At 41.3% G+C, this 141,153-nt stretch overlaps 9 protein-coding genes across 16 annotated transcripts in view; 5 read left to right on the forward strand and 4 right to left on the reverse strand.

Moving 5' to 3' along the window:
- The first annotated feature begins 1,580 nt into the window (after positions 1–1,580).
- slc4a1b (solute carrier family 4 member 1b (Diego blood group)) lies at positions 1,581–13,946 on the forward strand. Its single transcript, XM_080485485.1, has 18 exons — positions 1,581–1,782; positions 2,956–3,002; positions 4,538–4,712; positions 4,836–4,971; positions 5,420–5,492; positions 6,438–6,480; positions 6,624–6,808; positions 7,339–7,552; positions 7,639–7,842; positions 7,928–8,076; positions 8,152–8,346; positions 8,456–8,704; positions 8,812–8,901; positions 11,015–11,181; positions 11,346–11,587; positions 11,672–11,841; positions 12,699–12,872; positions 13,165–13,946. The coding sequence occupies exons 3-18, from the start codon at positions 4,556–4,558 to the stop codon at positions 13,243–13,245; spliced, it is 2,529 nt and encodes an 842-aa protein (XP_080341611.1). The 5' UTR covers positions 1,581–1,782; positions 2,956–3,002; positions 4,538–4,555; the 3' UTR covers positions 13,246–13,946.
- A 1,198-nt stretch (positions 13,947–15,144) lies between these two features.
- LOC308123734 (nucleolar transcription factor 1-like) lies at positions 15,145–19,997 on the forward strand. 2 transcript variants are annotated; one of them, XM_080486379.1, is made up of 12 exons: positions 15,145–15,405; positions 15,508–15,683; positions 16,429–16,506; positions 16,804–16,965; positions 17,052–17,116; positions 17,195–17,300; positions 17,447–17,478; positions 17,944–18,043; positions 18,217–18,282; positions 19,111–19,158; positions 19,394–19,462; positions 19,554–19,997. In XM_080486379.1, exons 1-12 carry the CDS (start codon positions 15,255–15,257, stop codon positions 19,605–19,607), a joined length of 1,107 nt encoding a protein of 368 aa, XP_080342505.1. In that variant the 5' UTR covers positions 15,145–15,254; the 3' UTR covers positions 19,608–19,997. The 2 variants fall into 2 exon arrangements, with proteins under 2 accessions (XP_080342505.1, XP_080342506.1); XM_080486380.1 differs by having other exon boundaries at positions 17,237–17,300.
- Positions 19,998–21,564: 1,567 nt separating this feature from the next.
- Positions 21,565–25,832, forward strand: atxn7l3b (ataxin 7 like 3b). Of its 2 annotated transcripts, none has more exons than XM_080487044.1 (9): positions 21,565–21,725; positions 22,224–22,278; positions 22,365–22,492; positions 22,632–22,764; positions 22,913–23,084; positions 23,367–23,470; positions 23,549–23,571; positions 23,694–23,739; positions 25,344–25,832. In XM_080487044.1, exons 3-9 carry the CDS (start codon positions 22,442–22,444, stop codon positions 25,421–25,423), a joined length of 609 nt encoding a protein of 202 aa, XP_080343170.1. In that variant the 5' UTR covers positions 21,565–21,725; positions 22,224–22,278; positions 22,365–22,441; the 3' UTR covers positions 25,424–25,832. The 2 variants fall into 2 exon arrangements, with proteins under 2 accessions (XP_080343170.1, XP_080343171.1); XM_080487045.1 differs by having other exon boundaries at positions 21,584–21,725; positions 22,037–22,278.
- A 581-nt stretch (positions 25,833–26,413) lies between these two features.
- On the forward strand, positions 26,414–36,299 carry smarcd2 (SWI/SNF related BAF chromatin remodeling complex subunit D2). Of its 2 annotated transcripts, XM_080485730.1 has the most exons (14): positions 26,414–26,622; positions 27,351–27,863; positions 29,458–29,672; positions 31,651–31,693; positions 31,773–31,895; positions 32,399–32,518; positions 33,217–33,312; positions 33,985–34,086; positions 34,194–34,355; positions 34,565–34,662; positions 34,866–35,001; positions 35,112–35,234; positions 35,601–35,702; positions 35,795–36,299. In XM_080485730.1, exons 2-14 carry the CDS (start codon positions 27,711–27,713, stop codon positions 35,846–35,848), a joined length of 1,527 nt encoding a protein of 508 aa, XP_080341856.1. In that variant the 5' UTR covers positions 26,414–26,622; positions 27,351–27,710; the 3' UTR covers positions 35,849–36,299. The 2 variants fall into 2 exon arrangements, with proteins under 2 accessions (XP_080341856.1, XP_080341855.1); XM_080485729.1 differs by lacking the exon at positions 26,414–26,622 and having other exon boundaries at positions 27,279–27,863.
- A 3,129-nt stretch (positions 36,300–39,428) lies between these two features.
- psmc5 (proteasome 26S subunit, ATPase 5) lies at positions 39,429–43,472 on the forward strand. Its single transcript, XM_080476220.1, has 13 exons — positions 39,429–39,490; positions 40,198–40,230; positions 40,725–40,796; positions 40,869–40,938; positions 41,036–41,133; positions 41,219–41,275; positions 41,462–41,692; positions 41,973–42,099; positions 42,209–42,399; positions 42,722–42,820; positions 42,904–43,014; positions 43,095–43,181; positions 43,298–43,472. The coding sequence occupies exons 1-13, from the start codon at positions 39,467–39,469 to the stop codon at positions 43,349–43,351; spliced, it is 1,254 nt and encodes a 417-aa protein (XP_080332346.1). The 5' UTR covers positions 39,429–39,466; the 3' UTR covers positions 43,352–43,472.
- Positions 43,473–43,809: 337 nt separating this feature from the next.
- LOC308117346 (MAGUK p55 subfamily member 3-like) lies at positions 43,810–70,384 on the reverse strand. 5 transcript variants are annotated; one of them, XM_080476173.1, is made up of 19 exons: positions 70,181–70,384; positions 59,878–60,044; positions 59,432–59,550; positions 59,089–59,166; positions 58,548–58,628; positions 57,837–57,974; positions 55,787–55,868; positions 55,261–55,346; positions 55,054–55,128; positions 52,957–53,153; positions 52,806–52,870; positions 52,333–52,350; positions 52,100–52,141; positions 49,906–50,055; positions 49,748–49,828; positions 49,016–49,109; positions 48,779–48,887; positions 45,542–45,661; positions 43,810–44,610 (listed from the first exon to the last, which is right to left on the reverse strand). In XM_080476173.1, exons 2-19 carry the CDS (start codon positions 59,912–59,914, stop codon positions 44,431–44,433), a joined length of 1,752 nt encoding a protein of 583 aa, XP_080332299.1. In that variant the 5' UTR covers positions 59,915–60,044; positions 70,181–70,384; the 3' UTR covers positions 43,810–44,430. The 5 variants fall into 5 exon arrangements, with proteins under 5 accessions (XP_080332299.1, XP_080332302.1, XP_080332301.1 ...); XM_080476176.1 differs by having other exon boundaries at positions 44,110–44,610; positions 59,432–59,515; positions 70,181–70,329; XM_080476175.1 differs by lacking the exon at positions 57,837–57,974 and having other exon boundaries at positions 44,116–44,610.
- A 2,290-nt stretch (positions 70,385–72,674) lies between these two features.
- On the reverse strand, positions 72,675–107,596 carry lrp2b (low density lipoprotein receptor-related protein 2b; the record flags this gene model as incomplete). Its single annotated transcript, XM_080479581.1, has 81 exons — positions 72,675–73,013; positions 73,508–73,564; positions 73,739–73,822; positions 73,969–74,034; positions 74,293–74,424; positions 74,624–74,684; positions 74,827–74,971; positions 75,089–75,153; positions 75,285–75,372; positions 75,746–75,865; positions 76,080–76,262; positions 76,350–76,570; positions 77,044–77,172; positions 77,365–77,530; positions 77,617–77,760; positions 77,874–77,999; positions 78,088–78,219; positions 78,418–78,546; positions 79,289–79,411; positions 79,497–79,634; positions 80,293–80,409; positions 80,486–80,602; positions 80,776–80,895; positions 81,421–81,549; positions 82,044–82,289; positions 82,529–82,725; positions 82,976–83,153; positions 83,236–83,459; positions 83,557–83,727; positions 84,048–84,203; positions 84,327–84,843; positions 84,939–85,234; positions 85,318–85,519; positions 85,628–85,759; positions 85,870–85,989; positions 86,142–86,267; positions 86,989–87,231; positions 87,324–87,524; positions 87,599–87,888; positions 87,976–88,134; positions 88,215–88,380; positions 88,461–88,908; positions 89,158–89,630; positions 89,716–89,907; positions 90,026–90,262; positions 91,141–91,354; positions 91,677–91,851; positions 91,986–92,095; positions 92,311–92,454; positions 92,790–92,956; positions 93,036–93,164; positions 93,354–93,531; positions 93,620–93,848; positions 93,998–94,182; positions 94,272–94,480; positions 95,085–95,333; positions 95,452–95,829; positions 96,649–96,765; positions 96,876–96,998; positions 97,091–97,330; positions 97,411–97,686; positions 97,867–98,004; positions 98,524–98,654; positions 98,761–98,886; positions 99,054–99,246; positions 99,817–100,026; positions 100,260–100,400; positions 100,570–100,772; positions 100,869–101,075; positions 101,194–101,417; positions 101,536–101,705; positions 102,219–102,347; positions 102,507–102,623; positions 103,402–103,545; positions 103,707–103,823; positions 103,924–104,040; positions 105,164–105,274; positions 105,357–105,473; positions 105,790–105,912; positions 106,263–106,373; positions 107,530–107,596. 81 exons carry the CDS (start codon positions 107,594–107,596, stop codon positions 72,975–72,977), a joined length of 13,824 nt encoding a protein of 4,607 aa, XP_080335707.1. The 3' UTR covers positions 72,675–72,974.
- Positions 107,597–113,082: 5,486 nt separating this feature from the next.
- LOC308120090 (mucin-13-like) lies at positions 113,083–116,273 on the reverse strand. Its single transcript, XM_080480491.1, has 9 exons — positions 116,210–116,273; positions 115,848–115,954; positions 115,622–115,677; positions 115,368–115,516; positions 114,942–115,067; positions 114,798–114,843; positions 114,661–114,698; positions 114,006–114,093; positions 113,083–113,882 (listed from the first exon to the last, which is right to left on the reverse strand). The coding sequence occupies exons 1-9, from the start codon at positions 116,220–116,222 to the stop codon at positions 113,564–113,566; spliced, it is 942 nt and encodes a 313-aa protein (XP_080336617.1). The 5' UTR covers positions 116,223–116,273; the 3' UTR covers positions 113,083–113,563.
- A 17,139-nt stretch (positions 116,274–133,412) lies between these two features.
- Positions 133,413–141,153, reverse strand: part of LOC308107336 (mucin-13-like) — an 8,003-nt gene continuing 262 nt past the window's right edge. The window contains exons 2-10 of the mRNA XM_080459636.1: positions 139,364–139,708; positions 138,736–138,842; positions 138,510–138,565; positions 138,256–138,404; positions 137,753–137,878; positions 137,610–137,655; positions 137,473–137,510; positions 134,925–135,012; positions 133,413–134,801 (exon numbers count right to left, since the gene is read on the reverse strand). Coding sequence (XP_080315762.1) covers positions 134,447–134,801; positions 134,925–135,012; positions 137,473–137,510; positions 137,610–137,655; positions 137,753–137,878; positions 138,256–138,404; positions 138,510–138,565; positions 138,736–138,842; positions 139,364–139,708 — 1,310 coding nt within the window. The 3' untranslated portion in view covers positions 133,413–134,446. The remainder of the gene's footprint in view (positions 134,802–134,924; positions 135,013–137,472; positions 137,511–137,609; positions 137,656–137,752; positions 137,879–138,255; positions 138,405–138,509; positions 138,566–138,735; positions 138,843–139,363; positions 139,709–141,153) is intronic.

Below are 141,153 nucleotides of genomic sequence, written 5' to 3' on the forward strand. Positions count from 1 at the left end.
TGAAGAATCGATGCATGTAAGCACTCTTAGAATACTTCACATTTTACTCGTGTACAGGTATTTCTATGTCTCTGTTGCAACAGTTTTCCGAGACATGAGATGAAATAGTGCGGACAGGGAATGTCAGACATGTGAGGGACTGTTATGTGGTAAACAAGTTTTCGGTTTCTTTAATAACTTTTGACAGGTAAAACTGGATTTTCTTTTTTTACTGTACTATTAATTCACATAAGTCATAACTTAACTCAGGCCTGAACTTTACCTCAAAAACTGCTAAAAATAACAACACATTTTGTAGCTTGTGTATACACTGTAATATGTTGCCATGAATGTCATCTCTTACATAATTCCCTACGACGTGCCTCCAAGACGACGCGTCAGTCGTGTGTGACTGCATGCAGTGCGGAAATATGTCAAATCAGTAACAAGGGGCACCATGGAGGCCAATTCTGGACGTCCGTCATCCTGAATGACCTGAGCAAAGCAACAGTTCGGGATATGCAGTGTGTGTTCCTGGTAATTGTTAATTTTGTGGAGGTACAGCGAAGGATTCTGGGAAACACCGGCCCCTGACCTGTTTCGCTGGACTTGACAGTGGAAGCGCGTGAGCGCACGCACCTTCACTGTTTATATGATGGACTGTCAATCGAACTCCCGTCGATACAAAATGCTTCAGTGAAACGGAAACGCAGTGCAAACGAGCCTAAAGGAAGCTTGAGGAGTTGCGGGCTGTATTCCAGGGGGGGTGGACACACACCTGTTGTGTGTTAAACTGTACACGGTGGCTGCAGTGAAGCTGTGGACTGTTACTCTATGCTGTATATAGAGATATGTCATTTCATATTCTTCATTTCCCCTATTAATTTACCTGTGAGCTGCTTACCTTGCTTCTGTTTTGTGCATGTGTATATTTGACAAATCCTTTGCTGAAGTTTTTTGCTGACTTTCATCATCAATATGGCGCAAACCCCACAGTGTCTAAACTGTAATGTTTTGGCTTTTTCACTCTACCATATTATATCATTTTGTCTTCGCCGTGACTCGCTCCGTCTGTCAGATCTGCTGAGTTTGCCAGATTCACTTCAGTGAAAAGAAAGAAATGTTACTTCTTTGTTTCCAGTCTGGCAAACTGTAAGCTTGTTCAATCGTTCTCACTCTACGAGATCACCAGGTCTGTGTTTTTATTCCCAGACAGTAAATCATCTCCACATTAAAGGTAATCTCGTGCCAGCAGTTTTATTTCCACACTCGGCCCACAAGACGGATGACAGTGGATCTAAAAAAAAAAAATTGTCTCTTTTATGCCAAATCTCAGGCCCCAGTTTGAAAAGATGAACGTGAAGAACTGAGAGGAAACCTTGACCAAAGTTTGTTCCTCTTCCTCCGGGGATGATGAAGGTGAAATGGCAGGCTGGACATGAAATCCAAGCCGTTGTTGTCCTCTAAACACAGACATTAAAAGTGATAAGACGCCGGATGAATGACACCTCGCACACTGGTTTGGCTTCTGTACCAAGTCTCTATATTTACTGTCAATATTATGGGTGAGGCCACACAGAACACATTGCTCTGTTGGATGTGTGTCTCAAAGGGAATTAGAGTGTGCACGTCCACGTGTACGTGTGTGCATGGAAGCATTAGTTCCACCCACTGTCGGCCGGCATGCATCTAAACCTTCACACAGGGGGCAGCTTTAAAGAGGTGGTGTTTATAAAGTCACACTTTTTTTTTTTGTCATTCTGGGCTTGGTCACTTGTCACTGGCGTTGTCTGCTGGCAGGAGGTGAGTGTCACCTTTTTTCTTTTTTTTCTTCTTCTGAGATTCAGATTTGTGCATTCATACGAGTAAAACTTTAACTTTGTTGCAGGAGAAGTATGGGGACAAAGAAATTCTTAAAAACTCAGCGTTTTCTTTTATTGACTCGCTGTAAATTCTGCACAATCGTTGAGTCTTCCTCAATAGTGATGAAAACCTGTGAAGTAAATTTATTTCTTTATTTTTTTTACTATATTGTATAAATGACCTATATAGCCCAAATTATAATTTAACATGGACAGATTAAGATTAGAAAAGGATCATATTAAGCTGTGACATTTTTTGACATATGCAACAACTTAAAGTCAATTATAAAAAAGAAAGAAAAGTTTTTGCCTTTCAATATTTTCCAATATTAAATCATTCATATTATGAATATCACATGAATATTAGTATCTAAATACTTGCATGTAAAACCAAGTCACAAATAAACTAAGAATGTAATGTAATTTATGAATTATCACTCAAACATGTATATTCATGTTATGTTATATGCATGCGATCATGCATGCATTTTATGGTCTTTAATACCATTATTGCCTTTGCTATTTCCTTTATGAAAAGGTTAACAATGTACAGATTTGCATTTAATGATTCACATATGTCGCCCTACAGACCGTCTCGCGTATTCCTTACTATGCCCCCAACATTAACCATTACCACGAGTCTTTCTCAAGACTGACGTCAAACTATGTCTTCATACTCGACTGTAATCATTTACGTTACGGCGTCTTCATAAAGGAGCAGAGTCCTCGCCATCTACATCACTGTCAGCAGATTCATGTCCCCACGTTGTGATAAACACACACGCAGACACACACACACACACCACGCACACGCACACGCACGCCGAATCTGAATCTTCCACCCCTTTGCTCAGCTGTGTTGTGGAAATATATATTCTGTTATTACAGACAACTTCATCGTTTTGGTGCAATCTCAGATAAAATAGACTCTCGAGACTGAATTAAAAAAACAAAACAAAGAAATATTACTCAGGTCAACATAAAAATATAAGTTTTTTTTAATTATATTCCCCATATGAATTCTTCTGGTAAAGAAAGAAATGTCTGAAAAAGTCTTAACCTTTGTTTTTTTTTTATGTTTTTTTTTTTGTTTGTTTTCATGATGTCCATCCAGCTGCCTTTAACTTTAACAACAACGCAAACCCCAACGCAGAGTGTCAGGTGAGGGGGGCACACACACACACACACACACACACACACACACACACACACACACACACACACACACACACACACACACACACACACACACACACACACACTATATCCCCGCTTCAGACTCACGGCATGTATTGACAGTCCAAACACGACACAGGGTGACATGTCAGTCATGTTCCACCGGAAACAATCAGTGACCCAGAGGCTGGAGCCGGCGAGCCGTCGAGACAGGTGAACCAGCATGTTTACCTTACAGATATGAAGTGTCACCTTCCTACATTTGCATGATCCATGTCCACTCATGTGCCGCAGAGAACATTATGGCTTTGACAGGCACCACTGGCTGTAGTGGAAAACAACACCTATAATATCATCAGTGTTTTTTTAAGGTAGTGAAGCGTAGACAGTGATTGTTTGCTCTGAAGATGCCACCAAATGATTGTCTTTAATGTATTCTTTATATACAATTCTGCTCTCGTGCAAACCTTATAACTGGGAATAACAAGGTAAAAATCTGCATTAAATTTACAGTAATACACTTTTCGAACAATGCATCAAATTTGCTATGTTTTTAGGATAACAGGTTAAAAACCTATAGAAAATACTAAAGGGGATCCCATTTACTCATCGTAGTGAATATAAGATGTAATTTACATTACACAGTTCTTACTATATAACGTCCACAAAGCAGGTTTTTTTATTTGGAGTGTAAGCAACAGATTATAAATGCTGGAATTAAATTGAAGTTTAAAGTACTTTCTCAAATTTCAAATCCTAAAAAATGGAGAGGTGACATTTTCTGATATGATTTGTTTGTAGCAAATGACAAATATTCGCATTAATTAGTTTGCAATTTGAAGTACTTTGAGTCTTTTAAAGTCGGTTTCTTCACTCTTTATTGCTATGTGATGTAACACTGTAAATCATTACTGCGTAGGCCGAATCTCACTACTCAAACCCTTCAATTTGTATTTTTACAGTCAATAACTTCAGACATAATTCCTTCTTTATACTTACATTTGCTTTCACCACAAACGTCCATAATATAGCTTTCATACACTTTATTGTTTGACTTACAACTGTTTGAATGTAGATATTTTAAACTGGTCTATTTAATTGAATGTCTACTAATCGCAATGCAATAAAAAAGTACCCAACACTCTTAGAAGTACTTTGTACTTTGTGTTTTTCAACCACTGTGTCTACAATTTAATTGAATTTAAATAACAGTAGTTGCACTTGAGTACACATCTTTAGTACTTGCTCTACCTCCGGGCTTTATATTTCTATGTTGCATGTACAAATATCTCATCAGAACAGAACTGGAGTCCGGAACATAAGTATTCCAAAACTACTCTATTGATTTTACTTCATTTTATGACTAACAGTGATGTAGACTGACCTCTAGGGACTGGCCACACGCTTCCAGACTTTCCTAAACTTCAACCAGTCGTCCCCTTCGGGTTCTCACTCACCGTCAAACAAACACAAGGAAGGCCTGAGTCCCTCACTCAGCTTGTGTTCCCTCGCCGTGTTAGAGGTCGCTGGAGGAGCTCATGAAGGACCAGAAGCAGCAGGCCTACTGGCAGGAGACGGGCCGATGGGCGGGCTACGAGGAGAGTTTCGACCCCCAGGCAGGAGTATGGGCTTCCTCGCAGATCTCCTACCTCACCTTCAAGAGCCTCATCCAGCTCCGGCGCACCATGAACACTGGTCAGTGAGGAATCACTGTGAGGACGGTGCAGTTCTTTTGTATTTATATGACATCACGTTCACCAATGAAGAGATGATCTCAATTAATGCAGCACACTGCTGATTTTTTTCCCTTTCATCAAGGTGTAACGATTTTTAACTGTGAGGAGACGACCCTGGCCACCATCGCCGAAAAGTTGGTGACCGAGATGGTAAATAAGAAAGAGATCAGGCCGGGAGATCGGGAAGAAGTGCTGAAATCTCTGCTGCAAGACCGCAGGTATCCGTCCTGGCCTCCCCTCAGACACTGATGATTTACATTTAGGTCAGCTGAGGCTATTATCCAAAGCTCTTCCTGGGAGGGGACGTCTTCACTAGTTCATTCAGACAAAGTTAAACTCAACACATGGCTGTTGCAGGGGGGTAAACCTGCAATTATGTAATATCATCTTTCACCACACAGCGTGCTTCAGTCTTTCAGGCTTCTGACATTACCTAACTAAATTCTACACTCTTTTCTCTTTTTTGTTCAGTGAACTAAATTTTTTCTTTTCTTTTCTTTCCTTTTTTTTATTTTTTTTATTTGACTTGGCTGATGTTTTATTTAGTTGTCTTTTTAGTAAATGGAAAAAGACCATACATGGCTTTATGTGATTATATTTTCACTAACATCTTAAATGTAACATCTAATCCATGATTCTCTGCACTGATCTGTTCTCGTTCTCCAGCCAACCGTCTGACCCAGAGAGCCAAGCCCTGACTGAAAGGATGGACCTGCAGAAGATTTCAGTCAGAGAAAGGGTGAGTTCCTCCACAAAATCTTATCGCCGGTTGAAATGTTGTTGAGAAAATCAAATCAAACATCGTGAGAATTAACAGGGTCCATTTTATAAGGTACAAATGAAGCTGGCGGAAAAGGTTTTGTTTTCATGTGTGTGTATTTATTTATTTGTATGTATATATGCATTTGACCAACTTTTCGTAAAAACTACTCACCCGAATTGCCTGAAATTTTCAGGGATGAAAAAAAAAAAAAAAAGGGCCCTTTCATCTCCTTTCATCTCATCACACTAAACTTCCTAGTAATAACAGCACTAATACACCTCCCAGAAAGCCTTGCAGCCTCTAAGTAACCTGGTAGCCATAGTTACAAGTCACGTTTCACTACCTGACCTACCTAGTTAGCATCGATATGAGCTAACAGCTATCATGCCAGCGATGCTAACTTGGTTCCGCAAACAAATGGGGCGTTGCCGAAGGTCTGCCCTCTACCCAAATTTTTCCCATACAAAGTGGATGAGAGAGGTACCTCATGGAGCAGATCAGTGTATTTTAAAGCGTACTACAGTAGATTTCTCACAGTGACGTAGCTATCTGAGCTACCGAGTTAGCATTGATATGAGCTAATGGCGATCATGCAAACTAATTGGCGAAGGTATGTGCGCTCTACTGAGAGCCCGTTTTAGTTTTAGTTGACACTTTTCGGTGTTCAGTTATCATGAGTCTCTTAGTTTAGGGGCGTAATATATAATTCACATTTGGAATCAGCTTGCAGACAAAAAAAACTACGAATAGAAACATTTACACTCATATCGTTCCAAGATTTGTCGATGCATTTTGAAATCATCCAAAACTGTAATTTTCAGTGAGCAGTAGAATAGCTCCACCAAAATTCTTAAGTCATAGGGATAATAATGTTTACCCACTCAGTCTGCTCTTTCTCTCTCTCGTTCTGTCTTTCTGTAGAAGGATGAAACCGACCGTGTCGAGGCCTGCATGGTGCTTGTAGGTGAGACAGTTTTGTCTTTTTTTTTTTCTCCTGGAAGCTCCACTAGGGCCTTCTATTATGTGTCTAGACGCACATATTGCACATTTTAAGCCTGAGTATTTGTGCATCCATTTGTGAACTCTTTCCGGTTGTCTTTGGACCAGGAGCCCTGGACTCTCTGGAAAGACCCACAGTTGCTTTTGTGCGTCTGAAGGAAGCAGCAGCTCTCGACTCGGCCTTGGAGGCCCCGGTGCCTGTGCGCTTTGTATTTGTTCTGATTGGCCCCAGCAAGGCTGACATGGACTACCACGAAACGGGCCGCGCAATGGCAGCTCTGATGGCTGATAAAGTGAGTTATCTGAAACCGATCTGAAATGAGTGTTGGTACTTGCCTGATTTACTAAGAGTCATTAATATTTATTGTCAACGTATTTTCTTTAGAGACCAGAAAGATCAATGGCATTTTGGGCTGCAGCACAATCCATGTTATTAATCCATGTTGAACTTTGAACAAAGAAGAACTTTATACAGCTTAACAAGCACACACACGAAAGAAGTAATAGAGATTTAAAACATGGCTATATGATTTATTACAAACTTCTCTTGAGGTGAAAAACACTCAAAGTGGCTTCTTATTGGTAGTAAACTGCTTGTTAACAAGTTTATCTCAGCTTAACAGTCAATGTGTTACCAAACTGTTTCCATTTCCCAATAATAGTGCATGAAAGAAGAATAATGCAGGTCACAACTGAGTCTAAATGCAATGTGTGATTTCAACTCTATGATAAAAGAAAATATAACAAAACAACATTGCTTTATAAGTGATATTTCCAGCAATATCTTTAATCCTCACATCCAGCTCCCTTCTCTCCGTACCAGGTCTTTAATCAGGCAGCAATTAAGGCGAAGACCCCCCGGGACCTGACGGACGCTGTGGGTGACTTCATGGACTGCAGCATTGTTATTCCGCCCACTGAGATCCAGGACGAAGCCATGCTCGGCTCCATCATCAGCTTTCAGAAGAAGTTACTGCAGGACAGACTTCAGTCCTCTGACAGCACCACAGTTCACATGGAATCCAAAACTCACAGAGGTGAGGGGCCTCAACGAACAAACAATAGATTCAATATAGTTTTCCTTGAAAGGATTTATTCAGCACCCATTTATATTTCCCCACAGTCTCCATCTCCTCTGGACCTCCCCCCGAGGATCCCCTCTCTCGTACCGGTCGACCGTTTGGTGGCATGATTCGAGACGTGAAGAAGCGCTTCCGGTACTACAAGAGCGACATCACGGATGCCCTCAATGCCCAGGCCCTCGCCGCCATCATCTTCATTTACTTTGCTGCTCTGTCTCCGGCCATCACCTTCGGAGGACTGCTGGGTGTGTACGGGTGCCCGCACACTTACAACGCTCAATACTTGTGTTACGTGTCCCTATAATTCCCTTTCAATCTTTGCCACTGCAGCTGATAAGGTTGAGGACATGATGGGCGTTCCCGAGCTCCTCATCTCTACCAGCATTCAGGGGATCATCTTCTGTTTCGTGGCTGCTCAGCCCGTGCTGGTCATTGGCTTCTCTGGTCCCCTCTTAGTGTTTGAGGAAGCCTTTTATGCTGTGAGTATTCCAAATAGCCACAGCCAAGACATGATTCATTTTTACACTCATCTCGTCCATATTTCCCTCGTTCAGTTCTGCAAGTCCCAGGACATTGAGTACATTGTTGGGAGAGTGTGGGTCGGAGTGTGGCTGGTCATCATCGTCGTGGTCATCGTGGCCTTCGAGGGCAGTTTCCTCGTGCGCTTCATTTCACGTTTCACCCAGGAGATCTTCTCCATCCTCATCTCCCTCATCTTCATCTATGAAACCTTCGCCAAGCTGGGGAGGGTAAATCATCTTCATCCATTTCACACACGTTCACATTAAAACTGAGGTATTTCATCTCGGGTGCTGACAGTGCTGCGTGACCTTCGATCACGCTCTTCTAACTTCTCAGATCTTCAAGGCCCATCCGCTGATCCTCAATTACGATCACCTCAATGACACTATAGAAAATCCCTGGCACCCGAGGGTGGAGGCGAGTGTCATCTACGACAACGCCACGGGAAACAGGACAATAACCATCACCACCATGGAGCCGCCTTACCCAAACACAGCCCTGCTCTCCATGTGCCTCATGCTCGGCTGCTTCTTCATCGCATTCTTCCTGCGTCAGTTCAAGAACGGGACATTTCTTCCTGGAAAGGTGAGCTGGCCTTGTTGTACTCGAGTGATTCAGGCCTTTTACATAATAAACTGAATTAATAATGACTTTTGACTGCGGGCTCGTCGTATTTTCTTTTTCCTCACCAGATCAGGCGGTTGATTGGTGACTTCGGTGTGCCAATCGCCATCTTCCTCATGGTTATTGCAGACTACAGCATCAATGATACATACACTCAGGTTTGCCAGTGATTTCAATCTCCATTACCACAGCAAAGTGGATTTAGAAAGTGGCTTTTGTTGCGCATCCTTTTCCATATGTTTTCCATCATTCGACACTGAAGTCAAAAATTTTACTTTTAGAAAATTGCTTCAATAATACAATGTTTTTAAAATTTTCCTCTCTCCATATGCCCAAACAAGGAAAATGAAACTTTTAATAAAATACTGAGGACTGCACATGTGCATTTCAGTTACACCAACAACAACAATGGAAGACTTCATTGTGCTGTTTGTGTTTGTCACTCTTTTCTATTTAACAGCACTTTTCCAAGACATTTATATTTAAATGTATTACAGGTGTGAAAACAACGGTGTTTTCTGCATATCTTGTGTTTCAGTTTTTACAGCACTTGTTTTCAAACCACTGTCACCGGAAGGTAAAAGTATTCTGAAACGATAAAGCAAAAAAACTATGAGTTTTATGTCGATCATGCAAACAAGCCCTGAATGTACTTCGTATTTATGGGAGATGTAAAGAATTTTACATATGCACGTTTAAAATTCCAATCAAATGAGTGAAGAAATAAGTCATATAAATAAGCGCAATGAGCTCATCAACTGCTTGCTGTCTGTGAAGACGGACGACCAAAACCCATCGCTCAGCAAAAACTCAAAGTGATGTTTATTCAGGACAAGAAGTAAACACACTGACAAAACTAGATGGTTCAAAACTCTTGGAAACTCTCCAATGCTTCCCGGATTAAAAACACAGGAAAAACTATGGGGATCAAAACTACAGGATTTCAAATGAGAGGCAAAAAGGCAGATTTCTTTTTTAAGTGGTTATCCCACATGATTTCTACCGGTGGTTTTCCAAAATGGCGGGAGTCCTCAGCAAAAGCGAAAAAAGGAAAAGTATTCTTTGATCACTATTAATGTTGGATGAATTACAGGCTAGTCAAACCCGCGAAGAGGTATCAGTTCATCAGGCCTGGAAATGGCTGAAAAGTTAGTTTTTCCAATTGGCCATTGAACTATGAATCTGTCTGGAGCAGATCAATACATTGACTATCCCGGAAAACTTCTAATATCTAATTATTTTTTGATATGGCCAAGTTTGCGATGGACCTGGTCCAGGACCCCAAAAAGAATCTGTCCTGATCCGCTCTGTTTGTGTCATGCTTAACAAAGATACAGTAACAGACCAAGTGTGTAAACGCACACACACCAGGAGGAAACGCTTGACAAGACGCAGGTGAAATACTGAAGTAGAAATCAGACAGTGAGCGCACAAGGGCCGCGGCAGACAAGCGGTTCAGGGAGTGTAAGTACACATGAAAAACACACAAGACATGCAGCATGAAAGCAGCCATGAACTGGAACAAGGACCTTGAAATTATTCCGTAAAACGAGGAACCAAAATCACGAATATTGAACCGTACAGCAAAAACTTCACATGAACCAAGAACATGGGAAACACAGCCAGAACTGTAAGTCATAATAAATGTAAAACCGGAGAAAATAAACAGAGGAGACCAAGAAGGGATGACATATTAGGGAAGGACTTTCTTTTTACAATTAAGTTGAAATGACAATATTTCACCTCCTTAAAAATGCTGCAACTTTAGGAATAATACATGGAGTTTTCTTAATTTTATAAAATGTGTTAGGTTTGGGGAACTGGCTAAATTGAACATTTGTTTTAATGGTAAAACCAATCAATTGTTAATGAATTAATGCTTGACTATTTTTGAAAGTCTCTTTTTATGATAAACATTTTTTGTACCTCGCGACATTGTGAACATTGGGTCAGGCCATTCGTACCTGTATTATTTATGCATATTATTAATATATTTTGTAACAAGGGCCTGGTAGAAACAAAACCCCCTTTAAAATAAAAAAATAAAAAAACTTTATTTTTATGTTAGAAGATACCCTGATAACTACATTTTGAAAATCTTGTGAAATTGTTTTTCAAAGTAATCATATGCCTTTAGAAATGCAGGTCAAATTATGTGTGTTTGGTATTTTTAAATTCACCAGATAAATACTGTACAACTCGCTTAAAAAAAATTCTACACCTTTAAAGTCTATAAACAAAGTAAAACAAAATTGTGTCTTGCCTTTACAGAAACTGGTCGTTCCCAAAGGTCTGATGGTGTCCAACCCGGCCAAAAGAGGCTGGCTCATTAACCCGTTTGGAGAGCACAAGACTTTCCCCGTGTGGGTGATGTTCGCCTGCTGCGTTCCAGCCTTGCTCGTCTTCATTCTCATCTTCCTGGAGTCTCAGATCACAACGTGAGTCACCAGATGTCGTGCGCCACGACTCACCCGCTGGTATACGGCTCAATCAGAGTATTCTGTGGTTTTAAATGGTGGCTCGGTTTCTACTCGCGCTTTTTTCCCTCGACCATTCGAGTCAAGACGTACCATTCAAATTCATGCCTCCTCTCTCTGACCAGTCTCATCGTGAGTAAACCCGAGAGGAAGATGGTGAAAGGCTCCGGGTTCCACTACGACCTGCTGGTGCTCGTCGGCATGGGAGGGCTCGGTGCGATATTTGGCGTGCCGTGGCTCAGCGCCGCCACAGTCCGGTCCGTCACGCACGCCAACGCCCTCACCGTCATGAGCAAAGGGCCAAAACCTGTCATCGAGAAAGTGATAGAGCAACGGGTCAGTGGCATTGTGGTGGCCTTGCTTGTTGGTAGGTACAGTTCAATGCTACAACTGCTTTTGCACGCCACTTAAGTCATTTGGATTTTAATCATTTGTCTGTGTGTCTCTGAAGGTCTGTCAATTCTAATGGAGCCGATCCTCAAGATGATTCCCATGTCAGCTTTGTTTGGGATCTTTCTTTACATGGGAGTCACGTCTTTAAATGGGATCCAGCTGTGGGATCGTATGCTGCTTCTTCTCATCCCTAAGAAATACCACCCAGATGAACCCTATGCTACCAGAGTAAGAATGTCAGGTTGTCAAGACATCATGGGCAGATGAATTGTAAAACAAAGGCTTTAAAAGCATTTATTTAATTTTAAAGGGGTCATATAATGCTAAAATCACTTTCTAATAGTTTTCCAAAAGTAATAATCGTCCCCATACCTGGAATAACACCCCACAAGTGAAGACAGTCTGTCCTCTCTCTCCCTGGCTTGTTTCAGGTTTTAAAAAGTGTGTCACTCCAACCAGCCAATCAGAAATCAAACCCTATATAGTGTCATCGGGGGTTTAGCCAATCCCAATCAAGGTAGGCCCTCCCTTTGACTCCTCCCACAATTAGGCAGCGTTGCTCTGGCACATGGGACCACGAGAGGAAGTAATTCCTCCTTTTCCCAAGATGGGCATGTGTGGGCGGAGCCAGTCCAGCTCACACAGACACAGCAGATTCTGAATGCAGCTCCTATGATCCAATATTCAAATGGAGGAAAATCAAGGAAAAGCTGGATTTGGGGCAATAAACTTTGAATACAATGTTTTTGGACCAACGAGAGGATGTGAAAGTGTTGAAAAGCTGAATAATATGACCCCTTTGACATGTAACTGTGAGTTACATGAAAACATCACAGCACATCTCTTGATTACATACTTAAGTCTTATCTAAGTTCAATGCATCAGATGGATTCATTTCATTCTTTTTCAGATAGTATCTTGCTTTTGTCAGTATGAAAGAATTCAAGAGCCTGTTTGAATCTATCATATTATTTAATGATCTTCCTCATACATTGTCAAAGCCATTCTCGCAAGACCAAGCATGTGGTCTTTGTGGTATCGAAACTGATTATTTATGACCATATGTCTTGTAATCTCTGATGCAGGTGAGTACAGGACGGATGCACTTGTTCACGGCCATCCAAATAGTGTGCCTCGCAGTTTTGTGGATCGTGAAGTCCAGTCCAGTGTCCCTCGCACTTCCCTTCATTCTCATCCTCACCATCCCGCTGCGCATGTTCATGACCGGGCGTCTCTTCACGGAAGTGGAAATGAAATGTGTAAGCAACTATTTTTAATTTTTTTATTTCAACAAGTCTCCAGAAATGTCTGCAGCAAGTAGTGATTGGCGTTGTTGGGTTGTGGCGATCTTTTCTGTGAGGAGTTTGAAAATTCTCCATCTGCATGAGGGTTAATAAAGTGAAGCCATACCCCATCTACAAGGTGCTTCAAGGATATTTCAGCTTCCACAATGCATTATTGATATTGTACTCCTAGAAAATGTGTATAATAACGTATTTTCTCCTCTTGTGTCTGATGCCTCCTGTCTTTCTGTGTCTCGCTGCGCTCTAGTTGGACGCTGATGATGCCAAAGTAACATTTGAGGAGGAGCCCGGACAGGACGTATACTGTGAATCTCAGATGCCATTGTAGACGTCTCCCATCACAGCTTTTCTATATTTATTTATATGTGGCTAAGATCATTGTTTCATTTACCTAAAAGGAGAAACATGTTTTCAGAGGGTTTTTGTTTTCCATAACCATTGCAGATACAGATTATATCTATTCCATGTCATTAAAGATTATATCAATATACTGTTAAAAGCTGCCTCAGTGGAACAATCCTGAATAACCTTCAGCTGTCGCTCAGGTATATCAGATTATAAAAGATGGAAACATTCTTATGGATACATATTTACTAAGATGCTTTGTAATGGAAGTTTTTAAAAGAACCAAACATACATGAAATTAAAGAATCTCATGGCAACCAAATGGAAAGCTTTAATGATGATTGTTGAGAAGACCGTTGATAAAATCCAGAGTTGTATTTTTTTCCAAGCAGTCACACACTGAATGTAACGTGCATTACAACATTTTTCTTGAGCTACTGTTGTTATTACCGTCTCCACGTTTGCAAATGGCAAACTCTAAATCATGTAATGTATCATTATTGGGTACAAATGATCGGACTGGAAACACTGGGGAACAAATGAAGGATACCGTGTTGTGACTATATGAAGAAAAATAAAATGTAAACCCTTTTGAGAGTGAGTTTTTAAGAGGATATTTTTTGTGTTGTTTCTGTCTTCTTGTCATCTCTAAAATATTAAATCTACCACCCAAATCAAATATTACTTCAGTTTCATTCATCATTTAGTGATGTTTACTTTCATTCATTTTCATCCGCTTATCCGTTTCCGGGTCGCGGGGGTGACAGTCTGAGCACTGTCACCCAGATCACAATGCACCATTTAAGAACCTTCCTGCAGGTGGTGAGCCCACGGGAAGGTGGCGCCCAGCGTGGGACACGAACCCACTACCCTGAGATTGTGAGTCTCATGCTCTACCAACTGAGCTAGCCAGGGGTATTGATGATTACTTATCACGAGAAAAATATTTGTTTTTAAACCTGGCGTTTATACTTTTTATAACTATTTGTAATTATCAGTATAGTTTACTTTTATACAAATATAGAAATACTGAAAAGGCTAAATTTGTGTGAGAGCCACAACTGACAATTTTTATTTACTTTTATTTGTTTAACCTTCATTTAAAAAGGTTTGTCATTATGAACACATTATTATTTATCTGGCAAAGGCAAAGAACTTTGAATGAGGTTTAAGGGGCAGAAATGGGATACAAAATTAAAATTAATAACAGATTATATGCAATACATCCATCCATCTTCTATACCGTGTAATACTGTGCAGGGTAACGAGGCTCTGGAGCCGAACCCAGTTAACTCCAGTACACCCTGGACAGATCACCAGCTCATCACAGGGCAAAGAGACGCACAACTACACAGGCTCACAACGCCAATTAACCTAACTTTTCTTTTAAAATAAAGATTTTATTCTTTTAATATACAGTTCAGTGCAAAGCTTGAACTCAAAGCCAAAGGTTCAATCTTTTTTTCCAGAAATGAAAGAATAAAAATCAACATGTGATGGTCTGTAGAAAGAAATGAAAACTGTGCCTGAAGTTAAGTTAGGAGTATAGGAATAATAAGGTGTATCAATAAAAAATATGAATGTCATTCTGTTCCAATAAAATTTTCATTTATTTATTTATTTATTTATTTATTTATTTATTTATTGTGTTTGTGGTGAATAAATCACTTTTAACTGCATATATTGCTTTAAAAAAAACTTACTCCTCCGCTGCGGTAGATGGCGCTAACACTGATAGCATTAACGTTGGTCTGTCAAAATATCCAACCGATCTGTTGATTGGAGGGAAGAAAAAGGAAGACGCTGATTGGCTGCTTTCTTACTACTGTCGTGACGCATATTTTCCTCTCCTTCTCATTGGCTGTTCCGGTACTATCTGCCCGCCCACCGCGTCTGTGGCGCACGCTTGTCCGTTTCAGCTCCACCTTCTACTTTATTTAGCAAAATTCAACCAGAACTTCACTTTGTAAATACACAGTCGTGGAACTATCGATGCCCAGATCGAGAGGTTCGGTATCTGATGGCTGTCTCGTGCAGTTATTTGACTTCGGTTCACTTCCTGATTCGCCACTAAAGTCACCTGAAGGAAACCTATTACTCTCAGGAAAACACAGTATGGGAGAAGTGGAGACTGGAGACTCTGGTAGGCATCTTTGTGGGAAAAAAAACCCCCAAAACAAAACGTGGAGCCTCGTTAATATCTGTTGAAGTCATTCATGTGACTCTTTCCCTCGTGTTCCTGCAGGATGGACCCGGGAAAACCTCCACAAGCTTTTTACTGCCATGAAGAGTAACATCCCTGAACGTGAGCGAAGAGTCAAGTATGACAGAAGCCTTAAAACTCTCGACTGGAACAAAGTGGCTTTCCCCCCTTTTTCTCCCGAGGCATGCCAGCAGAAGTGGAGTGGGATTTTACACAAGGTGATTTCCTTATGAATATCCCTTTTTTTCTTTTCTTGTTATTTCTTTGTTTTCCTCTTGAATCCTGGCACTCCTGAATACTGTAAATATTCACATTTCAATGTGTATTTTCCCCCACATGGGTCTCCTGCACGTCCATGTGTATATATAATCTATATTTATCTAATTATCTACCTATATATGCATAGTTTATTCTCTTGTGTGCCTCAATCCTAAGTATCATTCTTTAATTGCACTGTGTAACAGGTGTTACATGTGGAATTCATAAATTCTTCCTCCTCACAGGAATCACCTGCATGTTCTCCCTCACTATCTACACATTTTTTGTCCCATCCATTTCACCCATTCGTTTGTTTGTTTGCTTGTATATAGCTTTTTGAAAGCACAATTTGTCATTGCATATTCTCGTTGTCCACATGTGCATTGATCAAAGATGAGTTGAAACGAGAAAATTCCAAATAATCAGTGGACCTGTGATCAAACAAACAGTTTTCCCTTCATTTCTGAGGGTGTGACTAGTTATTTAGTTACTACAGAGTATTTCCGTTAGTTTACAAAGTCCTTAAAGGTGACATGTTGGTACATTTGCGTGTATTTTGGTCCCCTGTGACTAAGGATATTAATTGATTTGATGTGTTACTAAGGTAACATTTAATTCTCCACATATAGATAGCAACGCTTAATACTAACAGAACTGCTGACATACATATATATTTAAGAATGTGACGTCCTTATTTTTGATCAGATGCGCAAGATCAGGTCCCTCACAGAGCTCCTTGATGAAGCTGAAGACGTCATCTCGAAACCTCTGAAAAAACGTGAGGTGAGTGAATTAACTTGTCCAAAGATTCATGTTGTCATTAATACAGAATTGCTGATCATTTTAAATGTGAGTCTAGTTTTTTTTTTCCTCACCTTTTATTTGTTTCAGACATGCACTGGCCTCCACAGTTCACATCATTGCTCTTTGTACTTAATTTAATTTGCATGTTTGCAGATTTATTTGTTTTTTAGTCCCCTTTTAAGGTGATTTGAGTTCCCAGTCAGTGTCTGAAATATGCGTACATATTTATGAATTGAGTTCATTTGTGAATTTCTCCTTGGTAATCCTTTCCTGCAGCTGAGGCTCCACCCACAAGCCCCAAAGAAACCCAGACCTCCGAGTAGCATGTATTTTGAGGAGAACCATGCAAACCTTCGTAAGCAGCACCCAAAGCTGAAACCCACAATGCTGTTCAAATTTGCACTCAAGCAGTACAAGAATCTGCCAAAACAAGAGAAGGTACCACCTCTGACAGGCCACGACTTAAACTTTGCTTGTTCTCTACCTCTGCAAAGCTTTGAAATGTTGTTTTTCTTCCCCCCCAGGCTTTCTACAAGGACAAATTCAACTGTGCAACTAAAGAATACAAGTTAAAGATGGATCAGTTTAGGTAGCAGATTAATACACATACTATATGTACAAATATGTGATACAACTCGGGAAGATATGTTTACATTAAGCGGGATAGTTTGTTCTTTTTCCTTTTTTTTTTTTTTTTTAAATCCATCAGGAGGCATTATGTCGGCAAGCTGACAACTGATGAACAGACGACGGTCCCTGCAGCCATCGCAAATGTAAGCGATCAGCCGGTGCAGTTTTCATGTTTAGTTAGATTATTTTTTTTCCTTGTTTGATATTCTCTTTATTAACATTATGTTAATAGGCCACAGATTGGATTTCAGTCACATGTATTTATTGTGGCCTTTCTTATTGAAACCAGGATGAAGATGATCTGCCTCTCCAGCCACATTTGTAAGTTTCTCTCTCTCTCTCTCTCTCTCTCACACCACGCACTTAAAAACTCCGCTTTGTCTTAATCAGGTCTGCTGTTTGTGTCCGCATCATAGCGAGATGTGTAATTAATTGATGATGTTAATCTGAGATACTTTGAATATCTAAAAAACAAAATTACACATTTAGAGAACTTTACATGCAGAGTTTATACATTGCATTCGTGAATCACATATTACCATTAGTTCCATTGAATTTATAATTATGTAATGGTCATACGCAAGTACTTTTACTGTGAGAGTTTCTGTTCATTACAGCTGTATTTGAAAATATGAACAAATTGAGGATGTAATCAGTGAAAGTTTTAGAAAATGATGGAGACATTTGCACGTCGGGATATCATGAATAATGTTTATCATTACTACTATTGATTACTATAGTAAAAGATTTAGTTTCACCTTTCTTTATCTGTGTCCGAACCTTCAGAGTCGCAGGTGAAAACGACTTCCTTCATGACAAATTGGCTCAATGTCTGCAAAGTTTGAGCGGAACGGAAACTCAACAGGACACCGGACGATTGCAAGAGGTAACAACACAACATGTCGTCCACATTAGTTATTCATTCACTGCTTTACGCGACGCTCTGAGAACATGACATTGGGGAAAGTACAATGCAAAGCCGATCCGGGTTGAAAGCCGTTGCTTGATCATGTGACTGAAGATGTTGGACTTCCTGTGACTCTGTGTTTGTTTCTTCAGAGTTTTGATCAGGAGACGCAGACAATGACCTTCTATGAGAATGCCGGGGGATTACTGCAGGAGAAGGTTGGAGTGACTTTTTTTTACTCTAAATCTGTGTAAACTGATACGATGTACAAATCACTTATTTATTTAAAGTTGAGAAATCTTCACATATTTGAGTTGGAGCTGTCAAAATTAAAGCGTTAACATACATCATGATTAATCCCAATTTAAAAAAAACTTTTAATGCAGAGCAGAAATCCTTGAACCGATTCTGGCAACACATTTCGGGTAGTTTATCAAGAAACGTTGGAACAGAAAACCCAAGACGGAACAGTGAAGTATCACACAAACTCCGCAGGAAGGAGTTTTTCTTTTCACCGAAGCCCTTTCAGCTTAAAATCCCACAAGCAAACGGGGATTCTGCTGGCCGTTCTCAGCTGTGAATAAGAAGCAGTCAGCTCTTCTCTCGGTGTCAACAAGAGAGTTTGTCTTAGTAACTGGCTGAATAAAGTAGTAACGGGAACGAATTATTGTTGATGATATTTTTGAAAAGGTTTTTTTGTTAACATGAACTGTTAAAGGTGTCGAATAAACACGTTAAGTGCAGATATAGTCCCTTCTTTCTTGAGTCTGTTTGGTCATGCGAAATGAAACGTGATTAATATATAATAAAAATGACTTGTATTTAATCAAAATTGATCCTCAGCAGCACTGATTAATCTGATTACAGACTTTAATAATTTGACGGAATTAATTGGATATCGATTTGTGGCCGGAAATGTAAATACCTCTCTGATGAGAAAACCCTTTTACCGAGTTTAAACATAATCCTTACATAAGTATCTCAGATTTCCATCATCTCCTAGGTTTGTAAAGGGTTAATCCTGACTAAACACTTTTTTTTTGCAGAAGTTTCCATGTATTAAGACGGAACCAATTCATATGATGGCAGCATCGGTGAGTCAGCTGTCAATCACACACAACCATGATGTGTATATAAAGATATTCAAGTTTTGATTTACAAATACTAGATATATTTCTCTTTGAAAATGCACGCAAGGCTTTATTGCTGCAGTGTCTGAGAGAGTCACGTCTGGAAATATAAACATCCAGTTATTTAATTGAGAAAAGACTGTTGATGAGGCACTTTTATTTTAAGTTAATATGCCTTTTAATGTTTTTTTTCACGCAGGATACAGAAGATGAAGACCTCGAGGACACCAGCAGTGAAGATGAACCAAACTACATGAACTTCAACGAGGTCTGAAAGCTACAAACTGTGAAACATATTTGGTGTTTTGTCGTTTTGATCGGGTGAATTCTGATGCTTGATACAAACTGATGATCCACAGGAAGACGATGAAGAGGACGACGACGACGACGATGAGGATGTTAGTGCACTATGAGTAGATGGAAGCAGAAGATGTATTTATTTTTTATTTTTTTGGGAGGTCTGCAGACTTAAAGGTCACTAAACTTGTGTGAGGTGTCCAGGATCAGGAAGGGCCACGACTGCACAAGAACCCAGGTTCTGAAATGACTTCAATATTTTTTGGCATAAGCATTTGTTTTTTCTTTTGTGAAACCAAAAAAAAAAAGTGATGGTAAAATATAATGTCTTGTCATTGAGGCTAAATAAAGCTGCCTGATTCGCACTTTGAACCCAAGCTGTTTTACTGTGGGAGTAAAGTTTCTTTCATATTTATTGTGGACAAAAATCTTTCTCTACAGATCTCCAAGTGTTGCATTGCAATCCCAATGCAAACGCTGATCTGCCTCGCTTACATTTTCTTTTTTTAAAAACACGGTCACCAACATTACCATAAAGAGAAAACAAGAAATTATTAAGTTCTAAATCAGTTTTAAGTCGGAATGTTTCAGGAAGACTTTGGTTCATTAATCCAGAGATGTTTTTTTTGGTTTTTTGACTGTTTAATCTACTCCTGAATACTTTAATTGGAATTAAGATTGTTTCTCTTGGATTTCTATTTCTTTAAGTATAGCTGAGTTTTTCTTTTTGAAATCTGCCCAGACCTCTTTAAAACTGATTCTTCATACAAGACTATTAAAACTAGACTTGGAATGCTTGGTCTGATTAAATCCGAACCTGGATTTAGTTTTTATTTTATTTTCAGCAGTCCTTGACTCTTTGTACGTGACTTTAATCTGTGTAAACGACAACAGGGCTCTTTAACCCAGGTCGGGACTGTTTTTGAAATGCAACTGAATTCTTAGAACGACATGCTTGAAACAACAACGTTTAACTTAATGGTTAAATTTATCTTTTATTATTGCAGTTTGGGGGCTGATTTAAAAAATGTTGGTTTTTAGATTGTTTAAGTGTCTCCAGGTAAAGTTGTCGCCTACAATGGGTGTGTCATAAAAAATGGCCCAGCTCCAGAACTGGTCCCATGGAACGGCAGTACAAGGCAACTTGTTTATTTTTAAATGAATTTCAGTGTTTCAGTCAGAGTAGCACATATAAAGCAACATGGAGACCCACGCTGATACACCAGTGATGTTCCAGTATAAGCTCGCTACCTCAATGACTTTAAAGTCAGACTGAGGGTGATGTTGGTCAAATTTTTAAAAATATTTCAGACTCATCAACCTCGCGCATGTTTTCGAGCCAGAAAAAATTTAATAAAATCCACAACCTTCTGGCTATCAGAGGCACCGAACCACTGCTGCGCAACGTTCTAGTTACAAGCACCAAATATGTGAAATTCCCCACCTTCTCATAATATCCAGACATGATCTGTTAAAACCATGTTTTTGGCATTCTTTAAAACTTTTTCTCTTGTCTGTATTTGGTTACATTTTATATGTTTTTGTTTTACTTCTCGCACGTTTTTGTATTTCATTTATTTATGTTTTCATTTTATTGTGACAAATGTTTGTTATTGTTGTATAACGGTGCACAAATGAAATCGAGTGAGTGTGGAAAAACTTTACTGCTTAACCCCGAAAAAAATGGAAGAATTTAAAAAAAAAAGAAAATTGTAAAAAAGAATAACGTTTAAAGGTTTGTGTTTATCGACTCCACCTTCCTCCACCAGACAACAAATCAAGGCAGAAAGTTTTATTAAAGCAGGAACAAGGTGAAGCAGTTTTTAACTTCCTTCGCTCCTCACCTGTGAAACAAACTTCCTCCTGTAAATCTGACCTCAGAACTGTTATCTGCTCAGGCTTTCCAATAAACAATAGATTTTACTTATTTTATTACATTTATCTTAAAGTTTTTGCTTTATTTTATTTATTTTGTGCAGTTTTTAATCCCTTTATTTTAATGTCTTTCATTTAGTTGAGAATTAAGATGTGTTTATTTTTAAAACACAGTGAAAGGTGCTATATGTAACTTATGAGTGTAAAGCGGAACAGCGCGTGCGGTCACGTGACTGCCGGGCTGAGCTTCACGTTCTGTCTGAGCGAGTGAAGAAGAAAAAAAAAGAAAGAAAAGTCGTGTGTCGATCGATTGCTCCTGTCTGATCTGTGATGTAAAGATGGATGCCTGCTGAACACAGGTAAATAAACACAATTAGTCCGCGTCTGCTCGGATCTCCGGGGGTGGGTTTTCAGTGTGACACGCGGGTCGCGGTGCTCGTCTCCCGGCGTGTGGAGAGGCAGACAGCCGCAGTGCAGCAGCGGCGGAGTTGGACGGTGAAGCAGCCTCGGAGGTGGTGGATGTTTCCTGAGCCGCAGCCGCCCGTCCGGTTTCCTCTGATTTTTAAAAAAAACAAACAAAACAAAAAAAACAACCCACATCTCATGTTGTTTATAGGGACCAATCAGAAGCGGTTGTCGTGTGTGTGTGTTTGTGCTGCTTGCCCCGCAGGTTGAGTGGTTCCTCTCCGGGAGCCTCCCGCAGCCGCGCTCTTTGTTTTCCTCTCCGGGGCTCGTGCTAAGCTACTTTCACCAGAACCGCGGAATCACGTCGTTGTTCTGGATGCAGCCCGGTGATCTGTTGCAGCGCTGCTCAGGCTGACTTCTGCAGTGTTTGCCTTTTTTTGTGTTATTTTCAGTTTGTGAGGCGGGATCAAGAAGAAGTCAATCTGTGACAGTGATATCTCTGCAGTTGTGAGTACATGCATCACACACATATACACACACACTGATTGTGTCTGCAGGGTTTAATTCACTGTCACCCCCCCCCCACCCTGCAGCCCTGTTTTTTCCGGCCAATGCTTGCTGCGCTACAGCATGACCACAGCAGCGTCTGCTCATCTGGTAGTTCTGGCAAATGAAAATGGAGGAGGTTTCAATGTCCAGCCTGGACAACAGCAAGCTGGAGGTACAGAGTGTGCTGATGCTTCAAACAGCCATTCGAATACATGCTGCTTGTGCAGAATCGCACAGTGATAACACACACATATTGACTCTCTCTCACACACACACACTCACACAGTAATTCTGGCGTCTTCCCATGCCAGACCCTCGCCCAGGACATCCTGTCTGACCTGGTGGAGGATGCATGCCTGGGTCTTTGCTTTGAGGTCCATCGGGCCGTTAAGCAGGGCTATTTTTTCCTGGATGACACGGACCAAGAAAGCATGAGGGACTTTGGTGAGCACACGGTCATCTTGGTGAAATAGAGCTGGATACACACACACACACACACACACACACACACACACACACACACACACACACACACACACTCACACACACACTCCACTGTCTCTTGATTGTGTCTCGATTTTAAACTCGACAGAAATAGTGGACCAGCCGGGACTGGATGTGTTTGGCCAGGTGTACAACCAGTGGAAGAACAAAGAGTGTGTCTGTCCAAACTGCAGCCGGAGCATCGCTGCCTCCCGCTTCGCCCCACACCTGGAGAAATGTCTGGGAATGGGACGCAACAGCAGCCGTATAGCCAACCGCAGGTAAGAGAGGGAGGAGCTCCTTCGTCCTTTCCGACCAAAGCTCGTACTCCCTCCGTTTCAGAGGGGTACGTCGTGAGTTCAGTGTGACGTTGAAGTAAAACAAGTGTTTCTGTTGTGTGAATGCCAATTACTAAGTTGTTTAAAATGAAGATGCGTTGATGTTTCGGCGCACATTATTCGTGTTGTTGGGAAGATGAGTCGGTTTTATAATCAAATTCTTTGTGTTGAGTAGTACTGACTCATTGTGTGTGTGTGTCATGCCGACTTGTTCCTCCACTGCAGAATAGTCACTGGTAACAACAACAACAACAACAAGTCAGAAAGTGACCAGGAAGATAACGACGACGTTAATGACAACGACTGGTCTTATGGGGCTGAAAAGAAAGGTATTGTTCCGCTTCGGATGTAATTCATAACGTCACCCGATTTCTTTCCACACTAACGTTGTATTCTCTCTGTCACAGCTAAGAAAAGGAAATCCGATAAGGTACGTCTCTACAAGCATCACTGTTCGTACTATTTGTGATTCTGTTTATTCTTTGATAGAATTCATGGAAATAATCAGTCATGGTGTCTGAGTTGTAACAAAATGCTTTATCTTTGTTTTAGAATCCAAACTCACCAAGAAGATCCAAATCGTTCAAGCATAAGAGCAGTAAGTGGGACCCAAACACATTCTGCTGTCTTCCCCATACATGTGTTTATATTGTCATCATGCACAGGCAGCACCCGCTCTGACACACACTGCAAACAGGGACATTGAGGCAAGAGTGACACGCTCGCTGAAGGAGGATTACCATCTAAAAAGAGTAGAAATACTTCAGACACTTCATGGCTCGCCCCGCAGGAGGCCAGGAGTCGATGTACTTTGTTTGAAACTCCAGGAATAATTACACTTTCAGATCAGGCGCACCATTTCTACAATATGACTCCAGGGCAGTCCCGAGGTCTCCGCGAGCCACTGAGCTCCTCTGCACTCCTTCTGTGTTCATTGACGAACCTGAGAGTTCAAGCTACTTTAGAGTTGGGTTTGACGTCTGCGCACTTCGGTTTGCCCAAGAAAGAGAAAGACGCGTGTGTTTTTGAACTTATTATTTAATTTCTTATTTTTACTTTATTATTATTTGTAATCTGTCCAGCTGCCTTTATTCAGGCGATGTCACATTGGTGCAAACAAAACTAACTACTAATCCAATTTCTAGTAAATATTTCTCTATGCACCCTCAGAATATGTTATTTGTTCCATTTGGAAGATTTCCAGGACTTTCTCAGTCCACAGACGGTATCTTGGGGACTCCAGTTTTCACCATTTCACTGTAATACTGTCGTCGTCGTCGTCGTCTTTAGTGATATTTTGTTGCTCTTCACTTTCATATTTCATTTTATTAATTCATTTCATGCACGCAACAATGTGACAATTCAGTGTGATTGATATATATATATGTATATATGTCCCTTATTGATAATATAAATAAATACATTTATATTTTATATAAAAATATGTTCACACAAAATAGGCAATTTTATTTTACTATACTATGCACACAAACCTCCTATATCCAATTAACATGCCTGAAAAGGAGGTAGGACGAAGTAAAACTTATCTAATCCTCTAACCCTATAATGAAACTTATACAGTAAGAATATCATATAATATCGAAGATATATGTGTATATATATAAGTATTGCCTTCATACAGACACCCGTTCCCAATATACATGTTCACACCAAAACATTTACATAAAATGTACTAACATTCACCAGTGTACAGTCCTTTTTACTGTGTAAGAGACACCCACATAGATTCCTTCATCCCTGTACTTGTTTAAAACTATCAGTCTGAGCCTTTTTTTTTTAAATGTTCTCCTGCTTGGAGTTTGGAACAAACTCAGTCAAGAACTGAAACAAACATTTCGCTCCACTGACTGAAGTTCTCATCTGCCTCATTGTAGTTCCAACACTCTTACTTCCGAAGTTCCAGATTCCCCCTGTAGTTATAACCCCCCCCCCCCTCCCCTATCGGTACTGCCTCAAAGACTTTTCCCCCTTAATTAAAGACAAATTCAAAATATAAGAGCGTGATTCTCAATCTCCCTGCTACTGTGTATTGTGGGCCCATTTTCACCTTTAGTTCAGGTGTTTAGAAATGTCCCTGGAGTATTTTTCATTTAAATTCTCTCCACGTGTTCTAGTGAGTTGCCTGAAATTGTGAATCATGATGAAATGACGCTGATTCAGTGACGCTCCCGCTCCCCCCAGGCATGATGGGCCCTCGGCGTCGGATGGACAACCAGGAGAGCCCGCGCATGCTGATGAAAGACGAGGCGTTCTCTCAATGATCCACTCGGCTGGAATCACACATTCTCCTCGCGTCGCGTGCAGATTTGCACAGAAGGGATCACACTCACAGGAAGACCAATAACACTTCACCGTCTGCTCTTCATGTCGTGAAATCAATGGGGCGTTGATGTTATAGGTGACATTCGTGGTGTGCGCTGCTTTCACCAAGCAGTTCAGAACTCACACTGTATACTTGACAGATTTAGTTTTCTTCACAAAAATCATCGTACCACCACTTTTTTTTTTTGTTGTTGTTTTTTCTCAGTTTTCAGTCGAATATAATGAATATACGACGTCGCTGCACAGAGGCAGACTCTGGTGTAATTCAGCAGAGGCAGCTGTTTGATGACTAAACTGCAGTATTTTGTTTTCCAGAGTACAGAAAGTAAAAAAAAAAAAAAAAAAAAATGTAAGTGTGAATTCAACACATATAATTCCTCGCCATTTAAAAACTTCCTTTTAAACAAAATAATGTCAAAGACAATCATTTCTAATGGATTGTCTGTTTTATTTTCACACTCACCGTCATACTCGGTTCACCAGCTATACGAGCACCTGCGGAGACTTGTTCTGAAATGTTCAGTGAAATCATGCCGAGTCGTACAAGCAGGTTTTTGCTGCATAATGCAGGTTTCTTTTCTTTTCTTTTTTTTTTCTTTTTTTTTTGGTGGATAGATCAGCTTGTTTTCTAGTATTCAAATATGTCTTTGTATCATGTGTTTACATTGTAAAGGGTTACATATGTCCTTGGCGTGATGTGATAGTGTAAATATTCTAATAGTTGAATTTGCTGCTATCATGGCTCAGTTTGTTTCATCTGTCTAGCATAATAAATGATTTGTTATCTGTCCCGTGAGTTTGTTTTAATTTGAACTGTTTTGCATGCTGTGCATGTTTTTGATGACCCAAGAAACATGTGGCTACAGAGATGAACTGACCGACAGGGGGTGCTGTTGACCAAATGATTCAAAGTACCTCGGTTTTTAATCATTCTGACAGTTTATTGCAGTGACACAGTCCATGTCTCCATCACTTTAAAAGCTCTTGTACTTGAAAACCTGAAAGATTTTCAAACGTTAAGTTTGAGCTCCTGTTTTGTTACAGGGGAGACTTTGGCTCAGTTGGTGGAGGTGGGTCACTTCTCAATCGCAAGGTTGCTGATTGGAAGAGAACATAACGAATTTGAAGCAAATCTGAGGTGAGGGCGCTTTTGTTATCCAATTTGAATCTGCTGATTTAATTGTGATTTTACGTTGCATTTAATAGGATCTCTTTGTTTAGTCTGCGACCTTTACCAACTGAACTACTGAGCCACAGAAACGCATTTATATCCACCCACCAGATTTTATACTAATAAACAATAATATCCATAATGCGTATTGCAGGACAGAGATTCCAAATATTCATATTTTCAGGAAGGAATATTTTTTAGAACTTGAACTTTTCAGTTAAGTGTGTAGAGTAGAATTTACACGATATAAAAAAACATTTAAGTTGCTCCAAAGCACAATTACATTTTGATTTTCATGTTGTAGCCAATACCTTTATTCTTTTAAGAGAAAAAATAGTTTTTTACTTTTGTGTATCTTTGAATAAATGTATTGTTTGTCTGAGGAATGAGTTTTCAATGTGGCCAAATGGTTATTATGAAGTAACTAATACTTTGGAATCATAATAGAACAGTGATTTTACTTGTAATTGAGTACAATTTAAGCAATGTAAAGTACTTGTTATTGATGTTGTCTCTGTCATATGTTAGTGGTTTGGCTGAACGCTCCAAAACAAAACAGAAAAAGTGAAATGACGAGTTTCACGTTTCCCAATGTCGTTGAAGGCGTCACCTTTTTTTAAGGCGCGTGCGTGTGAGTGCGTTTTGGTTGGGGGGGGGCGTATAATTTAGACGACTTGTCCTTTTTTCCTCCTCAGACTCTCACTCCTGGCTCCTGTCATGTCCGTCCCCGTCTCCGCGCGGAGCCGTTTCGCCGTTCGCCGGTGAGGTTCCGCGAGGTTCCAGAGGCGGGAGACGACTCGCTGCCAGCGGCGGCGGCGGCTCTGGGAGAAGTCAACCCCGGAACTTGCGGCGGTAGGAAGCGGGCAGCCGGGCTAACGTTAGCCGTAGCTTTTTGTTGACAGCGCGCTTCGCTGTCAAACCTTCCAAACACCGACCCGGGGGGAGAGTGACTCTCACTCGGCCTCCGTCCGGGATCCGAGACGCCCCCTCCTCCCCCTCCTCGACCCCCACCGCGAACTTTCTGTCACTTTTAAAACCACTTGTGGATCCAGAAGATGGCATCGAGAGGAGGCTTCGCGGGTCCTCCGATGAATCCGGGCATGAGCCCCATGACTGTGGGGCATATTGCGGGCATGAGGATACCCGGGATGCCGCAGTCCCCGGCGGGTTACCCCCGAAGCATGAGCGGCGCTCCCCAGTACCCCCAGGTGGGCTTTCCGCTTAGTTTAACCCTCTTTACGGATGGAAGCGCACTGTTAAATGGAAGAGACTCGCTGTTTTCTTCATGTTCTTTGTCAAAAACTGGTTGATGTACTTTATATTTTACACTTTAAAACAATGTATTTCAAGATATTCTCTTCGAAACCTGTCGTTATTAAAATATATAAAGTGGACACCACTTCCGCCTTTAAAAAAAAAAAAAAAAAAAAAAAGTCTCAATGTGACTTCCAGCCTTCACTTTTAATCGTGTCCAACACTTTAATCCTTAATAAAGTGCAGTCGTGGTGCTCAGTTAAGCTGATTGGACGTTTAATTAACAATAGTGTGGCAGGTTTGATGGGGTTTTTTTGTGTGTGTGCGTGTGAATGAGAACGTCACGTGGTTCCACGAGCCTCCTGTCAGTTGGTGTGAAAACAAAAGTAAGTTTATCATCACCACCATCTGCCCGGAGGTAAACCTGCATATATTATCCGGGTTTCACCCCCATCTGCAGCTCCCCTATTGTACCCGTGTCCCGTGTGTCAATTAGACACTTAAGCACGCAGATCCGTGCTTTTTCTCTTAATGGGGGAGAGGACAAAGAAAGTGTTTTTTTGGGTTTTTTTTTAATCCCTGCAAGCTGGGATCAAACATGAAACACGAGAGAACTAATGGCTAGAAACATCACAAACACTATTTGTATGATCCAGTGTGTAGTGCACACTTTACATCCACTCTCATGTGTCTTCCAGGCTGGTTGTGACTTTATGGTGTGTAATAATAAGCACATGTTTAGTTTTAATACAGCACCTGCTTAATCACTTCATCATATACCAGCGGTTATTTGTATCCTTGTTAAAAGCCTTACCAAATAGGCTTCGTCAGTTATTTCCTGACCCTTTTTTCCTCCATCCACTATAACAAGACAACACCCTCAAACATCGTGAAGTAATACAGCAATGAGTTGGGTATTTTTGGTAAAAGCAAATATTAATTTTGTTTGTCATAATAAGTAAAATGTATTTATGTAGCAACTTTCACAGATAAAGATCACAAACGACAAAGCAGAAAGATAACAACTGAAATAAAATCAGTGAAACTGATCAAATAGGAGTAACGGCTGAGATCCAGAGAGGCAGAACGTACATAAACAATAAAAGAAATTAAGCTGCTACAGGTCAACTGAAGGCCTGTCTGAATAAAAAAACAACAAAAAAAAAACGTTTTCAACTGCCTTATAAAAGGAGTTGACGGATCTCAGCTGTTGAGGAAGTGCATTCCGAAGCTTTGGTGCGAGAGCTCCAACAGCACAGGCACACTAAATGTGTTTTGAAATTGTCCAGTTTTTTCAGGACAAAGCAGGAATTCAGGCTTTATTTCATGTTTGAAGCCATTTTCTGATTTCTTTTAAGCAAGACAACTACTGATATGATGAATACGACAATAATTAATAACAAAAACACATTTTTAGTTGCTGCCTTAACAGTCCTGCATTTTTAAATGTCAAGAAAAAGGTTTGAGATGAACTGGAAAGAGATGAAAATGTTTATTCTCTCGTCTTCTTTCTTTAATTCACATGAACGTCCGCTCTTTTTCTCCCAGCGCCCCGGGATGCCACCAAGCAGAGTTGGGGGCCTCATGGGGTCAATGGGGGGTCAGCTGCCAGGACCCTCTTATGGTGGCGGCGGGAGCATTCCCATGAGGCCAGGCATGGGTCCTCCAGGCATGGACCCCTCGAGGAAGCGGTTCCTCCACCACCACCACCAGCAGCAGCAGCAGCAGCAGCAGCACGAGGCGCTGGGAGGCCTCAGACGAGGGTAAACTGTGGAGAAGTGTTTGTGTGGGAGCAGCAGAAGGGAGGGGGAGGAATTACAACAGAAGCCAATGTGGTTACAACAGCAACGGACAGAATGTAGGGAATGGCACCGATACAGTTTTTTGTTTTGTTTTTTAAATTATTTATTTATTTATTCCAAACGTGTGAATCACTGAAGATAAAACAAGAAACAGACCCACTAAAGGAACAAAATGGAAACAAAAAAGAAAAGTCATTTGGACTCTCCACATGTTTTAACATTCCCAGAACGGAGTAGACAGAAGTTCAAACTCAAATAGATAATCCCCTAAACTCTCAATTCTTTTTTTATTCTTTTTTTAAACGAGTTTTATTGTTTTTTGGGATTTTACAAATAAACAAAAGAACATAAAATTGTACATCATGCCTCAGTATAACATTGCATATTTTCAACATTAGAGAAAGGAGAAAAAATAAATAATACAATAAAAAAACAAACGGTATATTAATTGTTTAAATTTGCAGTTGAGAGAAAAGGAAAATAAATGGCTAAACGACCAAAAAAAAGAAGTATAGCCACCGTACTATGTCATACTATCAACACAAGTTGAGATCCATTTGCCGTTCTAAATACTCTAAATACTCTAAATACTTACAACTCCTAAGAGTTCAGTGTGACACTTTGAAAGTGTTGAGCTTTTGTTTTGAATAGTTTGATTATTTATTGATCAAAACCCCACCAGGTAGAGTTCCTTCTGTTAAATGAGTTTAGGTTTTTTTTCCCATTAATTCAGATTCATCATATATAATGTTGTATGTATTGGTTCCAGCGTCCTGCAGCCCTGAGCTGGATGAACATCGTCCTGATCCGTTTGAAATGTCTCCTATCTGGACAAACGAGTATCGATATAGACGTGTGTGTATATATATATATATATATATATATATATATATTATTCAATATTACAAAATAAGCTTTTGTGCCAAAACATAAGTGTAACAGTCACAACAGTCGAGTTTAGTATTTCATGCGAGCATGAGATGAGTTCTGTTTTTTATTGCCTGCGGATCGGAAGAGGCATTAACAATGATCTCTTCTAATTAAAAACATCGGGAATCCGGCATTTAAGCAGAAATTACCACTCAAAACATGTGTGATGTGAATGTCAGGGGGGCAGTTTGGTTTCAGCTGGGGGAGGGGCTCTTCCTCCCACACTGTGAAAACGTACGTTATTTTGTAGAATTTCTTTTAAATTTAAATTATGGGCGATCTGTTGACATGACGTATTTCTCTTCTCACCTCGTATGATTGTATTGCTCGTTTGGCTCTAAAAATGCAGTCGCCGGTTTCTCCCGCTGTACTGGGTTTATTGTTAGGACACAGTTTCTCCCTCTGCGGTCTGGGAAGCGTCTGTCCTGCTAAAAGCCCATCACGCAGACACGAGGCGAGCGGAATCTCATGACTGGCCTTTTTTCTTTGAAAGCAGCAGACCCGCAGAAGATATTTTTGACTTCAGACTTCTCAGCGACGCCGCGCATAGAAATGTGGCGAGCCGTGAAGTGAAGCGACATTTATAGTTTGGTCCACAGTCGGTGTCCGTAAGGTTCATTTCCTAACAAGATTGTCATTGTTGGAGGATCGGCGAGGCAAAGGGGCTCGTAAATCTTCATTAAAGAGTTTAGGATGAGACAGGACAGTAAATTCAATTCGAGAAACAAAACGGCTTTTATTAAGTCAGAAGCAATGATAAGTGGAAACCTGAGGCAGTCTTTCATGGGCTTAATAAAGCGGTTACACTGGGATGTTTTTCCACAAATAACTGATAAGTGGATGAAATGAATGAGGCCTTTCTGTTGATCTTGTGTCATGTGCGTCCAGTTCCTCACAACTTCATTCTTGAATGTACAAATGGTGATTTAGCAGACACAACACAGCGACTCCCCTCCGTGTTTGTGTCGCCGCTGAAGATCATCTCACGGCTTTATCTTTCTTTATTTAGCCCAAAAAGACGCAAGATGGCTGACAAGGTCCTGCCACAGAGGGTAGGATAACTTTGAACCATTATGAGAAATTGGTGTTGCTTCAGACTCCTTCGGTATTGACAGTGCCGGTGTTCTCCAGATCCGAGACCTGGTCCCGGAGTCCCAGGCCTACATGGACCTCCTGGCGTTCGAGCGGAAGCTGGATCAGACCATCGCACGGAAACGGATGGAGATTCAGGAGGCCATCAAGAAACCCATCATGGTATCTCCTCGTGATGCATTGATTTGTTTTGAAGGGGCCACTTTAGGAACTGTTGTCTTTTTATCATGCAACCAAACAATTTCACTGATCTGATCCATTCAGCACCAGAGTAGAAAGAATCTTGTTACCATGTTGTAAAAGTTCTTACCGACTCTGCTGCTCTATCACATGTCCAACATGTAGATGCTGTCAATGAAAGCTGGAACTGACACTAGTTTATGTATTTCTTGATATTGATTGCATTTCATTTATTTTTTACTTCCCTTGCTGACATATCCTTGGATCTCATTGTGATGAAAAGTGACTGCAGTGGAAAGGTTTGGTCTGCATTAGCCTTAATTTGATACAGCCATGCTGCGACTGTAGGATTGTACACAGTCGACCCACGAAACGCCGTCGGCATGTAATGGAAGCAAAGTGTCTGAAAACACGGATTTGCGATCCAACAAACCTTTTTGTCTGTGTTCTCTGTGTGTGTTTGCTCGTTTTTCCGTGCGACACAGCAAAAGCGCAAGCTCAGGATCTACATCTCCAACACTTACACCCCCAGCAAGCCGGAGGGCGAGGAGTCGGAGAAGGTTTCCTCCTGGGAGCTGAGAGTGGAGGGCAAACTCCTGGAAGAAGTGAGCAAACGATCTAGTTGTTGGACTGAACGATCTCTCTGGGTTTTGGACATCGTCTCAGTGTGGTGTGACTCTGAAGTGTTTCTCTCTCTCCTGGTCTGTTTCTGAAAACTTCCCTTGGCCCGTGTCTTTGGCTCAGACCACGCAGCCAGATGTGTGTTTACAGCTCTCTCTCTCTCTCTCTCCATTCTTTCCCCAAGACTGTGAACACACAAGCTCGTGTTCTCTTTTATTTTTTTGAAACATGGAATTGAAACCACTGGCCGTTGAATGCCAAGAACTGACCCCCCCAATGAATCCCAGCTCTACTCATTGTGTCATATGGGGCTACATGAAGGACTGCTGCTGCCTTCTTCTTCTTCTTTTTTTTCTCCTTTGGGTAAATTTTTCTCGTCTGGCTCATGGGTTTAGGCCTGCGTAGGAGTGTTGCACGAAGACACAGAAACAGAAAAGAGAAGGAGTGAAAGAGGTCACGTTGAGCAAACAGACTTTGACAGGACTGGGGAGAAAGAAGGGCGGGGGCGCTACATCCCCCCCCTCCGTCTGTAGTTTTGTGCTTCACCACCCCCAATGTGGTCAGAGCTAAACAATGCAGCTGCACACTGACACAGCCATAAGACAGCCGTTTTAAAAGCTCTCCGGTTCTCTCTCTCTCTCTCTCTCGCTCTCTCTCTCTCTCTCTCTCTCTGTGTTTCCAGCCTGGCAAGCAGAAGAGGAAGTTCTCGTCTTTCTTCAAAAGCCTCGTCATTGAGCTCGACAAGGAGCTCTATGGACCTGATAATCATTTAGTCGAGGTACGACCCAACAACCGTTTTACATGGTTAGAAATCCTATTGAGGTCGGCACGGATTCAACAGTCCAGATGAACGTAGATGGCCGTGTGTTTACATGTGAATGTATCTCTTAAGAATCTGCAAGAGTTCAGCCATTGCTAGTTTTCTGATTAAACCGCTAAAGGAGCAAGTTCAGGCCAACTCATCTCAACAGGCACACAAGAGAAAGAGCAGGACAGCAGGTTTTGAATGCATCTTGTAATGAAACCGGCCCCCTTCCAGTGCTGTCCAGGAGTCTTCACTTATGTTTTCGATTACATTTATAGGCCTGCTTGATATGTGAAAGTCATGAGTGAGATAGGGCTTAAACAAATTGTGAATATCAGCAATGTAATAGATCAAACTCGAGACATGATCCATCGTGATCCTACAGTTAGGGACATGTGGTGAGACACATGATGTCCTGGAAAATGAGCCTTTCTCATTAAGACTCTGCAATAAAAGCAATACAGTTGCATTTTTTTTTCTCTCTCGGCTTAAAGAAATGTGTTTTGCATCACAAAACTTGGGGATTAAAACAGAATTTTATGATCTGACATATAAACACTGAGAAACATGTTATGTTTTACATACATTTCTCTTTTTTGTTTTTTAATCATAATTCACCTTTTTCCTCCCATGTTTCTCGTTCAGTGGCACAGAATGCCCACCACTCAGGAGACGGATGGTTTCCAGGTGAAAAGGCCTGGTGATGTCAACGTTAAATGCACCCTTCTGCTCATGCTGGACCATCAGGTAGCCTCCTCTTCATCACTTGTCATCTTTCCCAGATGACATGATCTGCTTTGATTGCTCAATTTGTTTTTGTTTGGTTTTTTTCTCTCTCTCTCTCTCTGTTTCAGCCTCCTCAGTATAAACTGGACCCTCGCTTGGCTCGTCTTCTGGGCGTGCACACGCAGACCCGGGCCAGCATCATGCAGGCTCTCTGGCTGTACATCAAGAACAACAAGCTGCAGGACGGTCATGAGAAAGAGTACATCAATTGCAACCGCTACTTCAGACAGGTAATGGTGTAGTTTTTCAGTCTGGTGAATTGATTGCTTGTTGGATTAACTTTTTTAGAGTTGATGTAGATTATATTCATGTGCTTTTAATTTAGTGATTTTGTTCTAGTTTGGGTAACAAAGTGTGAAAAGAGTTATATTTCCAAGTGCCTGAATGTTCCATCTGGCCTAAATTACATTAGTTAATTCATTTCTTAATTGTCTTTCAGATCTTTGGTTGTCCACGCATGAGATTTTCTGAGATTCCCATGAAACTGGCGGGCCTGCTGCAGCACCCTGACCCCATTATCATCAATCATATGATTAGGTAGGAGTGTGTGGATCTTTATCTCTGCCTGCGGAAAAGTGTTAAACGTTCTGTAGAAATAGATTTCTATATATGAGGGTATTTCTTTTAACTTCCTCTTCCTTTTCTTTATACTTCTACTATTAAGTAGCCACAATTCCTGTTCCTTCCTAAAAAAACAAAACAAAATAAAACATCGTGATTGAAATTGTTTCCCTCCCCAGTGTGGACCCCAACGACCAGAAGAAGACTGCATGCTATGACATCGACGTGGAGGTGGATGATCCGCTGAAGGGGCAGATGAACAGCTTCCTGTCCTCCACAATCAACCAACAGGAAATTGCAGCACTGGAGATGAAGGTGAAGCTTCCCCTGCGTGTCGCGCAACGTTTTCTGCAGCATTGTAATTTAAAAAAATATATAATTATAATTTTTTTCCAAACGTTGACTGTGACCATCTTCCCCTGTAGATCCATGAAACCATCGAGTACATTAACCAGCTGAAGACTGAGAGAGACTTCATGCTGAGCTTCAGCAACAACCCGCAGGACTTCATCCAGGACTGGCTGAAGTCTCAAAGCAGAGATCTGAAGGTAAAACCTCACGCATTGTGAGGAAGAAAAACCGTCAGTGTAGTTATCACTTTCAGTCTTGACTAGTGTTCCCATTTCCAGTGAAACATCGTCTAAAATCGAAACGGCTTTTGTTTTGGGATCATAATTCCTGGCAGAATCGATGCGTTACGATATTAAATGACCTCTTTAATACTCGCTTGAAAGCAAGAACAACATGCAGCTTGGTTTGCTGCACTTGCTCACAACAAGTGGAGAGACGTTAAATATTGTCTGTGCTGCTCAAGTCAACTGACAATGTAGTGGTCAGTCTTTACCATATTGTTTTGATTTTAGGAAAGAAATCTGCTTCTTCATGTTGAGAATGTGACGTTTTTCTTCCATCAGCTCATGACAGATGTGACGGGAAACCCGGAGGAGGAAAGGAGGACTGAGTTCTACCAAGCACCCTGGGTCCCAGAGGCAGTGGGCAGATACGTGTACGCTAAGGTAAGTACATCCTCCTCAGCTGAATCGTGTTTGATCTCGCGTCTTGTGCTTTTGTTTGAATACACAAGGGCATCTTTCCTTCTTGGCGTCAGGTGCAGCAGCGGAGACAAGAGCTGGAGCAAGTGTTGGGGATCCGACTCACCTAAACCCACAAGTCGAGTCCTACCGGACCTCTTTCCTCACACGTTAATGTGTCTCAGTTTAAACTGGAAATCAAGGCTAACGTTGCAGGTGTCAAAGCCATCCTCACCGACAAAGTGGGACCAAAGTAATGTCTGTTGATGCGTTTGCTTTATTTTTGCATTGAGCTCTGTTTTTTATTTTTTACACAATGTTTGCCTTTTCTTTGCAATATGTTTTGCTTATGGTACAAAATATTCTAATCTGTTAAAGCACTGGTGCTGTTTAGGGTTCGCTTTAACGTCACGTTGCATGCCATTTTGAGAGGGTGTCTGTTTACCTTTACATTTAAAGCCATAATCTTCAGACGGTGACTGTTCCTGCCAACTGTATTTGGGAGGTTAGAAATAAGCATTTCTTTGTGTATATTGTTACTCAAAAAAAAAAAAAAAAAAAAAAAAATGGGGGTTTCTAACCTGGGAACAGAAGAGCAGAGTGTCTTATAGGTGGATATAAGCTTATTAAATGCCTTTTTTTTTTAATATACCAGCAGAGATTTTTCACGAAGGATCTGAGCATAAACTCCTTATTTGCGCTCTGTTCAGCTATTATTCTGCAACTCTTCTATGTTATGCTTTCTGGTTTGTTTACACGCTGTTTCTTTCCTTAATGGAGCATTTTATCATTTTAAAGACATAGAAAGGATGTGTTGGCTTGAGGAGTTTCAAACCTCTCCTGCTTGAGATTACTTATAAAATAGGAATACAACCTGACTGTGTCGAACGAGTGCAGCGCCAAATAGTTTTGAAAAGTCGTCAGTGAACTGCTTCTTCTGAAATGTTTATCTCTGAATGTCCTGTGAAGTTCTTGAAACATTCCCTGCTCAGATATCACTGTGCCCAAATGTGCACTTCAGATTTAAAATTTCCAAAAAAACATGTTTTTGTAAAATGTTTGCATGTTGTGTATTAATCAAAAACCTTTTTATCTTTTATACATTTGGAGTATTTTTTACAATAAATATACTTACAAATGATTGTCATTTTCACTTCTTTTATTTTAAAAACTCACACACACGATTAACAGTAAAAGTAATCTGCTTGTCTGTGAACTGTTGGGGGGGGGGATGGAGTACCCAGATCACCCACCTAAGCACCAGAGGGCATCCAGACTTCACTGAAACAGAAAGTAAAGTATTAATAGACACATTAAGAGAATCTTCCCACTCTTGACTGACTTAATAGTCTTTTATTTTCTCTTTCTGTTTGTTTCTCACCTTTTTAAAGACGTTTTGTGGTCCTCTTGCACAACATTGTACCAAGTTTTATTATCTATATTTCTGTTAAGGTGGAGCCATGAATACACATGTTGAGGCTGGTTGCAGAGCAGGAATTTAACAGGTTCATCTGGTCTTAGTCGGAGAGTTTCAACACGCGAACCGCTCCTCAAATAACACATGACACATCCTCTTCAAATGATTTGTCTCTGTGGCTTTTAGTACATGTTAAAGTTGAGCCAAAAAAACCAAAACGGTTTTGTAGCTTATTTGAATTTTTAAAAAAAAAAGTTAATAAACTAAGTTTGATTATCAATCTATAAGTTCTAATACAACACAGCAGCAAAAGCCACAACACAAATGCAAAGTATAACCAAACGATGGAAGGCAGAGCGCATGCATGACGTGAAGACAATGTCAACACAGAATATTAATCACAATCAAGGAGCTGCACTGTTTTACTTATGTTTTAATAAACACGAAAGATGATGCATCACAACATCTTGTAGAGTTCTACAAAACACTCTGTACTCCCGAGAGAGTAAAGGAACAAAACGGGCAAAACCTCAAATAAAATCTGCTCTTGACAGTTGAAAACATTAACATTAAAATGTTCAGAGGTTTTATAGAAAACACAGTCTGGTTATAATCCATTAAATACACAACTGATCATTAAAAACAATCACTATATAAACCTTTGATGCAAAGCTTTCAGAAAAAAAAAAGAAGAATATACACGATACCAAACAAATGAGACTATCAACACAAAATAGGAAAACAAAAATAACAATTGAAGTCATATGACTGGTTCTTTACATCTAATGGATAATAATAGCGTTTGCTAAGCAATCAGATTTGGTTCGTGCAATTTGTATTAATGAAGAAGAAATTGTTGCAGTGATTTCCTTATAAAATGTTATCTTACTGAATAAAAGACTCTGTTAATATGAAACATCAACATTTAAATTCAAAGAATTCAGTCCAGCAGTAATCGTTGACCAATATGATCTTGTGAGTTTGTCTGTAGTGTCTCCAGTCTGTAGGTGTCTGCCACGGCCTCCAGAGGGCGCTGTTGACTGGACATTTTTACTAAGAAATACTCTTTTATTTCAACATCATTATTTTGCTTCAAAATTAACTTCCTATAAAATAATACAGCAAGAAGACAGACTTTTCCTTCTTCTTTCCAGCAGACAGACGATAATCATGCTCTCATGTCATCTGCCGTCCAGTTGGTGTGAGTAGCTAGGTGAGGCCAGTTTCCCACACGGCCTCCCTGTGCTGTGCTCAGTGATCCACAAAAGGACTCCAGTGACATGCTGGCTGTGTGTCCTTGCACTAGAGGAGTATTACATCACCTTACATTATTACATCATTACAACAATCTGGAGGGCAATTATTGTATTGCCTGATTCTGTGTTTGTATATCTTAAACAATATGTTAAGAATGGTTTAGTATATAACAAAAAATGATCTTACTGGTCAAATTTTCCATTTGCAGCAAGTTTTGACATGTTAATATATGTTGAGAGACAATCATAGTCATCATAAAAATTGCAAACCAATAAACTGAACCACACATCAGCCCTGAAACTCTGCTGCTTCTAAAAGTGTGCCAAATCCCTTTTGGAGGATTTAAAGTACGCTGGTGGAGTGGATCGCATTCATTTCTACTCACCAGAGTTTCCCAACACCTTGGTCATTAGGGAGATATCAGATGTATTTAGCAGTGATATTTATCAATCCAAGTATTAATTTCTTGTTGATATCAATTAAGACAAAACTTTTTGTTGCTGATTAATGTGTGAATTCACACTTTTGGAGTGAGAACTTGGATATCTAACATAGACGTTAATTTCTTTTAAAATACTAATTTGGGAGCTGTGATATACATATATATGATGACTGTGTCTTGGCCCAAAAAACAGGGGATGCATTTCTGGATTTGCCTGAATCAAATTCTTCAACATATATTGACAGAATAAAATGAGACTTATGGATGAACTTACCTGGAATGATAGGAGATGAGTCACTTCCACCTACAAGCAGCAGTCCCCTCACCCTGTTTGGTTTGGCAGCGCACCATATTTTCTATTCTATTCTATTCTATTCTATTCTATTCTATTCTCTATTGTTAATCAATGCTGTTCAGTCATCCAATCATTCGGTCCAGTGTTCAAATGTTTATCTAATAATGTATATATATGAAATTTATTTTTTGCTCCTAGTAGATTGAATTTCTCTGTTAACAGATAACACATTAAACCTTTCAAAGTCAAGATGTAATGTTTTGGAAGTCACTGTTGGTGGCGCTGTGAGCATTTACACAGAAACACACGAAGAAGAAACCGGAAGTAGAATTGTCAAGATGGAGGTGGACGTCGGCGACCATGTAGGTGTATTTCTTGGGTCTTTTAGCTGCTGTTTATCGACGGATTATCGAGGAATCTTTTCTTCTACATGTAGGCTGTGATAGTTTATGTCGGGTTGCTGTCAGTTACGGATGTTCAGTCTCCGTAATGTAAGAATCAAAGCGTCGGTTCATTGAAAACAATGACCGTCGCCGGTTTGCTGTCTCATTGTAGCTAACCAGGCTAACGAGCTAACCAGAGCAACATGAACCTAAAGCAGATGAAACGTAAAGTCTGAGCGTTGTACGAATCAAAAATACTGTTAGAGAATCGTTACTGACACATTTTTATATAAATCTATTCATTGTGTATATAAATACCACTTTTGATAAGCTGTATTTAGTGCACGCGAGCTAGCTCGAACTTGTCAGTGACTTTCTCAGTATTTTCTGATCGATGCGATGTTAAATCTAATGGGATTTAATGCAACGATTGTTCACATTTTTTTTTGGAGTCTTAACATGTATTATCTGAAGAGTTGAACGCATAGTTTTGTAATGCCTTAAGAGTTTGACTGCCTGTAGAAACATTAAATCCTCAAATCGAGGTATTTTGTGGAGCGAGAAAGTATAACTGGGTTTATTTCAACGTGATTAGCGATGCTGTCATACTTTTTGGGGGGAAAGTAAAATATTCAATGCCCCCTATTTTGAAGTCCAGACAATAATGCCACTGCAATACCTTACAGATGAAGAGTACAACAAGCAAAAATCGTGACATAGTAAGTATAAGCCGCACAATTACAGTCTATATTATACTCCAGCCCTGATTCATTGGTTTGATCGATTCATCAGTGAACAATTACAGCCTGTCCTGTCCAGACTGACTGAGGATTATTACTAGACATCTAGAAGTGTCTTTTGGGATTCAACATGTGCACATTTTGCAAGATAGTGTGTGCTGTCTTCAGCAACAACCTCACTCAGAAGACTACACTATTACATATATTACATCAATACCCTTTCCATAATACCAATATTTGTACCTGTTGGAAATTCAACTCATTAGTATGTGTTTACTTTTTCTGTATTTGAATAGATCAATCTTTTTTTGAAGCAACTAGTCTATTCTCAATGTTTTTTGACATTCTGTAAAATACAACACTCACACCGGACTGAAAACAGAAGCATCCACTGAAGTGTCACTTTAAAAAAAAAAAAAAAAAAAGTAGAAGAAAGAAAGGAGCCTAAGTTATTTGCGTTTTGCCTCAATCAGATGGAAATCGGAGACAGTAAAGGTGGCTCAGGCCTCCGACAATACTACTTGTCCAAGATAGAAGAGCTCCAGGTGAGAAAAAATCCCTGTCACTCGAAGTTGCACTGCCTTGAATTGATGCTGACCTGCTGCTTTCCTAAACAGCTGACCGTGAACGATAAGAGTCAGAACCTGAGACGTCTGCAAGCACAGAGGAATGAGCTCAATGCTAAAGGTGTGTTTCTTTTTTTTACTGTAGTACCCATATTTTGTAAATATATGTTCTCATTAGGTGAGACGTTTGACCTATTTATTCTCTTCTTTCCCCTCAGTGCGTCTCCTTCGGGAGGAGTTGCAGTTACTACAGGAGCAAGGATCGTACGTAGGAGAAGTGGTCAGGGTTATGGACAAAAAGAAAGTGTTGGTCAAGGTATGTTGTTTCTTTGCGTCATGTAGCAAACAGAATTGTGTTTTCGAGGCGACAGCTTAAATGAGTGCTTCCTCATCTTTTTCAGGTGCATCCGGAAGGCAAATTTGTTGTGGACGTCGACAAGAACATTGATATCAACGATGTAAGTGTTGTTTTGCTCAGTCTTAGTTCTGCAGAACAAATTAATCGAACTGCTGTCTTCAGTGTGACGTTTCAAAAATCTTTTTTTTTTTTTTTTTTTTAAATAAGTGATTTGAAAAAATACTGCACAAAACATAAACTTCTTTTTATTTAAATTTTTTTTTATTTCCCCTCTCTTCGGTTCTAGGTGACTCCAAATTGCCGCGTGGCTCTGCGCAACGACAGCTACACCCTGCACAAGATCCTGCCCAACAAGGTGGACCCCCTGGTTTCCCTCATGATGGTGGAGAAGGTGCCGGACTCCACCTACGAGATGATTGGTGGCCTGGACAAGCAGATCAAAGAGATCAAGGAAGTGATCGAGCTGCCTGTCAAGCATCCGGAGCTGTTTGAAGCTTTAGGCATTGCACAGCCGAAGGTATGTGACGGTTTAATGGTAAAGTGTTTTCAAAGAGTTTGGGATATTTTTCTGAAACGGCACAGTTAATATTCTCTTTTAGAAAACAACAGAAGGAAGCAGCATACCTGTTGATACTAATATTTAATAACACAGTGTCTCATTTTGTCTTCCAATTCACACAAACTGCAGCCATATTCAGCCCAATGTGTTCAGCAAAATGAAACGATAGCTGAAATGTTAAATTGACTCATGCCGATGTTGTTGGTTGTGACCTGAGTTTTGTTGTGGTTGTTTGCAGGGTGTGCTCCTGTACGGTCCCCCAGGCACAGGGAAGACCCTGCTGGCCAGAGCGGTGGCCCACCACACTGACTGCACCTTCATCAGGGTGTCGGGCTCTGAGCTGGTGCAGAAATTCATTGGAGAGGGTGAGCACTTCCTGTCTCTACCGTTCTGAATATGAATCCACTTCCTGTCTCCTCTGGAGTGGGTTTCTCCTAAAACCGCTTTGTCATTCCTCCGTCGCTGTCTGGCCAGGTGCCCGGATGGTGCGCGAGCTGTTCGTCATGGCGAGGGAGCACGCTCCCTCCATCATCTTCATGGACGAGATCGACTCCATCGGCTCGTCTCGCCTGGAGGGCGGCTCAGGGGGCGACAGCGAGGTGCAGAGGACCATGTTGGAGCTTCTCAATCAGCTGGATGGATTTGAGGCAACCAAGAACATTAAGGTACCGCCGACACACCGAGTAACGACGTGAATCACCTTGTCACTCCTCAGGTCATTATTATGAGGCTTTCTGGAAGATGTTAGTGTGCCGAGGGCGAATACTTTGTTTCCTCTCGTATAACTGCTCAATCTGTTAATTCATTATGATCTATAAACAGTTTAACTTTTAATCTGGTCACAACTGCTATTTCATTATTACAACCGATTCTTCATCTGTTTGATAAAACTCAACATTCCCGCCTGTGGAACCTTTAGCATGGTTTTATTAAAACCCCTGGAATATCTCTGTAGTGCAACCGCTGTGCTCACTTTTGTCTCCGTAGGTCATCATGGCCACGAACCGTATCGACATCTTGGACTCGGCTCTGCTCAGACCCGGTCGCATCGATAGGAAAATTGAGTTCCCGCCTCCCAATGAAGAGGTAGGTCACCTGCTGAACCTCCGGGGAGAATGTGATCAGTACACCTGTGGCTGCATCTGACCTCCTCTTGTTTGTCTTCTCAGGCTCGTCTGGACATCCTGAAGATTCACTCCAGAAAGATGAACCTGACGCGCGGCATCAACCTGAGGAAGATCGCAGAGCTCATGCCCGGTGCCTCTGGCGCCGAGGTCAAGGTGAGTCACGCAGCTGAAGTGAGGCGGCGTTGTGCCGAACGAACGAGGAGAGTTCACGTATTCATGTTTTCATGTCTCAGGGTGTTTGCACGGAGGCCGGGATGTATGCTCTGAGAGAGAGGAGAGTTCACGTCACTCAGGAGGACTTTGAAATGGCCGTGGCGAAGGTCGGCGTCAAATCTCAATCGTTCCTGATTTGAAAATGAAGCCAATTTTTCTATTTGCATGATGAAAACAAATCTACTGTATGTGCTGACTAAGCTTTGTTTTGTTTTTCCACCAGGTGATGCAGAAGGACAGCGAGAAGAACATGTCTATCAAGAAGCTATGGAAGTGAAAGGCCTTGTGTTTTGCTGAACAACACTCACCAACATATATGTATATTTTCTTCTTTTGTTTATGGTTTGTAATTGTTACTTAAGTCATCAAAAGTGAATAAATGATTTCCCCCCAAAATACGGATGGATGGTCCACGCCCTTTTGTTTTTCTCATATGTAGATGGGAACTCTTTAAGGGTGAATGTTTTCTGCTGTAGAAAAGTGAGGAAATGTATTTTACACGTGCGTATTACTGTAACTTCCAGACTATAAGCCATTTTAAACAATGACGCTGCTAATTTATGTTTTTTTATGGGATAACAAGCTTCATACTGCTGATAGGTCTGTGATGTGTTCAGGTGCATCACGTTAACTCTGATTTTTTTTTTTCGTTTTAAAATTTGATAGGTGTTGGCGTTACGGTAGTTTAAGTCAAGTAATATTTATATTTCAGGAAGGATTGCATTGTAAAAGTTTACATTAAAATGGCATCTTTTATTAGTCATGCAAAAAATTGGAGCCTCTTATTCTGGTATTTATAGTTTTTAATCGATCCAATGTTTAAATTTTTATTTGTTTAAATACTTTTTTTTTTTACCCTCAACCATACACACAAAATATTTTTACTACCAAAAAAAAAAAGTTACTTGAGAGTATTTTAAGTGCCTGAGGACTTCCAACACGAGCACAGCGTCTCCACTGTGAATTGTGGGTAACACACTGACCAGCCACACGATAAACTACCTGCTGTCCAATAACAGTCAGTAAGAGTAATTCCAGTCTCCAGCATCGTGTTCTGCAGGTTTATTCTTTCACAATTATGTATATTCAACATGGTCGTTTATTTATGGCACTTCACATTATAGCTGCTGTTATACGAGGTGTTTACATCGCTGCAGATCTTTTAACTACGACTTGCTTCTTAGGACTTCAGTCCCGCGGCGACTCGCGCCGCGTGGAACCAGCACCGGATCCGGTTTATTTGGCTGGACCGACGGAAAAGCTCTCGGGTCTCTGCGGTTTAATCGCGGACCCCTTGGCGGTGGAACGGTGACGGCTTCACGTCGCTCCTCCCACGGCGGTCCCTCGGTGGACGGGCTAGCGTCTGAGCCAGCACGCGGGCACCCAGTGCGGCTCCTGCTGCACCCTGTCCATCACCAGCTGGAGCTCCGCTAAGGCACCGGCGGCGTCCTCCCTCACCAGCACGTAGTCCACCCAGTGGCCGTAGCTCTCGTCCAGGTGCTCGGCGGACTGCTTCATCTCCTGAAGGTCGTCCTCCTGGCGAGGACAAGAGTTCATTGGACGTGACGAATTGAGTTGAAACGCCTGTGACGATAATGTCAATAGTCCTACTCTGATGGTATTTTTGTTTATATGCTTGTGTGTGGCCTTGTGAACACCCAACATAGTTGTATTAAAAAAAAAAACAATGCTGTCAATCAATAAAAAAATATTAACTAATTAACTGCACAATTTTCTGTAATTAATTGCGATTAATTGCAGTTTTTCTACTGGAAACTGAAGCTTATAATGGATATTTATTCAAGGAAAAAAACCACGTTATTAATGTCGACTCAACAGACTATATTCAAGTTGAAAGACAATTTTTATCGTCCTTTCAGCTTTGCGTGAAACTGTTTCTCTCCAAGATTAGCAAAATAATACTCAATAAATTAATAAACATCTAACATAAGCCTGGGTTTTGTTAGAGTGCAGGTCCACTACATTGAGAACTTCGTATTTATAGAAACAAAGTTGTAAACTTATCACTCACGCACTTCAGCAGTTTGGGGGCTCCTGGTCAGCCAACATGGCAACCCGCTGTTTTGCTGCAGAATTACTTCTGTGGTTGTTAAATTCGGCTTTTCAAAGTAAAGCTAATGACTTTCACGTTCTCAATCTGCCTTCATGTAACTTTTTAAAGTGAAACTTTCGGCCTTAATATTATTCCACTCGGTTTTGTGCTGCTCTGTAGTTACGGCGCCGAGAGACGCTGCACATGCTGCTTCTGTAAGAGAGTTAAAAAAAAAACCTAACGGAAGTAAACAAAACTGCGTTAATTACGTTACTTTTTTTAACGAGTTAAACGTTTCAAATCAATCAATAAAATTAACGCGTTATTTCTGACAGCACTCATAAATAAATGGATAAAAGCAGGGGTTTTTTTTCCCCGCCGAGTCCATTGTGGTAAACGAGGCCCGCGACTCACCGTGATCCCGGCACCGAGCGACGAAGACGAGCCGAACTGCTTCCTCTGACTGTCGAGGATCCGAGGCCTCACAAAGACGACGTACGGTTTGAACTCGGCGCTCCTCAGAGTCTTCAGTGCCTGCAAGTGATGAAGAGACACTTACAACAAATACACACTACAAAATACCGTCAACACGCAGTTTATCCCGGCGGTCTGCGAAGCTTCGTGACCAAAAGAGACTTTTTTGTGATTTTTTTTTCTTCTTTTTTTTTTTCCACCAAAATGAAATAAATCTGGAGCCACACAATACGTTTAACCTTTAAAATGAAGACACAGTTTAGTTTCGAAACAAAAGCTGTTATCTTTTTTCCATTTATGATCAATTACAATTGATTGATTAGATTTTCAGCAGTTTTGTCCTTCTCTTCTGGCATTTCTCAGACTAGTTTGACATTTTAGAAAAGAATAGAAATACTCTATTAATGCCAGAGGGAAGTTACTTCAAGCGTTGATCCACACAGAATAAATGGAAAGAAAGCTGAATATCACATAAGGCAGGATGAAGCAAATATTAAATAAGATGTACGAGGCTTAACGGTTACTGATATGAACACAGAAAGGAACTAAACGCAGTAAATACTACTTATCCAGAGGAGTACTAGAGCCTTATGGCCACAGGAAGGACATTTTAACCATTTTATCTTATTTTCTAAGCAGTTTTGTTTGTTTTGACCTCATTCTTTACCTTTTTTTTCCTTTTTAGAAATTCAAGTAATTTAAGCATTTTATTCCCCCATTTCACTTATTGTGCCTTTTTAAAATAATAATAATGATAAAGTACGATTTGTTTAAAGACGTTTTTATCCAGGAGATTATTGTCATTTTGAAAATGACCTTGGAATGTAAATAAAATAATAATAAAAGATCATGTTTATTTAGGTAAGCCTCCAGGGAGCCAATACAAAGACCATTATTTGATATTGCTTTATAATGTAAACAAACTATGTGCAAGACAATAACACCAAAGAAGCATTTATGTCAGAGAAGATTTTTTTCCTACTTTATATGTGATAATCATTTTACCGTGAGACCTGGAGTAGCTTCATCATACGGAAGAGTATTAGGGCCACTGAAGAAAAAAAAAAATTTGGAGGCTAAAAAATAAACCAACCTTCATGCACTTCAGTCGAAAATCAAAGTCGAGAATTTTTTTTTTTTCACGGAGAGACGTCTATCCATCCCTCATCATTTGCTCTTAGATGTAAAATCACATTAAATCATGTAATTCTGACTATATCGGGTTGCTTACTGCTTATGGACGTGTGATTTTACACAGGATTTCCTTGATTAATAAGAACACATTTAAATAAGCAGCCCGGGGATCCGTGTCTTTGTCCTTCGTACTCGACGAACTTCCTCGACGGAACCAGGCAGCAGGCTGCTCTGTCTCTTCTGGTCCTGATACTGATGATAACTGCACCGTGTTTATGAGCTACACTCTGTCCTGAAGCATCTTTTCATCAATTCATTAAACCGCCTGCGATGCATTTTGAGGAAGCAGTCACACACGCTGGCAAGTGGATGGACGGACTTTTTTTCCCACCGTGAAAAAAAAAAATCTCGAATTTGATTTTTGACTTTTTCTGAGGCCACGAAGGTTTTTTTTTTTTTTTTTGCCTCCAAATTTTTTTTTTTCTCCAGTGGCCCTAAAACTCTTCCGTACTGAAATACACGTTTTAAGGTTAAAAAAAAAAAAATCTTCATGCACTTCAGAAAAAGTCGAAAATCAAAGTCGAGATTTTTTTTTTTAAGATGGGCAAATTATTTTTTTAACAAAATCCGTCCATCCACATGGCAGCGCGTGTGACTGCTTCCTCAAAATGCATCGCAGGCGGTTTAATGAAGTGGTGAAAAGATGCTTCAGGACAGAATTTAGCTCATAAACACGGTGCGCCTGCAGCGTTGTTCTGTTACGGACGTTCGTCGAATACGAAGGACCAAGGCACGGATCCCGGGGCTCCTTATTTAAATGTGTTCTTATTAATCAAGGAAATCCTGTGTAAAATCACACGTCCATAAGCAGTGAGCAACCCGATATAGTCAGAATTATGTGATTTAATGTGATTTTACATCTAAGAGCAAATGATGAGGGATTTATAGACTTTTCTCGACTTTGATTTTTGACTTTTTCTGAAGTGCATGAAGAATTTTTTTTTTTTAACCTTAAAACGTGTATTTTAGTACGGAAGAGTTTTAGGGCCACTGGAGAAAAAAATAAATTTGGAGGCTAAAAAAAAAAAAAAAAACCTCCGTGGCCCCAGAAAAAGTCGAAAATCAAATTCGAGATTTTTTTTTTTCACGGTGGAAAAAAAAGTCCGTCCATCCACATGCCAGCGTGTGTGACTGCTTCCTCAAAATGCATCGCAGGCGGTTTAATGAATTGATGAAAAGATGCTTCAGGACAGAGTGTAGCTCATAAACACGGTGCAGTTATCATCAGTATCAGGACCAGAAGAGACGGAGCAGCCTGCTGCCTTGTTCCGTCGAGGAAGTTCGTCGAGTACGAAGGACAAAGACACGGATCCCCGGGCTGCTTATTTAAATGTGTTCTTATTAATCAAGGAAATCCTGTGTAAAATCACACGTCCATAAGCAGTAAGCAACCCGATATAGTCAGAATTAAGTGATTTAATGTGATTTTACATCTACGGGAAAATGATGAGGGATGGATAGACGTCTCTCCGTGAAAAAAAATAAATCTCGAATTTGATTTTCGACTTTTTCTGGGGCCACGAAAGTTTGGAGAAGTCTATAAATCCCTCATCATTTGCTCTTAGATGTAAAATCACATTAAATCACGTAATTGTGACTATATCTGGTTACTTACTGCATACTGCACCGTGTTTATGAGCTAAATTCTGTCCTGAAGCATCTTTTCACCACTTCATTAAACCGCCTGCGATGCATTTTGAGGAAGCAGTCACACGCGCTGCCATGTGGATGGACGGATTTTGTAAAAAGAAATTATTTGCCCATCTTAAAAAAAAAATTTCGACTTTGATTTTCGACTTTTTCTGAAGTGCATGAAGATTTTTGTTTTTTTAAACCTCCGAAAAAAAAAATCTCGATTTTTTTCTGGAATGCATGAAGATTTTTTTTTTTTAACCTTAAAACGTGTGTTTCAGTAAAAGTAAACATGAAACAGATTATTTTTTTTTTTTACTTTTTTCTAACTTTTGCAGCGTAGTTACTGACCTCCGGCTGCACGTCCACCAGACAGACCTTCTTCTGATCCAGAATTGTGTGGATGGACTCCAGACTGGTGCCGTACAAATTCTCTTTATACTCCCCGAATTCAATAAACCTGCGGAAGGAGAAGAAGAAGAAGAGCACCGGTTGTTAATTGTGCAGCGGTGGGACAGTTCGGGTGCCTTTAATTCATTACCTTCTAGTTAAAAAAAACCCAAACTTGATGTTGCATTCAGCACTCACTTGCCATTCTGGATGTCGGCCTCGAAAGCTGCTTTGGTGACGAAGTGGTACTCCACCCCTTCTCTCTCGTGAGCCTTCCTGGCCCGAGTGGTGTCTTCAGGCCGCATGTTGAGGAAACAAGATGAGGAGGAGAAACAGGAAACGGCCGGGTGACTGAGTGTCTACAGTCTCCACGAAGCAGCGTCGAGAACTCGGATGTCCAACATGGACGTTCATTTCTGAATTTCTATTTTGTCTTCGTTACACTTACAATCAATTCATTTCTAAAAGATGTGTGTTTAAAGAAAAATCGATTGACTCATTTTTTATCTAAGAGGAAAATTCTTCTGATGTGTATTTACTTTGCCATTTGTGTAATAAAATATTGAAACAAATCTCATATGTTGTCAATAACGCAATACTTTATAAAGTAGCACGGGTGTAGTGGCTGACGGTAATCCTATTCAGGCATGAATGATAAATATTACGCAGCATTCTCTCAATTATGGCCTAAATTAAACTATTTTATCACATTATTGTCATGATGACATTTGAAAATTTGCCAGATGATTAAATTCTTGGTCATTATTACATTACAATCCCCGTGGACACGAATGTTTCACCTGCTGCTCAACCTTTATTGAATCTCTTTGGTCTCTGAGTCGAAGCACTTCAGTCTTTTCTTTTCTTTCTCCGAGCTGAATTCACCCTTTCGGAGCGAGAACTTAAAGCACGAATCAAAATGAGACTTACGGGGCACGGCCAGGCCGTACAGCCGAGGATTCTCGGCGATCACCTTCTGCTTGAGCTCAGAGATTCGAGCTCCGAGTGAACCTGGGAGGGAGAAGATTTAAAAAGGCCATGAAGTGAATATCGGTGAAAGCCATCGAGCGTCGCGCAGCCGGACCCACCGATCAGCACGATGAGCCGGGGCCTGTCGCCCGGCCGGGCCGCGTACTGCGCCACTTCTTCGTAAATCAGGAACTCGCCGTCGGGAGTCTGCGCGTCTCCCGGGGAGGCCTGGCGGTCCCTCCGGAGGCGGAAGCTCCTGCGCAGGCTGGCTGTGGTCAAACACATGCAAGCGGACGAGCGACTTTGGTCATTTCCGCTTTCAATTTTGGCCGCGAGCTAGAAATTCATCTCATTCCGCCCGATTAAAAGAAAAACAATCTGGTTCACACATCAAACAGGACAGAGACACTGTACGACACCAGGAGAAGTGGGGAAGAGTACCTGAGTAAAAATCCCATGAGAAAGCATGGCCACAGAAGGCAGGGGCTGCCTTACTCTTGGGAGAAACTACAGCTCACATTAGACCAATTTATTCAAACCGGCTTCGGTCTCACACAGAGCAGGAGCTTGGAAGCCATGCAGGCCGCGTCAACCGCTCGGTCAAACTCAGGCAGAGCGTGGAGGCCGTGTGTGTGTGTGTGTGTGTGTGTGTGTGTGTGTGTGTGTGTGTGTGTGTGTGAAGCACAAGCGCCACGAGGAAACACAAAAACACCGCGAGAAGCTTGGACGTGTTGGTTTTTGTTTTTGTTTGTTTTCTCTGGTGAAGATTATGTGCATGATGATGCATCCAGAGCAGAAACACACCGACAGCTGATGCTGGGATACGGAAGAGAAAAGCCGAAGTGTGACTCTTTGACCTGACGTGAGCAACTGAGGAAAGAATCCCGAACACGATGGTATGAATTCAGTTTGATGATGAAACAATCGCAGACATTTTTCAGTTTAAACCTCCAACAGCTTTACGTACACGAGAATTCATCCACTGCATTTAGAGACATTTGGGTTATATTGAAGGTTTATTGAATTTTTTTTTATTAAAAAATGCAGTTTTCTTTCAGCATAAGGATCATTTATTAATTGATTGGTCCAAATTTAATGTAAAATAAATTATGTGGCATTAATTTTCCCATCAAATTCTCTTTTAGTCAAGTCTGATGTCTCCTGCTGCATTAGAGGAACGTTTTGTTGAATTTTCTGCTCGTCCCATGCCATTGTGATGCGTTCACACTTTGCACCTCTCTAAGGAAAACAGATTGATCAACACGAAGCATTACCGTCAAACTGTAAAGAATAAACGTATCCCTATGTATTTTGTCATATTTTGAATAATGTCCTTCTATAATCAAGATTATAGTTGATTAAATTATTATACATTCCATATTTTTGCATTATTTAAAAAAAAATATGTGATTCATTTATATCTTAGATAATTAGTCTTAATATAATAGTGTGAATATGTTTAAATGAATTGATAATTAAATAAGTGGAAGCAAAAAAAAAAATCTTATTATTTAAATAGAAAGGGTGAAAAGTTACACTTTTATAGACAACAAGATTATTTTGTTCTATTTACTGTTTGAGTGTTTATTTGGTTGATTTGTATGAACGGTTTATTTGAGTTTATGCTTTTTTTTAAGTAAAAAACAAAACAAAAAAATGTGTTTCACAAAGCCTGAGAAGTTGTAGACAGACTATAATAATTAAATTCGACTAATACACCGGGAGCTTTTGGAAAATTTGAATCCTGAGCACATTTCTCCATTTCGGTTTATAGCAGATCAACCAACACAGTAAGAAATGAGAGGTTATCCAGGTTCCACTGCTACAGAATGGTGCAGGAGGAACAATTAATAAAGCGACATATGAAACCTTCTCCAGTTTTGTTTAAGTTGTACAAACGGTTCTCGTGTCTAAAGGACTTAAGGCCTAATCAATAATCCTAAATTATAAATCATCTGCTTCAAAATGACTCGACAAAAGCCAACGGGCGCAAAGTCACCAAACCTCGGCTTCCTCGTACAGCAACATGTGAGATTTGTAACGAAGAAGCCCGCTTTGGATCCAGGAAACCATTTGTGTTTGATCAGACCTTCGTTTGACTTTTAAATCTTTCAAAAACGGCGCTGGAGTGAGGCACCTTGAGTTCAATAGAAACTGCACCAAACCTCAAAACCTGCGACTGATCAGAGCCGGCAACGCGGCACAAAGCGACGCCACATCAAAATGAAAAGGCTGAGCGCGAGCACACAGATCCACCCAAAAAATAAATAAGCTGTTAAATTAAAAAAAAAAAGCTGCTGAGGCATTCCTCACCTACATCTTTTCCGTTGAGCGCGGCCTTACCGTCACAGTCCTCTGCAGGGTGTCAAACAGGAAGAGAGGGGAGAAGGTGAGGAGGCGCTGGCGTGGGGTAAATACACTTCAACGTCAAATTTAAGGTAGAAAGGTTAAAAAAAAAAAACAACAACAACAATGGAGGAGAAATTCCTGCAGAAACGCAGGCGCGTGCACACGAGGTTTTCTACCGAGAAAGTAGATTTCCGTACCTTTATCGGCCCGTTCATCTGGTGTTTGCAATGCAAGGAATAACACAGCGTATCACTGTAAACGTTAAAGCCTTCTAGTGAACACAAAGTCACTTTCTGTAAAGATGAAGTGAAGAAATCCTTCAATTTGGAGGCTTTAAACCTGAAAAAAAACTAAACTAAATATGCTCGCTTGTTTCAAGCACGGCGAGGATAACTTTAATTCAATAGACGAGACACAAGAAAAACAACCGATGCAATAGACTCGCTTATTGGATTAGAAAATGAAACGATGGATTATGCTTTGTCTACTTTTTTTGAGAGATTAACCTCACATCCCCTCTTCTCTTTTCGTAATCTCTCTTTCTGTGTCTCCTTGGATGAATGAGATCCGATCCATAATACATGTGGCGTGTGACGCTCTAAGCTCCTTGTACATTTGCGGCTGCAGGTCAGAGTTAGACGGTCTTGCGCGCGACGTGAACGAGGCTTACATGTCGGAGCTTTTGGAGACACGGGTGTCGGCAGCGAGGCCACTTTCATCCTGTACCTCAGCCGCCTGCAGGGAAAAAAAAAAAGAAGAAGAGAATTTGAGTTGGCGGCAGACAGGTCAGATTTGCTCATCTTCGCCAGAGAGGAGTTTACCTCTCCTGGAACTGTACAGAGGGGATGAGGGCCGCGCGCAGGTTACAGTCGCCCACTCTCTTGGCTTGCCACCAGGTGGCGTCCTCCTGGCTCACGACCTGAAGAACGTCTCCCCTCTTGAAAGGAAGGCCCGCCTCCTGGCAGGGCGTCGCCTTGTCCTCAAAAGGTGTGTAGTCAAACAACGCCCGAAGATACACCTTTGACAAGGAGAAATACTGTCAGCAGTTTTAATAGAGGCGGCGCTCGTCGTTGTTAGTAGGTAACACTGAAGTTAAGTGGTCAGTCAAGATAAAGCTGGTAAAAGCAACAAAAATATATAATCATAGACGTCAGTGTAGAACCATAAGACGAACATTGATTCAGTTCTGATCAATGAAATCCGAAGTTTTGTTTAAAAGAAATAAATAGAAAATATAGATTTCTTCTTAAAATACCTTAATGATTTTACATGCCGTCTTCAAACTAAACAAATTACAGTAAACTTGAGTATTGGGTTTTGTTTTACCTTCAGTTTCATTAGTCATCAAGATAGATAAGAACAGAAAACAGGAATAAATATTATTTATCACTAACAACTCCTAACTTTTTGGGTGGGCGTCAAGATTCTAACCACGACAGCTGAACTGAACATTCAGTAGTGGAGGGTTAACCTATTATCTGTGGTTTACAAATCTATTATAAGGGCTATGCTATTTTGATTATTTTAGAGATTTTCAAATCCGTTTTAATTATACAATATTTCATGACCTTTCTCCATTAACCACCAGAGGGAGCTCATGTACCACTGATGGTACGAATACCACAGTTGAAGAATCACTGGTTTGGATAATAAAAACAACATAGTAGAGTGTAGGATGAGTTTCACACCTCCAAACAAAACACTAACAAAAACATCAGTATGTCAGTTTTTCTTAAAAATCATATAGTAAAAACTGCAATAATTTACTTTACTATATGCCACACTTACAAAAATACCAAGCATGTATGAAATGAAGTGTATTTTCACTTTATTGTTTATAGTCGAGAGTTGAAGCTTTTATAGCTGCGAGGTCGAACTATAAAACATGTTACAATACAATTTTATGTTGATATTTTTTTGCATTTTCTTTAGGAAACTAAGATAAAGCAGCTCTAATGACAAAAATTCCCCCAAAGCTCAGATCCCTTTTCCAGTTGCCACTGAAAGAGTCGACTCAGCGAGTTTTAATGCTGGATGCTTTTCCTGCTGCGACCAGGATTCAACCCTCGTGGTCAACGTGCCGCCACGACGAACGTCACTACACAATACTCAGTGGTAAGCACCAATATTGGCATAATTCAAGCATTACTTATTCTGACTGTGTGTAAGTGCTGCTGCGCTTATAATAAAGATAATAATGGATTTTATTTGTATCGCACTTTACATTAGCAAACCTCAAAGTGTTAATAAGAATATGAGCTAAAGCAACAATATAAAATACTTCAAATATCAGCAATAAAAATCAATAGAGGCAAATACAAAAGACTTAAAAACCACCATTAAAAGTCATTAGGAGCTGCAAAACAGGAGTGTTTTTAGTCCCTTTTTAAGAGAATCAGCAGTCTGTGGAGCCCTCAGATACTTATAATACAAGTACAAGTCGTGGAAGATTGTTGAACTATGAATATTACATTTAAAGATTGAATCTGAAGTTTTAGAAGTAAGTTTCATGTAAAACGTTAAGACTTTATGGAATTTGAATTAATTTGTAATGTCTCATGTAAAATGAAATGCTGTGTCATGAGGACTGTTTTGTTTCAACAACAAGCAGCCAACAGGGTATTTTGTTTAAATATATATTTGTTTTGTTTCCTACGATACATGCATCTTGTCTGTTTTCTTATAACTCACAAAGACCATTTAATTGTATGACCCCTGTGAGAGTCCATGTTTTTCCAGGTTCAGAGTGAAGATGTTCAGCCGCAGCTCGGACTGTTCACACTGCGTCAGGCATTTTCGAAACACACCACAAGGTTAAAAAATGTGATTTTCCAAAACGGTGGACTTTAAATAGAATTATTTTCTCGAGCTTCCGGCGGTTAAGTAACTGGTTATTCAGGCTGGAGACGAGTCCTCACCCTGCTTTCCTTCAGTTTGTCTTCTTCTGCAACAGCTGGGATGATTTTCAGCGTGATAGAGCCTTGTGACTGCGACTGAGCAAAAAAAAAAAAAAACAACAACAACAGAGGATTTGATCAGCAACAGTAACTATGGACTGAATGAATTTGTAAAATCAGACATGGTAGATCTAAAAAAATAAAATAAAAAATCTTTTGCGTCTTTACCAGAATCTGACTAATTTCATCCGGCCTTTTGTGTGTCACCAGGTTTCCGTTGACCTCTCGGAGCTCATCCCCAACATGCACCAGACCTGCAAACACACATCGAAGCAGAACTAATTCCCAGGGAGCGCGGTCGCTCGCGCTCAATGTTTTCAGACTCTGAAGGTCAGACACAAACTGAAAATGAATAAATAGATAAATAAATAATGAACATTTCCTTTGGCACGCGGCTGATAACATCTCCACGGCAACAGTCGGGAGCGACCCTCGTTTGTAATCTGAAAATATGCAATCTCTTGGCCGCTAATCTCAAGGATTTCATCTGTGTTGACGGTTCAAGGGGTTACACAACGTAATCTCCTCCTCACTTCCCCGCCGCTGTATCAGCGGCTATAAGAGACCCGGCCAGGGTGGAAAGTTCAATATCAATCACATTGTGTACAAAGTCAGATTATTATTTTCTCGTGGCACTTTGCTGCTCCGCGGGGGTTTGTATGCCGATACGTGCGGCGCGTGGACGCCGTCTCACCACTGCGATCGGCTGCTCCTCCTCGCATGATTCTGGCCACGATGACGGCTCCCGTGGCCTCGTCTCTTCGAATGGTCGCTCCCTTCACAACGAAAAGGCACAAATAACAGACGTGTAACTGATCTTCAGCTTGGTGGTTTATGCTGCGTATTCACATAATGACAAGTCAGGAATCTCAATTCGTGACCATGAAAACCCGATTTTGACCTAAATGATATGATTCAGGGCAGAGGCGCCACGCGCTGTGACGGACAGTCGCGACCTGCTATCGCACGTTACGATCAATAGTGAGAAAGGTATTGTTCCGCGCTGCTGTGCATCGTCACTTTCTCTCACTAATCTGTCACGAATGTTGTGAATTGGCCGAATCTGGTAAATACAGTGGCGGATTTTGCTGTGGGCGATGTGGGCAGCCGCCCAGGGTGCAATCTGCGAAGGGGCGCGCTGCACATGGGAGGAAAAAGAGAATCACCCCGTCTCGGATGCGGTCTCGGGGAGGCGCCAGGGTGGAGAAATGCCATGAAGTTGAGCAGAGAAGAGGATGCCGCTGCAGCCAAACTGAGGGAAGCTCTTGCCGTCATGCCGCCCTGTCACGGACCCTCATCATCAACAATACATTAGAAAGCCGTCACGCTCTATTACGCATCACAACTAATCGAAACGCTCAGTTGCAGAATTCCCGGATCGAATGTCACGCGCCGACACGCCCATCTAGAACCCTATTCAGACACGTTACGTCACATAAAGAATGTGAGGAAAGTGGCAGGAATGACGAGACAGCGGTATTGGTAACACATCGCGTCGATGTAGAAACCCTGCATTAGCTGGAAGGATCAATACGAGTCTAAGAAAGAAAAAAAAAAAACGGTGACTCGTTGAGACAGGCTGGAGTTTGTGTTTGTTCTCTACATTAAAAAAAAGTTCATTCAACTTGTTTGGATGTTAGTATTCTTTTTTTTCTGGTCATGGGAACCTTCTTGGGAGCTCATGTCTTTTACTTTTTTTTTTGTTGTTAATTAATTTCATACGTGTCAAAAACAAACGTGTGGAAGCACTTATACATACTCTATTTACAAACACATACATATCCACATATAAACCCTTTGTTGACAATCTGTAAAAATAACTACATTTGTATTTTAAGTAAATATATTTACACAAAATATCTAATCTATATCCAAGTATATCCAGGCCTGTACATAAATGAGTCATGATTGTAGTTTAACATGCCTGAAAAGGGGTAGGAAGAAGTCAAACGGACTTAAATCCGGTTTAAATATTTTCAACGCTCTTAAGATGGTAAAATCCTTCAGGTTGCTTCTTGGAATCGTCAGAAACGTGCAACGAGTGCACACTTCTGCCCCCTTTCCCAAGATAACTTTTAATATATGGGAGTAAGTGAGTCATGAGTGTGTTTAGACTGACGATCTCACACACACCCAGAGAAAAATTCCCACATGAAGGGAATTCGAGTCAAACCAGTCATATTCTCACACGTCTGACCAGTAAACTATATTGCAGCCCCTAAATAAATCATTTTCAGTTCCAATCAATAGTTTGACATTCAAAAAAAAGCATGTACTCTCCTTGCAGTTAGGTGAGACGATCTATACAAGACTGCAGTCAGCAGCCGGGAAATGGTGAACAAGGTGCGTGTGGGGAGAACTTCTAAAGAAAAACTGAAGGGAGAACAGCGAGTATCAAACTTCCAGACTCATTAATTTGTGTCACCTTTAGTCATTAAGCTGTGTGTTAATCAGAAGGTGTTTAGGGGTTTTTTTCCCCCCCAAGTGTTGCTTTGGAACGTTTCTCACTTCTTCAGGTGCTTCTGACATTTTCCAAATCTATTTAGGTGCTTTGCTCGAAGGATTTTCACGAGCTCGACTTCCTTTAAAACCCCAACTCACGGCTCAGAGCGCTGCAAAGCCCCGGAGCTGCTCCATTAAAGTAAATGGACTTTAAAAACCTCACTTGAGGGCATGAGAGTAGTCGAGGTAGAGAGGAGCCGCCACTTGGGTCACATCCTCAGTTTCCGGGATGCCTCCCTCACCAGCGGCTCTTTGTTCTTCACCAGGCGGACGATCTTCACCGACTCCTCCTCCAGCTCGTCGTCCAGGTCCTCGGGCAGAGGCGGCAGCACCGGGTCGAACTTCTTTTGGGCCACCGTGTCGTGCGCCGACAGCACGGCCTGCGAGATGTCGAGTAAGATTTCGTCATGACAAGTGCAGCCTGTGCAAAACGTGAACTCTTGATAAGAAGAGCGAAGGAAAGAAAACAAAGTGAAAGGGAGGAATACACAGATCCTTCAGAGGTGCTTCTGCAAATGAGCGTTCTCATTTTCACAGCAGTCATCCGTTCCCGGAGATTTCCCCGCAGAAAGCCCAAAAAACCTGAGCGTAATCACTTGATGGCAGTAATTAGGCCATCTTGTCAGTGTCTCGGGGAGGCGGGAGGCGGTACGGGCGGCTCTGACGCCGGCGTTATGTAACGGATGATAAACTCGGAGGAAGATCAGAGCCGCTCAGGGCGAAAGCACGGAGAGGCAGTGTCATTAAAAAGATCAGACCTCAAAAAGAAATGAGAACCGCAGAGAAATGACTCCGTCCGGCATTCATCAGCCTGGCAGGAGTCTCTGCTCCTTTGGTCTCGTGTTTCACACTCGGTGGGGCCCAAACAGTGCGAACGCAGTACACTCCTATCACGTGGGGCCAAACACTGGTGTATAATAGCACAAGTACGTAAAAGGTCAGGGTAATGGTACCTTGATGTGAGGCGTGTTCAGCAGGAGGAGCAGCTCTCGCTCGTCATCTTCCAGCGGTCCGTTCTGAAGCTCCTCTGCAAGCTGATGATTCACATCAGAACGTTTCATCTTTATATATATGTATTGTCTTTGTTAGCGCTTAAGGTTTTTTTTTCTAATACATTCTGCAGGTCCACCAGTTACAGCCTTGTATCTTTCACAGCGGCCATTTATAATCGTATGCAGCCTCTCGGGCTGGAATAACATTTAGCCTCTTTAAGATAAACATTCTTTTCTCTTTTCATTGGTCGAACAGATCCTGAGGCCGACTGAGCGGCTGCATAGGAAGCCAGACGCCCAGATCAGATGAGCGTCTGAAGAAATGTGTGCTAATCTCGTTGTTAACCACACGCGCTTGTACTTGAAGGCTGAAGCGGTCTCTTCAAGTAATTCATTTTGCACTGGTTCTTCCCATTTGAACTTATCCCTGCATCACAACAACGTCCAACAAGGAATTTTTAATGGGGTAAGAGTAGAAAACAAAATATTTGATTGCACCTACGTCTTCTGCCAGATAGGAGGCGCTGTGCAGGACTGGAGTGGGACTCAGTTTCTCATACTGCTTCAGTTTCTCGTGGATCTGAGAGGGAAAAGACAAAAATACAATTAAAGTAGGTAAAGCAGACACATTTAGTCGAATGCATATTAATAATACGAGAAAGGTGCATTTTAAAAGCTTAACGATATACAACAAAACAGCATGCACGGTTTCCCATATTCTAAATTTGTTTGGAAAGTCCAGATACGTGGTCATTATTTTTCCGCTTATTGTCCCAATCTGTCTTTGCAAAATGACAAAAGTGTCCGTGTTCCATTTCATTTACTTCTACTCGGATGAGCTTTACCTTCATGAGGTAACTAATGCTTCTCTCGCTGAAGACATCTTTGAGGAAGACCAGGTCCTCCTTGTGGTTGGCATCAGGGTGGAGCTGTGAGGTGAGCAGGGCCAGAGTCTCATGCAGCCCTTGTGAACCACAGAAAGACTGAAATCATGGATCTATCCCCCGTTTAAACTCATTTCTATCGTGAAGTAAGAAAAAAAGAAACAACACAACACACCGATATGGATGGAACAGGATCTCAGACTATTCTCTCATGTCGGTGTGCCGCTGCGGTACATTTACTCAACCACTTAGCAACTCCACACGAGTGGGACATCAATCAGACTTGCACTCAGTCGCCTTCCAAACTGCCGTAATCTTTCCATATCGATGTCATAATGCCACATTAGAGCACATGCATAATATAGAGGCAGTCGTAAAGCGTCGGAGGAGTATGTGTTTGGACGTACCTGTGCTTGCAGACACGATGGGCATGGCTTCAATCATTCAGAGGAGGCAGAGAGGGGGTGAGCGTTTGGGGGGGGGGAAAGACAAAACTAAGCTGATGTGTCCCCTCAAACCCAATCCTGCAGTTTTCCTCCGGTGGATGTGGAAAATTTAAAATCGCAAACACAACCTGGAAAAAAAACAAGAAGGCATAAGATGAAATAATCCATCACAGGGCAGAGCATCTAAACAAAACCCACTCAGTGCACAAGTAGAACATGCAAACTACAAATACCTCCAAGCCGGGACTCAAACTGTGGATGTTATTAACTGTGAGAGTGAGAACCACTTCACTATGGTTTTAATTGAATATTTCTTTTGATTTATGCAGCATTTGCAGAATCAGAGACAAACATAATAATAAAAAAAAAGAGATTTTCCCGCTGATGGAGGCAACAAACTGTGGAAAACTATTCTGATGATTGAAAAAAATAAAATAAAAATGTAGCCTTCCCTGACATCATAGAGCACATTTGAACTTTGAGGCACAGTCTTTTTTTTTTTTTTTTTTTACAACAACTCCCACATGTGAATGTTTCTGAAAAGCCTGATCAGCTGTGCTCCGACAGTGATGGATCGAACCATTACCGTGCTCAAGTCTCACCATAATAAATAGCTGCTCTTATTGCTGAGGCATAAAGCATTCAATTCATTTCCAACTGCGTGACGGCCAAACTACAGGGAAAGCGAGGTCACATAATAATGGCCACTTTTGTCCAATGGGATCATTTACCTTGTCACCATGGAAACACCGGGGCATGACCGGCCGAGGCACTTACTTTAATTAAAAGGAGCCGTGTCGTATTATTTATCCCAGGAGTTTCATACTGTACGCCGCCGAGCATTTTCATGTTTTTTCATGTTTTACTCTTATTCTGGTTAATGAGTCACTGTCAACTCACGGCGCACGCCGAGTGGAATTTTCTTCTCTGAGCTCTTCGTGAATCTAAACAACAAGGTCCAAACACTCTCCAAATTCTCCAATATCAATGTTTGCAAAATGGCAAAAGATGGACTGAACTGCAAAAAAAAAGAAAAAAAAAGCCAGAAGCACAACAATCAAGGAATCATGATTAAACACGTCGTCGTCACCAACTGCTCTACTTTTGAAACACTTCCTGTGGGAACTGGAAGAATGGGAAAAAAAAAAACCTGCATCTGGTTAAAAGTGGGTCCAAGAACTGAATTAACACCGTTAATAAGAAACACAAATCCCAAAGCACAGAGACGTCAACACCGGGAAGTTTAGTGTTTATTTATAGGAGGTTATATCACGATGGCAATACTCAATAAAAATGATGCCATGGTTAGGAAATATTGTGCAGAACCATTTTCAACTCAAGAAATCTTCCGGTTAAAAAGCTATGTGGTTAGACCGTCTTAGTCCGTATCAGTTTGTATATGAGCCACTTGTACATGTGTGACGTCCAGGTTTACTGAAAGCACAGTCCAATATCCACTTTACATGCAAAAGAAGCACAAAGACTGAAGAAAAGTTGTCCTGGATGAGTTTCATTCTTGATGGTTTTACTGCAAAAAACCTTCGACTCCACCCACTGGGTCTCTGACAGGATATGCACGAGAAGAACCCGATGACCTTCTTTCAAAATCATATCAATGACACTTTAATGAGAAGAAGAGGGAACAATGATCAGAAATCAAAAGTTACTGAGATAAAAAAGAACAACCAAGACTCTGAGTGGCCGGTGAGAAATCCAGCCATCCAGTCGGCTCCTCAGGCAAGGTCTCTGTTTGTACATTACTGCTGAAAATATTTTCAATCTCTGCTCAAACGGCATAAAATCCACACGGACACGTTTAAAGCAGCTTTTCACTGAATGGATTAAGGCTTGTCAACGTCCTTCTTCACGCCTCGCGGAGCAGTGAACACTGCGTAGACTCGCACTGCCGCCGAGGGACGGGAAGTTAAACTTAATGCTGCTTCATATCAATATACATGTCGACAGAGAGCACGCCAGACAGCCGTTCTATTATGTCTGGTTTCTGATAATACTGAACATTTAAATACACAGATACAAAACAGACTCCTCTTTGCCAAGCCCCAGAGAAAAAAGGAGGTAAGTAAAAAAATAAAAAAATAAATAAAATAATATATATATATATATAGAGAGAGAGAGAGAGAGAGAGAGAGAGAGAGATAGGATAGATATCTATCTATCTATCTATCTATCTATCTATCTATCTATCTATATCTCTATCTATCTATATCTATATATCTCTATATCTATATCTATATAGAGAGAGATATATATCTATATCTATATAGATATAGATATCTATATCTCTATCTATCTATATCTCTATCTATCTATATCTATATATCTCTATATCTATATATCTCTATATCTATATCTATATAGAGAGAGATATATATCTATATCTATATAGATAGATAGATAGATAGATAGATAGATAGATAGATAGATAGATAGATAGATAGATAGATAGATATAGATATCTATAGATATATAGATATATATACACTTGATTTTAAAAGAAAAATTGAGAACAAAATGTAGCTGTGGCCCATTTGCTATATACCTGCTGTAACCTTGTAACTGCTCCCAGAGCTGCTGGCTGTGTAGGTGGGAAGCCAAAAAAGCCATTTTGAAGCTCTAATAGTCAGTGGGAGTGTCGCTCGAGATACCACAGGAGTGTACGCTCAGTCTGCAGCCTACACACAGCTCTCCACTGTCTGAGCGACAGATAGACGCTTCCCAGACAGACGCCGTGTTAGAATAAGTTCATCATTTATAAAATCTCAGGGATGAACAGAAATGTATTTCTACACATAAAGACACACAGTCCCTTACGTGTAACGGGAACTCATCACTGATTTAACAGAAGAAGAAAATAAAAAAGAAGAGAGAAATTCTCCACTCGTTCCTGATGTCCGATGCAAACCCTCACAGAAAAGTCTAAAAACATGTTTATTATATACAGGAAGCTTCTAATTATATATGACGAGAAATAGAATGAGAAACAGCTAAAATTAACTTTAATATCTATATATCGCACCTTCCCGATGTAAAGACTAAAAACGGGTTTTTATAGATAGATAGATAGATAGATAGATAGATAGATAGATAGATAGATAGATAGATAGATAGATAGATAGATAGATAGATAGATATTAAAGTTAATATTAGCTATTTCTCATCATATATAATAGACGCTTCATATATATATATATATATATATATATATATATATATATATATATATATATATATATATATATATAGTATATATATATTCATTCTATCTGGGATGACAGCACCAGCTCGGTCCAGCGGTTCCTATAACAACCATAAACCACAAAACAGCGTCTGTGTTCAGATACAAAGAGCAGAGTACCATAATCCAATCAGAACTGTGAAGCAAAACAACGGCAACAACCAGCTGCAGGGATTTTTGGATCCATTTCACTTAACAGTTACAATCCTACTTAGATATTTTGTTATGTTTATAAGAAATAATGACGTCAACAACCACCATGCCACTCAAAGTCAAACATCAAGAGTCAAAAGTCAACTGATCTCTTTGGGAATTGGAGATTCTTTGCAATCGTTCCATCTTTATTTATTTTTTGTCGCGTTCCAAGTCTGACGGATCAATCTGCCTCATTGTCCGATGATCTACAAACTCGCTGGTCCGCACGGCCACAAGCAAAAGCGCCCGATCAGCACGTTTGGCAGCAGCGCGAGACGTCAAGCTCCTCGTCAAATACGATTCCAGTTCGTCTACGATAAACTCAGATCTTGTTATCACTCGTTTTATTTGCAGCAGCAAATTAAGAGCCGTGAGAACAACAAACAAGCTCAGCATTGGTGACGTTAATAAAAACAACCAACACCTTCTGTTGGCTTTTTGACAGCTTATGTCACATTTTTAGACTCATTTGTTGTAATTATTCGTCATGCTCAGTCAGTTCATTGTGGTATTTTCCCTGGTGGGCTGGCGACAACATAACAGCTGCCAAGTAAATGAATTTTTTTGGGTAAAAATGTTTGATTGAAGATGGACTGGCACCATGCCAACACGGCAAGTCAAATAAACTGCCAGAAAAACAAGCAGCCTCCATTTAGCTGGAGACAAATGTCCAAGAGGTTCATGTTTGATATATCACGTGGTTTGAAATATTCTAGTATTTCATTGGACTGAACCCCCCCCCCCCCCCCCCCCCCCCCTCAAAAAAAAGACATAATTATTCAATGTTGTTCAGTTTTTCGTTTTGTACCTGAATAAATCCTCCGTGTTCAAACCCTGCTGAGGGAAACCTCTCACCTCTCCCTGAATCGGCCATCCATCAAAACATTATTCCACCATTTCAATCAACCGTCCAGTTACACAGTGAAGCACCAAAGTCACAGTAAAGTTTTATTTCTATAGCTTCAGCCAACCAAGGCTGCAAATAAATAAGCAATTACACATTACACCATTACTTTCTGATGCAAAAATCAAGATATCTCTGAAAAACAATCTGCTCTTTTACATGAAATGCTTTTATTTTGTCTTTAAAACCAGTGAAGCTTCAAATTTAACTGCTATGCGGTAAAAAAGCAACTGAGCTGAACTCCACAGTGTGACGGTGCAAATTGGCTTAGCAGAAATACTACACCAGCTATCGCTTAATGCAATCAAGCGCCACGTAAATACTCTATTTAAGTCGGTTAACTAGTAGAGCTGTGCATCGGGTAGAATGTGGAGCTACAAATGCAGAAAATGTAATGATGCAACAATATTATGATATAATGTGTTTTAAAAAAAAGAGTTCAAGATGTAAAATAATCAAAGGGTATGCTGTGCATTGTTAATTTGATATTTAGTTGTTAGCCGAAAAGTGATTTCTAAATTAAACTGTCTTTTACTTTGGTATTTGATTACTGATCTTTGTTTGTAGTAATACTTTGATGGCACAGAATTGGCAAAATAAGCCACAGGCTCCAGCCGATTCCTTTTTCGGTTGCTGGACAGTTAATTCTTTTGTAATAATGTTCTTGTTTGCTGCTTTGTATGAATGCAACCGAAATAAAACTAACTAATTAGCCGACTTCATATATTTCAAGGTTTTTCCCAAGGTAATGAAGAAGCACTCATATAAAAGTATGAAAATCACAAAATGCTGTAGGATGTTTATTATTATAAGACTTAAACCTTATAAGACTTAAACCTTATAAGACTTAAACAAAAAAAAACACGTTATCAGAAGTACAGTAAACACTTTACGTTGTTGTTTTTCTTTATACATCCTGCCCGTCCGGTGAGCAAATGATCCAGACGTTTTTCATTCAGACCTTCTTCCTGCACACTTGACCCTTAATCCTGACCTTTCTCCGTTCGGTATCTTCTTGTCTCTAATTACAAGAGGCTCGCAAGCGCTTAAAGCCGACATCTTTCCGTTTTTACCCCCTCACACACACACACACACACTGAGTCTATCATTAAGTACCTAAGGTTAGCACTGGCCATATGGTGGTATTATCTATCCCCCTTGATTTAAGATGGCAGTGCTGGCGGCTGTGAGGATTTCCATGAACACAATGAAGCAGATTAGAAGTGGCTGGCAGATAAGAAGGAAAAAAACCTCAATGGCGGTGGGGATGTACGGGGGCTCGCCTTAAAAAAAAAATCTGAGCTACCTTTTTAAATCGACTGACGAAAGTGTTACTCAGTTTGCATCACAAACGAGCGTCAGATTACAGATTACGTCATCAATGACCAAATGAAATCTTCCGGTGTACCGAGGTGATTTTGTTGGTCTGTGAAAACATGCAGCGATTGTTGTGGTTCTCAATTTTTAAACACAGTCCGAACCACAGCAAAACAACACAAAACAAAAAACATTTCCGATGAGAGCGGTTGCTATGCCAACCAATTACAGTATTTTCGGTAGAATTATGTCACGCTGTTTTTTTATGGTTGGTGGTACAACTAGATGGTGTTTAACAGAATGCTGCTACAGTACTACAAAAAAAACAGCGCAACTAAAATGTCTGCAAAAAAAAAGAAGCTCCAAAGCAGAATTTAATTAGAAAATTGTGTGTGTGTGTTAATTGAATTTGTAGCTAAAACAGATTTTCATTTTGCAAATTTTCATTTTTTTCCCCCCACAGTTATTTTGCATTCTTTCGTGTTCCGTTCTACTGTTCCTTGTGGGTTTCCATAGGTGCTGCAGTCATTCGTAAGCACATTGAGAAAATAAAAAATAAAAAAACTCGATTTTTTCTTTAAATTTTTTTTAGATTTGTTTGTTGTATATGATAAATATATCAGGAAACAAATTGAACGAGTGGTACAGAAAGTTTTTGAACAGCAGCTGTTGGACGACGATTACAAACGGTGCAGTTACACAAATATGTCTTGTGTTTTTTGACAGATACGACTTATAGTCTAGGAAATACGGTATATAGGAAAGTGAGATCCCCAGCCACATGTGCTGAGGTGTTTCTGGTAATATAACATGCTAATCCGAGAAGCAGAGTTATGTAAAGAACCTTAAATCTTCTATGATGCAAAACGTTTAAACAAGAGATGTTTACACTGCAACGTTTTGAAAACGATGTCCGTTTACATGAAAATGGCAGAAAAAGCTGAAAACGAAGTAATTTTAAGTTGGGCCAGGAGTTGGCGCTGTTGTTTGTTTTCGTAATGAAACCACATACACACACACACGCCCGCAGAGCCCAATACATTCACAGGACCTCGGTTAAATCGGTCCACTTCATGAGGGATTTTCACCCCTTCATTTGATTCGGGCGGCGTTCACATTCACTTTAGAGACCGGAACAAAAGCGCCTGGAAAGTGTCACGCTGTTACACCAGCTGCTGGTTTGGGGGCGCTGTCGCCTGAAACAAACACTGACAAGAGACGGAGTGAAGACGAGACACGGCCCATTGTTTGGTCCGGACCGAAAGTGAAATCCCGCCGCTTTAGCCCGTGGTGGCTAGGCTAGTTAGCTCGTGGGTAATGGGTAGCCCGAAACAATCGCGATATAGAGTATAGTCTTCAGACCAGATATCAATAAGCACCTATTGGACAACTTCATCCTCTCTACTCCACGTCTACCCGCAAGCTATCAACTTTTTCTTTCTGCTTCTTCGTGCAGTAAGCTTTGTTTACTACCCACAATGCATTGCGACTTTGGTCCGGATCAAACAGGTGAATGTGAAGACGTCTTAACTCTCAATCTAAGGTAACAAATAAGCAACTATCCAGCTTTGTCCAAATCAGGCCACAAGCTGGACAGGTCATCAGTCCATCACGGGACAAACGCAGAGAGACGATCAATTACTCACACGCAGTCCTTAGATTGTAGGAGGAAACTGGAATGAAAGCTGATGATATTGTCCACATTGACCACGACACACTGTGGATTTTATGCAAATGCAAGTTCGAATCATCAATTCAGTATGGAAATGGAACGAGTATTGAGCGCAACGGTCAGTCCATGAAAGGAAATAAACTGGCCGACTGGAGAGGAACAAACTACGGAATGAGGCGACGTGCAGGACGCCATCGCGCCGACTTTGTGTTGAGAGAGCTCAACCTTATCTTATGCCCCCGTCCTCTAAACTCAAACACAAACACGCCACCTGCTTGCCAGAACCATTCGCCGTTGGATCGGTCTCAAGGGGCTGATGGGGGGGAGGGGGGGTGGGGGCGAGGTCGCCGATGCCATCTGCCCGCCACTCTGTCTATGTGTGTGTGTGTGTGTGTGTGTAGTCCGTCCACCACCCAGGACACCACCCACCCACATGGCTCATCTGACATATTTGGCTTTGACAGATTTCATTTCAATATCCGTTTTGGGAGGAAAAGAAAAACAACAAAACTTGCCCGCTGTACATTTTGCAGAAGTCAAGTAATCTGGTAAACTCCAGAGAGAAAGGCTTATACCAGTGTTTGTCTCATAGAAAGAAATCGGCTATTTTTATTGTGTTTTTAAAATATAAATATGGAGAAAAAAGGAGGAAGCTGAAAAGAATACTTTCAAAATTACTTGTGTTTTTTTTCAATTGAAATTTTAAGTGAATAAATAGAGTATTCAGTGTCCTCTGTTAGAATAAATTTTAAGTTTATACTTTTTCCCGAAGCACGTGCACACAGAAATGACGAACCAAGATGATATCGCCCAGTTCTGTACACGTTCATGTCAAATAGCACGAAACTGGAACACATTATATTTCCCCCCCCCCCCGACACTGTAAACGACAATCTGGATAAATCCCGACACATCTAATCCCAAAGTGAATGAAATTGTGTAGATTCTATACAGTAAAAGGGACTTCATTAATGTGAGTTGAATTTGGAGGGCCGGCGAGGGTTAAAAGTTAATCTTGAGATTTACTTTTTAATTGTGGCGGAAATAAAAGTTGAAAATGTGTTGCTGGAGCCGGACAGCAGCACTTAAGAGGCTTAGGAGACGAAACGCTGGTTGAAAAAAACACCTTCGGCCACTCGGGAGACACAGCAGGGGGTCTCGGAGACACAGCAGGAGGTCTCGGGAGACACAGCAGGGGGTCTCGGGGACACAGCAGGAGGTCTCGGGAGACACAGCAGGGGGTCTCGGGGACACAGCAGGAGGTCTCGGGAGACACAGCAGGGGGTCTCGGGGACACAGCAGGAGGTCTCGGAGACACAGCAGGAGGTCTCGGAGACACAGCCGGAGGTCTCGGAGACACAGCAGGGGGTCTCGGAGACACAGCCGGAGGTCTCGGGATCGAACTCCCAGTGACGAGGAGGCTGGATGGTCGACGGCGGGAGTTCGATGTTCTCTAATTCTCTGAGCACTTTGATGGTTTCCACAGATAAACAGGTTTCGGGGGGCAGACGATCGCCGGCGGCCGATGACAGTGTTGTTTGGAAAGCTGCCAAATATCCGAGGTTTTTCTGACTAAAAGGACGTGAGACACCATGAAGCCAAGTCGAGAGCAGACGACTGTGGGGAACGTGTGCAGCCACTCCTCCCTTTTGGTCACGATTGCAGCTCATCACCTTTTCTAGTAGTTTGATTATTATTGTAAATAAAGCGATTGTTTGACTGTGCGGTTGATTTGTGCTCGTTTTGTTGCTCTGGGACTTTGTGGGTCAGTTTTCTGCATCAGTCTGTGTTGCTCCACGTTTTTGTCGTCCGTCTATATGTCTTTCGTTTTTCCCAATTTGTGGTCACTTTGTACCTCTGGGGTAATTTTGTGTGCCTTTGTGATCATCGTGTTGGTCTGGTTTTTGGTTTGTGGTCATTTTGGGTCACGGTACGCGCATGCTGTTGTCATCTCACATCTTTGTGTTCATTTTAAATCCCCCAGCTGCCACTTTATATCTCCTGCGACTGCATTTCATTGCCGTGTGTTTGTTTTTAACGCGCATCGTTTCTTTGTCTCTTCACGGCTGCCGGTATGACATAACTGTATGACTGAATCCTGTCATACTGATTAATTATTGTGTTATTGCAGAGGTTTCAGAGATGTTGCATGCTTTTAGGTTGCCAGCCTTTTTCCTTGGTCTTCTTTTGAGATGATTTTGTGTTTTAAAGTTGACGCTTGATTGACTTTCCCACACAAAATGTTAACATTTGCTTCTGGCTCGGGGACCCAAAGGATTATACGCCTGTTGAATCCTTCAACTGAGGTTGAAAACACTTTCACCTGTTATACAAATAAGTCAGATGAGTCAGGAACCAGCTTCCACACCTCAGGATTAAAAACCATGGTGCATATTTATCAGCCTTCCAATTTTTTTTTTGGTTTACCAACACCGCAGCACAACCACCACCTTCACCACCAGTCTCCCTGGCGGGTTTGCTTCTCCTGAAAGCCAATAAAGCCATAAAACTAAGCCCGTCTTGCCCTGCAGCAAAGCGTGACGGAGCCATACCGCAGGCCAGCCACCTCTCATGGAGGTCACCTGGCACGGCTCCACTTTGACCTCACCTGCATGCCCATTTCAATCCATCGACAACAAAAACAAAAACAAGCACATCCCATTCATTTATTGGCGTTACAGTGCATGCACTTCTTTGTTCCACGCCACTTTAATCAACCGATCACAGGTGATGCACAGCAGCAGTTTCCTTCGTGCAGGAGCTTTAAAAGCTCTTTAAAATGGGTTTCCGGGGAATCTTTCTGCAGGACATGCATGCAGGTGGCCTCCTGACTGAGTCCCTGGAGCGGCACATCTGTCCGTGTCAAACACAAACATGGAGAAAGCAGGTAAGTCGGTGCACGATCAGAAAGCATCCTCACCTTGCTGTGGGGGCTCCTCGCGGCCGACGCGTGCGTCCCTCCTCTTTCTTTCTCTCTTTCTCTCGGATACACAGCGCTTTTGTTGTCCCGCCACTCTGCGCTCCTTTTGTGTGCGTCTCCTCTCCCTCCAGCGTTCACAGCGTCTCTCCAGCTGACTGACACACACATTAGGTTTTTTTTAAGAACCGCCCCTTCCACCCCCCCCCCCCCCTTTCCCAGTCACCGCTCTCCCTCGCGCGCCACGGCCCCCTCCTCCGTGTCGCCTTCACGTGCGCCTCGGAATTCACATCGCCTCAGCGTGGTCGCATTTAAAAGCTCCCATATTATGCACAATTAACCTAATTGTGGTTTTACAAGAGTAATTTTGTGTCCCCATCTCCCTCACTTGCTTACACCACATTTTAGCGAATGTGTGCTCAAACAGGCAAATAAGAGATTTTCCCTTCGTGACATCAACTGGGGAAACAGCCAATTCCTCCAGTTGTGGAAACTTCCTTTGACCCTCCTATAGATCAATGAGCGCTGCGCTGTGAAATTACAAGTGGGCACCATTTGTTCTCCTCACATGCACTACCAGAGTGTGGGGTAGGCATGGGCGGACACTGGAACAACCTGTTCTCAGAAGAGTTCACTGGAGGGACTGGAGGGACTGTTTGAAATCCAAGACCAAGGCTAGATTTGGGGCAATTCACTTTAAATACAATATTGTTGGACCTCTGACACCTTTGTGAAATCATTGAAAAACTGTATGACATGGGACCTTTAAATACACTCCACTCCACATATTGCCAACTTTGTCGTTATAAAGATGTACATATCCATTAATAACGAGTTTGCGTGTAAGTGATTCCATTTTTACAAAAAAATGATCAATGTGGAATTCAAACAAAAAAAGGTCTATTTTTTGGCATAACCTGAAGAAGTCATTACATTTTTTTCCTGTCCTGTCTGATATTTTCACTAACTGTATTCCATTTATTCTGTGTGAAGAAACGCTGTAAAAACATTTGCCTCTGAAATAATTAAGTATTTCATTTCTATTCTATTCTATCCAAACAAGGTGCCTTGTGCTGCAGAAATAGAGTGAAATGTCCTCCATTTGCAGCAACTCACCTTCACTGTTACTCCAATAAAGTAGCTGGCTAACCTTACTGTATCTATGATCCATCATTTCAGGTCTCAGGGTTGTATTGTTTCTACTACAATATTACATACGTATGTAAAAAAAATAAAAAATTTATAAGCAGGTGCTTATAATGACAATTCAAAGATTAGATCTTTGACAGATCTTTTTATATCCATGGGTGGGATTACGGAGTGGAAAGTATGAGTAAAGTTACATGAAAAAAAAAACAACCCTTGAAAGTACAAGTACTGCAAAATACTTCTCAATTCCAGTAATGTATCTGTAATTTCTTCCTGCCACTCCTGCTAAATCTGTTGTTTTATAATCCGATGCAGAAAGCTTTACAAATTAAACATTTCATGTGGATTATTGGCTTAGCTGTTTTCAAATTTCATTTTTAGTTTGAAAACCTCAACCTGTTTATTCAACTTTCATAGAGAATATAAAGTAAGTTACTATAAAACAATCAAAGGATACTAAACAGCTCCAAATCCCTCTGATTAAATGTTTTGTCTACGATGTATGATTATTAGTTGACTATTGTTTGTTGGTGAGTTAAATGTTACAGCTGGAAAATGAAAAAATGAAAAATAATTAATACCTGAACTATTTCTTAACCTTGAACACATATACAATATTTCTAGTTTACTCAAAACTATGTCAGTAGCTGATTTAAGGGGGGACAAAATCATGATGTCTTTTCAATGGAAACATTTTTACATTCAATTTATGATTTGATCATGTGCAGGATTTAAAGCTAAAGTTTCCAACGGGCCCTGAAGGCAGCACTGCGTGCACACATGCTGCAAGCTGCATGCCTCTTTGCTGCGCTCCTCTCAAATCCATCCATCCCTCCCCTGTTCATCCCTCCATCTCAGAGTGAGCAGCAGAGTTTTCATTGCAGACGCCCTGTGGGGAGCCGGCAGTATGAAAACACGGACTGTGAATCACCGCAAAGCAGAAAACAAAAAAACCTCTCTCCCATCTCTCAATTCCCCCTCTGTGCCTTTATCCACTTGTTTTCCTCTTATCGGCCCTTTACCACTTTTCTTTTGTCACTTTACTCGTGCGGCTGGCCTGGTTGTTGTAAGACCTTGATGTGTTCAGACACTGAGGGAGAGAAGAGTGGCGCCACCGCTGCCTTCACGCCTTCGTCACTCGCTCACGTCGTCTTTGTGATTAAACGGATGATGACAACGCATTTCATCTCAGTTCATCGGGTCACATACAGTGTCTGTGAGCACACCAGTGGGAGGCCAACGTCTTGTAGTCACTAATTCCACTGCGATACGATGAATACTGTCACATTAAGAGAAAGGTATGAGTGAGACCCAATCTGGAAAATGAGTGTGAAGGAAAACACAGGCTGAGGATAACAGCAGTTTTACTACAGAAACTTACAAAATTTACAAGAAGATACAATCAATCATCAACAAGATATTATTCAATGCATCGGATGTACATTAAATCACAACTAATAGATTGTGGTGTTTATATATTTTACAAAAAAAACAAAACAATAATAAATCCCTCTTCTATAAACTGTCTTAGTCAATTTGGTTAAAGCAAGTCAGCATTTGAAATGTCTTGGCTTGTGGAAACATGGATTTATTCCTGCAGTGAAACACGACTGATGAAACTGAATGAGGGTTTAGTGGCTGATGCACATCAGATGTCAGAATCAGGAGGGGACGTCTGCTTGAAAACCTACGGGAGGATGACAAAAAAATAAAAAATTAATGAGGAGCAATGAAACAATGATGTTTATGAGAAAAAACAAATGCGGGAATAAGTTACACCGAAAATTCTGCCTTGAAATGTGCTTGACCTCCATAAAGAGCTTCTCGGGGTCCAGTCTATCGTCTATTGAACCATCAACCATTAAACCGGTGTGGCAAATTCTGGTTAATTAAGAAAATTAACTCCGATTGTTAAGAAAAAGCTGCAAATTCCAGAACTCATCCGGTCATTACATAGCGATTGTTGCAGGGTTCAACTTATGTCCCATGTGTGACCAATAAGAAGCTCTGAATATCCAAGTTATTTAATAAGTACTAAGCAAGTTTCAATTATATCTAATCATATATATTTTTGGAAGAATGCAAGGAGTTTATCCATATATTTATGGTAATTTCCATTATAAAGTGACATTGGCATCTATCTATCTATCTATCTATCTATCTATCTATCTATGAACTCACCGTGTATGTTGGATTTTGAAAAGACACAAAGCCGTCGTCTCCGATGGGTTCAAACTGCTGGAGGGAGAGAAAAAAAGAAAAGAAACTAGATTCACAGACGAGGATTTCACGGCTTTTACGTAAACTCCACCCGGGTGTTTTCGTTTTCCCCAGAGGGTGTAATTGTTTAAGTTTTCAGCCATTCGTGGGTCCAACCTTGTGCGGCGTTTTGACACGCGTCTCCATGGTTACCTGTGCGCTGGAGACGGCGGGCGTTGCGGGAGTGACGTGAGCGGATCGAGCGTTTGAGCCGAACGCTGGGATTTCAAAAGACTCCTGAGAAAAAAAAAAAAGGCGAAACGGGAGAAACGTTCACAACAGTTCAATGGGATATTGAACAGAAAAACCCATAAAACTGTAACGTCTTTACTGTCGTCTTTTTCACAGAAGCAAACTCAACGGGATTATTATGAGAGGCTCACCTTGCTGGAAGTGGGCTCCTCCACTGATTGAACCTTGTCTGTGTACAGCGGATTATCAATGTTCATCTGAGGAGGAAAACAGAGTGAAAAGAGTGAGCTATGTGTTTTTACATTTTCACTAGAGGAGGCGCTTTTATTCCTTTTCACACAAAGCACAATAAAGTAGAATAAAAAAAGATTAATTTGGATTCGACAGCAGGAGAAAAGGACAAAAATGCAGATCCATAAAGAAAATGCAGCTTTTCACATGCAGCCACCTTGTGAAAAGAGGTTTGACCAGAATCAATACAGTCTGCAGGACGGCACTGATTCTTGTTTATTGACCTTGTTTGTTACAGGAGCGGCAGCGGTGGCCGTCGCCAAGCCCTTGGAGGTGAGCTTTTCTTCCGATTCATAGGCTGGGTTGTCGAAACTCTTGCCGTCCGGGCCCAGCATGGTCACAGACGTGCAGGGAATCTGACATCAGGCAGCAGACGCGGAAAAATAAAGAGGTTAAATGTATTAAATGTTCATTGTTTGCCCACATGGAATAAAGGAAAGAGGATTAGACGGGACTAGAACAGATAGATACATAATCTGAATACATCTCAGGAGGGTTTTTTTATTTATTTTTTTCGGGTGTATTTGCTGAATACATTTGCTCGCTGCCACTCACCGCTTCTGAATCCTGCCGTGTTTCAGGCTCGGTTCCCGATCCGTTCTGGGATGTGCCACGCCTGAAAACCAAGGACACAGATTGTCTGTCATTCTGTAGCCACACGCCAACAACATATGGAATCGATCACACTGTTTTGGTAAAAGACGGAACGTAACACGAGAGCTAAGATCAGTGCTTCATTCATTGGGGCTCCATCTCACCTGAAGCTTGGCATGGAGGGCATGGAGGGCATGGACGGTAAGTTGTTCCGCAGCACTACCAGCACATTAGACTTCTTCTTGGCAACGTAAACCAGGACAACCAGCAGCACGATGATCAGTACCGTCACGCCGATGGCGATCCCGACTGCCGGGACGGGGGAAACAGGGCAGCAGGCACACAGAGGTTTGTTAGTAATCAAGAGGCTTCACTTCAGTTTCGTGCGAATGTGGTACTCTTGGTGGGAATCGAAATGAAATATACTTGAGGTCGCGACCACGTCGAACACGCTGGTCTGGCAGTACCGTCCCTCCCAGTCCGGAGGACATCTGTGAATCAAAAAGGAAACATTCCAGTTAGTCTGCTCACTTAGTATTATGAAGCATTAATACCGTAGCATGAATAAATAACATGTCTGACGTTTCATATGACATGAAACGTTGGGGGAAAGAAGACTTACTTGCAGAGAGCTTCGTTGTCGTCCAAGTAGCAGGTGCCTCCATTTAGACACTGGCAGGGTGGCGGTACTGTGGGTTCAGGATCAAAGCCTGAAGAAGAAGAAGAGTTCTGTCGGACTTTGTCACAGTTTTATTTAGTGTCCCAGTGTTGCTCATTGTTACAAGTCAGAGATTCAGATTCAACAACTTTATTCATCCTAAAGGGCAAAATCACAATCTGCTGAAGAGAAAAACAGTCGATTTTTAAAAATCAGATATGACCGTCGAGCTTCGTGGAAATAACCAAACGCTGATTTCACTGACTGGAGATCCTTTTCTGGAGCACAAAATGTCTTCGATCGATTGTGTGGGCAACACTCTCATCCCCCCATTGTGCACACCTCGGGTACACTGGATCCTAATAATCTCAGAGCAGGTCGCTTTATGACACAGGGAGGAAATAAAGAGCTGGTTTTCTTTTCACCTGCATCACATTCAGTGTTGCTGCCGGGGACGAAGCTGGTGCCCTCGGGGCAGGCGCAGGAGTATCCTCCCGGGCGCAGCAAACACAAGTGGCTGCAGGTTCCTTTACATGGATTCTTCACTGCAAGGATTAACAAACAAAACAATAAATAAGACAATAACCAGGAGCATTTTTCAGTCTATAGTGTTTGTTCATGATGCCAATAACAGAAAAAACAGGATCTGATTTGACACATCGGCTTTTCCTAACATCAAAATGTTCAATTAGTCTGCAGTAAAAAAAAATAACCCTCATGCACTTGCGACACAGTTATAAATATCAAGCAGCAGATCACCAGCGACGGAGTTGTATCTCTGCTGCTGGTACACCGAGATCTGAGTCAGCCAGGGTCCAGCGGTCAGCAGCTTGACTTTGTCTCCATGGCCAAACTTGTCCTGTCGAAACACTTCCCCCTTCTCCTGCGTGCTCCAGTAAACGTGATCCTCGAACACGCTCACGCTGAACGGGTTCCTCACATCTACGGCAAAAGCACGGCGATCGGTTCAGATCTGTGTTTAATATCACTTTGCGTCATCTAATGTCGCGTTCCCTGCATCATGCTCACCGATGAAGACGGATGTTTGCCGCTGCTCTCCCGAGGGCAGAACCGACTCGATGCGGCTTTCTTTGGAGTCCGACCAGTAGATCCTGTCGTCATTGGTGAAGTCGATCGACAGGCCCGTGGGCCAGCCCAGGCCTTCACCTACAAGAACCTTTCTGTTCTGACCATCCAACCAGGAGCACTCGATCTTGGCCGCAGTTCCGCGGTCTGCCCAGTACAGCATCCTGCAGGAGCACGGGAGATGTCAGAGCGCCGGCTGGTCGAAGTTAGAGACTTACAACACGAAGCTCCATCATCAGTCGAGAATTTGTCCCGTTTCTCATTCTAAGATATTACTAATGATGGCTGTTTGGCTCCACAAGCAATAATCAGCACAGCACTTATACCTGGTAGGTTTTCATATACAGTATAGTCTGCAACTGCTACTCTTGTGGATTTGCACTGAAGCTGATTTTATAAATGTTTCTCTTTCCATTACACTTACAGGAAATAAAGGTCTAAAAATGTATTAGGATAAAACAGTATTATCCTCCAAATTACAATTTCTTCTGGAAAGAAAAAAGGATCAAACCGTGGCCATTCAACACTAAGAAACTACACAAAACTTCACACAAAAAAAAACAAAAAACAAGTTCAAAGCCTCAAAGTCAATGAACTGCCACGTGAGATGACAGGATTTCAGTCCTGTCTCTCTCACCCCAGTCGTGGGTTGACGGCGACTGCAGACGGGTAACCGAGCTCAGTCTTCACCAGATGTTTCCTGTAGCGCCCGTCCAACATGGCCACCTCCAACCTCTTCACCCTCGAGTCTGCCCAGTAAAGGTTTCTGAGAAAAAAAATAAAAAAATAGATACAGAACTGCTAGGGACTATGCTCTGGAATAAATAAATACATAACATTTTCATTTAGACGTTGCACCTGAATAAATGACAGTATTTCATGATGAGGTATCATTAAGCTAAAGGCATGAGATTACTGCGGGAGTGTAACAGTAAGCTCACAAATGTCACTGGCTCACCTTCCCACCCAGTCCACAGCGATGCCATCTGGAGAAGTGATGTATTTAATGCCGAGGTCGACTGCAGCGCCGATGTTATTGCTGCCGTCGTCCACCGAAGGCAAGTACGCTCTCTTAATGGCGCCTGCCGTTGCGTCTTTGCCAGCAACGGTGAAGTACACCATGCCTGATGGAGCACAAGCAAAACACGATTTAGTGTGTGTCAGGAGTGAATTTCATGTGCATCTAGTTGTGTGGTAGTATGGGTCATACTGTATCCCGTGTTGTTGTGGTCCCAGTCGTAGTCCAGCGCCATGATGCGCTCGTGCTCTTGGAGGAAGTCATGATACGCCTCAGTCTGCAGGTTGAACCTCCGGATACGAATGTTCTCGGGTAGAAGCAGCAGGGGAGTCGCTCCTGTGGAACGAACAGACGTTATTGCATCGAATGCAGTGAGCTTGACCGTCAGCCTGGGCTGTTTTCTTTCTACCAGAGACAAAGTCTTTTGTTTGCATCTTGATCGTTCTCACCTTCGGCCTCACACATTTTGCCGTTGCCCACTTTCCTGTAGCCAGAAGCACATTCACATTCGTAGCTGCCCTTGGTGTTCTTACAGAGCTGAGGACAGGTGCCATACGCCTCGCACTCATTGATGTCTGAAGGAGATAGATGGAATTACGAAGATCAGCCCCGAAGTCAACTTGAACGCCCGACCAGTGTATGAAGTTGTCTTTGTGTGTGTACCCAGGCAGGTGTAGGTGCTGTCTGGGTCTACTCTGTATCCGGGTCTGCACGAGCAGATGAAGCCCGTGCCGTTCAGGTTGACGCACTCGTGCTGGCAACGATTCTCGTCACAGTTACGATCGTGGCCGAAATCTGCAGACAAGCGAAACAGAGCACGTTCAGAGAATCTTAAACCAGATTATTAAAATAAATAAATTAATAAATTAATAAAAAAATAGAATGATTTCATTTACCAAGAAATGAAATAAAGGAGGAGCTCAAATTTCTACCTTTAATAGCAGATTTAAATGATAATCATTCAATAAATGAGAGCATGTTGGTGGTACTCACTGCAGCCCAATTCATCAGTGCGATCTCCACAGTTGTCGTTGTGGTCGCACACGTACGGTAAGGCCACACAGTGTCCGTTTGTGCATTTAAACTCTTCTAGCGTGCAGGGCGGCAGCGTGGGCTCGCGGCCTGTGGAGGACAGCCACAGCAAATCATCCACACGAGTGTGCAGCGAAGCCCGAGTCTACACAGCATCGCCTTAGACTTAAATACGCAGCTTTCTCTGCCGTGTAAACTGCGTGCGTCCCGCCAGCTACAGTAAACACTAACATGCATAAACATGGCTGCTGCTGTGCATAATGACGTTTATGTTGATTGACACGTACACAGAAGAACTGACTCGCCATCGTGTGCAACATGAGAACAAAGTGTCTTTGCAGTCTCCTGGCTGCTGGAAAACAAATGGATTGGAATGAGCCGGCCAATGCTCTGAAGCTACCTATTTAATCTCCTCTCAGAATAATTTGCTCTGATAGACTTTTAAGCTGCTTGTGTAACAATTCCATAAAACAGTTCCTTATCCCTTGTATGTTTGGGGCTTTGTATCCTGTACAGGCACTGATGTCAATTTGGGATTTCCCATTTGACTTGGCCTCAGGAGCATTAGTGCTGTTCGGACTAATGCTCGCCGGTCCTGACGATAAGCGCTGCATTTGCTGAACATGAACTTAAAACTAATCTGGTTATGGCTGTTGTCATTTGCTTTCATTATGACCATTTATGTGTGTCTATGTAGAATGTCCAACACTCGTCTCTGCACCTCCGTTTACAACTGTATGTCTGCTTGTCTCAGTATTTCAGTATTCAGTGTTTGTTAAAGTATTTTACTTTAATGAAAGCCAGAGAGTATCTACACATGTTTGAGTCTTACAGAGCTCCTCCTTCTCGTCGCTGCCGTCTCCACAGTCGTCCTTCTTATTGCACAGCAGGCCCGAGTAGATGCAGTAGCCATTAGCACAGCGGAACTTGGACGGGGACTCACAGGTGACGTTCACTAGGTGAAAACAAGTTTAGCAGTTAACAATGAGCATAGACCTTTCACAGCATATTTTCATGAGTGACAGTAACATTGTTCTCACGGCATAAACTGAGCTGTTCGTCGGAGCGGTCCCCACAGTCATCAATACCATCACACACCCAGGTCTGGCTCACACACAGGCGGTTTGCACACTCGAACTGGCTCTCGGCGCACCAGCGGCCTCCTGGGTAACGAGTGGCTGGAAAAGATTAAACCAAAGAGGGTTTATTGCTGATTCAGAGCATGTCACTCCTGGAAACGTACCTGCTGTTTTTTTTTTTAGGGATTATTTTGACCATTTCTTGAGGCAATATGTCATTTATCAAATGCTGATATGTTTGGTATTTTACAGCTTGATTAGATAACAAACATTCAATAGAAAGAGGGAGAAAAGTTACACTGTGGTTTTCTTTTTTCTTCTTTATCTCTTTTTATTCTAGCAAATGGAAAGTAACAGATTTAAACAGGATTTAAATCCCCACCCCACAAACCTCAAATTCCACTTGCACCTTAAGGGAGGCAAGTGACCGACCCACTAAAAACAAAACGTAAGGCAAAACAAACAAACAAATAAATAAATAAATGAATAAATGCTGTGTTTTTTTCATGTGATTTTTGTTTTTGTTTTATACCTTTAATGTGGTAAATGTGGACCAGATATTTGTTTTACAAACATATGACAGTCAAATCTGGATTCACTTCAGTTAGCTTCTGTATGGAAATTCAAACCTGCCCAATTTTATTCTTCTCAGCCTAAAAACCAGAGTATGACCGTACACTCACAGACAAAACTGAAGTGCAATTAAAGACTCAAGAGGCCAGGCACAGTGTCATTAGTTTTCATGTTGTTTACTCACGACATTTGGTCTCATCTGACAGGTCCTGACAGTCGGCGCGGCCGTCACACTCCAGAGCCTCGGGGATACAGTGACCCGAGTCACACTGGAACAACCCCGGCCGACATGTGTACAACTCTGGAACAGAGCCAAGGTGTAAGCGGGGGTTGTTTACGTCTGGGACTGTGTCGGGGATGTGGGCTTGTGCGCTCACCGCAGTCTCGCTCGTCTGAGTTGTCCCCGCAGTCGTTGTCATGGTCACACACCCAGTTTCCAGGGATGCACTGCTGGTCGTCGCATCGAAACTCACTTTCTGTGCACGGCCTCGGTTCTGGAGGCAGCGATCACAGACAGACACCCGTATTTTATGCATTTTAGATAAACAGGATCGTTTGCAGGTTTTGACAGATTCATACTTTGGGAGACAAAACAGACCAGAACAATAAAAACATCCGGCCTCTTTTGAATGTTTTCTGATTTGTAACGGTGTCGAAGATGACTTACGGCAGTTTCTCTCATCGGAGCCATCCCCACAGTCGTCAGCGCCGTCACATTGCCAGCGAATGGGAACGCAGCGGTGGTTGTCACAACGGAAATCTCCCAGAGGATCACAAGTCACCGCCTCTGTTAAAGAATAAAGATTATTACCTTTTGCTCATACAACATTTTGACTATATTTGAACACAGGATTCAAACTCAACAAGTCATTTTTGAACCAAAATAAACATAAACATTGCCGTCATTTGATATTTGGGTTGTAAAAATGAATATCTGCCTCAAGTGACCCCTCCTATGGTCCGGATATAATTAGATGTTACGTTAAATATTAATCATTACTGTAAGTTTTTGGCAGAACTGTGAAGTCTCTTGTCTAAAAATCTGTAAAGACAACTTTTTTTTTTTAATGAATATCATAAACATGTGAAATAAATGTTAATGAACTACATGATGGGGTTAAAGTATATGTGCTGAAAAGAGTTTCTTATTTTTGCGATGCAGTAGTGCAACACTCCTAACTGGGGTTTTGTTCCATAGAAAAATCTACAAATACCAAAAGACTGCATGATGACATAGCCTTGAGTGTTCAGAGTTTTTCTCTACATGCATGTTTTCCCTAAATTGTGCATGTTGTGACACACGATCACTGACCACAGCCTTGCTCATCGCTGTTGTCGATGCAGTCGTTGCTGCCATCACAGCGGGCCCACTGGGGAATACAGCGGTAGTTTGTCTCGCAGGAAAACTCTGTGTCTTCGTCACACTTGTAGTCTGGGCCCACTTTAAAAACCAAACAAAAACAAAATAAAGCAGAGGAAGACAAAGAGAGAGACGTGCAAGATGAGAACAATGGTGAAGAAATGAAGAAGCAAACAAAGTAGCAGGTTAGCAGAAACAATGAAGGTCAGAATTAATGATGAAATGAGGGAGAGAAACACAGACACAGTCTGTGCCGCCTAAAATTAGAAGAATCCACAGAGCGTGCAACACACAACCTCATTAATTTGTGCAGATTACTCCTGGGACATGGCTGAGTCTATATTGATTATACATCACTGACAAACATAAATCTGTGCTTGATTAAACTGTCGAGTTGTTCTGCCACAGTGCACTGCCGTCATCAATTACAGCACTGCTTTCTTCTCTCTCCGAAGACCTGCCTTGATGTGGAACCATACCTGTCCTCGGTGTATGAAATGTCACTATTCAACATCATGCAGTTATAATTTGGTTCTGCACGGCTCTATTTCCAGGAAATGCCAGAGCCGACTTACTGCAGGTATCATACGGCTCGTCAGATTTGTCCCCACAGTCATCCTGGACGTCGCACACATAGCTTGAGGGCACACAGCGGCCGTTATCGCACTGGAACTGTCCCGGCTGGCAGGTCTTCTGGGAACAAGTGTGTTCGTCTTCATCGCTGCCGTCTGCGCAGTCCGGTACTCCATCGCAGTGCCAGGCCACAGGGATGCACATCTTGTTCTTACACTGGAACTGGTTTTCCTGGCACCTGTGATCACCTGCAGGCAGTTTAAGACGACTTCAAGCCCTGACACTTTGCGCTTACATTATTCCCATTATTCACTATTGATAGTAACTGAATTTGCCTAAATTAAGGCTTTGGAGAGTTTTCTCTTTAGTTCAAAGTCATTAAAGAAAACTTTAAACTAGTGAGAATAGTTTCAAGACATATTTCAAGGTTCTAATAATGATTTTAACTCATTTCAAGATCGTTTGTTGTCACTGTGTATGGACGTACTGCAGAGGGCAGCGTCCTCGTCCGAGCTGTCGGGGCAGTCCGCGTGGCCGTCGCAGATGAAGTTAGGATATGTACAGTTTTTGTCCTGGCACTGGAACTGGCCGATGGGACAAACACGAGGCGGACAGGTTTGAGGTTCATCGGAGCCGTCGCCACAGTCCGATTGGCCGTCGCACTTCCACCATATAGGAACACACCTGAGGATCAGAGTACAAAAGAGTTCATCAATGAAATGTAAACCCAGAGTTCTACTTAGCTGACTTTTGCAATGTAAGATTATTTTTCAATAACTGGCTTATATGTGTTGTTGTTTTTTTTTTTTATTATTGGTACCTTTTTTAAACTTTATATGTCTATGACGTGATTGAGTACAATGTCTTATGTGATCTGATCGAATCACCAAACTGGATATTGTGAAATGAAATAGTGTTTTTCTTTCCGACTAACTTTTCATTGTCCCCACAGCGGAACTGGGTGCTGGAGCAGTCAGCCACACACTGGATCTTGAAGCCTACAGCCAAACCAATGAAGTGATCTGGACAATCGCAGGAAGCTTGCTCCCCACCAGGCGCGATCAGACATAAGTGACTGCAGGTCAGGTGATGGGACAAACACGGGTTTTCACCTGGTGAAACAAAGTAAATACTGTTCATTACCGATCTGTAGGGAAGAAGGAATGTAGGCACATATAGTTGTTATTTACGTACTTCGAGGCTGCCGATAAGGGTGATAAACATGAATGTCAAAGGGGCGATGTGTGCTGTTGCCCATGACCGTGCGCTGCCCGCCAGTGTATTTATGTGCTTTCTCCACAGTGTGCGTGTTCCAGTCGGTCCAGAAGACCCAGTCCTCAAACAGGGAAATGGCAAACACATGAGGGAGTGTACCAGCAATGGCCCGGTGTCGGTTCTGACCGTCCATGTCTGCAAAGCTAAGATATTCACCAAGGTTAAAACGGACATGTCACAGATAGTCCCCGATACCACCGGGACGGGAATCTCAGCTCGAGATGGAATCACAACACTCACTCCAGGAAGTTCAGATGGGAGTCAGCAAAGAAGATCTTGTTGGTGGTGTAGTCTATAGTCAGAGAATTGGGCCACTCCAGCTTTGTTGTAATAATGGCACTGGCATTTTGTCCATTCATGCCAATTCTGCCGATGTATGCGTTGTCACCCCAGTCAGTCCAGTACAGCCATCTGGAAAAAAAGACAGAGCAAGTGTGTAAAATATGTTGAAAAGAACTATACTGACCAAGATCACACATATTTCATTTTTTGTGAATATATTTGAAGTATTACGTTTTTTCATAGTTTCTGATATTCTGAAATTAAATGTAAAAATTACATGAAGTAAGTCAAAGAAAAAGATGCTTCAGCAAGGTGGCAAAACTATCTCTGTATTTTCATCGGGTATTAGAAGACTGTCATCAATGTACATTATTAATACAATTATTATACTCTGTGTGTGTGTGTGTGTGTGTGTGTGTGTGTGTGTGTGTGTGTGTGTGTGTGTGTACCCATATTTAGGGTTGACAGCCACGGCACGAGGTCGGCTAACTACATAGGTTTGATTTCCATCTTTGATGTCTCCTGACAGCAGCTTCTTCTGGAAGCGCCCATCCAGCTCCATCACATGTAGCGAGCCGTAAAAACCATCCACAAAGTATATTTTCCTGTAGAGTGATGAAAAAGAAATCCCGCCGTCATCCCTAATTAACTCTCGAGAAAAGTAAACGACTGAATCGTGCATATGTAAAACTCATCTAAACTATTTGTGAAGCCCCTCTCAGACTCACCTGCCCACCCAGTCCACGGCCAGGCCTTCCACCCCTCCTATATTTTCGCCAATAAGTGTTTCCCTGTCGCTCCCATCAAATCGCATCCTCTCGATCTTCCCGGCTCCTGCATCCAGCCAATACAATCTCTTCTCAGAGTCATCGTAGTCTAGCGCCACCACGTTGCTCAGCCCCTGCAGCACGATGCTCAGCTGCGACCCGTCTGTGGTCATGTTGCGGATGTAGTAGCGGTTCGTGTACAGTAGGTACGGCGAGATGCGACTGTTCTGTCGACAGGTGTGTCCGTCCGGTTCCCTGATGTACCCCGGGGCACATTTGCAGTGGTACGAGCCGAAGCTGTTCTCGCAGATCTGGCTGCAGACCGAGGGCGTGCTGAGGCACTCGTTGAGGTCCTCGCAGGCTTTGCCGTCCGGCATGAGCGCGTAGCCCGGGCTGCAGGAGCAGTAGTAACCGGTCGGGGTGTCGGTGCAGATTTGGGCACACATGTGGACCGACGGGTTGAGACACTCGTTGATTCCTGAACAGAATGAATCAACAAGACTAGAAATATATGACACGTTGGGGAGGGGGGGGTAAAAAGTTTTGAATAGCATTTATTTCTGTGTCGCTCACCGCAGCCTTTCTCGTCACTGTTGTCGCTGCAGTCCTTCTGTCCGTTGCACACCTTGCTAGCCTCGATGCACTGACCCGACTTGCACATGTAATGGTTGGGAGCACACGTGGGTTGGGGCGTGGTGCACAAGCTCTCCGCCTCATCCGAACCGTCCAGACAGTCGATCTGTCCGTCGCAGGCGAAGGAGGCGGAGATACAGGCTCCGTTGCCGCAGGTGAACTGGGAAGTGCTGCATGTGTCATAAGTGCAGCCCAACTCGTCGCTGCCATCGCCGCAGTCGTTCACACGGTCACACCTGGGCCAGAGAGAATTTCCTTACTGACAGGAGGAGTGAGATGTCGGGAGTTAAGACTCCCAGCACGGATGTGTCGTTCTCACTGGAAGGGCAGGAAGATGCAGAGCCCATTGTCGCAGGCAAACTCGTTCAGGTGGCAGGTCCGATTGGGGCAGTTTTGGAGTTCGTCGGCCGCGTTGGCGCAGTCTTTTTCCCCGTCACACACAAAGGTTTGGGACAGACAGCGCGGGTGGCCCGGGGACCAGGTTGGACAGGTAAACTGGTCGGAACTGCACGTACGTTCGCCTACAGAAGACATAGAAGGAGAGAAACAGGCCAACAGTGTTTTTCTGGCTTTCAAGGCAGCTATGTTAACCTCATATCGTTTTTAAATGAGATGTTGAGCTGTCTCACCACACTGCAGCTCCGGAGCTTCGTCACTGTTGTCCCAGCAGTCGCTGTTGCCATCACAGACCATTGACTGAGGGATACAGTTGCCATTGGTGCAAGTGAACTGGTCTGGGCTGCATGTTTTGATGACATCCTCTGCATGGTAAGAAAGAAAAACACATTTTTGTACGACATTTGGCAGAAAACATATGAGTCACTTCCCATAACTGAATCTGACATAAAGCAATCTGTTTCTGAATTCTCACCACAAGAAAGAGGCTCATCAGTCCCGTCACTGCAGTCTTGGACAGAGTCACACACCCAAGACTGAGGGATGCACTTTCCTGCATCACATCTGAACTGATGTGGGCCGCACGTCCGATCCGCTGTCGCACAGGAACACAAAGAGTGCGCCTCACATTGAGATGGACAGCCTCCATGCAGCTTATAAACTTTTTATTCCCGAGTGAAAAAGATTCCGCAAAATAAAACCGTGTTGTTGTTTTTTTTTGTGGTGCCACTTAAATTTCGAACTCACCACAGAAAAGAGGATTCTCATCGCTGTTGTCCCCACAGTTGTTAAAGCCATCACACAGATTTTCAGAATAGATGCAAATGTTGGTGTTGTCACACTTGATCTGGCCAGTGGGACAAGTCCGGTCCGCTGTGAAAAGAGGAAGGAGCAAGATCATGCACACATGAGTCTTGACTGATTGTAACATGTCAATATGCAATATAATATTGCAATACAAATATCAATTGCAATACAAACAAAAAATGCTTAAGTCGAATCTTTGTGCCTTGAGATTTAGTTTTTAAAAAACAATGCTTTTTCCATCTTTCTTATCACACAATTTTTGTCAATCAATTGCATTTAATGACACTTTTCTTTCATATTTAAAATGGTCATTTTGAATTTGACCATAATTTATTGCAGTTCAGGGTTTTATCACATTGCATGTTGATATTGTCATCACGATACATTCGTGATATATTGTGCAGGACGAGTGACGACCTTCAGCATCTTGAGACCCATTTATATCTTATAAATATTGATATCAATGAATCCAAAACACACATGCAAGCTAATAAAGCTTGCATTATTTTCAGAAGTCGGTAGAGATTGCCGAATATCGACTTCCAACAAATTGACATTACAGCTTTGTTCAAACATTCAAATATTGACTATTATCCTCGGCTTTGGATTTCCTGGCATAAGATTAATTAAATATGTTGTTCATCGATCAAAAATATCAAATCAGGGATTTCTTTTTTTGGTGTCTGCTCATGTGACTTTGACCTTTGCTAATTGTAACTATAATAAACTTAGTTAATGAATCAAACATTTGATCATCATCATCATCATCATCATCATCAGCACTCACGGCAATCGATTTCATCAGATGTTTTGTTGTCCCGACAGTCGTTGTGTCCATCACAGACAAAATCTGCGCTGATGCATCGTCCACTGGCGCAGGTGAACTCTGTGGCAGGATTACACGTGGGGAAGGGGCAGCCTCTCTCGTCACTGTTGTCACCACAGTCATCTGTGTAGTCGCAGGTGTAGCTGAGAGGAACGCAGCGGCCATTGTCACAGGTGAAGTCCGTGGCTGAACAGGTGTGGAAGGCTGGGGACGGAGAGAAGGAAAGTTGAAATCTCCAGTCATTTAAATTGGATGGGAAGAAAAATGAAGTTGCAAACTGAAAAAGTGGCGCTCACCGCACACCCTCTCAAGCTCGTCTGTGTTATCGTGGCAGTCATTGTGGCCGTCACACTTCCAGCGGTCAGAGATGCAGTTCCCGTTGAGGCAGGTGAACTGCTCTGCCGGACAGCGTTTGCCTGTGTCTTCGATGCAGTCTTTGCCTTTGTTGGCCAGGTACCACTTCCCTGGAGGGCACTGACACTCTGGGCCCACCGGACCTGAAGGAAACGATAGCTTCATTAATATAGAAGAGCTCCTGTTATTTTCTGATGGCAAGATCGAGAGCTCTTACCAGAAACACAGATGTGGCTGCAGCCTCCATTGAACTCCTGACAGAAACTGGAACAGACTTCCTGTTTGGATGCGGCGTAAACATGAATGTCATTTGGTCGATACTGCAAATCCCGAGCGAGCATCATGACTCCAGAACCGTCATCCTTCCCTGCCCGAAACACGGCCCTCTCAGTCCAGTCTGTCCAGAAGATGTCCTGTTGGAAGACGGTCAGAGCGAACGGGTACTGGACTCCCTCCACAATCACCTGCCGGTTCTCACCGGTCAGAGTGGACCGTTCAATCTTGTCTCTGCAACAGAGGAAAACTCAATGAAGAATGTGTTCCTCAATTATGTTCAATGGAAAAGAAAAAAACCCAAAACATAACATAACATACTCCGTAGCGTCAGCCCAGTAAAGCATCCTCTCATCGTAGTCAATAGACAGGCCATTGGGTGTAGTCAGGCCGGTCTGAATAATGGCGGTCTGGAAGTTTCCACCAAGCGTGGCTCTCTCAATCTTAGCTGGATTGCCCCAGTCCGTCCAGTAAAAGTACCTTCAGGGACCGAGCAATGAGAAAATCCATCAAGAATGTTGTAACACTTTCCTATGAAATCACAGTTTGCTGATTTTTACCCGTAGCAGGGGTCAACGATGATGGCTCTGGGACGGTCTGAGTTGATCAGGATTGTTCGGTTCATTCCATCTACCCCAATGGACTGGATGTTTTTCTGGTATATGTCAGTGAAGTAGATACGCTTGTTCACCCAATCATATGCAAGTCCTTCTGGGTCGCCCAAACCTGAGACGTACAATGACAGGATTGTTAAAATTTGTGGAAAATTACGACAAAGTGAGCGTGACCATAAATACAGAACTTACCAGAGACAACAGTAACGGGAGGATTTGAGATGGACGTTGTGGTGATGTAGCCGATCCTACTCCGACCGATACCCTGATACTGTGTGAAAAATATTCTCTTCTCCCTGAAGTCGTAGTCCAGTGCCATCAGGTTGTAGCCCAGATTCACAGTTGGATAGGGAAGGCTGTGATCCGTCGGGTCCAACCTCAGGCTGTCCAACGAATAATCAGTGGCAAAGACAAGAAAGTCATCCAGCCCGTAGCCACACGAGACCCCGTTACTCAGGAGCGACCCGTGTGCACAGTCACATTTGGGTTGTTTCTGGTCCGGGATGGCGAAGCAGAACTGCTGGCAGCGGCCGTTGTTTTCCAGGCAGGGATTGAAGTCCACCTGGTTGGCAGCTGTTGGCTGGACGTGAGGGTCAAAGACGGTGACGTCTATCACTCCATCAAGACCTTCCCGGAGCACCTGGTACCAAAGTGGGATGGATAACACATGGAATGCAAAGCGTATTATCATCAATTGGAAAACAAAGAATGAAACAGTAAATGTGACATAAGCAGCTATGCTATAGTGATATTAGAGGAGAATTGAAACTACTACCTACTCACTGAACAAGAAATAAATAACAATTTAATCCACTTATAACTCAAAAACTATATGCGTTATTTTTTCAACAAGGCTCTAAGTGGGATTATAAACGAATGTGAATGTCACCTCTGGCTGCTTGGTGTCTGACGGGTCATTACTGGCCTGGAAGAGCTTTCCAAGCTTACTATCCACCCACAGCATGTTGTGTCCAAACATGGCCAATCCTGCTGGAGCCGGATACCGGCTCCCATACCGGATAATCTCCCGCTCCGTGCCATCGATGGCCATGCGGGAGATCATATCGAGAACGTCATCCGTCCAGTAGAGGAAGTTACTCGAGTAATCCATGGTCAGGCCTCGAGGTGACGCCAGGCTTTCCGATGCCAGGACCGTGCGGTTTGTGCCGTCGAGCAATGCCCGTTCAATTTTCGGTGCTTGGCCGCCGTCGGTCCAAAAGAGGTAGCGGTGTTTGGGGCTGACCGCAAGGTCACGGGGCTGGTCTTGGGAGGACTTCAACAGGATCTTTCTGTGTGAGGTGTTGAGGGCCTGTACCTCCAGGAATGTCTCAACCGCGAAGGCATTGGTGAAGTACAAGTTGCCTTGGATGGTGAACAGAAAAGTGAGACGATGAGATAAACAAGAGCAATGTATGGACAAACTAATCTGTGCCGCTAACGTACATACCTGCAATCCAGTCCACAGCAAGGCCCTGAATGCCTCTTCTACCAATTCCCGAATTGACAATATGGCTGTAATAACTTCCATCTGTCTTCACTCTGAAGATGCCCTTATAGTAGGAATGGGTGCTGTTGTCACTCCAATATAGAAAGCCAGATGGAATATGGAGGTCCAGCCGGGTCAACTTTGTGTAGGTTGCTGAGGGGGAAAAAAAAAAAGTGCTATTTAATAATATGCAGTTATTTATGCTAAATGAAAGCATTACACAACAGTGGTTTGAAATTCATAATCCCAAAAAATTAAACAGCCTACATACATCCAGCAATGGGCACCATTGCCTCGGAGTGGTCAGAGCTGTTTATGTGGAAACCACGGATGTAGTTGGGCGTGGAGATGATGGCAAAGGACTCATACTGTTCACAGCTGGTGCCGTCTTGAGACAGATAAAACCCGGTGGTACAGCCACAAGTCTTGTGACCGCCTGGTTTGGGCAGACAGAGGTGGGAACAGCCCCCGTTGTTGGAGCTGCAGGCGTTTGTGGTGCCCTGTGAATCTGACGAGGGAGAGACGGTGAAATGGAAGTGAACTTCTCCACGTCACTGAAACCTCCATCATCACACTGCAAATAAACAACTGAAGAAAAATGTAATCTATGACCTTTTTTTGTTTTTTTATACATTTTCTACCCAAATAATTTAAAGCTTACATTTAAAAGATTCATTCTTACTTAAAAAATCGATAATATAAACAAGTTAAAAGAATATTTCTTGGGATGCTTGTATTCTAGTTAAAATATCCAACATTTCCGGGTGACGATTGTAAGGAGACGAATGTTGCTCAATTTTTAGGCATTTTTGCCATGGAGAGACGATTAAAAGCTAAATTTTAAAAGTGTTAGTGACAATCCTGCTTATGATGAAGTGTTCTGTCATTCAGATTCTCTAAACACGTTGTTCTGCTCTGCCTCACAGTGATAGCGTCTCTGGTTAAAGTCAAGGTTGAGCTTTGGGGCTGTTCTGTGAATTGATTACATGTTTTCTCTGTGGGCGCTCCAGTTTCCCTCCTCAGGAAAACATGCACACGAATCTGATTAATCCCTCTCTGTGTTTGTCATGTGATGGACTGATGACCCTCGCACATATTCAGCAAAGTTTGATAAAGCCTTAATAAAGAAGGATGGATAGATCCTGGTGATTCATTATGGCCTTTTAAGCGTTTGTTGAAATTGTTAGAATTACTCATGATAAAATACAAGTCGTACTCAATCCAACTGTATGAGATGCCCTTGGGAGGGACACTAGACTCCTACTCACTCACTAACTGGCAGTAATTACCAGAAACATTATGCAACAAGTCTGGATGCAAATGCCAACGAGCTGAACAGCAGACGTCTCTGGATTAAATAAAAAAAAAAACTGAAATCCAACGTACCGTCTCTGGCGTGGACTTTCAGAGCGCGCAGACCCGACATGCCACTTCTCATCACCACCATGTTCGCGCCGCTGACTTTGTCCACCCTCTCGATGACCTCGAGGTCCAAGTCGGTGTAGTAGAGGTGGTCCTGGTAGATCGTCAGCCCCCAGGGATGGGACAGATCCCGGACCACAGTATGGTGGGTCTCTCCGTCCATGGTTCCACACTCAATCTGGACACACGAAGCAGGGAAGTCAGAATGAAGACGACACTCAAACAAACTACAAATAAACAAGTTTATTCAGTTGTTATTCCATTTACAGTGAGAGCTGGCTCCACGTCACCACGGATCATTTTCTAGTTGAGCTGCTGTACGTTCAGACTGCTGGAAGACTTTTACTGCACTGAGCTTCTTCTCTTGCGTCTTCTTCTCTCTAGTTTTCAATTGGATTACTGTCTCAATTTTGACTCGGCCATTCTAACACGTTTATGCTTTGATTCTAAACCTTTCCATTGCAGCACTGTTTGTTACTTGCAGTTGCATGTGTGCTTACCGTCCCGGTGCCAGAAATGCCCCAGTACAGCGTTTTGGCGGCGATGTCAGCGGTGATAAACTCAATGTTAGCCAGGTTGTTTGAGAAGAGAACCTTGAGGTTGCTGCCATCCATGTCGGCGCTGCCGACCTTAGGAGGAACACCGTCCGACCCTTTGTCCGTCCAGAATAATTTCCTGTGCAGGACAAGCATAAATGTGACAACAAACTCAATCTAAATTTGAAAAGGTTTTATTATAGGTGGAGCTTGGTCACAGAGTAGATATACATTTATAAGACACACGATTGTTATCTCAGTAAACAGTCTTACCCGTTGGCTGGATCCAGGGCGATTCCTATGGGTTCTCCTGCTCCCTCTTGTTTGCCAGTGGAGGCGATTAGAGTTTGTCTGTATTTCTGGTACCCATCGACACGGATAACCTGTGTGGAACGTTTTATTTACTCACTTGAACAGTGACAGATCTAAAACATTTGAAAAGGAAATTAAAATACAAATGTATCATAGGATTATATCTAATTAATACCGAAAGCCCATTTCCTGTTGTCAATCCCCTACAGGTCGAGCGCCACTTTTTGGGATAAAATTGTTATTGAGGGCTTGTCTCAGTAATTTATTTACCGTTATGTGAACTTACCTCAATGGATTTGGCTGTGGGGTTGGTGTAATACATGAGCCTGCTCATCCAGTCAAAAGCCAGACCATTCGGGGAGCCCATGTAAGCAGACGGAGCAAACATATTTCTGTCGCTCCCATTGGTTCTCGCCCTCCAAATGGAACCCTGGTATTAGAATAAAACATGAAGCTATGAATCAAAGGAGGATTACAAACTCTTTCAACTCGAGTGAGCCAGAAAAGTACAGTACGTTTTTTTCAGGATGCTCTTAATATTAACATTTTCTCAGGATAAATCCCTGCAACATATTTTATTCAAAATCTGATTTCATGTTTTAACAGTCCTATGTGTTACTTGTCTGCTTACAGCGTTGCTTTGCTTCTATTATTGTTTTTATTCGCAAACCATCTTTGAGCAAAGTGCTCCATAAATAAAATGCATTTAGGTGATATTACAACTGTTAATGTATTGAATTGTTTGAATTATGGTACTTCACTCACCGAGCCCTCCACCCAGTACACATATTGTTCTGCGTCATCAAATTCAATGTCCTTTCCTTGATGAATGCCGTCCACCGGGGCCATCGCATTGTTGGAAGTGTCACTGGGGTTCAAGGGAATGCCAAAAATGACTGAATCCCTGACCACCATCAAGAAGGGAGTTGTGTCTAGAAAAGAGCGGATAAATCACATGAAGAACACAATCGACACACAAAGGGTGGGCCAAACTGCTGTAAAACTACCTACCTTTTACACAGGTGCGTTTGTCATCGTTCAGCTTCCACCCGGACTGACAGTGGCAGGTGTAATATCTCGGCCTCATGGTTGACAGGAGGCACAGCTGATCGCAGAGATGCTCACTGCATGGGTTCATTCCTAAATACAGAGTCACCAGATCAGACCACAAACCAAGAACTTTGAAGGGCAAATTTGAATATAGTGATAAACTGCTATATAAAATAATCCTACGGATGCTATTTAAGCTGATTAGTAAAATGTTTTTGGATTATTCCACTACTTTGTAATAAAATCTGAAAAAACTACTACTGCGAAAGAAAGAGCTACCATGAGGTTGTTTGATGGGATGGTCCATGACGATGCCCATGGGCTGGTACACTCCACTGATCCGAGTGGTGATGTTGCCTCCGTGGAACTTGTTGGTACTCATCACCTTGCTGGTGTATCGTTCAGACCAGTAGATGGTGTCCTCGAAGATGGTCAAGCCATGCGGGTGTTGAAGGGCCTAGTGCGAGGTGGGCGAGTGATGTATTAAATATTGAAAGAAGGCGCACAATGACTAGTGTTAATAATGAAAATAAAAGTAAGCCCACCATGTCACTCGCCATGACTTGATGGCGGTTGTTGCCATTGTAGTCACAGTAGTCGATATATTTTAGGTATGCGTCAGCAAAGTAAACCCTGCGCGTGGTGTAGTCCAAGGTCAGGCCATTGGGCCAGTAGAGCTTCGTGCTGACAATGACTCGCCTCATGGCTCCATCCATGCTGGCTTGCTCAATCCTGGGGTTTTGACCCCAGTCTGACCAGAACATCACGTTGGTGCTATAAGATGATATAGTGTCAGAGATGAGATAAAAAAAAATGTTTATCATGCCCCGATTGCTTCTGTTCAGGACTACAAGGGATTGTAAAGGTAAGGATAAATGGGTTACAAGGTAATAAAACAATAAACATCTTGGAATTTGCCTTACTGATTACGTGGATCTAAAACTAGTCCGCGCGGACTGGTGATGTTTTCAGCCAACAGGACTTTCCGGAAGCGACCGTCCAGAGTGGACACCTCAATGTTCTCCATGACAGAGTCGACCCAGTAAAGGTTCCGACCCACCCAGTCCACCGCGATACTCTCTGGTACCATCAGACCGCTGGAGAACACCTAGAACAACAAGGTCAGGTTGATCACTGCGGTTCTGTGGTGCCATGAACGACGGATCTAATTTTGACGTACATACGCTACAATCCCACCTCGTGTATTTCAGTGCCATTCTGGTAGGAACTCATTATCTTTTTCTGCGAGGCATCAGCCCAGTAGATTTTGGATGTCACACGGTCAAAGTCAACGGTCACAATGATTGAGCCAGAGACGACTGGGTAAATCAGTGGTGGCCTCCTGTTGATCCGGTCGGCGATGATCTGGCTTCGTTTGGCAACCAAAAGTAGAGCTGCTATGGGGTCTGAAAGCACAAATGTCAAATGTCTTGTCAGCTTCCAATGTTTGATTTAAAGTGGTTTGTGGTTTTGTTGTGTTGTGCAAATCACATCCCTTGTGATCTAATATCTAATGTGTATCTGATGTATAAATTAGTTATAAAAATAATAAATGTATAAAAAAGAATAGAAATCTACCGCTCACATTTGTAATCGAAGTAATACACCTTTAGCATTGTTTAGTCTTGAAATTTCATTTTAAGGAATAATATTGTTTTTTTGAAGTGTATATTTTATTGCGTATACACAGACTTGTAAACTTCATTTATGTGCTTGTGATAGGATTTAGTAGTGGCTTATTTTGAAACTGTATATATGAAATGAAAGATCAATGAATACACAAAAGCAGTGGCTTATGACATGTAACAAGTAATGTTTATATTAAATATCTACATTAGAACGTTCTTATGAGCAAAAGGTAAAGTTTCATATTAGGGGGTCAAAATTCTATGGGGCGGGTCATTTTTACATACTAGAAAAGTGACCTGTGGGCCACAATTCTTTATAGAAAAGTGACCCGGAGGTCAGGTTTGCATGGGGTCAGAATTCTATATGACACCTGTCACTTACTTGTAGCTTTGCATGTGCGTCCATCGGGCTCAAGCATGTAACCATGTGAGCAGGTGCACCTGAAGGTTCCTCTCTCATTGTAGCACTGCTGGCTGCAGAAACCGGGGATCAGACACTCGTCGATGTCTTCACACGTCTTCGAGTCATTCAGGAGCTGATATCCCGGCTGGCAGGTGCACTGAGCCCCGAACGGGCCTTGCATACAGCCATCGCTGCAGCCGCCATTGTTCAGAGCGCAGTCATCTTGGTCTTCATGAAAGCACATAACAGGAAGGTATCACAGTTTTTTGGTTTTTTTGGTTTTTTTTGGGGGGGGGGGGGGGGGGGGGGGGGTATATTGCATAATGACATAATTAACTGAACTCACTGCAGATGGGCGACTCGTCTGCTCCGTTGGGACAGTCCCGCTGTCCGTTGCACACCTTGTCCAGGTCAATGCACACCTGGTCGGTGGGGCACTGCCACTGTCCGGAGGGACAGCTGTACGGAGGGGTGGGGCAGTTCTGTTCGTCACTCAGGTCGCGGCAGTCATTCTCACCGTCGCACAGCCAGCTTGTGGGGATGCACATCTTGTTCGGACACTGGAAGTAGAGGGGTCCGCAGGTGACGGCCGGACAGGAATTGTGTTCGTCGGATCCATCCTCACAGTCTGGGTGGCCGTCACACTCCCACTCATCCGGTATGCAGAAGCCATCAGTCTGGCACTGGAACTCCTCATCGTGGCAGAGACCTGGCCCTCGAGTGGCTGGAGGAACATTTCAAAGCCATTTAACTCTTCCTAAGGCAAATTAAGAACTTAAATCGGCAGTCCTTTGCACTTCCTACACACTGATTACAGAAAGTTGATAAAATACAGTTGAATAAGTGTTGCCTGTGTAGGATAAAAAAACAGTTTTCATAATGACATCAACACCATTCAGTTTTGCTTCTCTGGTTTGGCATTGCATCGTATAAACAATTTAAATTTGAGAGTCCAATCATTTTTTATTACGTGTAGCTCACTAGTGACAGTACCCTGTAGCACTAGAATAAAGATTTCAGAGAGGTTTGTAAAACTTTTTGGTGAAATCCATAAAGAAATGCATCATATTGAGCAAATTTCAAGTTATAAATTCCTAATTATGGTATATTTTGTGAAAACTTTTCAAATTTGATCATCCGTCAGTAACATTGGAGTTATTTTCTTATCAATGATGAATTCAATTTACTAACATTTCAACCATCAAATGAATAAAAATGAAACCGCTTTGGTAACTTCTCAGTGAAAAAGTGAAAAAGATTAATTTATTGCATTTTTGTCTTTTCCTTTTCTATTTGCTGTTAAATAAAATAAAATAAAATAAAATAAAATAAAATAAAAAATAAAATAAAATAAAATTAAATTAAATAAAATTAAATAAAATTAAATAAAATTAAATAAAATTAAATAAAATTAAATTTTTGTTACATTCTGTGTTTATTCACTTTGTGGTGTTGTATTATAAAAAAAAAAGATTGAGCTAAAAAAAATTTAAAAGCGATAAATTATTGCTATGCTTAGAATATGCCTGTTTGGTTAACTTACGGCAGCCCTGCTCATCAGAATGATCCCGGCAATCGAACACTCCATCACAGCGGTAGCTTTGACTGACACACTGGTCCCCACTGACACAGGCGAACTCATGGGAATTACAGGAAAACTCTGGTATTGAAAAAACAAAGGGGAAAAAGGAAAACAATGATTAAAATAAAGAAAATCCCAATGAAATGTCAAACGTGTCTCAGGTTTCAAAAGTCATTATAGATTTCTACCACAGTTGCTCTCATCGGAGCCATCCAAGCAGTCCTGGTCTCCATCGCACACATAGAAGTCGGAGATGCAGCGGTGGTCCGGACACAAGAAAAAGCCCGGGCGACATGTAGTGATGGTTGCATCTGTAAAGTATAGACACCTTATTGATTAGATTTCAATAGCCATATTTGTATATGCACGCACAAAAACACTTGAGAGACAGTCGAACACTCACTGCAGTTGTGTTCATCTGAGCCGTCGCCACAGTCGTTGTCGCTGTCGCACAGCCAATTATTCGAAATACACCTCTTGTTGTCACAGGTAAATTGGCCGGTCGTGCAGGTGGTGGGTTTTACAGTAGGGCAGTTAATTTCATCCGAACCGTCTCCGCAGTCATCGTGGCTGTCGCAGCGCCAGCTGGAGAGGATGCAGTGCTTGTTGTTGCAGGTGAAGGCATGCGGAGAGCAGGTTGATCCTGGCGGGGGTGAAAGCAGACCGTCAGCTGGACGAATCGCACTGTTTCCCCACAAACACACAATTCCTCATGCTTTTCACCTGTGTCAGTGCAGTTGGCCTCATCGGTCTGATCCACACAGTCGATATAGCCATCACAGCGGTAGGAGTTGGGCCTACAGCGTCCTCCATCACACTCGAAGGCGTAGTCGCCACAGTCATCAGGTGGGGGAACGGAGTCATCCTTGATGCAGTCCCGCTGATTGGTTCCAAGTTTCATGCCGTACGGACAGCCACACACTCGATTGTAGTTAGGAGTTGGGAAACAGAAGTGGCTGCAAAGCCCATTCGCCACTGTATTACAACGACTCTTGATGGCTGTCAAATAAATAATTTAAGAAGAGTCTGTCAGTGATATTGTCCTTTCACATGACGTTTTAAAAATGCCACGGGAAAAAAGACTCTTTATACTCGGGTTTACCAGTCGTGTTTATCCAGTTTTGGTAAATGTGTGATTCTATTTGCCAGAATTTAAAGTCTTTATGTGTGTGAACTCACTGCTGTGGAGGTCAGCTGTGTAGGCCTTTATATTCATGATGCCGGTGATTCCTTGTCGGATCATAATGTTCCCTCCTCCGTCTCTCTTCCTCATCTCAAATATTCCCCTGGTCCTTGTGTCAGACACGTACAGGTAGTCTGCGAGACAAAAATAGCTTGTGAGGCACTTGGACAAAGGTTGCATTAGTTAGTAGACACAATTCTGTATTCACAATAATATGACGATGTAAAGTGTCTCTGAGTGTCTTAAAAAGTGCTATATATATAGAAATAAAATGTATTATTAGTAAAATGTATTACCAATAAATACAGTAAAGGAGTCATATGCAGCTGTAGAGTCATTACAATTCAGGCTAAGTAGATTGTTCAGTTGTGTTTGAATATAGTGTATTGTGATGTGTTGCAAATATGCAAATCAATGCATAGATTATAAAAGCAACAGTTGTTGAGTTCATAAAAAAAAAATAGGCTTCAAACAAAGAAAGGATTATCTTTGTTAATTGGTCTTCATACCACAGACTGCATGCTCATTCTGCTTTAAAATGTGCCGATGATATTCAATAAATTAAAGGAGAAGTTGGTTTTCAGACTTAAAAATATATATTCTTTTTCTTTATAACTTGTGAAGGCAACATTAAAGCGCCCCATGGAGCTCACCTGAATAAACTGTCAAGGAGAAGGGTTGAGTGATCTGGCCGAGATTGGTAAACTTCTGCCTGTCATTTCCATCAATGCCAATTAAACCAACCTGATCCAGGAGGGAATCCACCCAATACAGCCTGTCCATCCTGTCAGTGACCAACGACAAGTAATCAATCACAAAGTACAAATAACAAAGTCAGCAGTCACAAGAAATAACTACTTTTTCACATCAGTGATCATCTCAATACTTACGAGTAATCAAGAGCCAGTCCATACGGCCAACCAAGGGTGGTGTTGACCAGAGGAATGGCGTTACTGCCATCAGTGAAGCCTCTCATTATCACCGCTGGACGATACCAGTCAGACCAGAACAAGAAACTGTGGATTCAGATTTAATTAGACACTAAAAGTCACAATGTTCTAAAACACAAAACTGAAAGGGATTTGTTGTTTTCTGACTTATTCCATTATCTACATGTGAAGCGTGTGTCCATGTAACACAAGGTATGACGGGATCACTATAAATTTTAAATCTGGCCGCTCACCCGGCACTGGGATGCACCGCAATTCCTTTCGGGTTCCTCAGTCCAGTGACAATGTCCCGCCTGGACTTGTCTGTAACCTTGAAAGCAACCACTGCCCGGTAGCTTGATGTGGTCCAGAACAAAACCTTAGAGGTCCAGTCGTAAGCCATGGCGTCCACCATTCCCACTCTGCTGCCGGTCAAGATCTGCTGAACTGAAATGCCCCGGAGAGAACAAAAATCACACCGAGGTTGAGATGATTCATCACATTACAATTTTACTGGCAGCTTTATTAGGTACACTTGTGCAATTTAATACACACTACAAAGCCCTGTCATGCATTCCAGCTTTACAAGATCTGTTTTTATTGACACGGGCAGAAATTTTGAAGAAAACACTTTTATCATTGAGGTCATAGTAGAAGCTGGCTTTCTACATGAGAGCGTTGTAGTTTAGGTCTTCGTGCAAGTCATCTCATGAACGTTAATGGAGTGGCCACAACGTTAAAAACACCAGTACAGTTCAACAATACTGTAAACTACAATTTCCAACATATAAAGTAAGTGTTGATAATTGAACACAGAAACTGAACAATATCATCTGTAGAGGCAGCAGATGTGATTGACTTGTTGTATTGTGACACATTACAACAAGTCACATTGCTGTTGATTTATGTGCAAATTGTAAATTAACTAACCGGGCAAAGGTGATTGTGTTTATAGGCAATCTTCTTTATCGCTGTTTATTAAAGGAACTTTATTACCCGCAGGTCGTAAAAACTCACCAGTGCCATTGAGGTTTGACTTATAGACAAGGCCTCTGGACCTGTCGTTGAAGAAAATGGCCTCGTCGTTGCCATCAAACTCCACTGCAGAGCCGGACAAGGACGATCCCAGCCCCGTGAGGGGCAGAGTAATGTCTTCTTGGAGGGACAAGTTCAGTGGGATGCCCCGCACTGCCAGAGATGTGGCCAACAGCAGGTAGTCCTTCACCTCTGTTCAGAGAGTGAGTGAGAATCGGTACTAACTGTGTTACTGAGCAATTATGATTTAAAGAGTATTTCATCATCATCATCATCATCATCATCATCATCATCATCATCATCATCATCATCATCATCATCATCATCACCAAAAGCAGTGGTCGACAACCTATAATTCCTTTCATAAAATCGGAGGAGAAACCATTGCGAACCGACTGAGACGTAATTTGGGTCGTTGAACTCACTGAAGCAGGTCCGATGGTCGGTGTGCAGGTCGTAACCATGGCGACATTTGCAGCGGAAGCCCAGCCCATCGTTGTCGGTCCTGTGGCTCAGCACACAAATGTGCTGACAGCCTCCGTTGTGTCTACCGCAAGGGTTCATCACTAGAGCAAGAGCAGACGTGGTCAAGTTATGGCAACACTCTTTGAAAAGTTAAAAGAAAGTGGTACTTTTGTTTTCTCAGCAACATTTGGATCAAATAGATTTTATTTTTTTTGGTCACACATGTGAGATGTTTAACCTGAAATCTGACTAATTAAATGATCTTCTTACCAACGGGCTGCAGGAGGGGGTGCGACACAGCCACATGGCCCGGCAGCTTGGCTGTTCGGTACAGGAGTTTGTGATTGCTGCCATTGAAACGATTGGCCTGGATCACCGCCATTTTGGTCCAGTCAGTGAAGAAAACGTGGTTTTCAAACACGGCAATCCCAAACGGATGTGGGGCCTGGGTTCCGCCATTGAGGACAAGTTTCCTGAGAGAAAAACAAAATGTCAGTCGGCCCATAATGCAGAACGCACAAGATGTTTTCCCACGTTAGAGAAGAGATTGTCAACTTTTTGTTGTTTACCTGTCTAAACCACTGTATGTGACGGTCTCCACTGTGTCAAAGTGGCTATCGGACCAGTAGACCCGCTTGGTGACGATGTCGAGGGTGATTCCTGTCGGTGTGCCGAGCCCGCTATTTACCAGCGGCAGACGATTGCTCCCATCCATGAAGGCTCGTTCCAGCTTGGTCTGCTCATTAGCGAGGCCCATGTCAGTGAAAAACATGTAGCTGCAAAAACAAACATTTAAAAATAAATGAATCCGTGGTGTGGTAAAAGACTATTGTCCCTTATAGAAATATTATATCTTATCGCCGCTAGATATGAACAATGAGGACATGTACCCACCCCACTGTCGGGTCCAGGGCAAGTCCGTGAGGAGTCTGCAGGTTTTCAGCCACCAGTGTGACCCGATTCCCTCCGTCGAAGTCACACATGTCGATGCGCTCCACCACAGCCTCCAGGACGTAGAGCTTGAAGTTGAGCCAGTCCACCGCCAGATTCTGGACGCTTTGGACTGCAGCAGTCAAGACTTCCTTCATGTCACCGCCATTATAGTTGATGGAATAGACCTGGTGAAGGAGAGAAAAAGAGGGGAATACATGATCTTTGGTCATTTAGAAATACGACCAGGCCACAGGCTTTTAAGATATGGCTTTTAATTTTAACGAGATGATGAAACAGACGGACCTTTTTGGTGTACGTATCACTCCAGAAGACGGTGTCACTGAGCCAGTGGTAGGCTACTCCTACAGCGTAACCCCGACCCTGGGCGGGCACCAGAGTTCTGGAAAAGCGCCCGTGTATATCCGCCATCATCACTTCCCCGCCACTTGTGAAAATGAGCTGCGGTACTCCAGCTGAGAAACACAAATACGTATAAGACACAGTCGCTGAATACATTCAGGTGATTCATAAATATACACATCGACATCAGCATACAGAAACACTTTGCTTTAGGTCTGACAGCAACATATGTTGTTTCGTCTTATTTAAGTGTCATCAAAAAATGTCTGTAAGCTTCAACTGTGTCAGTATGATGTTTAAAAGTATGATTACATTCACAATACATTTCTGATGCTTGCATCTTGTGTTTTTGAGTAGATTGTAGATGGAAACCAACTCATTGTCATAAAAATCATATAAGAGTATTTTCACCTTAAATTATGTCTTTAACTTCTGTTATTGTAAAACACTGTGAAGTCTCTGATGATCATCTCGCACACGATTGCATTCACTGATTTTCCATCAAATAGAAACGCATGTGCAGCATTACACATACATTACTACTACTATATTACATTACTCTGAAACACTCCTGAAACTGGAGAAGCATGTGAAATTATAAAATGTGACCGTGTCACTTTCTAAACCTGAAATATTGGCTCTGCACGCGTGACCCTGCTCCAGGAAGTATCCATTGGCGCAGCTGCAGTGGTGCGTCCCCGGACGGTCTTCACACAGCTGGTCACAGATTCCCCAGATCTGACAGTCGTTGTAGTCTGAGCCACAAAACGAGAAGCAGACATATAGTTCACCTTGTGGGACAGGTTGACGATTTATCAAGGAATGTGCAACTTCAGTTTGAAGACAAAGCACACAGCGGAACACAGTGCTTGGTATTAATGCCGTCCAGAAATATAGATAAACCGGACACTCACCGACACAGGAGCGGCTGTCATTGGCTACGATGAAACCATCGGGGCAGTAACATGTACCACCCTGTGGAGACGTGTGGCAGAGGTATTCACAACTCAAGGTGGAGCAGCGATTCAGACCTTTATAGGATGAAAATCACACAAATCAGAATAATTTTCATATAAATCAGGTTCAGACTATTAGATCAAGTGAAAACACCAAAACCAGAGAGTTAAAATGATTCCACTGGACCAACAGAGACACATAGACAAAGTAAGACCTGGACACACACACACGCACGCACGCACGCACGCGCGCGCGAGGAGGCAAAGCTTACCAAGACACAGGTGGAAACAATCCAGCACGCATAAACACAAACACTAAACCCGGTTTCAGCTTTAACAAACATCTTATCAACACGAAATAAAGATGTACCGTGAACTAAACACGAAACCTAAATATAATGTGAAGCGAGAACTACTGGAAAGCGTGAGGCAAAGTGGGGAATCATAAAAACTTACAATACCAGAAGCACAAGATCAAAGTCGTTATCTTTCAGGGAGCCTGTAATTGGCCAGATTATCGGTATCATGATTGCTTTTACAGCAATCATCGACTGAAAGTGACCTGAGAAAAAAGTTAATCTTAAACCAGGTGTGTGTGTAGATGGCGATGAGGAAAGCAAAACATATGATCAGATCATAAACCAAGCATCTGACTTCCGAGAAAATCCTATGAGCACGCATGTTTTTCAAAAAAAACTAAACTCTTGCACCCAATTTTACAGTCTTGTGAAATGCTGGTACATTAACTGGAAGCAGTATAATTCAGTACCCTGGAGTTCTGATCACGCTTGATTGTACTTCACAGAGCATGGACGGACAAAACCAGGATTATCAGAGTCAGAAAATGTCATACTGCAAGTTTGTTGAGCTGTGGTGTTTGTCTCATCCGTCCCTTCAGGACAGTCATTTTTGCTGTCGCACACTTTGTCCAGTGGAATGCATGCGGTGGAGCCCGGGCAGCCCCACTCGCCGGGGTAACAGTCTCGAGAGTCGCTGTCTGGGACAAAAGAGGATCATTTGAAATATTTAAACCAGACAGATTGGCTAATGCACGCAGAAGACAAGGAAATATTTATGGATTCCTGTGCTTGACGTGCATTGAAGTGGGGTTTTAGTTTTTATTACAATACTGGATATCAGTATAACAGGTTCTCTCACCACATCCCTTCTCGTCGCTGAAGTCCCCGCAGTCGTTGAATTTGTCGCACACCCACTTCTGGGGGATGCAGCGGCCGCTGGTGCAGGTGAACTGGTCGCCATTGCAGCTCTGGTACTCTGAACAACGAAAGGGTTTGGAAAGAAGATGAGTGTGGCAACGACGACTAGTCAAATTAGAAAGAGCCTCATTGTTTGGTGGAGTGTCACTCGTCCTTACCGCAGCCTTGCTCATCACTGTTATCCCCACAGTCGTCCCAGTGGTCGCACACAAACGAATGTGGGATGCAGTAACCGTTTGCACACTCAAACTGGTGAATTGGACAGTGTTGAGTCGCTGGAGAGTAAAACAAAAAAAACAGTTGTGTTGATTGAAACAATTCAATAGGTTTTGATTCTCCGTGCGTGGGAAATCACAAGGTGTGAAAAGGCATGATGACTCAAGAGGTTTTACTGTTGCTACCTGTAATATTTTTCTGCTATATAATGATGAGCAGGTAGTGCTGCTGGAGTGGGTCAATGATTACACAGCTCAACCGGAGGGAGGAGGCGAAGTAGCTGCGCCAGTGACAGTTTATTGTTGCACCATAAATATTAACACTCTTTATGTTTGTCAAAAACATAGAATCCCATGACAAATACAAACGTTACGAGACGGCATGAGGTTATTTTAGTAATTGGCTGATAATGAAACATTTGACCAGTTTTACAGGTTAAGAAGAAAGTTATTTTTGTGTATTCTAAATCTTCTGTAAAACACTTCAAAAATATTCAGGTGCATTGAATCAGGGACACAACGTGCAGAAGATACATTAACACAAATGTGTTGCCTAAGAATTTATGTTTTAGAGAAAAAAACTGTGTATTTACTAATTGAAAAAGCAATGTCAGCAGTTTGGCTCTATTCTCAACACAGGCGACCAAGAGAGTAAGCTGAAGATTCCGACAGCTCATATCAGAAGCATCTTTACACAAATATGTCTATTATCAAGTATATGTTCAAAATATAAGACACTGTGATTTCTATTTTCGAAACATTAATAATTTTAGTAAGCACCACAGATGGATAGAATGTAGAAGATAAACAACATTAGGTTCACTTTACTTGGATTTTATTTTTCATGTTAAAAGAATGATCTTGCTTCATCAACATAAAAAATATGCTTCTTTTTTTTAAGTAGATCGAGTAGAATATTTATAATATATATATCAGTGCATGAAATGAGAGTTTGAACCACTAAACCAATGAAGCTGCTGACATCTGTCAATCATTGTGTGTGTGTTTCTCTGGTTTTACCTCAGACTGGCTCATCCTACCCTGTCCTACCCTGTCCTGTCCTGTCCTGTCATATTGGTGTAAAATGTAATGTGCCCACAGGTTATCAGAGAGAAATTGTTCCCAGTATTTCCAGAAAAGGCCAGTGGCGCTCCCAGGCTTGCTGTGGTCAGTGTCTACTCACTGCAGTTGCTCTCATCAGAACCGTCTCTGCAGTCCAGTCGGCCGTTGCAATGCTGGGAGTTGTTGTAACAGGCCCCGTTAGCGCAGGTCTTCTCAGTGCAGCTCGGGTACTCTGCAAATAAAGGACTCCTTTTCAAGCTGGTGTTTGATACATAAAGTTAAATCTGTGTGCTGGTTCAGATTAAAAGCCTTACTGCAGTTATTCTCGTCGGAGTTGTCCACACAGTCCTTCACATGATCACATCTGTACTTGCTGGGGATACACTGACCCTCCTTGCAGGTGAACTGGTCCGGACTGCAGGTCCGGCCGTCTGAACACAGATCGTGAGAGTGAGGTTTGTGACTTTTTTTTACTTTCACAGGACAATGAGAATAGTTCAAAATAATGGAAATGAGTAATATAAACAAAGGGTTAGTTTCCAGTTCCAATGATATTTTGCATCAGCAGTGGACGACCTGAGCTGTATTATTGTTTACTGGAGGGGGAAATAAAGAAGCCACCCAGTGGTTTTACTTTATCTTACTGCCACAGAGCTCACAAAGCATCAATCAGGCTCCTGATGTTTTCATAGAAAAAACAACAACAACACACTCCCCAACATGACACAAACAGTCCCTCTGTTATACCGCAGACTCTTTCTTCATCTGAGCCATCCTCGCAGTCTTCCTCCCCGTCGCAGACGAATCCCGCCGAGATGCATTCGCCGCTGGTCACACATCTAAACTCCTGCGCGGTGCATTGTGGAGGCGCTGCCACAAAAGAACGAAGCAGGTGAAGCATTTTAGACCCGATTCCACAGGAGTCACAGTGGTGATACTTGAGTGGATGAGCAGGAGAAGGTGGTTTTAAACATTGAAGCACAGATCTTCTATGGATTCAGATCCTTCTGTCTCTTCACAATAAGACACAATTGATTGTTGGAGCCACAACGTCGCTCCAAAACCCTTTGCTCTCCTGAGGGTAGTTAATAATACAAATTCTCGCTTTATGTTTGGGGTCGTTTGCTCTGTAGCAGCTACATTTGGAGCTGATCAGACACACTGTTGGGAGGCCAGGATATTTTTATTTTTTTTATTCACCGATGCTTCTCAGTACTTACGACAGTTCAGCTCATCTGAATCGTCAGTGCAGTCTTTGGTGCCATCACACCTCCAGTCTGTGTTAATGCATTGTCCGTTGGTGCACTGGAACTCACCACTGCCACAAGCTCCTGCAGGGGACAGTCAGTTTAAATATCACTCGACGTCGTGTGGTATCAGCTTGACCTGATCACTTTTGTCTGATGTCCAAGTGGCTCAAATGAAAACCGGTGCAATTCAGAGTCCCCCTTTGCCAATGAGTTACCACGTTTATGGGTTTTATAGTCAGCGTGCACCCAGAGGCATGTGACTCGGCCTTTAAAGGATGGTTAATTGGTCATTCTGCAGGAGCAATCCATATTATGACCTTGGAATGTGTCGAACAGCAATTTCAAATAGATTATGCGTGAATTGACACGAGTGACACCAAATAGTTTGTGCATTTGTTAATGTGAAAATGAATTAAATGGATTAGGCCCAAAAAACGAAAGTATTTTCCAGTGATTCGGAAACTTGATATGTTAAGCCTATATGAAATATATCATGTGTTATTACACATTACAACACCTTCTATTTTATACTATAGATGGTGCTTTTAATTACATGTACGTTATTACATAAACTTGCGACATCTCAAAAATGAGAGCCTTCCCAATTTAGAGCAGATTTAAAGCTTGAGCACAAACAGTATAAAACAATATCCTAAAAATGGAAAATTAATGATTTTGCACATCATATTGAACAGAACACGCTCATGCTATAATAGGTGATAAGGCTGCACAACATATCGCATATTTATCATTAGAATATATACTTTCACATACATGTCATGAAAAACTGAAGGGTTGATATGCACTCTGCATTAATGCTCTACGTGGATCTTATTTCACCAACATCAACCACTAAAGTCCATCAAGCATCAGTACTTCAACTTATCTGCCACATTTCAGATGTTAAAGTTCAGACTTTATAACACACAAAAACACAAGAACGGAAAAATTAGAGACTCCACAGGCGATGAGAGGAACAAGATTTGTCATTTTCAAGGAGAAACTGGAAAAACACGTTAAGTTTCAAAGAGTTAAAGAATTTTTTATTTCACATACGAGTGAGCTGGTTTAAGGTGGTAAATGTTTAAAATAAGAAAAACAAACCTAGTGTTGGTCAGTCTGAAATCACAGCCTCAACATCAAACACCTTCTGGCAAAAATGCAACTTCACCACCATTCCATCACTTTCATGTCTTCAATCTGAAAAGTGAAGACCAAGTGAAACGTATCAACTTACCTTCTGCGAGCTGAATTCTTTGGCACAGCAGCAGAAAAGGCAGAAGATGAAGACCTTTCAGGCCCATAATTTAATGCAAGATTTTGCTCTCCAGAGATCTCGTGTTCCACCGCTCAAGTCGCTAGTCTGAGAAAATGTTTCCCCTCATGCTCAATCTACACCCTGACCCTCTCAACTGAGATGAACCTGACGAGGATAACGACTTTGTGATGGAGGTGGACGACCAACAACAGCCAGCAGACTGGTAATGTGACGCGGAGTAAAACAGCTTTTTATGGCTCGCTCTTTTACATAAACTTCATCTAAGATTAACTTTTACCTGTTGGTATCCTGTCTGCATCAGCAAGAAAAAAAGTAACCTCTCACATTTTTTGTAACAGGGTGACAGGAAGGTAAAAGTCTGCAGTTTGAAACCAGAGTGAATTGAGACAATTCAGAATGAATGATAGGTATTTTCATCTACTTCCTCAAACAGGATCCATGAATTCCAGCAGAAATGTATGATTATGTTATTTACTTTCTTACAGATGAAATGCTGCCTGGTTCAGATAAAGATTTTTGTAATAATACAATTTACAACTGAATTTGTAATCCATCTGAAATATAGACTTCATTAATTATTAAATTAAAAAAAATTAAAAAACAGCATTTTTTTTTTATTAAATTAAACTAAATTAAATGAAATAATGGTTGTTTAGATGAGTGAAATAAATGTCTAGCTATTAAGAAAATATTCTCAATGTATAATAGATCCGGTGTGTTTTCAGACTGAATTAAAAAAACTGCTAAAGAACAATCAAACCATCTACTTCATTGTTGGACAAGTCTTGTCTCACAACACAACAGAACATCCTCTCTGGATATATATCTATAAAACTTGAAATTACTGTATTTGAATAATATATCTGCTGTGTGTGCATTTGCTATTTGTTTCAGTGCTTTTTTTCTCCTACTGATACCTTTATAAACTTTTACTTAATTTCAACTGCATTTCATATTTATAGCGATATTGACTTTTGTCAACAATTCTGTCTTGACACTTAGATATTTAGTGACAACAGATTTATGACTGAGATGTTGTATTATCACATGAATCAATACGTTTTCTGAAAAATACTTTGTTTTTGCAACTGGAACACTCCAGATAGGATCTCTCAGCTCTCTCTTTCTTTTGTGGCCTCATGTTTGATTTCTCCTGGAAAATTCACATTTTTAATAACTGCTTCAAAGCTCCAATGAGTATTCCCTCTCTAAATAGCTTCTGTGTTACACATATAAATCTCTAGAGCAACAGTACACAAATACAAGTTTGAAAAAGTCAGGAAAAAACTTTGTTGCCCTCCGGTGGCATTTTAACTTACTGTGGATGTCAGCAGTAGCAAAGAGCAACGGAACATATGGAAGTGCAGAAATGACATTAGAAAAGAAAACCTTTGTCAGTAACTTTTAAGTATAAACCATGAAAAGAAACGGATGCATGCAAAGAGAGAACATGCAGACCGAAGCCCAGATTCAAACCATTCATTGTGTTTAGCCATACAACAGCACGCAGTCTCTTCAAGCATCTTGTGCACATTAATTATATAAGAGTTTAAATAATTTTTTTGCAATAAATTTCTGTTTATTTTTAGGGCACCAATTAAAATGATGATAATGAAATAAAATATCGAGAAGACCACGTCAATTTAATTTGAGCACAGGTATGTATATACATAAAGTATATAAATTTGACCTCTAGTTATCTGAGACGACCAGATAGGCTTTATAAGGGCGAGGCACATCGAACATCAGGAGGCTTCTTGATATTATCTACGACCCGCCGTCCTCGAAGTAGCTGCTTCACCACCTTTGATAGAGTGAAGTGGTCCCACCTCTTTTTTGGGTTATGGAACATCACCTGCCTTTATACGCCGATGACCATCTGTTGTATGAAAGTGACCCATCAAGTGTCCCTCATATTATTGTCAGTTTTAGAAACTTTCAGTAAGTTTTCCAACTATGGATTAAATATCTCTAATTGTGAATTACTTTCAAACTGGGCGAAAGAGCTCCCATCACCCTCTTTGCCCTTCAGGCTGGCCAGAGTGGGCTTGAAATACCTGAAATACACCATCCATCCAAGGGAACAAAACTTTTCTTCTTCAACAGCCACTGTTAAACTGGATCTTCAAAGACGCGACTGCTGGTGAATGTCTTGAGCAAGCTGAGTGCAGACCGTGAAAATGAACATAATGCCAAGACACCTACTGCCAATCTTCCTCCCCAAAATAATTTTTTAAATCAACAAAACAGCATTATTTCCTTGTTCATTTCAATGAGATCTTACTCCAGAGACAGAGGAATGTGGGTGGTTTGCTGAACCTCTTTGGGTGGTGTCAGGCTGAGGCAAGCTCCGGAAAGTTCAGTTTCTACACGAACTAGTTCAAGGTTCAGTTCACACATTTCAAAATGAACTAGTTCAGTTCAAAGTTCTAAATTCACAGTTCCAAATATGAACTAGTTCATAGTTCTTTTTTTTTTTTTTTTTTTCCCCAATATGTTGCTTCGAGAAGAATACTGGCATTTCTCCATTGTTGCCACCTATTCAGTCCACACTAGTAGCAGCTACAGTGCCACACCCCAACAGTATATTCTCAAAAACGTGAGGAAAAACTTGCTGCTTGAATGGCCTTTTTGAATGAGGAATTATTAAAACAAAAAACAAAACGGACAGTAGTCCTTAAGGTGTAAAGGTAAATATGCCAGGCAGGTTCTACAAACAAAATTACAACTTAAAATAGTAAAACCCTCAAGGAATGTTTTCGTTACTTGCACATACCTTGAAAGGCCAGCCAGGTTCAATGTGCTGTCTCAGGTTTGATGTTGAAGGTGTTGAGTTGCTTCTTGAAACTCAGCGGGCAAAACTTGAACAAAATAGTACGATTTTTGCCACCTGGATCATCACTGACCTTTTCATAAAATTCTTTCAAAAAAGTACCATGATTTCCGGACTATTGAGCGCACCGGAATATAAGCTGCACCCACCAAATTTAACTAGGAAAATAATTTAAATAAATGTCGGAGGTACGTGATGTACCTGAACGCATCACCCACGAATCAGCGACATGAAGCTTGTTAACCCTTAAAAAGCCGAGTCGACCGCCGCAGGGTTCAAAGCATGTTAAAAAAAGAAAAGAAAAGTAGCGGCTTATCGTCCGGAAGGTACGGTAACCATCCGCAGAAGAAGTATTAATCGTGGAGGCAGAGTCTGAGGTAGTGCTGCTGTCTTCCATTTGTTTTTGCCGCAATGCATCGCATATTGATGACGTTTGCGGTGGTGCGACTCTGTGTTGGCTGCTGTTGCCAGATAGGCTGTTTTCCTCCGACATGATAAGGCCCGTTTACAGTGTGCTTTAGCCGGGTTTTCGACTGGAAGGCTCGGGAATCTGGCACCCTCCTAAACAACGTTGGAACTGTGAGAGCACCGTGCACAAACGCCAGAATGAGCGCCTTCACAGTGACGTTCATCAGGCAGAAATACAGTACGTTCACGTTCACGTAAAATATGAACTAGTTCATGAAAGAGTGTTCATTCAACCCGTTCAGGCACAACACTGCATCTAACCCCATCATAATCAATATAAAAAAAATATTCTATACAATTAGGCGCCACTTCAGTTAGTTTAGACTTACTCATTAACCATCTTTTTCCTCTGACGCATGTTTTTAACGCTCTGGAAAGGCCTGCGAGGTTTTATAAACTTACATTTAGAATAATTGTTTGCCAGTCAGATTTCTGTCACTACTTTCAATCGCATGACTTTATAAAGACCCACTTACTTTATTCAAACCCCATCCCTTAGTGGCATAGACCTTCATCTACAGGCAAAAACTCAACCTAATGGCCACGACTGCATACCAACTATCGCTGTGTAATGAAGCAAATCTACATAAAATCATTATGTGATGATTGAGTGGGAAGCTGAACTGCAGATCCATGTCTCTGGTGACTTCTGGAAGACACTAGAGGCAGTTAATTCCTCCTCCACCTGTTCCAGACACTCCCTGATACAGTTCAAGGTCCTCTTCAGATTACACTAAAGACAAACAGCGAGGAATGCAATAGTTGCGATAATGTCCCTTGTAAATTGCGACACATGTTCTGGCCATGCTTTAAGCTGTCCAGGCACTGGCAAACCTTTTTTTTTTTTTTTTTTTTTAATCAATTACAGACATCCCGGGCCTAAAAATCAACCGATCACCACACATACCTGTTTATTGTGTGAACAAGCAACCACATTAACCCAGAACAATGTTATTGCCTTTGTTCCTTAATTTCATGGAGAAAACTTATTCTCCTATTGAAATCTTTCCAACCATCCTTCTTCAAGGTCTAGTACTGGGAAAAAAAAAAAATAGAATTTGGCCTCAGAAGCTGTCCACGGGAATTCTACTCTATTGGAAAGTATAGCAGTATTTATTTAAAGGAAAATAAGTTTTCACTTGTGTATCGTTAACCGATTTTAATCTTAATTTATGATAATTTAGTTTGATCTTCCTTGTTTCTTCTCGCTTCATGTTTATTCTATTAGAACTAGGTCTATAATTAACATAACACTGCTGACACTGCTTACCTTTATTTTGTTACTTAATCATCTGGATATCCTTGATTGTTTATTACATTATCATAAATGCCAAAAGTTTGTTAGGAATTTGCTGGGGTTAAAGGTATTTGCGTGCGTGTGTGTGTGTGTGTGCGTGCGTGTGTGCGTGCGTGCGTGCGTGCGTGCGTGCGTGCGTGCGTGCGTGCGTGTCTGTGTTTTGAGTTCACGCAAAGTACGCACACGTTCAATGTGACATATTTGTTATAAAAAAGAACAAAAAAATATATATGACTAAGATAAATCAGAGATTTATGACGTCCGCCAAAGGTTGACCTGGAAAAAAGGTTTCCGGATCAAATTCAAAATTTAATGGGATCTTCAGTGGCCTAATATCTGTGGTGACAATGTCGACAAAATCCGTGCAATAGTTTTGATGTAATTTTGCAAACAGACATACAAACAGATTAAATATACGTTGCTGATTTTTTTACATCCGTGATGGAGTTGATAAAAAAAGTATAATTGGTGTATTTTATTGGGTACAGACACAGAAAACAAGCTACAGGGAGAGACGCAAGAAATTAATGCAACGGTGGCGTGTATAGGGGAAAGAAACAAAAAAACGAATCTGAGTTCAAGTATCAGCTGGGCCTTTCTGTGTGTGGTGTTCATGTTCTCTTCCTGTGTGTTCATGGGTTTCCTCAGCATACAGAAATGTGTTTGTGTGTTTAATTGGTGACCCTAAAACACCCCCTGTAGGTGTGAATAGGAATGTGTGTGGTCCAGGCCCAAAAATGTAATAGTAAAATAAAGCACATTAATAGACAGTATATTGCAATGATGTCTATTGTGAAAAAAAAAAGACAGAAAATTATTCAATAGATAATTTCATTAACATTAAAAATACACTCAGTTGTACAAAAACGATCTTAATTTTTATTTTATTTTTTCTTCTTTTTTTTTATTTTTTGCGATCTTAATTTCAAAAACACTACGTAGATTATACTCAAATATACCAGAATTTAGAGAAACGTGATTTTGAGGTAGAAGTTCTGAATTGTAAAGTTAATGAGAAGAAGCTCATCTTTTTCACAGCACAGAAAAAGTGACTCATTATAATTCTGACGCATTTCATATGCAATAGAGTTGCAATATGTTTACATCCATAAGTCCATGAAAGAAAATTAATGGTCGACGTGAGATCAGACACTGACATCATATAGCAATTATGTGTGAGAGTTCTTGTGGAAAACTCTTGTAAATAGAGTTCACACTTCAAATTCAAAGCAGCACATAAGATAAAGAAGATATTACATTTATACAACTCTTGATAGAACAATACACAAACAATGTGCAATACTTGGGAAACACATTTCAAAATGAACCTATTTGATCTGAGTCCCTGTAGGAACCTTTGTGATTCTGGGGTTATTGAATCATTCTCCACTGTTTTACTTGTAGGAAGCGTTGGTGCGGCCTTTAATTTGAGTGTAGGGGTTGACCTGAGGTCGATTCTGGGCATGAGGGTTGTTCTTGGGGCGAGACGGAGCGATGAGGTTTTGCCGGCTGTGGCTCGGCGTCATCTCCAGGTTGGTCTTGCTGTCCCATTCTGTCTTGAGGGTGGCCCGTGGGATTCGGGGTATCGAACTGCCAACGCTGTTGTTGGATTTAAAGTTGCTGTTACCCAGTTCTGCGTTTACAGGAGGCCCGCTGTTGAAAAACTTTCCCAGGTCGGCAATTTTGCTCTTCTGGGAGCTTTTCTTGGGTTTCCTAACAAGATGGGAATAAATGCATATTGTTACCACAGTTTCAATACTGTATTATTTAAATATCCACATCTCAATGTGTGACACGAGGAAGAGTAGCATGGCAAAGAGTAGGCAAGAGACTTACTTGACAAAGAATACTATAGCAAGGATGATGACTATCAGCATCAATCCTCCCAGAACACCACCAACAATTGCCAGATCACGTTGCAAGTCTAACACAACACAGGAAATAGCGTGTTAGCGACAATAGTTTTGCGACACAATTACATTGGTTTGTTGAGTTGGTTGTGGGTCCAGACTTTACTAAGACATTACACATTTTAACATACGAAAGAAGCGAGAACATTTTTAGAAATGTTTTTCTAATCCACGTATTAATTTGGACCATGTGCTAAATCTCAGTATATTGTCCGTCAGCGTCACAACACTTATTGTTTGTCAATAAATCTTTTTTTTTTTACCTTTTTAATACAACTCCAATATATAATCCAATAATAATACTGAAATGAAAATGTGTGCTTTATCCTGCACGTCAGTTGTATTTACATATTCACGTAATCGTGCTCATGTGGGCCGCTTTGGCTCAGTTGGTCGTGCAAAGGTTGCGGGTTGTCATTATGCCGAGGTGTCTTTGAGCAAGAAACTAAACACCTAAACTGTTTCCCACGGGTGGTGGATTGAGACTAACAATGTAAATGCTCATGGTGATTCCGGAAACTGTGACAAAAACAAAAGCAGGAAAGTGCAGGTTTGGTCAAATGTGAGTTCTGTGTACTCACGTTCCTCGCAGTTAAAGCCAGTATAACCAAAGGCGCACCTGAAAGACAAAAGGCAAACACTGGATTTCTAAGCACATGAAGTCTGAATATAAGTTCATCACAATAGAGAGGCAGATAGAGGGACAAGATGCTCTTACTCAGTACATATGCCATCTGTTAGCTGCTCCCCAATGGGACATTGAGCTGCAACAACACAAAAAAAATAGGTTTGTAATTCAACTCAAAGGAACAACAACATGCACACACGTTTTCTTGTTGTACTTTTTTTCAGTTTTCCTTACCTAGGCATATTCTATCATCATCAGTTGGTTTGTAGCCAGGCCGACATTTGCAGGTGAATTTCCCGTCACCAGGAGTACACTCTGAAGAGATGGCGTCACATGCATTGACTTCACACAGGGTTTTAGCTTTAATTGAAGAGGAAAGGAAAAAAGACTGGATCAGTACTAAACATGCACAGCTGGAAAAAAAAAAAAAAAAAAACCTACAGTATGATATGAACTGTGAACTATGAAGTGAAAGGTTTAGTGCATTTAGACTATATGCTACTATCAGCCACAACCTTTGCACATGTGCACCTGGAGATGCACACAAACAACACAGTAAATCACAGACATGATTGTCAGTCGCTTGACATTGTGTTCTCACTATAACACAAAATGAAATCTGGACACAAACATTGTGCAAGTTACAGAATATAAACTTACACTTGAAGGGTCCGTCCACAACACAGCCGCCACATCCCTTTTCAAAAGCTTCTGTGAGCTTCTCAGTTGTAACGTCAGAGTTTACTGGGAAGATGATTTCCACAATCGCTTTGGCTTTTTCCCCGGATCTTGACGTAGGGCTAAATGGCCTAGATGGTTAAAAGTAAAATAAAAAACATTAATAAATAAATATTTATTTGTAAATATGAAGTGCTGTGAATTACATAAAAAGAAGACAAATGGTGTTAACTTACTGGAGCTCACGCACCACTGGTTCTGGGCCAGTAAAACCAACAAGCATTGTTCGAATCTGTTTTTTAGAAAGAAGATAAAATTGTAATCATCTGAATCCACATTCATAGGTTGTGATAACTTATAAATGTAGCACATGTAAGTAACTGGGATCAGTATAACACTGACCTGTCTGGAAAACAACAAACACACGTCTCTTTAGGTGAAAAGATTTAAATGTCCACTTACATTGTCAGTAATTGTTTGCGAAAGCTCTAAAAATGCTTTAGACCTCTTGTCTTTCATTTCTTCTACAAATGTCTCAGTCGTTTGAAATTCTCCTGGGAAAACCTTAGCTGAAAGGTAAAAAAACAAACAGGAAACACATGAATCACTTTGTATTAGTCAGATGAGATCAAATCTACATCTAGTGTGTGTGTGTGTGTGTGTGTGTGTGTGTGTGCGTGCGTGTGCGTGTGCGTGTGCGTAAATCTGTTTTTTGGTGATGGTGATGATGATGATGATGATGACCCACCCCTCATTACACTAATCTTCTTCAATGTCCCAGTGTGTGACAACCTCACGGTGAAGGTAAGCATATGGTCACTTACCTGTCTCACACATGTTGTTGCCAGAATTGTATTTTTCCCCAGCCTGACACAAACACACAAATTCCATATCGATCAAGGGCTGGCAGGTGCTTCGGTCGCCACATGGGGTTGATTCACAGGGATCTTTGGAGTGAAAGAATCACAGACACATGCAGCAATGTGAGAGGCTCAGACATCATGTGTGTTCAAAAACCATTTTTGGAATTTTGATGAAATCAATCAAACTTTAGTCAAATTACTTGGAGGCTGTGTCGTCGGAGGCGATCCTGTGGTTGCTGGTGGTGCAGCTGTGGTTACTGGTGGTGCAGCTGTGGTTGCTGGTGGTGCCGCTGTTGTTGCTGGTGGTGCAGCTGTGGTTGCTGGTGGTGCCGCTGTTGTGGCTGGTGGTGCAGCTGTGGTTACTGGTGGTGCAGCTGTTGTCGCTGGTGGTGCAGCTGTTGTGGCTGGTGGTGCTACTGTTGTGGCTGGCGGTGCCACTGTTGTGGCTGGTGGCGCTACTGTTGTGGCTGGCGGTGCCACTGTTGTGGCTGGTGGCGCAGCTGTGGTTACTGGTGGTGCAGCGGTTGTGGCTGGTGGTGCAGCTGTTGTGGCTGGTGGTGCAGCTGTTGTGGCTGGTGGTGCAGCTGTGGTTGCTGGTGGTGCAGCTGTGGTTACTGGTGGTGCAGCTGTGGTTGCTGGTGGTGCAGCGGTTGTGGCTGGTGGTGCAGCTGTTGTAGCTGGTGGTGCAGCTGTTGTTGCTGGTGGTGCAGCTGTGGTTGCTGGTGGTGCCACTGTTGTGGCTGGTGGTGCAGCTGTGGTTGCTGGTGGTGCAGCGGTTGTGGCTGGTGGTGCAGCTGTTGTCGCTGGTGGTGCAGCGGTTGTCGCTGGTGGTGCAGCGGTTGTAGCTGGTGGTGCAGCTGTTGTCGCTGGTGGTGCAGCTGTGGTTGCTGGTGGTGCAGCGGTTGTGGCTGGTGGTGCAGCTGTGGTTACTGGTGGTGCAGCTGTGGTTGCTGGTGGTGCCGCTGTTGTAGCTGGTGGTGCCGCTGTTGTGGCTGGCGGTGCAGCTGTAGTTGCTGGTGGTGCAGCTGTGGTTGCTGGTGGTGCCGCTGTTGTGGCTGGTGGTGCAGCTGTGGTTGCTGGTGGTGCAGCGGTTGTGGCTGGTGGTGCAGGTGTTGTCGCTGGTGGTGCCGCTGTTGTGGCTGGTGGCGCAGCGGTTGTGGCTGGTGGTGCAGCTGTTGTGGCTGGTGGTGCAGCTGTGGTTACTGGTGGTGCAGCTGTGGTGGCTGGTGGTGCAGCTGTGGTTACTGGTGGTGCAGCTGTGGTTGCTGGTGGTGCCGCTGTTGTGGCTGGTGGTGCAGCTGTGGTTGCTGGTGGTGCAGCGGTTGTGGCTGGTGGTGCAGGTGTTGTCGCTGGTGGTGCCGCTGTTGTGGCTGGTGGCGCAGCGGTTGTGGCTGGTGGTGCAGCTGTTGTGGCTGGTGGTGCAGCTGTGGTTACTGGTGGTGCAGCTGTGGTGGCTGGTGGTGCAGCTGTGGTTACTGGTGGTGCAGCTGTGGTTGCTGGTGGTGCAGCGGTTGTGGCTGGTGGTGCAGCTGTTGTAGCTGGTGGTGCAGCTGTTGTTGCTGGTGGTGCAGCCGTTGTGGCTGGTGGTGCAGCTGTGGTTGCTGGTGGTGCAGCTGTGGTTGCTGGTGGTGCAGCGGTTGTGGCTGGTGGTGCAGCTGTTGTCGCTGGTGGTGCAGCGGTTGTCGCTGGTGGTGCAGCGGTTGTGGCTGGTGGTGCAGCTGTTGTAGCTGGTGGTGCAGCTGTTGTAGCTGGTGGTGCAGCTGTGGTCGCTGGTGGTGCAGCTGTGGTTGCTGGTGGTGCAGCGGTTGTGGCTGGTGGTGCAGCTGTGGTTACTGGTGGTGCAGCTGTGGTTGCTGGTGGTGCCGCTGTTGTGGCTGGTGGTGCAGCTGTGGTTGCTGGTGGTGCAGCGGTTGTGGCTGGTGGTGCAGGTGTTGTCGCTGGTGGTGCCGCTGTTGTCACTGGTGGTGCAGCTGTTGTTGCTGGTGGTGCAGCAGTGGTTGCTGGTGGTGCAGCTGTTGTGGCTGGCGGTGCAGCAGTTGTAGCTGGCGGTGCAGCTGTTGTGGCTGGTGGTGCAGCTGTGGTTGCTGGTGGTGCAGCTGTGGTAGCTGGTGGTGCCGCTGTTGTGGCTGGCGGTGCAGCTGTAGTTGCTGGTGGTGCAGCTGTTGTAGCTGGTGGTGCAGCGGTTGTGGCTGGTGGTGCAGCGGTTGTGGCTGGTGGTGCAGGTGTTGTCGCTGGTGGTGCCGGTGTTGTCGCTGGTGGTGCAGCTGTTGTTGCTGGTGGTGCAGCTGTTGTGCCTGGCGGTGCAGCAGTTGTAGCTGGCGGTGCGGCTGTGGTTGCTGGTGGTGCAGCTGTGGTTGCTGGTGGTGCAGCTGTTGTAGCTGCTGTTAGAGCTGAAAGAGCAGTTAAGTGAATTACAGTTGGTAAATTAAATCATCACAACAAACTTCCAAATGAGAGACAACAGCAGAACCAAATAATGTCAACAGTGTTTACAGTGTTTCCACAACTGGTGAAATAGTCTTTGAGTTGGCATTAAAATTCATAAGCCAATAATTTGCAAATCAGAAAAAACATCCTCAAATGTACTGTGCTGGATTAACGCTTTTCACATTTTGGTGAAAATGTTCCTTTGTGTTCTGATTCTTTGTCCTCAAAGCGAAAAACAGTCTGTGAAAAATCTCAGTTCTTTAAATTAAACAGTTTTAAATTTGACAGCGTGGTCAGAGCGAGTTTTCACAGACTTCGTATTTTAACTAAACAAAAACCTTTTTAAAATCCCACCGACCTTAAAAAGACAATTCAAGCTTTTATCAGTGCACAAATTCACCATTGCAATGCACTTTATGTCCGTCTCTCCCAGTCAGTTTCCAGTCGCCTCCATTTGGTGCAAAATGCTGCAGCTCGTATTTTAATTTAATTTAATTTAATTTAATCGAATTTAATTAAATTTAATTAAATTTAATTGTTGACATACTATATGTTTTTAATTTTCTTCTCTTTTAATTCCTTTTACAATCTGATTTTACTGGGAAGCACTTTGGTCACCTTGAGTGTCGTAAAAGGATTATAAAATAAATGCTGTGTGATTGATTAATTTACTGGATTAAAGCTATGATCTCATTAATGAGGGCTAAAGTACACCATGATAAGACCCTTGAATCATGACAATACTGGAATTGTGATTCACTGAGCCTTTATGTAACGTGTGTCATGCAACAAACAACCGCACTTAAATTTTTATTTAAGCTTTTAATATGTTTCCCTGTAAGGATATGCTGCCAACAAAATGTCTCTTTTTTTTTTTTTTTAATTAATAAAAAGATTATTTTTCTTCATCTTACATTTAAGATATTATTTATGATTTTATAAGCAATGTTTAAGGTGAAAACAGACAAACCAAATAAACTTTGCTTTTGAGTGTGATAAACCTGAAACACGTCCGGCTGTGGTTCATTATGTGGAACATGATTAAAGGGTTCAAGGTTTAATTTTTAGCTTCTAACACCAAATCTTCATGTGTAAAACTCACAATTCTAAATTATAAAACCAAACTTCAATGGAACTCTACGGGGAAACCATAAGACTATTTATCAATTTTCTCGGCACGTTTACCACAGAGCACAAACTGGATTCAGACTGTTTGGCAAAAGCACAGAATTGATAGTTTTGTTAAAAATGTAATGAGTCAAATGTAGATGGAGGTTGTTGTCAGGATCAGATGGAAAGTCTATTAATTGTTTATTTGTTCAAAAGAAAGCTGTAAGAGTCAGCTCATGGCCGACGCCAAACTCTCCAACAAATGCTCTCTTCCATTAATATGGTCTCCTAAAGCTTCCTGGAGTGAATCTTTATCACAACGCATGTGTTGTGTATAATACATGCGTCAAACACTAGATTGTGTGAACTCATTTCGCAATACTCACCTTCTCACCAACATGATTCTAGGAAAAAGCTGCTTCTAAAAGGGAACTATGGAAAACTAAAATGTACTAGATTTAAGTATATGCCATAGAGGTCCAAACCTATGGAATGAGCTGGAAAGCAACTTGAAACAATCAGCCGCGTTATCCATATTTAAAATAAATACGTGAAGCGAAATGAAATAGTCAAACACAGAAAAAAAACTTCTTATAATAAACGTCTGGCGGCTGAGTACTCTATTACACATTGTGGACTATTTATACTGATTGAGAAAGAATTGATGGTTGATAAAATGTTTATCCGAGCATCCAAGCTTTCCATTTAGATATATATCGTTTAAGGGATTTTTTTTAATTTCTTGAATCACACACACAAAAAACAAACAAAAACCCCATTTGGAAATTAAAATACTTTTTTTGTACTTATTTGTTTGTTTGATTGTTAAACCTAGATATTATGGTCAGGTTTTGTTCGTGTCTTTGTCTACTCTTTGCTTATTTCTGTATTTCACAGTGGAAAAAATAAATAACTAGGCAACATGATTATTACCCTATGTTATCACGTTCAAGTAATTACTTTCCATCTAAATCATTCCCAGATGAAGGACCAGTATAATAAAGAGTATGACAAAAGTAGAATACTCACCAACAAAGATCACAGCCGCCCAAAGGACCGACGGGAGATGGATCGTCTGAGCCATTGAAAGAAAGTAACGATGGAAGAACAAGAGAAAACTGGGGAAAGCTCTATGCGGACCAAGTGTTAGTGCACTAAAACTCTGGTCAACATGAATTCTGACCGTTTTCAATCTTCAGCCACTCCTTCAAGTGCGTTTTCTGTCCCAGAAAATGAGACTCGGAGACACACCTTCTGTGGTTTTTATCTATATTCCAATCTTCCATGACGCTTGTCCATATCTGTGAGTTGGGTAAAACCTACAAAGTGTGTCACAAACTCAACAGTTTCATAATACTGGAAACACTAAAGGAGTAATGAAACGTATGAATCAAATCATCAAAAATGTCCAAACCGATTAAAAATATGGAATACAAAAGAAAAAAAAGCCTCTTGTCTAAATTCGACTTAAATTTCAACATATGAACATGCAAAGCTCAGCATGACTACACCCAAAAAAATCCTGAGAAATAGTTTGTCTTATTTCATTGGAAAAGTGAGTTACTTGATCAACTTGATGATTTAATTTCCTCTTAATTCCACCCATTCATCAATCTTCTTCATTAATCCCATAAGGACATGAAGTACTGAGGCAAATCCATGCTGATTGGTGGTTATAATAATAATAGTAATACCAACAACAACAATAATAATAATAATAATAATAATAATAATAATAAAAGTATTCATCTGCTTCCATTACAGTTTAATGAATATACAGGTGGAACCTGTGGTGATGGGACCCAATATGAGCACGGACAGGTGTTTAACTGTTAATACACCAAAGTGACAACTTGCCAAAAGGTGGTCAATGGACTGGTCCACAGTAGGTGTAACGTTAGTGATGTCTTTTTATCTGCATGTTTTATACTGTTTTATGGCTTTTATGGTTGAATTCATTTTAAAATCTTTATCATGTACTTTTGACTGGAAATGGTGTTTTATTGTTTTACTTCCTGCCAGGTCATTTATTGTGTCGGTTAACTGCACCTGTGAAGCTCCTGGCCTCCTGATAGACTACCGGTAGTTATTTCTGACAAATCTTTTTTTAAAACCTGACCTTCACCCACTTTATCCCTATGGAAGCCCATTTCCGCCAGTTAAAAAAAAAAAAAAGAAAACTCCCACTTAAGTAAAAAAAAAAAAATCCCATGGTAAGTCATAATTATGAGATGGTAAGTCATAATTATGAAATAGTAAGTCATAATTATGACATAGTAAGTCGAAATTATGAAATAATAAGTCAAAATTATGAGAAAGCAAGTCGAAATTATGAAATAATAAGTCATAATTATGAGATAGTAAGTCAAAATTATGAAATAGTAAGTCAAAATTATGACATAGTAAGTCATAATTATGAGATGGTAAGTCGAAATTATGAGATACCATCTGCGCATGCGCACCATTATACCGTGACGTTCTGTCTTGTTGTGAGCTGCCAGAGAGCCTCGTGGTCATTAAGTCCTGAATTGGGTAAGTTTCACTTTCCATATGGCATTTCTAATTGTGATAGCTACTGTCACCTCTATAGCATCCTGTGTTGTCATATTTCCCATTGATAATGTAGTAATTGAGATATCCCCACTCCCGTTTGGTAAAGTTGGCACATTATTAACAGATTTGGACTTCCAGCATCAATAACTCTTAAATGAAACGTCCTCACCTAACTATCAACGCATCTTTAGCATCAAAACCGTGCTATGCATTCATTTATTTCATAACCGCGGATGTCAAACTCCCGGCCCGCGGGCCATTTACGGTCCGCGGGAGAGCCGCACTGGCCTGCATGTCAGCATGAGAGCATTACGTGCATGGCGCATGAACGTTTCTATTGCTTTGACTGAAACGTAAACGTGTCTTTTCAAATGCATTTTGTGACTTGTACATGGTTTTGAAAAACGAAGGTTAAAATTTAGACATAATTAAGAAGGAAATCCATTGAACACACCCCACACAAAACCCTCTTCATTCCTGGTTGCCAACAGGAATGAAGGAACACAACACAACACAGCACAACCATTACCAACACTACAAATCTAATATAACCTCCAATAATTACATCTAATATGCGACGAACAGAAACTCCCATAATGCATTGCAGCAATTAGCTCCACGATCACGGAGACGGTCACTGCAGTGCATCATGGGAGTTTCTGTTCGTCGCGATGTTGTTGAGGGTTATAATAGGCTTTTAGTGTTGGTGAAGTGAATCACTGCAGCTTCACTTGTCTTCTGATGATCAGACTACAACCCTTGGTTTGATATAGAAATGCTTTTTCATCATTTTAATATTTGTTTTATAAGAAATACATTTTAATTACTACAATAATTTCTCTGTAGTATTCTGTTGACCCCTGAAACTCAGTCCAACCATCAGAAAGGTCCTGCTCATCATACTACAGCTATTAGTTTGAATAAAAACACCTTTTCACAATTTTAAGCATTTTTTATTTGCTTTTATTATTAATGATATGTAATAACTTCACTGTAATATACTGTAGACAACTGAAACTCTGTCCAACCATCAAAGTTGTTCTGCTGATCATATTACAGCTATCAGTTTGACAGAAAATATTTTTTTCATACATTTTAAGGGATTTTTATTATGAGTAATATAATTTAATAACTTCAACAACTTCCCTCAAATGTAATGAAGACCAAAGAAACTAAGTCCAACCATCAATTGGGTCCTGCTGATCACACTACTGCTATTAGCTTGACAAAAATATTTTGTCATTAGGTTAATGGATTTTTATTAGTAATAACATTAAAGAACTTTACTGTATCGTTCTGTAGACCAATGCAATTCTGTCCAACAATACTACAACACTTAGTTCGACAAAACTGCTTTTTTCATAATTTAAAGAAACTTTTTAGGACCACCTTCTTACAAGATTTCAGTGTTCATTGATTAATAAAAACTGAATATTTAAAATGTGATTAAAAATTAGCTTATAATTTTAAAGAATGTATTATTATTAATATTCAATTACTAGTAATTGTTGAGGACACTGTTATGTTTGATAAGTTTTGAATGTTTATGCAATGCTCTCTCTGTGTTCACCTGTACACTGGCTTATGTGCAATTACTATGTTCACCCACTAGGGGGAGCTTGGGTAATGCAAGGAGGAAATAAAACCTTCAGGTGAATGAGGTCAGGTGTGCAGAACAGGGGAGCAAACACTGTTTTTTAAGCGTGTCAGGGAGACGTGTCAGGGGGTCAGTTTGAGCCAAGGATCATACTCAGCATTTATTTGGTTATTGTTGGAAATATAGGAAATATATATGAACTCAGTTTGGGCTGAGTATATGATGAAGGCATCGACTGTTTTGGAAACACCAATAAAGCCAATAAATTGATTGATATATCCAAAGGACAAGCTGCACATTGGATATTGCTCTGAACATGTCTAAAACCAGGTTCCCGGTCCTCACCAGAGCAGACTTTGAATTAGTTAAAGTGCCGCTACAGTAATAACATTCAATAACTTCACTATAATGTAGTGTAGATCAAGCAAACTCTGCTTATCTATCAGCGTGGTCCTGCTGATCAAGCTACAACACTTAGTTTGACAAAAATACTTTTTCATAATTTTAAGGAAATGTTTTAAGACCACCTTCTTACAAGGTTCATTGATTAATATAAACCAGAATGTTTAAAAGTCAGAATCTGTGAATAACGTGCCAACTTTACCAAACTCTCTCCACTTTAAGTATTGAATTTGTTATCAAATCAGAGGGTTGCTGTAGGAAAGGAGATTATTGAAGGTTATGTTTGAGCTTTTATGTTTTTCAACAGGTGCAAGAGTCATTTAAACTGGACCAGATGGATGACCTTAGTGACTATTTAAAGTCACGACATGTGCCTGAGGAAGACATACAGCGAATGGAACAGGAGAAGGAACTTAATATAGGATGTGTTTTATTAATTAATTGTTTCTTTTTTTAAAGTGTGGATATGCTTCATGAAAACATATTTCTGATTAAAGGTTAATTGTTATAGCTTAATACAGTTGAATGAAGAATTCATGAAATATTTCTTTATTTTAGATTGATTCTAGTGTTATATTCTAGTGTCCTCATGACGGACGACCAGCTAAAGGAGTATCTGCCATCCTATGGTGATCGACTGGCTGTTTTTGGACACTGCAGACGAAAGGAAAGAGAACCTTGCAGTCGCAAGTCAAAGATCTTCGAGCGTCTCAGAGGAAGACTCTCCAGAAACAAAAGTGATGAAGTGTTAGAGAAGGAGCACCAGAAACATCCAAAAAATGCTCAAAAGAATCATAGAAAAATTGAGATTGGATGGATGCACTACAGAGAGGAGGGATTTATGCAGGTACGCACCAAAAAAGGTGGAGGAACCAGAAAAGTGAGTGTCCCAAAAGACATTAAAAAGCAGGGTATGACTGAAAAAGCTGTGCAGTTTTTTTTTCCAGATGGAAAAAATACAGTAGGGATTGTCACTGATTTTGACTTTGATTTAACTGATTTTCAGGAGCATTCATTAGATGCTAGTATCACAGTTGGGGAACTGTATGAAAAGACTAGGCTGCCTCTCTTGCGTTTCTATTTAACAACCAAAAAAAAAGACATCACCAGTGGCACACATCAGGAAGAGAGTAATAGTGCTGCAAGTGCACAACCAAGTGAAAACACAAATGACAGGTCTGATATCGATCACCATTCTCCAGACACTACTGACACTGCCGCAACAAACATTGTGGAGATAAATTCTTCAGATATCATCTACATTGAAAGCAGCACAGTGTTTGCTAATCCAACTGGTGAAAGTCTCTCCGTCATGTACGCCACATCTGACACATCTGGGTTACTAGATCATGGCGCATTACTTCATGTGGATTCTTTAGATAATAGTGATGTTGTAACGTTCCACACACAAAGGATTTCCGACATGGAGTACTCCAGTCTTGATGATACCATGCCTCTCTCTGAGGACCTGTCTTTTGAACCATTTCTGCCTCCTGCAGTGGAAACATTGCAGGAACAAGCCAATCAGACGGAAAGAGTTAAGAAAATGATTGTTCTTCATCGTGGACAAATTCTCAGAGAACTTATTCAAGTGTTTTCTGAGGAAAGTATCCTCGAGAATGACGTTTCCTTTAGACTTATACTTCCTGATGGAAAGCTTGAAAAGGCTGTGGACGATGGAGGAGTTTTAAGGGATGTGTTGTCAGAATTTTGGAATGACTTCTATGAGCAATGCACTATGGGAAATGGCTTCAAAGTCCCATTCCTGCGTCATGATTTTGGTAAAAATGAATGGGAAAGCGTGGGCAGAATAATTACATTTGGCTGGCAGAAAGAGAAGTACCTTCCTGTAAAACTTGCACCTGTACTTCTGGAGCAGGCAGTTCTGGGCTCTTTGGAGAGTGATCTTGTGGACATCTTTTTCAAGTATGTGTCAGAGTCTGAGCGAATGATCTTTGAATCTTGCAGATCAGATTTTGACAGTGTTGATCAAGAAGAATTGTTGGAAATCATGGATCTTCACAACTGCCGGAGACTTCCAACAGCAGATAACATTGACCAAATTCTGGAGGAGCTTGCTCACCAGAAACTGATTCAGGAGCCCGCTTTCGTGATTGAACAGTGGAGCAACACACTGGCACCTGTGAAATCAGAGCTGAAAGGGATTGTCGCTGTCTATGAAGAACTTCAGCCAACTTCACGAAAAATCATGAGATCAATTACATACCCCAGCTCCCCGAATGCTCAGGAGAAACAAATGGTCAAGTATGTAAATGCATATCTCAGGGAATCAGACACCCAGCACCTCTCCTCTTTCCTCAGATTTTGCACAGGATCAGACTTGTTCACAGGAAAGAGCATCAGTGTCAGCTTCACGCAAGTGGAGGGATTTCAGAGACGTCCTGTCGCTCATACATGTGGCTGTTACTTGGAGCTGTCTGTGAGTTATGAAAACTATCCAGACTTTCGACATGAAATGAACAAAGTCTTAGAGAGCAATGTATGGGTGATGGACATAGTCTAAGCTCCAATCAGTTCAACAAACAAATCTGAAACTAATCCAAGCCAATTTTTTTTTTTTTGATGTTCAAGCAGCATTCAATATGTGTTCATGTGTTCAGGTGCTTTTTGTTTGCCGTGTTTGCACTTACCTGTCAACCATATGCTGTTCATTATTCAATGATTGTTTAACTGTTTGAATAAAAAAAATCTGTTTGACAGCTGCAATTATGTACGAAGCTTTATTTTTTTCCTGGAACAATACAGAAAAGAAAAAGCTAAACAATTTGGAGAGGTGAATGTGACAGTCTCCACACATCAGGTCAGTTTCACTTTCAAAGTTCTACATCAAGTTCAGTATTAATCAGCTGCCTCAGTTTGATATATAGGTCAACTGTTTCAAACACATCATTTGTTAATGTCAGATTATACTCAGACATGAGGTCCACACAGACATGGAACACATCTTCATCACATGGGAAGTCCTTAAACGCACACTCTTCAAGGCAGGTGTGAACTTTCTCCAGATCCACACGATGCAAACACTCTCTTCCTCCGTACAGGTGAGGGACTGCATGCAGTACGGAGGGACGACCGTGGGGTGATCGTGAGTTGTGGACTTGACGGACTCTGTGGTTGTTCCAAGTCAACACAACCTCATTGAGTTCTTCCTATGAGACAATAATAGAGCAGTTTTTTTCTTAAACTTTTGAATTTAAAGGACACTGGCACAAGCTACACCGTGAATACGTCTGCTAAACTTCAAATACATCTCCCTCTCGTCTGATAAATCTTTTTATTTGGTCATGTTTTGTTGTTTGTTTTCCTTGACATGTTGTTTAATTGTTCATTGTGTCATTACTATTAATACCAAAGTAGTGATACATTCTGCCTCTTACTTATAGAAAGAATTGTAGCAAAAATCATGTTTTTGCTTGAGAACCCCTGAAATCCTATTGAGAACCCCTGAAATCCTATTGAGAACCCTTGGGAGTCCCTGGACCCTGATTTGAAAAAAACGTGTTTAACAATATTAGGGAATATTAATTGGTAATTTCTTGCTCAGTCAAGTAGTTCTTACCCAAGGTTTGTTTAATATGACAAGTTGGCACAAAAGTAGCTAAATTTGTAAATATCTTCACTGATTCAAACTTTTGGGATCAGAAGGTCTTGAACAAAATGTTGAATTACAAACAATGTCTCATTGTAATGACAGCAGCAAGGTCGGCAATGAGTGATGATGTCATTTTCACCTGTTACAGCCATTGTAGTAAAGACCACTTTTTATGCTGTGTATTTGTCACTCTTACTTCACACATCAGTGGTCTACAGGGGATTGTACTACATCACTGTTCAGAAAAATGTCATGACTTCACACTCAAAGACAGACAAGCTATGAAACTTATTGCGAATATAAATTTTCCAAAAATGCAAAAATCTAATTTTCCTAACTTCCATAGTGTGCCCAGTGGGACGCTACTGAGAGGAATTTCACTCGACAAACTTACAGGAACTTGGGTGGATGAATGTAACAGCCAATCAAAAAGATCCTTCAGTTTATTACATAGGACAACACTAAAATAATGCTTATATTTAGTAGAGTCAAAGCAACTCTGAATACCACAACGTGCATTAGTTTTCTTTCCAAACATAGTGTATAATTTCAATTTCAATTAGCAAAGAATTCAGGCAAAATGTTTTAAGTTATGGCTTTCTACAACCTTCTCTATCTCATAATGTGTCTTTTAGCCTACCTGTATTACTTGAAGAAAGCAAAACTGGATCAAGGACTTGTCCAGGAAATTATCAGAGAAGTGTCCATCTTCTTTCAGCTTATCAAACAGGTCCATCCAGAACTGGACACACTCACTGCGCAGTGTCAGCCACCATCGTTCGATCCGCTGATTCCCTGTGCTTGGACCAAAGGTTACACAGTCTCTTTCATCTTGGTTCTCAGAAAAATGTAAAAACCGCTGCATTTCAGCCATGTGACCATTTTCTGTCCCTAAATCAAGTCTGAGTCTGGCAGGGCAGCCACCAGCATCGAGAACAGCCTCCATGAAATAGCCAGCGATGATCTTTGGGTCATTGTTTGTTTTGTAAGCTTCAAGCCATATCATCTTTCGGGAAAACCCATCAATACACCCACTGATCGCGATTCCAAATGGCTTCAGCTTGTCGTAGCCATCAATGTGCCAAACATAGTTTGAACCACAGCTGTGGTACACACGCCTTCGTAGTCTATTTCTTGACCTCAGATCGACACCTTCACCATCTAGTAACTGTAGCAATATCCTTACGGTCTCTCTGTCTGTTACAATTCCATGTAACCAGCATTTTTGATGCATCCATCTGTAACCATGGGACTGACCAGAGGTTTCCAGTTGCTGTTCAATGAAGGTTGCCACTTCATCTACATCAGTTTTATTCTTCCTACGCCAGAGCCGCTTCTTTCTTAAAATCCTTTCCAGGGTGCGTTTGCTTAATACAATCCCATGTGAATCAGCAAGCAAATCAAGTATTTCATTTGTTGTGAAGCCCCGTTTAAAGTAGTCCTCAATATACTGACAATCCATTTCTGTGTCCAACTGAAGAGGAGAGCTCACACCAACAAAGACCTGCTACTTTTGACTTGTGCAAATTACCTAATAATTATAACTTACTATCTCATAATTATGACTTACTATGTCATAATTATGACTTACTATCTCATAATTTCGACTTACTATGTCATAATTATGACTTACTATCTCATAATTTCGACTTACTATCTCATAATTTCGACTTACTATCTCATAATTTTGACTTACTATCTCATAATTTCGACTTACTATCTCATAATTTTGACTTACTATCTCATAATTTCGACTTACTATCTCATAATTATGACTTACTATCTCATAATTATGACATACCATGGGATTTCTTTTTTACTCAAGTGTAAGTTCTTCTTTTTTTTTTTTTAACTGGCGGAAATGGGCTTCCATATTATCCTGTTTGAAAAACAAAGATAGTGTAAGAAAATGACTAAAAAGATCATTTTTTTTCCCGAAAGCTGCCTCTCTTTGATTTGATTTTACTGTTTCACAACGACCGTCCTTGATTTTAATGATAATTTCCACCCATTTCTTTCACACACACTCTTCGTGATCTGACCAATAGTGTTTACCAAACCTAGAACTACAAGAACAAGTACTTAGATAAATAAAACAACCACACCAGACACATAGGTTTTCATTTTTCTGCAACTAGAGATTCCCCAGTGAACTTTACACTGTTGATCACATTCACCCAATCACACTCACACTCCAGTCGAGCAGCTTGGGGTTCAGTGTCTTGCTCAGGGACACTGACATTTGGAGAGCTGCAGAGGGGGAATCAAACAAGCAACCATTGATAGACAACAACTCTACCAAATGAGCCAGTTTGACAGCAGAATCCCAAAGGCTGGCGTATTTAACGGCGGAAGGTCAGCTGAGGTGCCAGACCACACTCAGTGCAGCCTCGACCTTAAGGTTGGGCAAAAAAATCCCTTTAATCGATTTATCAAATTTGCTGCTAAAATCGATTTTCATTGTGTAAACTGGAGATTTTTCCTCGCAGTTTTTCGGCATTTTTCGCATTCTGTTCTACCAACCCTTGTAGGTTTCTATTGTTGCTGTTGCACTTTTACTTAAACCTGGGTTAAAGCTTGAATCTTTTTCTTTTTTTTTTTAATTGATGCGATTTGACAACCACTTCAACTCTCCACCTTCACAACAGTCGTAGAAAACCTCTCATTTCTACCTTGCAGATACAAAGTCAGTACAATAAAGTACCTATAGCACGCTGTAAAAAAAAGAAAGGGTGACGACTGGCCAGTGAAACTCTGTGGGATGGATCTGGGAGGAGGATGTCCAAATTGACGTTTTTTGTTTTTCTTTAACCCCCCCCCCCCATTCCTTTTCATTTTATTTTTTTAAACTTGTTATTTTTACTTTATTTTTTTCTTATTTTGCTCTTCTGTTGGGGGTGGGGGTGTAAATGTGGGAGTAATAATAAAACTGAGCCCTGTGCGCTTGTCAAGCATGTATATCAATCTGACTTGGTCAATAAAAACTATTTGAATAAATAAACATTCAACATTTTATTATTATTATCATTATTATTATGGGCAACACGTTTAAACGTTAAACAATTAATTTTGGTAGACATATGCAGCACGTCAAGCCGCACAAAAATGTTTCTTGTTTTCCACGTCCATACTGCTGTGGCGCAGACGGATCTCTGAGATTTTCGCAACCTCACCGATGTCGCAACGACGATTGTGAGCTTTTTCACAATCACATGTACAGCAAATGCAACTTGTAATATCTTATTTTCACTGATGACGTCCGTCTTGTATTTCTGTCTTAGAAATGATTGAGAGGTCAACAAGAGGCATAGTCTATATTTCTCCTCGAAAAAGGCAGCTGAATTCTTCTTTTCAGTCCAACGTAGGGGTGGGCAAAAATTCGGTTTAATTTATTTATCGAATTTGTAGCTAAAATCGATTTTCATTATGTGGACAGCCTCCAGCAGGGGGCACTGCTGTGACCTTTACTTCAGTCAAACATGAGGCCCCAAAAAGCTCCAATCCAGGCCCAGAAACCACCACGCAAGTGGTTATATAGGGATTGTTTAGTTTTTTTAAATTTACATTTCACTGTATTTTGCAGCAGAATGTTTCAATAAAATTGACTTTATGTTGAGATTGTTGTCATTTTCAGTATTAATTATGTCTAGTCCAGCACACTCAAGATGAAACTGGACTGTATGTGGCTTCTGAAGTACAATTTTATTTAGTATTTATTTTGTTTACTACTTTGTAGATATTATATTCATGTATATATATATAGTATACATCTTTATATTGGTGCTGATATGTGTTTGTAAATAAATATGTTTCTTCCATAGCATATTATTTGGTGTTTGGTTCGCTCAGTATCAACTAGTCCTACAATTTATCGCGTCACAATGTAGTATTCAGTCGTCCACAATGCATTAGTCCACAATGCACCATTTAAGCATTAAGCCCATTTTTGTGTGTGTGTGTAATTTATTGAGCGAAAACAAATGCACTTGGTTGCAAAGCATTGATGAGATCAGTGGTTCCCAAACTTTTTCGGTTGGGCACCTCTTTGGTCTACACCTGAAAGGCCTCCTTCTTCAGCCACGGGTGTCCACGAGTGCGTCCTTGCGTTTCCGGCATGACGGGCACCAATAAGCATCCGGCCACAGCTGCACATCGCTGCGTCCACATTTGAGGTCTTGAACAGGGTCCACTCTGACTCCATGTCCCCAACCTCCTCCTGGGAGAAAGTCTCACCGAGGCACTGCCTCGCCTTTCCCAGCATCTCGATGCGTTTGAGGTTGCTGGGTGGGTCCAGGGGAGCGACGCAGAAAATGTATGTAATCAATGCAACAGCGGCTCGTTTGGGGTAGAGAAGAAGACCTTCTATCGCAGCTTACCGATACAGAAGTTTGAATCAGTCCTTCATAGTTGCTTAAGGTGGGAGTCAAAGGTGAGCGCTCTGACCTCACAGTTAGAAGGTCATGGGTTCAAATACCAGCCAGTTTCCTCCACAGTGCAAAATCATACATGTGAGAGTCATTGGTGTGTTAGGTCTCTGTGTCTGTCTACCCCTGTGTGTCATGTTTCCAATCAACCAATGGCCTTCTCCCTCTGTAAGTTCCACCTGTGCCCTTCCTTTCCTGGCGTATTTTAACCCCTCGCCCTCTGTTGTCTTGTGGTCTCTGAGTCCCCTGCGTTTCCTTGTGTTCCCTGGACTTTTCAACAATAAACCTGGTTGTATGGAACTCTGTGAGTCCGTCCCATGTCATTCAATTTCAGCCATTGTTAACTTAATTCAAATACAGTGCGTTTATAAACCACATCACAACAATCTTCCTTTTTTAGATTGATCCAGCCCCCTAGTGGTGAAGATTATTATACTTTTAAACAGCTAGTGAATACAGAGCACTTAATTTGACTCTTTTATTAACATACTTGTACAAGCAGATGCTTCATTAGTCCCTTTTAGAAAATGAATATGTTTTGGGGGGTGGTTTACTTGAAATGACGGTATGAGTTTAGAAAAAACTAAATATTTTGGAATCTATCTTTTATTGAAGACTATCTATAGAAAATGAAGCGAATACAGCTCAGGGCCCATTGTTAGGTTGTTGACTTTGACATTGTTTTTTTTTTTTTATTCTCCTTCTTGCTCTCAGAGGGGTGGCGTCCTGGCGCCCTCTATTGGCCAGCCGCCACTAATAATAACTTCTGCTTATCTGGCTTGAAAAGCAGAAAACTAAGATGCATCCCGTTCTTATATCTATAAAACAAACTTGGAGTTTATCAAGATGACTTGTACGAGATTTGCGTAGCAATGGAAGGGAATCCAATGCTTCCTATCTATATTTCTTTGAGGACACATATACGTCTGAGGATTTTCGTTGATACAAACTTAGAATGAAAGAAATATGCATTTGAGGTGAAGGTACCCGGAGGCACCTTGGATAAGTGTTAAGAAGATAAATGGAGGACAAAATCTCAATGATGCCGAACAATTTTTTTTTTAATCCCAACACAGAAAATAAGTTAAAAAAAAATCTCTGACTTGCTCTCACTTAAAAAAATTGGAAATCAGTGAAGAGAAAAATGATCCCTTGTAAATGTGCAATTTGTCAATAAATAAATAAATAAAAATTGTGCAATAATTAACACTGTAATAGACAGTATATTGTAATCATATTTATTGTTGCAAAAAAAAATACAAAGCAAGAAAAAAATAAAAAATATATAATTTCATTTTCTTCTTTTCTCTGTGAGAGATTAAGATGAATCTAACCCAGAAGTGGCCAAAACAAAAAACAAAATACACTCTCAGTTGTACAAAAACTATCTCAATGTCAAAAATACTTGACATGGATTATACTCAAATATACAGAGGAATTTATAGAAACCTGATTTGGAGGAAGAAGTTCTGAATTCTAAACTTTAATAGAAGAAACTAATCTTGTTTACAGCACAGAACATTGACTGATTACATTTGTGACACATTTCATATGTAGTAGTAGCAGTAATAGTTTATTCAGTCAGCCAAATACAAAATGCAGCAACAGAAAATGCAACAATAAAAAGAAAGGGAAAACAAACAGAGGAAGACCGAAGGGTTTAGGCTGAAGTTTAACTACGCAAGACTGTTACAGTATGTTTAAGTCCATCAACTATGCAAGTCATCGAGAGTCTATTTCTTGTTTTTATTTGACACAAACCCTGCAAGTTTAGGGTTTAATACAGATGAATGGTTTTTAATGTGAGTTCGGACATTGGCATCATATAGCAATAACGTTCTGAGATTTCTTTTTAGAGCTCAAGAAAGTAGAGTTCACATTTATCAATTCTAAGCAGTACATAAGATATAAAAGATATTTGATTGATACAACTACTAATAAAACACTAACAATGTGCAATACTTGGGAGAGAATTTTGAAAACGAAGATGATCAGAACATATTTGATCTGAGCTACAGAGTCATTGTGGGAACCTTTGTGATTCTGGGGTTAGTGAATCATTCTCCACTGTCTTACATGAAAGAAGCGTTGGTGCGGCCTCGATTTTGAGCGTAGGGGTTGACCTGAGGTAGACGTTGGGCATAAGGGTTGTTCTGGGGGCGAGACGGAGCGATCAGATTTTGCCGGCTGTGGCTCGGAGTCATCTCCAGGTTGGTCCTGTTGTCCCAGCCGCTGTTGGTCATGGCCCGTGGGATCCGGGGTACCTCAGAATTGTTGTTTCCAAAGCCTTTGGCCGATTTGTTACCTGCTGCTGTGCGGTTGAAGTCAAAGTTGCTGTTACCCAGGTATGTGTCTACAGGAGGCCGGCTGTTGAAAGACTTTTCCTGGTCTGCATTTTTGCTCTTCTTGGAGCTTTTCTTGGGTTTCCTAACAAGATGAAAATAAATGCATAGTGTTACTATTGTTTTAATACTGTACTACCTAACTGTACACATCTCAATGTGTGACACGAGGAAGAATAGATTGGCAAAGAATAGGCGAGAAACTCACTTGGTGGCAAATGCTATAGCAATGATGGCGGATATCAGCAGCAATCCTCCCAGAACAGAACCAACAATTACCAGATCACGTTTCCAGTCTAACAAAACAAGGAAATAGCGTGTTAGCAACAACAGTTTTGTGATATAATACATTGGTTTGGTGGGTTGGTTGTTGGTCCAGACTTTACTAAGACACGACACATTTAAACATACGAAAGAAGCGAGAACATTATGAAAATTATTTTCTAATCCAATTTTTAATTTGGAATATGTGTTAAATCTCACTATAGTCTTTTTTATCAGTCCAAGAAATAAAACTAGCCAGTCCTATTTATCGTGGTGTATCGTTCCATACCCCAAATTTTTCCATCTGAATTCTCAGACATTCTCTCCAATTTAGTACTGAACTCAGATAAAGTCATTATAGTGGGTGACTAACATTCATGTTGATGTTGACGATGTTGGCCTCAACATTGCATTTAGTTCATTATTTGACACAACTGGTTTTATGCAGAATGTGAATAAACCAACTCACTATTTTAATCACACCCTTGATCTTGTTCTCATCTATGGTATTGACACTGATCAATACAGTTTTCCCTCACAACCCTCTGTTATCAGATCCCTTTCTGATATAATTTTAACTTACACTAACCAGCTTCATACCACCAGTTCTGGATCCAGTGGAACAGTTGTCAGAGCATTAGCATTAGCATTAGCCACTCGGGTTGATTGTGTTGTAGATGAAGCAGCAGCCCTTGATTCTATTTCCCCACTGAAAACAAAAACTTCAACTTAGAGCAGGATAGCTCCATGGTATAATGGACGATTGTGAACATTCAAGAAGCCAGAATGTAAATTGGACAAGAAATGCAATCTAACTGAATTAGAAGGGTTTTGTGCTGCCTGGAAAGATAGCTTGTTGATCTATAAAAATAAAAGCCCTCCCCAAAACTCAAACTGCCTGCTATGCCTCCTTAATAGAAGAAAACAAGAAAACCCCAGGTTTCTCTTCAGCACTAGAGCCAGGCTGACAAAAAGCCACAGCTGTCGAGCCTCATATCCCTTGAGCTTTGGGCAGTGATGACTTTGTAGACTTCTTTAATGACAAAATTCTAACTATTAGGAATACAATTCAAGACAGAACTGTCACACATAGATCAACGACATGCTCATGTCTGTCAGTAGAACCTGGATTACAGTTATCCAGTTTACAGAGCTTTCAAGTTCTCCTCAATTGTGGCTTCATCTAAACCAACAACACGACTTTTAGATCCAATCCCGACTGATTAGTACTTCAATACTAGAATACATCAATATATCTTTAATAACAGAATATGTACCACAAGTATTTATGGTTCGGGTTATTAAACCTTTTCTTAAAAAAAACCACCCTTAACCAAGGTGTTTCAGCAAGTTACAGGCCAATATCCAACTTTCTCTTTATTTCTAAAATTAACAGATATTTTCAGAATCTACAGTAATTTACAACAATGGAAAGTTTCGGAAAGCAGTAATGGCATCTCGCTGCCAGTAGGTGGCACACTAACCAACAGAAACTCGTAGTCAGTATGAACCTTTCAAGACCTATTTGAGTCTTTCCAATCAGGTTCATCAATATAATTAAGAAATATCCCATTAACTTCAATTGTTATGCAGATGATACACAAATCTATTCATCTATGAAACCAGGTGATACTGATCAACTTGTTAAACTAGAAGCCTGTCTTAAAGACATAAAAGCCCGAATGAATTGTATTTTTGTTTTCCTGAATTCAAATAAAACAGAAGTTATTACATTTGGCTCAAAACATCTGAGAGCGACATTATCTAAACGTATAGTAAGATTGAATGGTTTAACTTTGACCTCCAGTAGGAGGAACCTGGGAGTTATTTTTGACCAGGATTTATCCTTCAACTGCCACATTGAACAAAACTGCAGGACTGCCTTTTTTCACCCAGATAGTATTTCTAAAATTTAAAACAAGTTGACTCAGAGTGACGCTGAAAAATCAATCCATCTATGTGTTACTTTCGGAGTAGACTATTAAAAATTCATAATATCAGGGTGACCAAATAACTGCTTAAAAAGCTTTCAATTAATTCAAAATGCTGCATCGAGGGTCCTGACAAGAACTACAGGGAGAGATCACTCCAATACTTAATCTAGAATACAATCTAAAATCCTTCTTTTAACCCATAAACCTCTTAACAACCAGGCTCCATTTTATCTTAAAGAACTATTAGTCCCATTTCACCCCAGAAGAACTCTTTGCTCTCAGAGGCATTATATATCAATAAAGATCCCATCTGAAACCCACTAATACTGCTTTATAGATCTTCTTTAACATCAACATGGTAGAGTCACATGAATCTAATAGATGCTTGTCAATCAGCATCTGTGCAAAGTGGAAACTACAAGTTTTGGTCAGAGAACAATGCAACATTTGCAACAATTGCCACGCAGGACACGATTTGTTTCCTCGTTATTATTTGTTTTAAGAAGACTGTCCTTGGGAAATTGTTGAATTGGTCAAATGCGAGTTCTGTGTACTTACGTTCCTCGCAGTTAAAGCCAGTATAACCAAAGGCGCACCTGAAAGACAAAAGGCAAACATTGGATTTCTAAGCACATGAAGTCTGAATATAAGTTCATCATAATAGAGAAGCAGATAGAGGGACAAGATGCTCTTACTCATTACATATGTCATCTTTGAACTGCTCCCCAATGGGACATTGAGCTGCAACAACACAAAAAAATAGGTTTGTAATTCAACTCAAAGCAACAACAACATGCACACACGTTTTCTTGTTGTACTTTTATTCAGTTTTCCTTACCTACGCATGCTCTATTACTATGAAAACGTTTGTAGCCAGGCCGACATTCGCAGGTGAAGTTCCCGTCACCAGAAGTACACTTTGAAGAGATGGCGTCACATGCATTGACTTCACACAGGGTTTTAGCTTTAATTGAAGAGGAAAGAAAAAAGACTGGATCAGTACTAAACATGCACAGCTGGAAAAAAAAGAAACACATTATGATATGAACTGTGAAGTGAAATGTTGAGAGCAGCAGCAGTCTGACAACAAGACAAAATGTTGAATAACACACACACACACACACACACACACACACACACACACACACACACACACACACACACACACACACACACACACACACACACACACACACACACAATAACACACTTTAGGACTCCTCCAGTTTTACGAGAGTAAATCACAGACATGATTGTCAGTCGCTTGACATTGTGTTCTCACTATAACACAAAATGAAATCTGGACACAAACATTGTGCAAGTTACAGAATATAAACTTACACTTGAAGGGTCCGTCCACAACACAGCCGCCACATCCCTTTTCAAAAGCTTCTGTGAGCTTCTCAGTTGTAACGTCAGAGTTTACTGGGAAGATGATTTCCACAATCGCTTTGGCTTTTTCCCCGGATCTTGACGTAGGGCTAAATGGCCTAGATGGTTAAAAGTAAAATAAAAAACATTAATAAATAAATATTTGTTTGTAAATATGAAGTGCTGTGAATTACATAAAAAGAAGACAAATGGTGTTAACTTACTGGAGCTCACGCACCACTGGTTCTGGGCTAGTAAAATTAACAAGCATTGTTTGAATCTGTTTTTCAGAAAGAAGATAAAATTGTAATCATCTGAATCCACATTCATAGGTTGTGATAACTTATAAATGTAGCACATGTAAGTAACTGGGATCAGTATAACACTGACCTGTCTGGAAAACAACAAACACACGTCTCTTTAGGTGAAAATATTTAAATGTCCACTTACATTGTCAGTAATTGTTTGCGAAAGCTCTAAAAATGCTTTAGACCTCTTGTCTTTCATTTCTTCTACAAATGGCTTAGTCGTTTGAAATTCTCCTGGGAAAACCTTAGCTGAAAGGTAAAAAAACAAACAGGAAACACATGAATCACTTTGTATTAGTCAGATGAGATCAAATCTACATCTAGTGTGTGTGTGTGTGTGTGTGTGTGTGCGTGTGTGTGTGTACATGTGTGTGTGTTTCTGTGAAGAAACATTAACTGAGATGACGTCTCCAAGTGAAATTCAGTCTGAGAACAAAGAAGTGAAAAAAGCTGCTTCATTACATTCACGTCATAGTACCGATGTCATCCTGGGACTTTTCAATGCTTCCAGGGGAGTTTTGAAAAATCAAAAAACAGAACTAATAATCAAACTGTCGTGATCGGGGTGGAGCAGGTTTGGCTTCTCCATCCCCGTTTGCATTTCTAAAGACGCACGTTTAAAATCACCATGCAAGCAAAAGTGCTTCCACAACTCTGAAACGCATTTCTCACCATTTTGTTCATTAATGTGGAAATGGAAAAAAGTGAACTTGGGAGTTCAGGTTTAAACCGTCATTACTCACAGTGAAGGTAAACGTACAATCACTTACCTGGCACACACGACTTGGTCCCATTATCGTACATTTCCCCAGACAGACACAGACACCTAAATTCCACATTAAGGTCAGGCTGGCAGGTGCTTCCATCGCCACATGGGTTTGGTTGACAGGGATTGTTTGGAGGTGTAGTCGCAGGAGGTGGTGTAGTTGTTTCATTTACACTTGCTGTCGTTGTTGTTTCATTTGCACTTCCTGTTGCATTTCCAGTTGTTGTCGGTGTTGTTGCATTTGCACTTCCTGTTGCATTTCCAGTTGTTGTCGGTGTTGTTTCATTTGCATTTCCTATTGCATTTCCAGTTGTTGTCGGTGTTGTCGTTGCAATCCCAGTAGGTAGAACTTTTCCAGAGCCGAACAGTTAAGTAAACGACAATTAGTACATGAAAACACGTCACAAATAACTTACAAATGACAGAAAACAGCAGAACCTATTTAAATGTCAACAGGGTAATTGACAGGGTTTCCTCGACTGGTGAAATTATCTTGGAGTTGGCATTAAAATTCATAAGCAAAAAGGCAAGCCATTTTCAGAAATCAGAAGAAAAAAAAACCCTCCTCAAATGTACTGTGTTTGATTAAACTTGCATTCTCACTCCTGTGAAATGATCTGCAGTGCTTACAGTTTAATGACACCGCAATGTAATTTATGGTTTAATAAGCATTGTTTAACTTTTGCTGAAAATAATAATAATCTTTTTTTCTTTTTTTTAAAAAAGCACAAAACAAAGCAATACAAATTTTAAGTAGGTGGTGAAGCACAATGCTGTGCCATATTTGTTCCTGGTAAACCTAAAAACGTTACTAGCTGTGGTTTACTGTGTGAAATATGTTGGTTTGCCGATTAATTTTAAGCTTCTAATCCTGTGGAGCAACAAACCTTCATGTGTGAAACTCAGAAACCTAAATTATAAGACCAAGCTTTAGAAAAAAAAAAAAAGAAGCACGGAATTGGAAGTCTTAGTAAAGTCAATTAATAATTCAGACACACAAGGCCTTAAACGATCTTCTGAGAACAAAGACTGCCTTTAACGAAAGCTGATAACAGCGGGGTTATGACACGGGAGAAGAGTCACACTGCCCACATCTACACGCTATCAAACACTGAAAATAGATTTTCTAATATGTTTATAAAACCAGTCCAGACCCACAATACTAACGCGGAAAAGCTTAAATCTCAACTTTTATTGGTAAGCTGTGATCCGGGACAACTTTGTGTGTAGATTCTGAGTTTGTTTGAATCCAAACTTCATGTTTAAGAAAAAAGAAATAAAGAAATAGATAGATAAACATCTGGGAGCATCTGACTGAGTGCTCTGGTGGAGGTAAATTACAAATTGGGACTATTTATACTGATAAAGAAAGAACACCTTGCAGCACGTCAACACCTTTATCCAAGCAGCCAGTTTTTGCTTTCCAATTTAAGAAAGAGATATTTTGTTTAAAATTTGAATTTCTTGAATCTAAAAATTTTTTTAAGCAAAAACCACAATTGAAACTGAAAAGACAACATGATTACCCTGCATTGTCACATTCAAATAACTACGAGTTTGTGTTTTTAAAGTTTTTTTTAAAGATTGACAGTTAAAGAATACTCCGTAAACTTTTATTGCACATTATTCTGAGTTGCCTTAAAATCTGCATTTTATCTTTCAAATTGTATCTACGGAAAGCTCACTTTAACCATTGTATTTTGTTAATTGTGTCAAATCAGTTTTAAATGATGGGACGTGTGCTCCGGACCTCTTGGCCAGGTCACCCTGGTAAAAGAGATCTTGATCTCAATG

Source organism: Lipophrys pholis (assembly GCF_963383615.2).
Source record: "Lipophrys pholis genome assembly, chromosome: 1".
NCBI classification, from domain to species: domain Eukaryota; kingdom Metazoa; phylum Chordata; class Actinopteri; order Blenniiformes; family Blenniidae; genus Lipophrys; species Lipophrys pholis.

Bases quoted from the DNA above. Each gene is read 5' to 3' on its own strand.
- LOC308123734 (XM_080486379.1), top strand. From the start codon at position 15,255: ATGCCCAGATCGAGAGGTTCGGTATCTGATGGCTGTCTCGTGCAGTTA. The intron at 17,479-17,943 runs GTAAGTTTCTCT...CCGAACCTTCAG, and splicing joins CTGCCTCTCCAGCCACATTT to AGTCGCAGGTGAAAACGACT. The intron at 19,463-19,553 runs GTCTGAAAGCTA...GATGATCCACAG, and splicing joins ACTACATGAACTTCAACGAG to GAAGACGATGAAGAGGACGA.
- LOC308120090 (XM_080480491.1), bottom strand. The intron at 115,517-115,621 runs GTAAGTTAACAC...TTAACCATCTAG, and splicing joins CCAGTGGTGCGTGAGCTCCA to GCCATTTAGCCCTACGTCAA. The intron at 113,883-114,005 runs GTAAGTCTCTTG...CCATCTTGTTAG, and splicing joins GCTATAGTATTCTTTGTCAA to GAAACCCAAGAAAAGCTCCC.
- slc4a1b (XM_080485485.1), top strand. From the start codon at position 4,556: ATGAAGGACCAGAAGCAGCAGGCCTACTGGCAGGAGACGGGCCGATGG. The intron at 7,843-7,927 runs GTGTGTACGGGT...TTGCCACTGCAG, and splicing joins CACCTTCGGAGGACTGCTGG to CTGATAAGGTTGAGGACATG. The intron at 12,873-13,164 runs GTAAGCAACTAT...GCTGCGCTCTAG, and splicing joins CGGAAGTGGAAATGAAATGT to TTGGACGCTGATGATGCCAA.
- psmc5 (XM_080476220.1), top strand. From the start codon at position 39,467: ATGGAGGTGGACGTCGGCGACCAT. The intron at 42,400-42,721 runs GTACCGCCGACA...TTGTCTCCGTAG, and splicing joins AGGCAACCAAGAACATTAAG to GTCATCATGGCCACGAACCG. The intron at 42,821-42,903 runs GTAGGTCACCTG...TTGTCTTCTCAG, and splicing joins TCCCGCCTCCCAATGAAGAG to GCTCGTCTGGACATCCTGAA.
- atxn7l3b (XM_080487044.1), top strand. From the start codon at position 22,442: ATGAAAATGGAGGAGGTTTCAATGTCCAGCCTGGACAACAGCAAGCTG. The intron at 22,493-22,631 runs GTACAGAGTGTG...TTCCCATGCCAG, and splicing joins TGGACAACAGCAAGCTGGAG to ACCCTCGCCCAGGACATCCT. The intron at 23,085-23,366 runs GTAAGAGAGGGA...CCTCCACTGCAG, and splicing joins AGCCGTATAGCCAACCGCAG to AATAGTCACTGGTAACAACA.
- smarcd2 (XM_080485730.1), top strand. From the start codon at position 27,711: ATGGCATCGAGAGGAGGCTTCGCGGGTCCTCCGATGAATCCGGGCATG. The intron at 27,864-29,457 runs GTGGGCTTTCCG...TTTTTCTCCCAG, and splicing joins GCGCTCCCCAGTACCCCCAG to CGCCCCGGGATGCCACCAAG. The intron at 32,519-33,216 runs GTGAGCAAACGA...CTGTGTTTCCAG, and splicing joins AGGGCAAACTCCTGGAAGAA to CCTGGCAAGCAGAAGAGGAA.
- LOC308117346 (XM_080476173.1), bottom strand. From the start codon at position 59,914: ATGATTGAAGCCATGCCCATCGTGTCTGCAAGCACAG. The intron at 59,167-59,431 runs GTAAAGCTCATC...TTTCCCTCTCAG, and splicing joins GCATTAGTTACCTCATGAAG to ATCCACGAGAAACTGAAGCA. The intron at 44,611-45,541 runs GTGAGTCGCGGG...TGTCCTCGCCAG, and splicing joins CGCTCGGTGCCGGGATCACG to GAGGACGACCTTCAGGAGAT.